The sequence below is a fragment of the Trichosurus vulpecula genome, chromosome 5 (genome assembly GCF_011100635.1).
Source record: "Trichosurus vulpecula isolate mTriVul1 chromosome 5, mTriVul1.pri, whole genome shotgun sequence".
NCBI classification, from domain to species: Eukaryota; Metazoa; Chordata; class Mammalia; order Diprotodontia; family Phalangeridae; genus Trichosurus; species Trichosurus vulpecula.
The window spans coordinates 15,234,300-15,378,478 of NC_050577.1; the positions used below are offsets into that span (position 1 = coordinate 15,234,300).

Below are 144,179 nucleotides of genomic sequence, written 5' to 3' on the forward strand. Positions count from 1 at the left end.
CAGGTACAGCTTATTCTTCCTAGCACTTCAGAGAAACTCTATGATGCTCTCTTGAATATCCCAGTGGAGAGAGAACTGCTTTACCTTCACACCCTCAGGGATCCCCCATGCTGAGGTGGAAGGAGAGTGCCAGGGTGGGGAGGGATATTCCTGAAGCCCTCACAACCGTTTCTGTATGGACTGGGCCCAGTGGAACTGTCTTCTGGGTGGCAGGGTGCAAGATCAGGATCTCAGCCCGCATCTCTCCTAGTTGTTAGAAAGCATTACTATGGGCATAAAATTGGAGGTGCAGTCATGTAACCATTCCCCCATGTCAGGATCACCGTAGTCCAGATACCACATTTTACATCAACCTGCCAACAGTGAGATCTGGGGCACGCTCATCCATTACTTTACTGCTACAGTTGTTCATTATACGATATAGGCTAATGTCAAACAAATGTAATGTATATGAAATTACGTTAACATTTTCCTGTTTTACTAACAAATCATTTTTCCATGTTATACCATGAGGATAACAGGATAAAAATACTGAGCATTTTAAGGTAAAAGAACTCCAGTCAAAAAAAAAAAAAAAATAAAAATAAAAAAAAAAAAAAAAAAAAAAAAGAACTCCAGTCATTAGCCCAGTGATTGATTTGCACTGTTATCCCTAACAGCAAAATAAGGCTTCAGGACAGGGTGAAAATGTGCTTTCTGCACATTTACAGGGTGGGGCACCAACTGCTAAAGCTTTCCTAATCTATATGGCCTTCCCTTATGAGATTCCACCAAAAGTAATAACCTGCTTGAGATTAAGACTAAAGACATGAATTCATTAAGAATATTAATATTGTGGCATCTATGGAAAAAAAATCCTTCAGCTCTTTGTTTTCCTTACAGATAGGAGTAGGGAGGGAATCCCTGGTGATCTTGGTCAAGCATTTACAATGGCACCCAGACCTCCCTGCTTTCCTGGCCTGTATACACCTCTCTGTTGATTAGCTGTTCCATAGGCCAAAAGACCTCACCCCAAGTTTAACGCCTAAGCCTACAGAAAACAAATCTCGATAATATTCCCAACTCGGGGGCATTCAGAGCTGAGAGTCATAAGTTTGTGCTTTGGTTTTTACAGATTAATTTTTGACCTAAGTTTAAATAAATCAACACTTTAATGGACAACCCCCACATGGTCTTCTCCTATTTCTGACCTACACTTAAGGAAAGATGGTAAAAAGAAAACATACTAAGTCACTGTCTATTTTTCTTTGGATCTAAGTGGGGGAAAGTGGGAGCAAGAAATATGTAAATGACATTTTACTGTTAGTAGAACAGACTCTGGAGAGTAGCAGGTAAAAAGCTTTAGGGCGAAACTGGTTATCTGGGTAATTTTGTTCAAATAAATATAAGGACAATTTTAAAATATAAACAGTCCTTATAGGAGGCAGGAACAACCACAAGGCAACCACTTGATCCTATGTGGAGATTTTAAATGTATAGGCCCAAAGCAGGAAAAATGACCATGCTAAATTACAATTAGCATGTAAATGTCTTTTGTTCTTTTATAGTCTGTTGGTCTTTCTTTTCTTTCATGACATTGTGCAGTTGTAAAACTTTTAACATCTAAACTCCTTTATTTGCATAGAAACTCAGTGTTGTGCAAGAGGAAAAATTGACAGTTATCTTGACATTTAATATCTTTTCTTTTTGCTGGAATACTATGAGATTCACAGTGATCTTCCAGCCATCTCCAGAAGGGCATTCCCCTAACTAGAGGATCAAATTAACTGGAATTTCCAAAGTAGAAGAGCTGGAGAAACATGTCAGGGCCTATTACAACTTGGAGGAAATGGTGAAACGAAGGTTTATCTGCTCAACCTGGAGCAGAAAACACAACCGAGCAACTAGCAATCAGACAGGTGGGATCCAGCTCTCTGCTGGGCGCCAAGTATTGCTAAGACCTTCATTCACATTCCAGGGTGGACCTGGTATCAAATGACACACCCAGGCCTGAGGCTCAGGTCCCAACTCTGGTCCCAACTGAGAGAGATTTCCCTTGATGCTGTCCCTCACATACACATAGTTTCTCATACGACTGATGGTTTTGCAGAACAGACTCACTAAAATGGTGGTAGGATTCCTGGAGTTTCACTGCTGCCTCACCTTTTCAACAACAATCAATGACATCTGTCTACACTGAAGGTCATAATACAAGTAACAGAAAGAGTCAGCCTCACCCACGATGTGGCCAAAGCGATCAGACAACCTGCCAGAATTGCACCCTGACTCCCTTGGGGGTTGATAAGACTATCCTCAAGCCAGGAGAGCCAGGGAAAAGCCAAACTACATTTTAACTCATTGCACTGGAGACACTACTTGCCATTCCAACTGACTTCCAGAATTGAAGACATCTGTGAATTCTTGTCAAAACAGGGATGAAGGACATAAAAAGAAAGGAAACCTCCCAATTCACTGCTTGTGTGGGGATATGTCTCAGATGCTAATCGGTTGACAGGGTGATGCTGATGCTAGGAGGTCTCTGCTGGCTGGCTGGGTGTTTAACTGCAATTTGTGGCTCGGTTCTTTCAGAGATGTAAATCAGCTTTTCCTCTTGCAGACTACAAGCAGAAAACCTATTGGCATCTGTCCCTGTCCCTCCACCACCCGCAGCACCTGGGTTGTGGGGGACGGTGCTGCCACTGACTTGTTCAAAAGACTTGCTGAAGATGGTGGTGGCCGTCCTGGCCAGGCTGTGGCTGCCAGGCTTGGGCAGGGACTGGCTGGTGGTCAGAGTGAGCCTCTTCAGAGACAGCAGCTCGAGGTTCTCACTCAGGGCTCTTGGGTTTTGTTTTCGAGCTGAGTGCTCTCTGCCTGATTCACCAGTGGCTTCTTTTTCTTTTCCTCCAGTTCTGTTTCCTCCAGACCTTCGTGGATTCTTTCCTAAACTGGTCTTGCTGGTGGTGGTGGTGTTTGATAAGGCAGTCTGGCTGGTGCTAGATGCAGCCCTGGAATAAAATCCTTCATCAACTTCAGATATTTCCATTAGTTCCTCTTGGCCTGTTAAATCTGTATTACCTAAAGAGACAAAAATAAAAAAATATTCATTAGCATTTAGCAATTCACATGATTAATTTTTAAAATCATTTTAGATTTTGGTGTTTTTAGTAAAAATTCCAAAAGCAACAGACTATAATAGAGCAAATTTCAAAGAATGAATCAAAACAAACACTATCCCACTACATCGTGGAGATGGTTCTATGTGATTTAAATGATAGTAATTAAAGATGTATTTAACACAAAAGCAAAAAAGCATGCTATTATCACACCCCGTGGTGTTTTGAGAAACATATTGCCTATAATTCATGCAAAAGATTAGAAAAGATTAGAAAAATATCATGAGGAAAAGTAGGGGCAAAAACCCTAATGCGTATGCTACAATTATCAAAGCTTCAAAATACCCAATCTGCACTCTTATACTTTTAGCACATACTTCAGTTAAAGACTGCAAAAAATGGAAAAGCCTTCTTCTCAGTCAGGCTTGGCTATGTCAGTGGTTTGGTATTTCAAATACAGTCTGGATTCTGACAATCAGAGTCATGGGTTTTTTGTTGCTGTTTCTACGTTTCCCTCCATTAGTGAAGGCAGACCCTGGAAATACCTAAAGAAGTACTTTGAAATTATATCCATTATAATTTGAAATAGACAGCCTTCATATCAATGGTGATCGGTAATATTGTTGAAAATAGAAAGCAGAGAACGATCACTTCCTGGTCACTTTCTGCCCATGTTTTTCCTAATAATTTAGGCTTGCTAAAACAGGTCGAACCATTCCAAGAACTGTGCAGATTCAGGGAAAAGGGCTGGGTCTAATCCATGCATTTTCATTTTAGTGAACGACATGCAACATGTCTGTGCCTGTGCCAATCCTCGCCAGCATGCAGCAGCGCCCTCGCCACCGGGCGGGTACCTGGGAGGGCAGCTAGAAAGACCTCTGCTAAAGCGGCCCCCGTCCGTCCTCCATCATTCTCCTCACAGACTTTTGCCTCCTGAGCTCTGGCAAGCCTTTGCTCTCAGTTCTAGGGTCTGGGGCCGTTTCCTGCACACCCTGCCCATGCTGGGCATCACTCTCTCCCAGGGCTTTGCTTTTTTCCCCATTCCCGGATCTCTCTCCGGCCACCTTTGTGACACTAAGCTCAGGTATGACCAGGATGCCCGGGTCGGCAGAGTCATTACTGTCGTCATCTTGCTCTAGAATTGAAGACGATAAGACAAAATGATGGCTGCAAACAAACAACACAAAAATGCAGAACGAGAAAAACAAAAGTGGCCGAACAGAAGCTAGATGTTTGCAGGCTCACGAACTGCGCCAGGTCTCCAGCTTTGCGTCCAACTCGTGATTCACAGGACTTTGGCACCATCAAACACAACGGGGGCACGCGGCTCGGACACAGCATCACACTTTGGCAGTTTTTAGACACACATTCAAAGGGTAAGTTCACAGTGAACATGTAGGAGGATTCTTTTTAGAAGCCCAAAAGGAATTTCAATTGCTTTGAATCTATCAGGCAGCCAAGCTTCTGACTCGACTTCTGTGCCTTAGGAAACACATTTTCGTGCACTAACTCTTAAAACAGAGCCACAGGTGACAGAATCAAAGTGAGAAATGGAGGTGACCTTAGAGGTCACCTCATTCAATACCCTTTGTCATGGGAGGACCTTGGGGCCCAGAGAGGGCAAGTGACTTTTCTAGTGACCTCTCACCCAGCCCTCCCTCAGGTTTCCTATGCAGCCTCCTTAGAAAGGTTCACTATTATCATTAGTTACTACAACTAATGATGCTTAAGCCTAGGTATTGTTGCCTCACTTCTCAAATTTTCTTATATCGTGTAGAAAATTTCTATTTATATCCCACCCTATACACAGATTAAGTGCTTTTGAAGATAAGGCAAAGCATGTTAAAGGGCATGTTCCCTATTTTAATATATTTGAATAATCGCTGTAAACACCTAAGAAGAATGTCAAGTGGGTGCAATTCAACAATTGAAAGAGATTCACCGATCGATGGAGCTAAAGTCTACGGAGAAGTTTGACGATGGAACAGCTTGGCCATCTGACTTCTCCATGTTCAAGTCCCATTCACCATACAGACTTTTTCTCTAAAATAATCTCTTACTAGCTGTGTGACCTTGGGCAAGTCACTTAATCCCAATTGCCCTGCCTTCCCCCCTCCAAAAAAACCCAAAAAACCCCCCACAAAAACACCAAAAAAAGTAATCTCTCCAGGGTTCTAGTAAACCTCTCCATCAGCTTGTTGAGCACAAGCCCAAAGCTTCCTTCCTCCAGTCTGCCACATTTTCCTGTACCCTAGGCCTATAGTGTTAGTCACTCTTCCTTAACGGAGGGATTCTAAAATTGTCTTGACATAAATCCATTTTGTTTGTTTCCCAACATAAAAAGACAATCTTTGCTCTGTAACCTATAGCATGTTAGAGCCCCATTAGCTGTCTCTGTCATGTTTCCTGTTAAGGGATTCATTGCATTACCTTTAGAAGGGTATAACCGCGCCTTCTGGGAGCCACACAGCTGCCTCCTAAGAGTGTCTAAATGAATCCTTGTGAAGATGGAGGACCTGCAGACCACTACACGACCAGTCTATTGATATTGTGAAGGTGGCATATACCCTCCCTCCCCTAAATATGAATCACTAGGTTACAATAGCAAATTATCCAAATATAATGAGTTTAATCAATAGAAAAATAACAGAAAAGAAATGGAAATGAAATTAGTTAAGATCAACATTATATTATGGAAATAATAGTTACATTAAATTATATCATTTAAAATAGAATTAAACCTTTACATTCTCTCTCCACCATTTAAACCAGATTCCTTGGCTAGATTTCAATAGTGTTGTTCAGGTGTTTCTTAAAAAGCAACTAAGTCAGTTTGGTTAAATAGGTTGTGAAGCCAAATAAAGTTTCTTTAAGGTACCTGAGATAAGTATTATTTAAAAATGGATCCAAATGTTGTAATTATTTGTATAAAAATGGGTTATGAACCATAATTTGAAAATGAGCTTGGACGTGAAAATGTTCAATTTTTAACAAAAGGTAATGAGATATGGGCAAAGATATTACCAAATGCCTTAACTGTTGACTATATTTATCTGCATAGAGATAAAAATCAGAAAAAAGAGAAACATCTTTATTAAATTCACAAAATGAAGTTAATTTATAAGTAGAAACATGAGAATTCAATGTTTTTCTATAGAAATATCTTCCTAGCTAAATGAAAAATGTACATGGGAAAAACTGAAGTTGGGGACGGGGCACAAAGGGCACTTAAATTTTTTTTGAAATGGTAATGCTTCTTTAAAAATATTTTTCAATTTATTATTTATTTAGTATGCTTTTCTTTTTAAATTTTGAGTTCCAAATTCTCTTCCACCCTCCCATTCCCTTCCCTACCCACTGAGAAGGCAAGCAATATGATCTCAATTATCCATATGAAATCATGCAAAACATGTTTCCCTATTAGCCATATTTTTTTTTAAAAAAGCAAGAAACATAAAGAAAATTATACTTCAACTTATACTCAAGAGTTCATCAGTTATCTCTCTGGAAGTATATAGTATTTTTCAGCATGAGTCCTTTGGAATTGTCTTGGATCACTGTATTGATCAGAGTACTCACATCTTTCACAGTTGAACATCATTACAACATTGCTGTTACTGTGCAAAATGATCTCCCAGTTCTTCTTACTTCACTTTGCATCAGTTCATATAAATCTTGCCATGTTTTTCTGTAACCACCCCCCTTTGTCATTTCCCACAGCACAAGAGCACTCCATCACAATCATATGCCACAACTTGTTCAGCCATTCCCCAACTGATGACTTTCCCCTTAATTTCCAATTCTTTGCCACCATGAAAAAGGGCTGCTATAAATATTTTTGTACATATAGGTCCTTTTTCTTTTATCTCTTTGGAATACAGAACTAGTAGTTGTATTGCTGCATCAAAGGATATGCACAGTTCTATAGCCCTTTAGGCATAGTTCCAAATTGTTTTCCAGAATAGTAGGCCCAGTTCACTATCCCACCAGTAGTAGTCATTAGTATATCTATTTTCCCCTCATCTCCTCCAGCATTTGTCATTTCTGATAGTTGTAAGGTGGTACCTTGTTTTTTTTTTAATTTGCCTTTCTCTAATTAATAGTGATTTAGAGATTTTTTTCATATGACTACAGATAGCTTTGATTTCTTTTGAAAACTGCCCTTTTATACCCTTTTACCACTTATCAATTGGGGAATGGCTATTATTTTTAAATTTGACTCAGTTCTATACTCAGTATGTATTTGAGAAATGAGGCCTTTTATCAGAGAGACTGTCAAATGTTTTGATATTATGTCATTGTCTATGCTATCTTTTAGCAAAATATAGTTCCCCTGATTATCCCTTTTAATTAGGTCTATTTTTGCTTTTGCTTATTTGAGATCATGACTGCTACCCCTGCCTTTTTTTACTTCAGCTGAAGCATAATAGATTCTGCTCCAGCCCTTTCTTTTTACTCTGCGTCTTTTTTTAAGTGTGTCTCTTGTAAACAACAAATTGTGCTTCTGTTTTATGGGTTAGTTCAACTCATTCACATTCACAGTTATGAATACTAACTGTACATTTCCCTACATCCAATTTTCTTGTTTCTTCTTCCCTCTCTCTTTTTATCCTGTCCCTCCTCAAAAGTGTATTTTGCTTCTAACCACTGCCTCCCTTAGTCTGCCCTCTTTTTATCATTACCACTGCTCTTTCCCTTTCTCTTATCCTTTCCCCTCCTATTTCCCTATGGGACACAACTTAGTGTGTATATATTCTTCCCTCTTTGAACCAATTCTGATGAGACTGAGGTTCAAACATTGCCCACTACCTCACCCCCCATTTTCCCCTCTACTGTAAATGCTTTTCCTTGTGTACCTCCTTTATGTAAGAAAATTTTCCTCCTTGTGCCTCTCTCTTCCTCTTTTTTCCAGTACTATCTTTTCTCACTCCTTCATTTTTTGGGCAGAGATCATTCCAACATAATCAACTTATACCCATGCCTTCTATCTATGTAAAATCCTTTTAACTGCTCTAATAATGATGACATTCTTAGGAGTTACATGTATCATCTTCCCATATAGGAATGTAAACAGTTTAACTTTATTGAGACCCTTAAGATTATGCTTTCATGTTTACCTTTTATGCTTCTCTTGAGTCTTGTGTTTGAATGTCAGAATTTCCTATTCAGCTCTGGTCTTTTCATCAGGAATGCTTGAAAGTCCTATATTTCATTAAATATTCATTTTTTTCCCCCTGAAGGATTATAACTCAGTTTTGCCAGGTAGGGTATTCTTGGTTGTAAGAACAGCTTCCTTGCCTTCTGGAATATCATATTCCAAGTTCTCTGCTCCTTTAATGTGGAAGTCATTAAATCTTGTGTGATCCTGATTGTGGCTCCACAATATTTGAACTGTTTATTTCTGGCTGCCTGAAATATTTTTCTTTTTGACCTGGAAGCTCTGGAATTGGGTTTAATATTCCTGGGAGTTTTCATTTGAGGATCTCTTTCAGGAGATGATAGTCGATTCTTCCAATTTCCATTTTACCCTCTGAATCTAAGATATCAGGGCAGTTTTCCATGATAATTTCTTTAAATATGATGTCTATGATCTTTCTTTGATCATACTTTTCAGGTAGTCCAATAATTCTCAAATGATCTCTTCTTGATCTATTTTCCAGATCAGTTGTTTTTCCAATGAGATATTTCACATTTTCTTATATTTTTTTTTCATTCTTTCGACTGTTTTATTGTTTCTTGAAGTCTCATTGAATCATTAGCTTCCATTTGCCCAATTCCAATTTTTAAGGAATTATTTTCTTCAGTGAGACCTTGTACCTTCTTTTTCATTTGGCCTATTCTGCTTTTTAAGGAGTTCTTTTTTTCAGTGAATTTTTCTTTCTTTTACCATTAGGCTACTTCAGTTTTTATTTTCTTCAGGTTTTTTTTTGTGCCAAACTGTTACTTTTCATAATTTTCTTGCATCACTCATTTTCCCCTAATTTTTTCCTCTACCATTTTAATTTTTTTCTTTAATTCTTGTTGGGCTTGAGTCCAATTAGCATTTTTCTTTGAGGCTTTGTTTGTAGCTGTTTTTACATTGTTGTCTTCTTCTGAGTTTATGCCTTGGTCTTCCCTGCCACTGTAGTAACTTTTATGGTCAAATTCTTTTGTTGTTTGCTCATTTTTCAGCCTATTTCTTGACTTTGAACTGTATGTTAAAGTTGAGTTCTGCTCACCTTGGGGTATCCTAAGCTTTAGGTTTTTTTATGCTGCTATTTTCAGATCTAGTTCAGGGGTCTGCAAATTTTGGGTGCTTCCTTGTTTGCACTCTGATCTTTACCCAGGAAGGGTTACTGGTCTCCTACAGGCACAAGCACTAGTGTTCTCTTTGCCTTGGAACTGTGAACAGTTCCCCCCCCCCCAGCAATCCTTTTTTCCCTGGAACTGCAACTCAGAACTGCGTATGGGCAACAGAGTTACCAATCAGTGCCACCTTTACCCAGTTCCAGCAAAGGGTCCCCATAATCTCTTTCTGACCAGTTGTCTGACCTCCTTGCCATCTCTGAGCTGAGAGCTCCCAAAGCCACGATGGCTGTTCTTACTGCTGCCATGTGTGTGGGCTCTGGACAGGCTTCCACCCTGGTGTCACAAACTTCTCCTGCTGACCTAAGTTTTCTTAGGCTGGAAAAAATGAATCATCCTGACCTTTTGTTGGCTCTGCTGCTCCAAAATTTGATTTGAGGCATTATTTTAAAGTTGTTTGGAGGGGAATGTTGAGAGAGTTCAGCTGAGTTGCCTCTATTCAGCCATCTTGGCTCCACACACCCTCCCAACAGGCACTTAATAAATGCTTGTTGAGTTGAATTGGGAAAAACATATTTCTTAAAGGAAAATAGGCACTGGTCTTAACTATGAAAAGGGAACCGAAATAGGTCCAAGGACACTCATAACAGCACTTTTTGTTATAGCAAAAAACTCGAAACAAAGTAAGTTCCCTTCAGTTGAGGAATAGTTAAAGAATCAGTCAGTCAACAAACATTTATTAAGCACCTACGGCATGCCAGGCAATGTATGGAGTGCTAAGGATACAAAGAAAGGCAAAAGACAAGCCCTGCCCTGAAGGGATTCACAGACTAATGGGGGAGACAACAAGCAAACCAATGTACAAACCAACTGCACAGAAGATAAAGAGGAAGTGATGAACAAAGAAGGGCACCAGAATTAAGAGGGGTTGGGGAAGGTTTCCTAGAATAAATTGTGACATATGAAATGATGAAATTGATAGACTCAGAATATGGAAAGACTGATTTAACTTGTGTGACCTAATACAGAGGGGAATAAGCAGAACCAGACAACAAAGTAAGCAGTGACCACCATGAGAATGTAGAGGAAAATGACTCTGAAGGATTTCAGAACTGATCACAGCAGTGACCCATCCTAACTTCCAAAGAATGACAAATCAGAATAGAGGTAGAGAGAAGAAGGGCTAGGGCGGTGTCATAAGACATACATTTTCAGACATGGCCAATGTGTTGATTGGTTTTGCTTGACTACACGTGTTTGTTACAATGGAAGGCTTCTACTTGGTGGGGGGAAAGAGAAGATGTTAAATTAGTGGGTAGTGATAGTGAAAGGGGGCATCAACAATTTTAAAAACTTCACCAAAGAAAACAAAAAGAAGTATAGAAGGGAACACAAATAGAGTAATTCTGTCACTATCTTGTTAATTTACTATATGTAGGATTTTTTACTCATTTTTATAAGATTTTGAGTCATAAATTTTTCTCCCTCCCTCCCCTTCCCTACCATGTAAAACATATTTCCATATTAGTCACAGTTGTGAAAGAAGAAACAGATCGAAATGAAAAAAATACACAATAAAGAATAAAGTAAGTGAAAAAGAGTATGCTTTGATCTACATTCAGAGTTCATCAGTTCTTTATCTGGATGTGGACAGCATTTTCCTTTGTGAATTTTCCTTTGTGTTGCTGAGAAGAGCTGAGTCATTCATAGTTAATCATCACATAATGTTGCTGATACTGTGTACAATGTTTTCCTGGTTCTGTTCATTTCACTTTGCATCAGTTCATACAAGTCTTTCTAGGTTTTTCTGAAATCTGCCTGCTCATCATTTCTTACTGCACAATAATATTCCATTATATTCACATACCACAGTTTGTACAGTCATTCCCCAATTGATGGGCATCCCCTCAATTTCCATTATTTTGTCACCACATAAAGAGCTGCTATAAATATTTTTGTACATGTAGGTCCTTTTCCCTTTTTAGTGATCTCTTTGGGATACAGACCTAGTAGATCAAAGGGTATGCAGTTTGGTTGCCCTTTGGGCATAGTTCCACATTGCTCTCCAAAATGGAGAGTTCACAATTCTACCAACAGTGCATTAGTGTCCTACTTTTCCCACATCCTCTCCAACATTTATCATTTCCCTTTTTTTTTGTTTTTTTGGTAATATTAGCCAATCTGATTGGTATGAAGTGGTACCTCAGGGTTGTTTTAATTTGCATTTCTCTAATCAAAAATGATTTAGAGCACTTCTTCATATGCTTATAAATAGCTTTTATCTCTTCATCTGAAAACTGACTATTCATATCCTTTGACTATTTATCAATTGGGGATTGGCTTGTATTCTTATACATTTGATTCTGTTCTCTATGTATTTGAAAAATGAGGCCTTATCAGAGACTCTTACTGTAAAGATTTTTCCTTCTAATCTTGGTTGCATTGATTTTGTTTGTGCAAAAGCTTTTTAATTTAATATAATTAAAAATATCTATTTACATTTCATAATGTTCTCTATCACTTGTTTGGTCATAAATCTATAACTCATTTAACTTCTCCTTTAAGAATTTGGAAGCTATACCACTTGATGCACATATGTTTAGTATTGATATTACTTCATTGTCTACGGTACCTTTTAGCACAATGTAGTTTCCTTCTTTACCTCTTTTAATTAGTTCTGTTTTCCCTTTGGCTTTGTCTGAGATGAGGATTGCTATCCCTGCCTTTTTTTTACTTTAGTTGAAGCATAATAGATTCTGCTCTAGACCCTTACCTTCACTCTGTGTATGTCTCTCTGCTTCAAGTATCTTTCTTGTAAACAACATATTGTAGAAATCTGGTTTTTGATCCACTCTCCTATCTGCTTCCATTTTATGGGAGAGTTCATCCCCTTCCCACTCACAGTTATGATTACTGTGCATTTCCCTCCATTCTTCTTTTCCTCCTATTTGTCCTCTCTCTCCCTTCACCCTCTCTCTCCTCAACAGTTCTGCCTGCCACCTCCCCAGTCTGCCCTCTCTTCTGTCAGTCTTCTCCCCGTCCCTTTTACTTAATCTCCTCCCCTCCTACTTGCCTGTAGGGTAAGATAGATTTCTACATTCAACTGACTGTGTATGTTATTTCCTCTTTGAGCCAATACTGGTAAAAGTAAGGTTCAAGTGATGCCCATCACCCACTATCCTATATTTCCCTACACTGTAATAGGTTTTTCATACCTCTTCATGTGAAATAATTTACCCCATTCTATCTCTCCCTTCCTTCTGAACCCAGTGAACTCCTCTTTCTCATCTCTTAATTTTTTTATGTCATTCCCTTAAATTCACCTTATATCCATATCTTCTATGTATATTCTTTCTAGCTATTAGAGGCATAATTTTTAAGAATTACAATTATCATCTTCCCATGCAAGGATTTAAACAATTCAGCTCCATTGAATCTCTTATGTTTTCTTTTCCCTATTTTCCTTTTTAGGCTTCTCTTGGGTCTTGATATTGGAAATTAAATTTTTCATTCAATTCTGGTCTTCTCCTTGTGAAAGTTTGAAATCCATCTATTTCATTGAATAGCCATTTTTTTTCTCTTGAAGTATTATGCTTAATTTTGCTGGGTAGATGATTCTTAGTTGTAGTCCTAGCTCCTTCGCTTTCCAAAATATTATGTTCCATGACCTCCGATACTTTACATCTGTTAAGTCTGTGTAATCCTGATTGTGGTGCCCTGATATCTGAATTGTTTCTTTCTGGCCACCTGCAGTATTTTTTCCTTGAAATGATAGTTCTGCAATTTGGCTATAGTGTTCTTTGAAGTTTTTATTTTGGGATCTCTTTACTGAGGTGATTGGTGAATTCTTTCGATGCCTATTTTGCCCTCTGGTTACAGGATATCAGGGCCATTTTCCTTGATAATTTCTTGAAAGATGTTGTCCAGGTCCTCCTTTGATTACAGCTTTCAAGTAGTCCAATGATTCTGACATTGTCTCTCCTGGATCTGTTTTCCAAGTCAATTGTTTTTCCAATGAGGTATTTTACATTTTTTCCTTTTTTTTCATTCTTTTGAATTTGATTGATTCTTGATGCTTCATAGAGTCATTAGCTTCCACTTGCCCAATTCTTTTAAGGAGTTGTTTTCCTCAGTTAGCTTTTGTATTTCCTTTTCCATTTGGTTGACTGTACTCTTTAAGGTGTTGTTTTCTTCAGTGGATTTTTATATGTCCTTTTCCATTTGACCAATTCTACTTTTTAAACAGTTGTTTTCTTTTTCTAAGCTATTGGCTCTTTCTTCAAAATTCTCTTGCATTACTCTCATTTCTTTTCTGAGTTTTTCTACTACCTCTCTTATATGATTTTTAAGCTCCTTTTTGATCTCTTCCATGAGTTCTTTCTGGGTCTGAAACTACTTACTGTTTTTGCTTGGAGTTTTGCCCATAAGGTGTTTTGACAATGTTGTCCTCTTCTGAATTTGTGCCTTGATCTTTCCTGTCACCGTAACTTTCTATGGTCAGATTCTTTCGTTGTTGTTTTTTGCTCACTTTTTTTGGCCTTTTTCCTCTATTTTAAATTTGAGCTTAGCTCCTGGGGTAGAAGGGACACCGTATCAGGCTTCTTGTGCCAGGGGCTGCAGGCCCTGGCTGTTTACTGGTGCTGTACTGATGTTGCGCTGAGGCCCATGGGGGACCTTCATGTCTGGTGCTGTGCCAAGGAGGTGGGGTGAGGGGTGGCTGGCGCTGCTGAAGTCCACAGGAGTCTGGCAGCTTACCTGGTGCTAAGCCAGGATTCTAGTGCTCATGTCTGGCATGTACTGAGGCCGGTAGGATGATTCTGCATTTCCCTGGGGCTACAGTGAACCATGTGGAGGTCTGGCCATTGGCAGCTATCTATTTAACCAGGGTTACCCTGAAGCCCATGATGTTTCTCAGAGCTGGAATCTGCCAGTTCCCCTGGCTATGCTGAGGCACATTGGAGGTCCTAGTGTTGGTGTTTGCCTGATCCACCACACTGGGACTCAGGACCTCCCACTGGTTTGCTGAGATGGGGCTTGCTGATGGCTTGCTGGAACACTTCCTGTGCTGGACTGTGTTCCTCTTTATCCAAGTGAGACAGACCTTTCTTGTCAATCTTCCAAGGTTCTTAGACTAAATGATTGTTTCAGCCTGCCTTTTTGCTGGTTCTGCTGTTCTAGGATTTGTTTCAGGGTCCTATTTTATTATTATTATTTTTTTTTTTTTGCTTTTTTTTTGGCAGGGCAATTGGGGTTAAGTGACTTGCCCAAGGTCACACAGCTAGTACATGTGGCAAGTGTCTGAGGCCAGATTTGAACTCAGGTCCTCCTGACTCCAGGGCCGGTGCTCTACTCACTGCGCCACCTAGCTGCCCAGGGTCCTATTTTATAGTTGTTTGGAGGTGAATATGGGAGAGTTATAGCGATTTACCACACATACACACACACACACACACACACACACACACACACACACGCACGTACACATATACATACACACACATATATATATTTTAAACTGTTCATAAAAGAAGTTCACTGTGTTGTCTTCTTTCTTGTGCTCTGTATAACAATAACTGTATTTGATGATTATTGTGAAGTTCGCAATAAAATAAAAACGTAATATTTCATCTGGGATTTGAAGGAATGTAAAGTGGAATGGGAAGGATACTTCCTACGGAGGGAATAGCATAAGCAAAGGAATGAATGGAGAAAAGTTCTGGGAACAGTAGCAAGACTTAAGCACAGGCTCCATGAAATGAAGATAGAAAGCTAGGTGGGAACCTCATTGCAAAAGGCTTTGAATGTCTGGCTGCAGAATCTACACTACAGCCTCCAACTCTCTTGAGGATGAAGAGCAAAAAAAAAAACCCTACAACCCTCAGATAGTAGTTGCGATATTACTATTAAACTAAGAAAATGCATGATCATAAAATAAGCTGCTCAAAGAGTTCTGTATGTTTTTAAATGAATTTGCATTTCATTAGCCACAACAGCACATATGTTCATTTGAAAAACTGTAACATGTGCATGTAAAAGACATCTATTCAGCCTACAGCAAATCTACTTGCTTATTATGGACTTTGCCCCCAGTCCTAGGGCCATAGGCTCCCCCTTGTCAAGATGACCTCCTTCATACAATGAGGTGGAGCCCCTGAAGGTTTCCTCAGAAAGGGAAGTTACCTGAGCACACCTGTGCCTTAGTACAATGAGCTGGGTAATAAGCAGTGTGTCTAGGGTGCCTTAGGGTAGAGATGTGAGACAGGGACACCAGTTGTGAGTCCAGTACAATGGTGAAGGTGAGAGGGTGAATTGAGGGACTGAACAAGGGCCAAGGGGGGAGAATGAAGAGTTAGGACATTCTAGAAGAGCTACTACAGAGAGAAAATTGACAGTATTTGTCTGCTGACTGGATGGAGGTGGCTGAGGTAGAAGAAAAGACTAAAGATAACTAGAGTTTCAGCCTAGGAGACCAGGCAGGACAAGTTCTGGGGGAGATGTTAAAGTCATTTTGGATATGTCGAGTTGGAGGTGATAACAGGAGACTGAGGCAGCTGCGTCCAGCAAGGAAATTGGAAATACAGGAAAATGGAAAATTATTCTTAAGAAAGCTTGAGAGGCTGAAGTTTTTGATTTAGGAGGAGGTCTTAAGCCAGAGATTCTCAAAGTGTGACCCAAGGACCCCTAGGGGTCCCTGATACTGTTTAAAGGGTTCTGTGAAGTCAAAACTATTTTCATAATACCAAGCCATTTTAATTTCTAATACGTAAATATTGATAGATCTTACCGACCACAGAAGCAAAAGCCCTTTGGGGAGGGAGTCCTCGATAATATTTAAGAGAGTAAAGGGGTCCTGAAACAAAAAGTTTGAAAACACTGGTCTAAGCCATGAGAATGGATGAAATCACGAAGGGCAGAGAGAATAGAAAGAGGAAGGCTAAGGGACAGAACTGTGAGGAAATAACCCATGTTTAGGTGCTGTGGGAGAAAGAGAAAACACTGAAGGAAACATGGGGTAGAAAGAGAACCAGGAAATGCTGTCTAACAACTTCAGGATTTTCAAGATAGAGGAGGCTGTCAGTGTCAAATCAGCATTAACCCCTGAACAAGTTACTTGAGAATAATTAACTTATTTTTGAAAGCAATAAGAGGTTTCTGCCTCGGTTTCATTGGTTCGATAAACTTAAATGTTCATTTGCTGACTAAGAGCAGGTGGGTCTTTAGAGACTTTAGGTAATAGCGTAATTTGATTATTCTCTTCATATGCTGAAATGATAATGTAGCATCCACAATCACATTAATTTAAACAACCATGTTTCTAACAATCGCTCTGCCGTGTACACAGTGCTTTCTTTCTAGGTGATGCCTTGATTACCAATCTATTTCACTTTCCACTGTAACAGCACGAAAAAGAAATGTCCTCATCACTTCACTGAGAGAAGGAAACTGAGGTAGCATGGGGATACCACCAACTCCAGGGGAGGCTTTGGTGATGCCGCAGGATGCCTGGCAGATGCTGCTGCCTGGCCTGAGTTTCTGAGCATGAATGCCACTGCACCTCGGAGACTGAATGTGCTCTGACCTCTTAATAAATGTTTATAGGCAAAAAATTAGTGAGTTTTTAGTCTTTAGAGTAGTCCTGAGTTCATTTTAGCTGCCTGTAAGATTGGCGCTGCCAGAGCATCGGTGTTCATAACATAGAAAATATGCTCTGAAGTTCTCAACTAGGAAAAAATGGGTACAAAGCTTGAATCAACAATGTTGCGTTGCACCAATTCAACTCCAGACGCTCATCCACCCTTAGAAGACTGCCTGTACTAGGGCCACGGCCACCCCCTGCCTGAGCAAAGCCGAGTCTGGCAATAGCTTTGCAGCCTGAAGGGTGACTCTGGGGCTGAGGGGCCAATAGTCAGGAACCAGCACGGACAGAAAGGAATCCGGTCTGTTCCTCCTGCTGCTTTATTCCTTAGGCCTACCATCCAATAATTGCTAAGTCCAGGTAAGGCACTTATGTGTGTGCGTACATGTGTATACATGTATATGTGTGTATGCATATATGTACATATATAGATACACACGTGTGTATGTATATACATGAATGGCAATTAAAGCATTTTATGTTAACTGCATCCTTGTCCCCCCAAACTAAAAATTACTTCCTGATGCTAACTCACGAATCTTAACATTGTCTAGGTAAAGTGGTCAAATAGCAAGTCGTTACTAATTACATTTTGTAAATGGGGAAACTGAGGCACTGAAAGAAAATTTTTTTTCTAAAAATCATCTAAGAGTAATTTAAGCCTGATGTGTCTTTATTTACTAGAACTTGCTATTCCTTTAGTTGTTAATATTTTAAATAAGATGTTTCTAAACCTGTTTTAGGACGTACTTGATATAAATAATTACATCTGATTTTGTAAATAAATCATAGCAGCCACAACAATAACAACAACCAAACATGTTCACATTTCCCAGAACAAGAACTTTATATAAAGCCCAGTTCGACCAGAGCTCATTAACATGACAATTGTAGCTTTGCATGTATTCATTTTTTTCTATAAAATTTAAGGAAAAAAAATTTTTTTTTAAAAAAAAGCGTGACTGTGGTCCAGATGAACTCCCTGAGCAGCACTGAGCTGTACTGGCCCTAGGTGTAAGAGGCGTTGCTGCACGTCCAGGAAAGCCAAGCAGGAGTCCGCCTTAGGGAGCTCCAGGGCAGCAGCCTTTGTTCCCAGGCATCGGAGGTGGAGGTGGAAAACGGACGAAGCTACCAGCTTTTTTTGTTTGCTGTTTTGAAGCTAACAATCTAATACCATAATTCAAATGCTTGCCCCCAACAAAGGTCTCCTGGAGTCTCTTCCTGCCACCAGCGCCAGCCCTCAGTGTAAGCCCAAGATCCTTGTCTCTTTCAGGGTCTTTTTACATTTATTTGCTCTTCCCAATCTGTACTTTTTCACATTTAGAAGTGTTCACTTTCTTTATAAAGATGCTCTCTCTGCCTTCCTAGTTCTCCTGACTGAAAACAACTGGCTGTCCCACTTGTCATTATGCAGGAGGCAGGGACTTGTAACCGCTTTTAGATTCCACACTCTTGATCTGATTGAAATGGTTTTGTTAGTTTCTCTGAACTTTCAACATTCTGGGAAATTAGACATCCTCAAACTCTCAGAGTGCTTAGACTGTACCGTCAACTTTGAACACACAAAAACAGTAGATTTCTCACCTTTCAATTGCTTTTCCCTACCAGCAGCAAACACAATGGAGGATTCAACAATTGTGTGGACTCCTGAAGTTATCTAAGCCTAAACGTTCATCCTTACTACTCTTAAAAAAGTAACCTAGTTGCATTTAGGGCATCTGCGGGCAGGGTGAATCCCAACATCCAAACATTGCAAAAGGGTCTTTGCCCCATCTGACTCCCTGCTCCTGCAGTGAATCCTGCTCCTGGATCCACACTGCATTCCCTAGACACAAGTCATGCATTAGCTTATGTTCTTATGCAAATATGTCACTTACTTCCAAAAAAATGAGATAATAAGGCTTCTGAAAAGTCCCCAAGCTCTGCATTACAACAAATATGAGGTAATCACATTAAGAGGCCCACCTCCTTCAGAGCTGCAAACATACTTCTTACCCAATATATCAAATGACAGTTCTACTGTCATCCATGGTACTGGGCTAGACAACCTTTATGTTTTGCCTCACTTTTAGCATATTCAATGTAAAACAACCAAAATTACAAAGTGGAAACATGTAAGAAATTTTTTGTTTACAAAAGGATTTACTGTAAGACCACTTTAAAAAGTAAGATCCCTCAATGGTTTCAAAATGGGACTTGATTTCTAAAAATCTCCTTCATAGATAATCTCACAAGAATAACTATACTGTAAAAACCAAGGCATACCTAAGCAAAGCTGATGACACGTAGTCTATACCCTGGGCCTGACACACTACAACCTCAATACTTACATAAGCATCCAAGTTACAAAAAAGAAGGAATAATAATAAAGATTGGGGGTCCCATTTATTTACTATGTGAATCGTTTGGCTGGAGAATGATCTGGTAAAAAATAAACATACACCAATCATTTGTAAATATACCTTAACTGAGGCAAACCATAATTTTGACACTCAAATTTATTTTTGGAAAATATTTTAAAAGACAGAAGGGAAGAGATCTAAAACATCACAGGCATAGGGGGCAGGACCAGGGAATGAAGATGACAGAATGGGGAAGCCAGACAAACAGAGGGCAGCCAAGGAGGGCTGGAAGTGTGAAGGGGGGCAGAAGATGAAGAAGGATAACTTATGTGGAGAGAGTGCAAGGCATTTAATGCACAAGATGGTAGGTTATCACTTCAGGATTCAGAGGTGGGCGAGTGAGAAAGAAAGCAAGTGACACCTGGCAGTGCCCAGGGGAGGGGCGGGGCCTCACCAAGCTTAACACCACTTCACTTGGCATTAGAACCACTACTTTTGTTCCCGTCTTCTCTCTCCTAACCCAAAGCACCGAATCTTACCTTAGTTAATGCTTTTCTTCAGTCTTTACCCTTCCCTAAACCCTTTCTCACCTTCAGATTCTGCCTTTCCCCCTTCCCCCTTGCTTCTCCCTCCCATCTAGAGCTGGTTTTAGAAACAGCTGGGCCAGGTTTCTCCCTCGCCTGGAATGTTTCCTCCTTCCCCAAAGCCATCTTCTCCACCCTTGAAGAAATAAAACAAACTGAAAAGTGTCACTAATAAATAGGGCCAATTCTTAAACTGTCATTTAGAGGTAAAAAATGGCCACTCCAGGTTCTAATGCTATTCTGCAAACAGCTGCAGTGAAAGGGAATGAATAGTTTTAAATAACTTGTCAAATCTTCAAATTAAAAAGAAAAGCTTTTAAAAACAAGACTGAATAATTGTGTCTAACCAACACTGGTTGAAAAGTGAAAATTCTGATGACTAGTTAAATTTCCTGCCACATGGCCCCCAATCCCCAAAAGCTAGCCCATGTAATGAATGTGAAAACATTCTTATGTGTGCGCGCGCACACACGCACACACGTGCACACACACACGCGCACACGTCTGGTCAGATGGCGTCCAATGCATCTAATGCCACTTGCCTGGCAGTCAGGACTAGAAAGTGAGAGGCAGGACACACATGGTCAGAGAATGGAAAGTGAAATGCAGAGATGTGAGTAATGGGGATAAAAACTTCCCCAAGAACTAGGAGCTATGAACAACATTAAAACTTCAGCACTTCTTGACATGTGCTATAAAAAAGGCCTTCCTCTTAGAGACACTGTTTAAGTGGTTAAATTCCTAAAGATGCCTGGGTCTTGACTTTAGTTCCAGAATATGTTTTTAAAAGTTCATAAATTAAAATAATTCATAGGAATATAGTTTAGGCAGTTAAGACTGAAGTAAATTTTCAGAAGTCATAATAATAAATGGATTTTCAGTCACTGAAAACGATCTGAAGTAATACACCCCTCTAATCCATGTCCCAAGTGTAGGGCAATCTTCTATAGGTCTGTTTCTATGGAGAGGCAGCCTCTGACACCAGCTCCAAAACCCCTTTTCAAAGGGAAACCCCCTTTTCTCTCTTCTTTCTTTCCCCTTGCTCTCTCCCTGCCCAATCCCTTCTGGCTGGAAACTTTGGCCCTGCTATCCCCTCACCTCTGCTCACCTACTTCTCATCTTACATCAGCAAATGTGTAGTAATGAGAAGAATTTGTGCTAATAGGGGGAGTGGAAGAGAGGGGAAGGGAAAGAAGGAGAAGAAATGAGAGGAGGAAAAAGCAGTAGATGAGGAGGAAGAAAGGGGGAGAGCTGGAAGGAAACGCAAGGAGGGCATCCTTTAACTTCCCAACTAGTTGTCCTAGCTCCCTAGGCTGGAACTTCTGGTCCCCATCCTTCAGACCACAGAGATAAAGACCATGGAAGGATCAACTTTTTTAGTTCAACTTAGAACTTGGAGACCAAAGAGCCAAAGGTATCTCAGAAAAGAGAAATAAAGTCAAAACTCTTCCCAAAGAAGAACAGCAGTGAGTGCCTGAGGAATCAGAGGAAAGGATCCTGGATACAACGGACAAGGGGCTCTGGAAGAGAAGGATGTGGGCCTCGAGGTCAAGCAAGCACTCACTGATGAAGCACTTCCTAGGTCCCAAACACTGAGCTAGCCACAGTGGGACAAACCTGGACTCTGGATCTACATTGTGGGACTGAAGTCCCCTTACCTATATACAACAAGGGCTTCATAGATCTTTATCAGTAAGACTGTCACAGGTAGGAAGACTGGCCTTTGTGCTTTGGCTGCAGAGAGAGGCCAATTAAAAGCAAGAGAGGTGCGGGAGAAAATCAAGGCTATTTTTCTTAGTCTACAGCATAAGAGTCCCCCAAGAACCAACAATGATGACGAGGCACCTGCTGGCCCCAAACAGGATCAAAATAGATCTGATGACAGACCAAAAAATACAAATGCAAAGGTGATTCATAGAGCCACCTCTTTTGAAAAAGTTTAGGATTATGCTTGCAAATAATTCATTATTCTCATTTACTTTGAGGATATTTTTTTACATATATGGCTGTGTTTAAATTTTCTGGGTTTTTTTTTAACAAAGGGGATGTTTAGCTTAGAGAAGAGAAAACTTAGTGGGGAAACATAATTATGGCTTAGAAATGCCTGAAAGGATGGCATGGGGAAAAAAGAGCCAGTTTTGTTTTACTTGATCCCAGAGAAGAGCAGCAGAAACCAAAGGGGCAAGTTACAGTGATGCCAGCCTCTCCAACAATGGAAGAGGGCTGCCTAGGAAAGTAAGGAGCTCTCTGTCAGGAGGGAGCCCAAACACGGGCTAGCTGAGCACGTGTCAGGAATGTAAGTGTCGGATTAGACGCCTTCTGGGGTCTCTTTCAACACTGAGATTCCAGGCACTGGTTTCTAGTACCTGGGAAAGTTTCAATTGCAGTATGATTTCTTCTCTGTTCATCTTGGCAAGACAATAAATTGGAAAGGAAAGACAAGATTCTTTATTGCTGAATTCATTGGTAGAATTTCCCACCGATCTGCTGGAGAATGAGGCCCCTGTGGATTTTGTGTTGGGCAGCTCACCGTCACTGGCATAGAGTCATGCTTATTGATGATTACGGCAACAAGCAAAGCACTCTGCAATATGCTATCACTCACAATCAAGTGGGTTCCATCTTTCGCTCGCCACTTTCTGTGTTTAAGACAGTAGCAGAGTTTTCTAAAACAATAATTGCTTGCACTGAAGCATCTGAATTCTCTCCAAGAGTCATAGCTGGCTTATGCGTCTTAAATCACCAAATGATGTCTTAGTAATGGGAAACATTGCCATTTTTATACCTTTCTTAGTCCTTTCAAAAATCCGGGGCACTAGTTTAAATTGTGGATGAATTCATTTAAAAGAGGATACTTCTTTACTTCAATAGTCACTTAATCAAGATACACAGCTTTATCCATTTATCACCGTCCACCTCTCACTCCCCCGCAAAGGGCAGCCCCTTCATTTCTGTTTCCTGGCACAGTCTCATTTGCCTCCTTTGCTCATTTTCCCTCAGCCCCAGAGACTAAAGCAGCAGCTGAAACCAGATTCACCAGGAAGAGGAGCTATTATTACTATCTTGGTCAATAAAGAGGGCTGGGAAATGGATTTTGTTTCATTTTTTCTGCCTCCAAACAGGCCCTTTCATATTGGAGGCTGCTCCCCAGGAAGGTCCTGCTCCCTCTCCCAATCTGGGATCACCCTTTGAGGAAGGGCAAGGAGGATAATGAAGAGGAAGAGGAGGGAGAGGATGATGATGATGAGAAAGAGGAGGAGGAGGAGACCCATTAAGGACAAGTTAAGAAAGAGAAGAGAGGTAGAGAAGGGAGCACTAAGAAAGACCAGCAAAGGCCGGCAAAATGTGAAATAATGGAAGTCACGAACTGTTGAAACAATGATAGATTTTACAAAGAAAAATCTCATTTCAAAGAAATAGAAAGGCTTGAAGCTGTTGTTATATTGTGATATTCCTCAACCAAGAAAAAGGAAAAAACCTTAAACCACTGCTATTTGTTCTGTCTCAAGCCCTATGCCTGCCTGATGGTGTGGCCAGGTAGCAATCAGAACCATTAGGAAGCAACATTCAGTGCACAGTCATTCAGAGAAGCACAAAAGCCAAAAATATAGAATGAGGGTAATTACATTTTCCCATCTGAATCACAACTCTTCTATTTGAAATAAAAATGTTTGAGAAATAAATCCCAGCTAATTTTCATTCACTAACACATTAGGCAGAGCATCCATATGCACAAGGCATACTTTGATAATAAATTTAGTAGATACTGAGAGGGTCATTAGCGCTTCCTAGGTCACAAAAGTCCCACTTACTTCCATGTTTCAATCTCTGAGGGAACGCTGCAAAGAAAAGAGAACCTGACTCATTAGTATTTTGCAAAGAACTCTCTTGTTAGAGCACACATTTCTCACCATGTCTTTTCCATCTATGCCCTCTTATTGACATGCTGGTGACTGCATTTCTGGATATTCTTGATGAAGTTGGGGTAATTTCAACCTGAATGCATCTTTTACCCTCCTTACTAGATTTCATGGCAACTGCTGGCAGGGAAGTCTTTATTGCATTAGCAACCTAAGGAGGAAAAAAATGACTTAAATTATAAAAAGACGCATACGATGCAAAGTCCTATTACACTTTTAAGGAAATGGGTAAGTGAATAAATCCATACTCTCCAGAAAACATGAGCATACAAAGATGAAGCCAAGTTAGATGCCAACTAATAACAAATCAATACTTGTGGACATCCCATACACATATGTGTGCAATGTAATGCCTTTTTACAGAGCCAGGAGGGTGCCTGGTGACAGTCTCAGAACGCTTTCATAATTATGGGGTTTGTTTTCATGCATAACAATTCATTGCCCTGAAAGATGAGGTGCTAAATGACTGAGAATTAGTCATGTGTTTCATGCGTTGTGAATGTTGGCTCCACTGCTTATCATAACTCAAAGTAAAAAAATCCCCACGTCCAGTTGGACTGGACTGAGCCACGAGGCACGTACCAGCAGTGGTTCAGGATACAATTCCAACTGGGCTCTATACAGGACATCTTCCAGGGCCGTCTGAGCCACATCCCACTCTCCATTATAACTATAAAAATTAAATCCAAAGTGTATAACTTTTTTCATTAATTCTACATATACAAACAAAATCATAATTAAACATCATAAAGTTGATCTTCTGTGAGAGTGATAGCTAACCATAATAGTATACTGCCTCTCCATTCTGCTCCCTGAAACAGTTTTAAATCTTTAAATTCCTTTCTAATGCATTAAGAGGCCTGTGAATAGTAATACAAAGAAAATTTATAGATTATTTTTTTTCTCCTAAAAATTTTTTTCTATTTATAGCATGGAAATCAGATAAATAAGGTATAACTTCAAAGTAGTCCAAAATGTGGTAGAGTATATATCTTGGAATGAATGTTTAGAACACCGTGTGGTTAAATTGCCATACATCTACCACGGCCTTTAATGGAATATGCCCTGTACCATTTTGACTTTCTATCCCTAAGTATTCTGATTTTAACTGATAGACTAATTAGTTCAACTTTATTGAAACGTAAGCTGCAAGTCTTACAGAGATATCAGGAAAAGCCCATGAGGATGAAGGCGCATTTCAGAGACAGAACCAAGTCTGTCACAGGCCTGGCCTGGCCCAACAATAAGGATGGACAGTGGATATTAGAGGACAATTGTCTGCACCCAAATCCAGGTGCTGGCACCTATGAGGCAGTGCAGGAGAAGACTGGCTTGGCAGTGGGACTGAAAGCAGCAGGGAGCAAGAGACACTGCTACTGGAGGATGAGCTTGATGACCCTTATCTCTTTGTGTGGCCATGTGTTGTTCAGATGCTGTACTGGCAAAGAGTCGCCCATTTGGATTCTGACTCAAAAGTTGGATGCAAGCACCTTCTTTCATTCAACAAGTTTTCACTAAGCAGTTACTATGTGCCATGCACTGTGCTAGCCAATAGAGACAAGAAGACAAACATGAAAGAATCCCCCCTCATGAAGCTTCCATTCTGTTGGAGACAGAAACAATGTATACATAGAAAAAGCAAATAAAAAGTCATTCTGGAGGCCGGGCAGGGGGAGGCAGCACTGATATAGTGGAAGGAAGTAATCAGGAAAGGCCTCCTGGAGGAGGTGGCACCTGAGGAGTGGAAGAAGAAGAGGAGGAAGTCAAGCATTTCTAGGCAATAGGAGCAGGCTGGGCCAAAGGATAAGATGCTGAATGGAATGCTGCACAGGGAAACAGCAAACAGGCCAGCTGGACTAGAAAGCAGAGTATGTGAAGGAGAGTAGTGGGCACCAAGCCTGAAAAGGGAGGCTGCAGACAGTATGGAAAGGGCTCTAAGAATTTAGATTTGATCCTAGAGGGAGCCAATTAAGCTTCTGAGCAGGAGTGTGAGGTGGCGAGGCCTGGGCTTTAGGGATGGCAAATTGGCAGCCATGCGGAGGATGAAAAGTTTTAACAAAAAGACTTTTTAAAAAATTCTTTAATCCTCACTTGGGGATCAGAAATGTTCTGTGTGATGGGTGGGGGAGGCCACAAGGAAACTCCTAGGATGGTATGGCCCCAGTTCATTAAATGTATGTCAGAATGTGTCCATGTGCCTGGCCCACTTCGAAAGTTGTGTTTTCCTAAATGTAGATTCTGTGAGAAAATGTTGATGCGGAATGTGTTTTTCCTTTTAAAGATGAATTTCAGGAATTTTCTTCCTCCTCACCTCTGCCTCTCTGCCTTCCTTCAAGTCCCAGATAAAATCCTGCCTTCTCCAGGAAGCCTTTCCCCATTCCCTTTATGCTGGTACCTTCTCTCCACAGAGCTCGTTTTCCATTTAGGTTGTACGTAGCTTATTTGTAAGTAGTTGTTAGCATGTTGTCTCCCCCATTAGACAGATAGTGCACTCCCTAAGATCAGGGATGTTTTTTGATTTTCTTTGCATCCCTGGGTGCCTAGCACAGTGCTTGGCACATAAGAGACCATTAATGAATACTTGGTGATTGACTGACAAATTATCTACCAGAAATACTATAAACACACAACAATCTGGGGGTACAAAAACAGGCTTAATTTCCTCTGTTGAACTTAAACATTTCTGACCTTTCCTTTATGCTCGTGTTATTATGGAGCCAGATTCCCTGGGGTGGTATTTTTGTACGTGAAATATACTGGCAGAACCCATGTGTCCTTTGGTTAAGTCTGTTTGTGGCTGGAAGGAAAACTAATGAAAATCAGAAGCCAGGCAGTGCTCAAGGACTGCCATGGGGCAGCGCCCAAGGACAGCAGCAACCCACAGAGGTCACTTCAGTTGTTACGATGGGTAGAGAAGAATGGTCTAGGGTATTCAGACATCAGTGAGCCACACGGCATGAGAAAAGGAACACACAACCCTTTCGCACTTTTCATCACCATGTCTATACAAGTCTGCTTTCAGCATCTCTAAATCAGAAGACCTAATGTTCTTGCCCGTTACTGCTGGGAGTCAATGCAGACAAGACTTAGGAAGGAAGACTGTGAGGATCTGAAACACTGTCACGCAGCCTATGGATTAGATTTCTTATCTTGGCCCTAGGGGTAAGAGATAGGAACAGTGAGGAGGAAGTGACTAAGAGACACGATTCAGCCCAAGGGCAGGAGAAACTTCTCTGCAAGGAGAGTCAACGAAAGTGGGATGGGCTGCTTAAGGAGGTGGGGGGGGGGGTCCTCCTGCACTAGAGGTCTTCATGCAGAAATTGGGGAAACTCTGCTGGGGGCTGCAAGAAAGGATTCCTCTTCTGGTTCAGATATGATCATCTCTGATTCTGGGAGGCAAGGCAAGGCCCACAGAAAATCAATGGGCAGAGCAGCTAGAACCAGGAACAGGCACCAGGAACATCTAGGGTGTAATACATGGGAAGAGGAGCACAGCAGGGGGGTCACTTTGGAAGATGATTTTAAAATAATTACACATATTACTTGCCAGAAAATTCTATTCTCTGTCATGTATAGACATAGTAGGCACTAAATAAATATCTGATTGACTGACATAGGTTATGCTTGTATACATGCTAAAACAAAGGCTCCACACCCCAAGTGGACAGTAACACAAAAGAGGTCTACACTTTTAAAATCTTGTCTAGGGTGTACAAAGGACGATTTTGGCTCTGATGGCTCATCTCAAAAACATGAGTGTTCTCAAAATACAGCTTTCACGTAAGGTAAAAGTAATTATAAATGACAACTGTCAAATCTTGGGGAGGATCAGAAGATACTTCTACAGATCATATGAAATATGTAAATAAGGTGTGCTATCCTCTCAGCTCCCAGAAATATGAAACAGTTGTCGGTTTTGCTCCCTCCTGAGCCCAAGAAAATATTATTGCTTTCAGTAAATCAATAAAGACTTTTCTGAAAACCTAACAGCAATACGTTTTCCTAAAGCCCCGTCCAGACTTAATTGTGATTCTGGAGACAACAGATCTTCCTAGACACAGCAGGATGAAAGGAATGAAGAGACAAAAGAATAAGATTTTTCACTTTCTCTACCATACTAACGGCACAATATCTGACTTCCTCCTGCTAGCCGAATATCCCTTTGTTCAACAAACATTTATGAAGCATTTCTGCACTGGATAAATTCTAACTAACTAGAAATTCACTTATTTTACATAATCATGACAAACAACACTCTATCAGCATGCTAAAATATTTATGCTCTTAATTTCTTATATAGTCGGAAAGGCTTTGGAAAGCTATAGAAAAGATCATGAAGCAAGAGAGCTTTGTAAAAAGCAAAGCAATTTTGTGGAAAACTTGTAAAGTGAATGAGGGATGGAAGAGAAGGAAAGAGATGCGTGGACACTTATCTAAGCCTTACAAAGTCTTATTTTATCCCTGAATGAATGAAGCAAGATTTAGACTTGGCTTAAAATTCTCGATTACAAAATATATTACTATTGCTATAATCTATTTCTTGGTGACATACATAATCTTTCAAACGTTCTAAACAACTTTCCTGAAGCAAGCGTTGTCAAGAGTTTAATTCCACATCCTTCTATACAAAAATACTTAAAATGTAAATCTAAGAAGAGTAATTGAAAGAGGCTTTTCTATCTAATACTGTAATCTAATCTACCATAGATTATATTAACTGATGAGATTTTTTCCAAAAGATCAGAAGTTGTATAATTTGTACATGGGATTAACTTACAAGGCAAAATAAACTCCTGTTAACATTTGCACCATGAATTCTGAAGAAACTGGGATCCTGCTATTTATACCTTTGTATTTTCTTACATGTTGTCGAGGATATCCACAAATGCAGATTCTAGAAAAAATAAAATATTATGTTAATGAAATAGATCCATCAGTCAATATATTCTTTAACATTTACAAACTAACTTAATTAGTACATTTCCATCAGAAATTTAAAATTTATAATGACCTTTTCCAAAAAAGTTTATTTCTTAGACAAATTCAATTGAATAGAAACATAAGCACATATATGCACATATACACACATGTGTTTGTAGATGCACCAGCTGAGGCCATCTTACCATGTTGTAGGGGAACCTGCCCTTGGCATGGCTCATCTGATCATTTTGATGGACTTAATGATCAATACTCCCGACTGCAGATAAATCAACTAAATGGGGATCGATAGCAATGACCCAGAACTAATGGATCAGCTGGGCCGTGCCCCCCTCATTTCCCATGAATAGGCAGAGTACGAAGGCTCAAAGTGCCCTCTATTGGGAAAGTCAACACCTTTAGTCCTACACTAGGTCCAGTTCTCAGCAGAGAACTAGGCAAAGGTGGTTATCATGGAGTCTACATGCAGGCATTTCCCAAAACAGGATCTCTTCCTGACAAGCTCCCACAGAAGGAGGAGGAGGAAGAAGAGGTGGAGGAAAGGAGGAGAATGGTGGTAATGGACATACTCCTGGCTCCATCCTTAGGGTCACAGGTGGTCCTAAGACACACAATAGAATCCTTAAGGTTTCATGTATTTCTATTTTCCTAGCTTTGGGCACTCATTAAACATGAGTAGATATGTGCAGACTATCTAAAACCTTCCTTCAGAAATGCAGTCACGAGGCTTGTTTACATGATATATTTAATATCATGCTAAGCAAACTATAGGAGATACACTTGGATTTTTGTGTTTCTCAAAAAAATACTTTAAAATCAATTTTAGCTCATTTCTTTAAATGATCCCACTTTGCTTCCTAGAGGCATTATTAAACGAACACTAAGCTGCCTCTCTGTATTTCTCCCTTCTAGTTCTTAAGAATTCTATCATCTCTTCCTTGCACCATGCTTCAACAATCCGGCTAGCAGCTGCTGTGGGGGGGCGGGGTGTAAAACCAACAACAACCAGCTCACAGAACACTGCAAGCCCAAGTTCTTTTGATCTGCTTTACTAAGGAAAGCAACGTTAAGGGGCTAACAATCTTACTTTAATCCAGCATACAAATATCATTCACTTAGTTCAGGGGGAAAAGCCAGCACCCTGAACTTCAGAGCAAACACAAACAAATTACAAACATCAACAGACCAAATACAATTCATAGTTACCAAGAGAACCATCAACATCTGAGTTCAGTTGGAAGGCCCTTACAGAGGCTGCCCAGAGTCCCGCCTCCAAGAGTGAGAGCCTTAAGCAAATAACTCTGTTCTCTCTTTTTATACAGTTTCAGACGTCATCAAACATCATCTGAGTGACCAAAACTTGACCAGAACTTAGGCTCCTATGATTGGCTCTGGTATGGCACCTCCCTTCATTGGCCCCACCTGGAGCCCCACCTTAGTTACCAATTCACACCCACATAGGCTTAGCACCTAATAGATAGAGATTTGGGCCTGGGGCTTAGCACGAAGTAAGACTCAATCAAAGACACTGAAATAATCAAAGGAAACAAAGGCCAAACTCTTCAAGGATCCCCAGTACACACCACCGCACATCCTTCTCAGGGATTTTCCTAGGAATTTGCTTTGCCCCTCCTGCTGCCTGATCCTCCACTTCTTCAATGTCAACATTAGACCCTGCTTTCACAAAGAACATGAGCACCACGGCCCCCTTGATTTCTGCATTAAGTTCCCACACAGAGTTCCAAAAATAAATCCTGAAATCCCAGAGGGAAATAAAGCCTGTGGAAAGCCTGTCCAGCCGTCCTGCCAGCACACTCCCAAGAAGGACTTTCAATGTAATTTGTGCCTCCAGAGAACGGGCTCTTCCGGCGATCACCGTCAGCAGTTCACCAGTTCTCGAAGCAAGCTAGCAAAGACATTGGCTAACATGAGCTTTCTATTTATACATTTGACAAATTCATTTAGAATTAAGATATATTCAGTTCATCTGCGACACAGATATGAGGAATAGAGCTCATCAAGACACCAAGATGATGCATTTTCAAAGCAAAAGTCATCTGTCTCTTTCTTTTTGCTTCTCTGGCCTTTTATTCTCTCCCTCTCCAAAAGAGCTCCTGCCCAAACTACCCATGGAAGTTAGTAAGACTTCCTTTTTCTATTTCTCTACTTCCTTCATTAAGGGAGCTGCTTTCAATCCACCCCACTCTACAAGCCATTTCTCATGGGGCAGATACTGCGGAAGGCCCTAGGCACAAAAAGACGTTGATGAGCCAGGCCCGATGCCCAACATCATCTCCCTGGGACTTGCCAGATGTGAAAGACTGGGCTGCTGTATGCAGAAAAACAGCAGAGCCCCCCCAAAAAAGTTTTCGTTGTTAATGTGAAAATGGCCTGATTCTGAACCCTAGACTAGAAAACTGCTCCAAGGGTAGTCCTGCCTGCACCTGCTTAGAGATCTCAGACATCCAATGCAGAGTCCAGGCTCTTTTCTCAGAACAAAGCAGAGGATGGGCACAGCCCCAAGCTAGACCTCACAAAGGATAGCGGTGAGCTTGTCAGAGAAGATTCATGGAGAGCAAAGAAGACCCTAGCTGTGCCTTCAGGGAAGCATTTCAGGCAGGGCAGTGGCAAAGGCACTGGGACAGAGACAGTCAGAACACCCTTAGGGAACAAGGACGAAAAGTGCTTGGTGCTACTGCTAAGAGTTTGGGTTGGGGAAAGAGCTGGGGAAAGACTGAATCCCCTAAGTCCTTCAAAGTCAAAGAAGTAAACAGAGGGAGACTCACACAATGCTGAGGATATTTGTTGACCTGCTTTCATCTTATTATATAGCATAGAATGGGGACAGAATAAAGGATTTGGAGTCAAGAAAGTTGAATTCAAACCTGTCCTGTGACACTGGACAAGTCACAGACTCTCAGAACTATAAACAATTGACCCTACTTCTCTACTATGTTAGAGGTGATGTCTAGAAGGAATTTCCATACTGACAAGCCATGGATCCTAGAAATACTGACATAAAGAAACTACATAACTTCAGTATCATTTTTAGGAATAGGAAACATAATTAAGCTCTAACTGAGGAGTCAACAAAGTTAAGGCATGGATCTAAAAACATAGTGAACTTCTCCCAAGAGTTTTGGTTTTTCTTGGCCGTTGACTTCCTGCTCTGCCTTCTCCTCTGATCCTCCCATTCCTTGTCTGCTTTCTCTGGATTTTACTGCTGGCCAACACTTTCTCCCTCTGGCTAGCTCCCAACACTCCACTGCCTCCAAAAGAATTCCCAAGATCCAAATTATTCTCTAACTCCTTAAACTTACTTTCACTGATTCCAGGTTAAGACAAATCAAGAAGCATTTATGAAGTGCCCACTACAGCACCATGCTAAGCATAGCTCCCAAAAGCATTCTCCCCACTCTTACCCCCAAAGATCTCTAATTGGCAGAAGAGTTTTTAAAAAAAAAACAAAACTCAGCCATTACCCATCATTCTCACTTATATCATGGCTCCTAACAAGCACAAATATGGATCAAAAAAATTACTAAGAGAATATGACAATCACTCAATCAAATCAACATCTGTTAAGAGCCTACTATGTGCTAGGCACTGTGCTAAGCACTGTCAACCCTTTTATATATTTGGTATGTTTTCTTTATTTAGCTAAATGTATTCTTCTTATTGGAACTTTAATTTTTAAAGTGTTAGAAAAAGCATAGCAAGGAAGTTATTGCAAATATAACAAGTTAGTAAGGATATCAAGTAAAAGTTGATATTCAGTTTTTAATTTACCTTGAACAAATTTGACACAGCGATTGAAGAGAGATATTGGGCATATAGGTTAAGGCAGCATTGTAACACAATAAAAGGAATGTCAACACTTCAAACCTAAAGAGAAAACAAAAAAGATTTCACAAAATCTTAATTCCAATTTAATGATGATGATGATGATGGTGGTAGCTAGCATTTATATAGTGCTTTACATCTGTGTTCAAAAATAAAAGGAAGGAATAAACAGTGATACATAATAAATTACATCTATATAAATAATATAGATATAATATATATTGTATATACAAATCAAGTAATACATAATAAATAGTAATTCAATAGCAATTGAAACTCTTAAAAATTAGTGCTAATTTTCTTAAGAGAGTGAACAAAAACTATGACAATTATTTAAAATTAGTATTTTCCAGATGAATTCTGAAACAAGAGCACAATCAATGACTTAAAGTGGATTTTACCTTACAATTAGTCATCTGTTCAAATTAATAGCACGCAATGTGTTACAAATTGTAAATCTAATGTAAAATAATTCTCTGAACTTTTATGCAACAAATTATACTTCTCAATCTTACTTATTCTGAGCTGTTAACATCTCTCTTTGAGGATGAGGTCCACTGTAAACAACTTTTGATAAACCATGCTGGCATAAAGCGCTCTCTGTCAGAGCCATGGAACCAATGCTGGAAGGCTAAAGAAAAAACATAGTTGAATAAAGCAATCACAACAAGTGCTCTTGGAAAATATGTCATTAAGGAAAGGTAACATAATAGGCATACTGAATATTAAAAATAAGTGCATAATTTGATTATTAATCTTTTACTTTTAAATCTTCTTTGACATTGACTAACAAAAAAACCAAACTATAAGACTTAACAAAAAATTCCAGATTGATAAAATTCAACTGCTTCAATATACAAAACCATCAATTTGACAAAGGTGATAAAAGATCAAAAAAGTTAATGTTGGAGGGCCTGTGAGAAGACATGCACACTAATATACTCTTGGGAGAATTGTGATTCAGTATAGCTGGTCTAGAAAACAATTTAAATTATTCAAGAAAAGTTACTAAACTCTTTCTACCCTTTGACCTCATCATCCATATTCCCCAAGGAGGTCAGTCAAGCACATAAAGAAAGGCCTCATATTTACCAAAATATCAATAGCAGCATTTTTTGTAATAATAAAAAGCTGAAAAAGTACATGCCTTTGAACTGCAAAAGAGCAGAACACAATGTGGTCTATTAACATAATTAGGATTTAGGAACACGACACAAGAAATTATTAACATGAGAAGTTCAGAGAAAACACAGGAAAATTTATATGAACTAATGAAGGGAGAATAAAAGCAGAAGCACACCACTTCAGACAATGTCTACAATAACGTAAACGAGAACAAAAAAGAAAGTGAACCAAATTCCAATCAAATGCAACACCCTACTTTGGAGAGAGAGAGAGGCAATGACTCCCAATGGGGAGTCTAATTGTGAGGTCTGTTGGGGCTGAGGTGGCAGCTTGGATTTTCTTGGTAGGTGTATTTTTAAGGAAGGGCATTTACTTCTGTTAGGGGAGGTGTTTTAGGATGTGATTATGGTAAGAGAAAAAAAAATGAAAAAAGGCAACAAGATTCCTGTTTTTTAAAAAATCTAGTATAATGGTATATAGAATTGCAAAAAAAAAAAATTGGAGAGTATGGAGAGAAAATATGCAAGCTAAGTTTTTTCAAAACAAACTTGTCACTATCAACTTTCCAATTTCATCCTGCCAGAGCAGAAGGGGCTCCTGGGAGGAGTCCCCTCTGTCACAGCAAGTCAGCACCTTCTCTGAAACTTAAAGCCTAAGAACCTGAAGTGACTTCATCAGTCAGTATGGGTACAAGGCAGGATGTGAAGCAAGGGCTTCCTATCCCTGAGGTCGGCTCCTAATCCCCTCCACCACGCAGCCTCTGAGGGTAATGCCACATTTATTAAGTTCCATTTGTTAGATGCTGAGGGAGACACAAAGCTAACTAAGAAACTGCGGCTGGCCTCAGGAAGCTTCTAATCTACTACATCTTCTAATCTACATGCACACAGAACTGATGCAAAACCAAAACATGGCAAGTTTCATGACTAGGGATGTGAGAGGAGAGAGAATCACAGAATGGCAGGATGGGGCCACAGAGGGTATCCAGGAGGTGACCAAAGATTCCCTCTGCAGCATACCTGGCAGATGGCCATCCAGGCTTTGCACAAAGACCTCTGATGAGCAGAGCCCCTGCCTCCCAAGGCAGGCAGCCCATTTTACTTCCCAGGAGCTGTAATTGTTAGGAAGTTTTTCCCTCTGCCAACCCTCAATTTGTCCCTTTGGATCGCCACTCATCACTAGTTCTGTCTTCTAGGGTCAAGCAGAACCAGCCACACCTCCTTTCCTTGTACTTGGAAAATTAATTGTTTTGAATGCAAGCATAAGATTTTTACACTGATTCCTACTAAATTTCATCTTAATTGATTTGGCTCAAAGCTTCTAACCTACCAATAGTTTTTGAATCCTGTCATCTAGTGTGTGAGCTATTCTTTTTCTAAGCTTGGCTCATCCGTGAATTGGATAAGTATGACACTTATGTGATAAAAATTAGGAGCATGGATGTCTGAGGCATTCTACTGAAGACCAGGGGACTCCTGCATGTTATACTGATTAACCACTAATGACTCGTCTTAGGGTCCAGCAATGCAAAACTCACCTAAATCCACCTAAATGTACTATCATCTCACCCATATTTTTTCATGTTTTCCAGAAGGTTAGCATCATAAAGCAAGACTTTATAAAATGGTCTGCTGAAAATATGGGCCAGCTCTATCTCTGGTCTTCTGAGCCACCAATGTAAGTCACTCTGCTGTGACCTGTCATTCCAGAAATCCTGTTGGCCCTTTATGGGGACCACTTCCCTTTCTAGGTGTTCCCTGACTATCTCTTAACAGTTTGCTGTAGAATTTGGCAAGGAATTAAGTCAATGATACCTGTGATTACTGATGATGCCTGAAAGCTCATGGGGAACAAGAAGACCTCAAAATTCGAAGACCAACATTCCAACATGCAAAGGGACAATACTTGTCCTTTTCTAATTCTACAGTCTCTCTCCAGTTCCTCATGATCGTTCAAATATCCCTGAGAGATATTAAACAATCACATCTCCAGTTCTTTGGTAGGCTAAGAAGGCCTAGATGACTTGACCTCATCAAGGGAAGACAGGGACTAGTTAACTCCTTATCTTGGCTACCAGCTTCCTAGTGGTCATTTTCCCCATCTTTTCCAGTGGCAGAGAGAGTATAGCAGCCAAGAGTCAAAGAGTCCTCAATGTCCTCTCTGTCACTGGTCATTACTGTTTTATCAGCTCTATTTTGGATGCCACTTATTTTTTCAAAACAGGGTGGTGGTGGTAGTGGTTGTTGTTTTGTATTCTTAGCTTTCCTTCCCAACAATCAGCTCATTCTGACCTTCATCCTCCTGAGGAAGTTCATATGAGACTATGCTGCACATCTCTTTAAATTCTAAGTTGATTGTTTAGTTCTCTGTGAACTCATATTAGTCTATTAAAATAATTAACTTCATCTTGTCTTCCTCGGTGGAACTGTTTCTTTTTTTAAGGTCTTCAGAATTAATGTTTGAGAACTTCCCATTCATCCTACACTGCCTTCCTCCACAGAATTATAGACCATGGCATTCTAGGCATCCTGAACACTTTGAGATCTACTTTCCTAAAATTCAAGTGGATGTCACTCTATTCTCAAATTTCCTTTCCTACTCTATTAAAAGTTCTAAGAAGGAGTGGTCACTTTCCTTCAGGGTTCCCATCATTTCTACCACCAGCAAGTAATCCCTCCTGAATGATGAAAAGCAAACCCAAAATAGAATTTCCCTTTGTTGGTTCCTCAAACTGTTGAAATATGGAAAGAGACAACTTCCAGTTGGAGGGAGAAGAAAGGAAGGAACCAGGGAAGGCTTCATGGAGAAAGCATTCTACCTGGGCCTTGATGGGTAGATTGGCTTTCAAAAGATGAGGATGGTGGAATGAAAATTCTAAGCATAAAGAATGGTGAGATCAAAGTCAAAGAGGCCAAAACACACATGGCCTATTCATGGAGTAATTTGGTTTGGTTGAGGGAGAGAACATGTTTGGGGGACAATTGGAACAATACGACGTCGAGCCATAAGGGCCAGGCTAACTCTGGGCAGAAGCCATGTTACATATGTGAGTAGTAGACTGACAGGAGTATGTCTGTGCATTATGCAGATTAATTAGGCAACAAAGTGATGGCTGGATGGACACACAGGAGAGACTGGGGAGAGGACATACAGCAAGAAAGGACAGCTATACTCGGAGAGCATTTCATCCAGGGCAAAGCACCAATACAAATGCATTCTTCTCATGTCTATTCTGATGAGTTCCTCTTTTCTGCCCCATCTCCTTCCTGTCCACCAAGAAATATCAATGGAATGGAAAACCTAATGGGCCAGGCCCACTACATTCACTTTGATCAATGCCACTTACTTCATGATATATTGATGGCTTAGATAAAGATGGGATTGTAAAACTCAACACTTTGTTATGTCCCTGTTTGTCAACTATTTCCTACAGAAAAAAAAGAGAATAAACTGACATGTAAATTAAAGTCTATAAGACAAATATACATATAAAGACACATGGAATCTCTATATTCTTGGCTTAAATAACCAAAAATATTGAAAAACTTAATTTGAACTAGAGAAATAGAACCATTAGGAACTTGCATACGTATTCCTATGTTCTTAAAGTATCGAAACAATCACTCAATTTGTTGGATTTAACTAAAATATGCAATGCATTTCAAAAACTTATATTTTCCTGATTTAATACATGTAACATGTGTAAAGTTGTTTCTCCCCCTAAATCAACTAAAATAAAATAGCTAATGAACAAGTTAGAGAAACTTGACAAGCTAATCACAGGCCTTGAAGAGTAGCTATAATCTGCAGTTCTTTAAAGGAAGGAGGAAGATTGGAAGCTTTCTTAATTCCCTTATAAATTACATAACTGCAGAAAACTGAGAACACAAAAGAAAAACAGGCGACCAGGTAAAGTTTAATCTGTTCAAATAATTCACGCAAAATTCAGAAGTAGCCCAGATTTTGATGAATCTGGGAAAGTATGATCCAGTATGTAAGGACTGCATTGCCCTAGAAAGGCTCTCAAATGCCCACAATCCATGGATCTGTAGAATACTTTATTTATGCACAAAAAAAGGGAAAGACTTAAAAATCACACTGGAAAGCCAGAGGCATCATACTGGAAATGTCCAGTCATCCTACAACCCTTATAACTGGAAAGACTGAGTGGGGTCATTGATGTGGCCATTCCTTTACACCCTGCGGCTGTCTCCATCCATCTTGTCTCCACATCTCCACAGAAGATGTCTTCAATGTGCTGGAATCCCAGAAATGTTAGAGGTAGAAGGAGCATCCACACAGCAAATCCAACGAGTGGCTTGAAGAGTTCCTGTGAGGACAAGCAGCCCAACCCAATTCGGGGTAACTGACCGACAGCCTTACCTGGCCTCTGCAGCCATACTGCTCGAGCTCTGCTCTCTGAGGACAAGCAGAACAGGGTTAAGCCTCTTCTAGATGACAGGACTTCAAATGCTTAAAGACAGGCATCACGACAAACCAGGATTCTCCCAGTCAAGGGTCCCCAGTTCCTTCAGATGATCTTCATTTGGCAAAAACTCAAGTTGCATGTCCATGCTGTAATCGCCTTCCTCTGAACTTTCATTTTAGCTTATCACTGACATTCCTCAAATGTGGCACACAGACATGGCAGACATGGCACTGCAGCTGCTATCTGTCCAATGTTCTCCTTAGGCCAGTCTCTGAAGTAAAGCCTCTCAAGGCAGCCCATGATAACCTTTGCCTTTCTGGCTACCCCGTGACACTACTGATTCATACTGAGTTGAAGCCCACCAAAGCCCAGGCTCACTGTCTTCCTTTAGGGCCTAACTCCTGCCCTCATAATAGAACACTTCAACTTAGCTAAATTATTGCTGCTTATATCAATACTCTAAAGCCCATGCCCTCCTCTTCAATTCCACTAGGGTCACACACAAGGATAGTCAAACCTCACATCTGGCCATCACCTTCCCCAGCCAAAAGCTCTGACATTCCTCAAGCTGATTATAATCTCTGATCACCCACTTCTTCATATGTCTTAGCTCTCTGCAGCCTCTTTGTGATCCCAATTCCTTCAACCTCAGTTTTTTCTCAGGTCACCACCCCTCCTCTATCTTCACTCTCCTCCCCTCCCAATCTTGACCCTAGAGATAACACATTCAACTATTTGTCTTCTACTCTCAAATTCCTCGTTCCCTTGTTCTCTCACCACTCATCCCTTGCCAAACCCCAATCTTGGATTCCTCCCACCATCTGTCTCCTTTATGCTTACTCACATGCTACTGAACAGAGCTAAAGAAGTCACAATAGAGCTGGCTGGCTCTAACCCTAAATGCTAGACATTATCACCTGGGTCCTCACAAAAGCAAGGCGATCCTTTTACTCCTCCCTGATTCTCTATCCCACTCTTCAAAGAGGTTGTTGCAAACCTTTTATTCTCCCCTCAAACCTCCTACACACCCTCTTCTTCAACCCTATAATCTGGGGACCTTGATAATACTGAGAAAATAAACATGATTCATGGTGAGTTCCCTTCTTCTGCCCCTTTTATCTCACAGTCCCTTGACATCATCCCCCAGTCTCCAATAATGCCCTTCTCCTCAACAAGGCCAACATCTATCTATGTGCCCTTGATACCCTCCCCTCCATTTCTCCAGTAGATCACCCTCTTCCCCCCTCTCATCTTTAGGCTCTTACCATATGCTAAGTTCTTCTCTGCTGCCTACAAATAAATACTTCTAAATCTTCATCCTTAAAAAATCTTTCTTGGGGTCTGCCATCCTCCTCTAGCTCCCACTCTCTATTTCTCTTCTTGCCAACACTTGCCAACATCCCTCTCCCTCACTCCTTCTTGAGCCCTTTGCTGGTCATTCCTTCTGGATCATTTCTCTTCTCTATGCCTTTTCACTGTCTATCCCTCATGCCTAGAATATTCTCCCTCCTTGACTCAACCTTCTGGCTTCCTGGTCCCCACCAATGCTAGTCCCCTCCTTCTAAGGTGACCTCCAAATTACCTTGTACATCATAGATGCACGGAGTTGTTCGCAAGTTTCTCCCGCACTAGGATGGGAACTCCTTGGGGAGAGGAGTTGTTTTTGCCTTTCTTTTTACTCACACACTTAATAAATGCTTGTTGACTTAACTCAGCTTTTGTAACACCATCTCCTGGTTCTCTTCCAACTTGGTCACTCCTTTAGCATCTCTTACTGGCTCTTGTCTACACCAAACAGTCTAAGTGTTGGTGCTGTCCATGGCTCCAGGCTGAGCCCTCTTCTCTTTCTACTCTCTTGGTTGTCCATTTCCCCCATACCCACTGGCTCAATGACCGCCTCGGGTGAGATGACTCCCAGATGTGTGGAACTGCTGCCAGTCTGCCTCCTAAGCTTGAGTCCCCCATCTCGATCGGCCTTCAGCACATTTCAAACTAGATGCCCCACCCACACCTCCAATCCAGCATGTCTAAAATCGAGCTTGTTCTCTTTCGCCTCTTTGGAGCTCCCCGGCTTCCTCGGTTTGCAGCCTCGGCGTTCGCCCCAACTCTTCATTCTCCATCCCCTCAGCTATCTGGGAAGTTGCCAAATCTTGTTATCTTCGTGATGATGATGATGACATAACAGTAATAACTGTTGTTATTATTCTAGCCAGCACTTCCCTAGTGCCTACCATGTACCAGGCACTGTGCATCCCTGCTCTCCTCTCTCCTCTCCCAGCATCACCTCTCACTTGGACTATTACAAGTACCTCCTATTTTGGTCTCCCTGCCTTGTCTTTCCTCACTCCAGCCTATCCTTCACACAGGTACCAAAGTGACTTTCCTAAAGTACACATCTTACTATGGCAATTCCCTCTTCAATAAACCCCAGTTGGCTCCCTATTACCTCTAAGAGCAAATATAAATTCCTGCTTTCCATTCTGTTCATTGTTGTTCAGTCATTTCAGTTGTGTGTGACTCTTTGTGACCCCAACTGGGTTGGTTCTTGGCAGAGCTACCACAGCGGTTGGCCATTTCCTTCTCCAGCTCATTTTAAAGATGAGGAAACTCAGGAAAACAGGGCTAAGTGACTTGCCCAGGGTCACACAACTACTAAGTGTCCAAGGCCACATTCAAACTAAGGTCTTCTTGACTTTGGGTCTGGCACTCTGTGCACTGTGGTGCCATTCAGCTGCGCAATCTAGAACTAGATTATGAAGGACTTTAAATGACAAGTAGTGGGGTTTCTATTTTATCCTGGAGTTACTGAGCAGGACAAAGTTACAGTGGTCAGGCCTGTGGCTTGAGGTTCATCACTGAGGCAGCCATGTGGACCATCTTTAACTTCTCCCTGGCTACTGGTTCCTCCTGCCCTAGGCCCTGCCCCTGCCTCAGGCCGGCAAACTGTCTCTCTCTGTTCTCTGCCAAACCCCTGGAAAAAGCTGTTTACACTTGCAATGTCCGCTTTCTTTCACTTCCTCTTCAACCCCTTGCTTCTGCCTTTTAATTCAATCACTCGACTAGAACTGCCCTTGCAGAGTAAATCATGACTTCTTAGTTGCCAGGCTTGATGGTTCTTTCTTGGGCCTTGTCCTTCTTGATCTATGTGAAGCAGCTGACACTGCTGATTCCATTTTCTTCCTACACATTCTCTCCTTTCTGGGTTTTTGGAACCCTCCTTTCTCCTGGTTCTCCTCCCAGCACAGCAACTCCTTCTTGGTCCCCTTTGCTGCCTCATCCTATATAACACAACTTTCTGTGAGTGTTCCCCCGGGCTCTGTCCTGGGCCCTCTTTTCCTCTCTCTATTCTTTCTTTTGGTAACCACAAGGGTTTAACTATTATCTCTATGCAGATGACTCCCAGATCTATATATCTGGCCTCCATCTCTTCCCTAATCTCCTGCTGAGCCTCAATGGAAGCAGCAGGGGTGAGGAAAACATGTCACCATGGCACAAAGTGCCATCGATGGGTGAGAAACAGCAAGGCCAGTTTGGCAGAACATCGAGGTCACATTTAGTTTAACTACAGTGAAGTTCATGTTTTGAGACAATCAAACAATGGTGATTCCTGGCACTCTCTGTTGCACTTCTCCCTATAAAAGCAAAGGGAACTGAGGGCCAATACAAATTCTTTTTCTTTTACCTTTCAAATAACCCACCAGTTTACAATTTGCATTATAATATTAAGTTTCGATGTGCTCAGAATGGAAAAATAAAAAGATGAGTTGAAACTAATTCTTATACACCTTACAGCTGGGAAAGTAAAACAAAAGAAAGTCTGCAACTATGTTCATTTAAATAAAGCTGGTCTCAAAAAAAGGAGGAAAAGATGGACAATAAACTCAAAGAGGAAAAAATGACCCATTGGAAGGTGGTGATTTCCCCTGTGCACTCTGGGCATAGGCCATTATCTTCATACAAACCAAGTTGTAAACGCCTAAAAGAAGAGCTTCAACGCAGCCCGTGCTGTGCCGCTTCCGGGTGGCAGACACAGTCAAGTAGCACCACATCAGTTCTGGGAGAAACTGCAGTGTGAAGAGTAGAAGCTTTTTTTCTCCACTTCTGTAGAACTCAAAGAGCTGGTGACACACAGGTTCAAGCAACTGGGGAGAAAGGAGAGCACAGTCAGAGATGATCAGAGTTAACAGGCATCGTTACTGAACAAAGGGCTTTCCCTGCTCGAGCAATACACTACAAGAAAAAGATTGACATTTGGAAGCAGAACTTGTGGAATTTTCAAGCTAAAATCAAAGGCCAGGCCTCCAAGGTCTTTTCCCTCTGTCTAACACTCCCCCCAAAAAACCAAAACTAAGACCATAAAGCCCCAAAATTATTCTCTTCAGCCCATGAAAAGCTGCAAGGAGCGCAGGCTGAAGGAGAACACCCCAAGAATGCAACCCCGCCCAGTTCTTGGATACTCTGTGGGTTAGCAATCCTTAAACTCGAAGTTCACAAGCCCTTACTAAGGTACTGACCTGCCAGAGTCAGCTAGAGACACAATCAGCTCAGAATAAAGACGCTGCTAACGGTGGCCCAACAAGCCTAGTCAATCCATCCCAAGTCAGTCAGTCAGTCAACAAGCATTTATTAAGCACTTACTATGTGCTCAGCACTGTGCTAACCATGGGGGATATAAAAAGAGGCCAAAAAGATCCTAGCCCTCAAGAAGCTTACATTCAAAAGGGATGGGGCAGGGGGCAGGGATCATGTAAATAGATGGTTAGTTGGTTGGTTGGTGGTTGTTGTCTTTTATTCTGGAAAAGGACCAAAATGATGTGTCCATCTGTGGCTAATCAGACCAATACAAGCTCAGAATGTTCTACCACAGATTAGGCACAAATAGTCTGTGCGAACATTTGGGATGGATAGGCATAGGCACACCCTAGGTGGCTCAGTGGATAGAGCTGGGCCTGGAGTCAGGAAGACCTGAGTTCAAATCTGGTTTCAGATACTTCCCGACTGTGTGAGTCTGGGCAGATCACTTGAGCTCTGTTTGCCTCAGCTTTCTCATCTGTAAAATGGGGATACTAGCGGCACCTGCCTCCCAGGATTATTGTGAGGATCAAATGAGATAATATTTGTAAAGTGCTTAGCTCATGTGCAGGTGACTCCCAGGTTTACAACACTCACTTAGGTGAGAGGTCATTACAGTCCAAACTAAGTTACTGGAATGGACACAGAGGGAAGGGGATGGATGAGAGAAGTCTCGCAGGAGTCTAATCAGACAGGGCTTTGCACCTGCCTCAGTTCAGCAAGTTCAAAGGCAGACAGCAGGGGTTAGCAAAGGTCAAACTCCAAGCAAACTAATGATGTGAACAAACCCAGCTGGCCTTGGCTGCAGCCTCAGGAAAGAGCACACAAGTCGGAGTCAAACCAAATCAACTGCCTGTCAAGCTTTAATGAAGCACCTACTATGTAATGGGCACTGAGTTAGATGCTGAGAATGTAAGGACAAAGATGAAGCCAGGTTCTCTTTCAAAGCTACATTTTATCAGTAATGTCAACTACTAACTTCTCATCAGATTCAAATTTGACCCCAAAACACATCACTACTGGTATCACAACCTTCTAAAGAAATGAAATTACTTACATCACTCTGTGGCTCCTGGATAACTTTATATAAAGATGAAACCAAAGTACTCTTATCTTTCAAATTTCCAGCATACTCTGATAGAGATGTTTCTGGTAGTGTCTAAAAACAAGCAAAATTACATTTTAATTTATTGTGTCATCACGCCATTTCCATTGTCAAGATTGACCTCAACCAACTGACTATTAAAAATAATCTAAATGCCATCAGCAGTTAACTTTTATGCTCAATTAGGTAGCCAAAATGAGAACAGGCAATTAAAATTATATATAACATGTAGAGGTGCAAGTTCTATTATATTTCAACTGGAGAGATCCAACTGCCATGATTCATATTAGGTCAGTTTCTGATAATCTTGCAAGCATCAAAGTTAGGACTTCAGCTTGTCAGTATAACTCATATAATCAGAATGTTCTGTATAGTAAAACAAGCTGGAACTCTGAGAAAATTTTAGCTTTTCTATACTTTAGAGAGAATAAGCAGCACATTAGTTATGTCAGCTCTTCTCTTACCAAAGACACAGGCTGGCCAATCAGTCCGGCTGCTCATTCGTTTCAGTCACGTCTGACTCTTCCTGACCCCATTTGGGGTTTCCCTGGCAGAGACACCCAAGTGTGTTGCCATTTCCTTTTCTAGGTCATTTAACAGATGAGAAAACCGAGGCAAACAGCAGGCAAGTGACTCGCCCAGGGTCACAGAGCTAGTAAATGTCTGAGGCCAAATGTGAACTCAGGTCTTTCTGACTCCAAGCCCAGTGCTCTGCGTGCTGCACTGCTCTGTCCAGAGACAACTTTTGAAGCAGCAGAAGGGTTTCCTCCTAGCAAGGCCAGAGAGCAGGAGGCCAGTGATAGGCCTGGGATTCTCCTAGCACTTGATAACCATAAGCCTTCCTAGGAAGGCAATCTACCCTCTTAAACACACTCCAATAGCAGCATACTCTTCCCGAAGCATTATTCCCTCCCCCTAGAATGTTTACCCACTGAAAATGCTCCTTCAAAGGACACCAACCTAGAAATTCTTCACGGTTATTCTGAAATGCTACCTGCAGGATGTCCCCTTCCTTGATATTACATTGATGGGTTTTACCTAATTGAGAAACTAAATGTCCAGACAGAGACAGATGAAGTGACAGCAGCTGGGAATTTTGTCATAAAGATATTCAATTCATTTCTCATTAAAGGTAAATAGAACAAGAACTCATTCAAGGAAACTATAAGTATTTACATTCAATAGGTGATTTAGAAATTCCTTTTTTCACTTAACAAAATCAATTCTTGTCCCCCATCCCTGAGACAGGCATTTATTTACCAGAAAGCTAAGAAAATGTGAATTACTTGGGGACCTTCTACCATTCTCCAAAGAACAGAAAATTGTTCGCCTCGGCACTATTTACATAAAGGCCGATTAGGGCATTCGTCAATATTTCAAAAGCATGTAACAAAAGATCTCTAGGCAACATTCCATTTAAGTCATTTGATCAACCGTAACCTAATAAAGGAGGAATTTATGTAAAAGAGATGGTTTTAAAAAAAAACAAAACAAAACAAAACAGAAGTCTCAGTCTAATCCTTGATCCTTGAATCTGAAAATGCATCTAATTTAAGACTACGAAATGACTGTTACTGATTATAAACGGCAAATGAAAGATTAGTAAACTGAACAGTGTTACACAAAAATTTAAAAAATGGAGAAACCTAAAATTTTCTGTTTGTGAAAAACAGAAAAAAATCTTAAAACTAAACTATTTTCTGAAAAATATTCAAAAGAACAATCTCTGGGAAATATTTTTAGCCTAGAATTTATCATTAAATGAGAGGAAGAGTATATTCTAAAATAGATAATGAATACAGGCAATACCTCCAGATTTCCTTCCCAATTCTGTTATTAATTGATTTTATGAATCTGGAAAAAAGATGCTATAAAAAATGAGAAAAGATGCCTGCCACGATTATACAGTTTTCAGAGTACTGAAAATCTTAAAATGTCATTACATTTGAGTATTATAATAACATTATGAAACTTAAAAGCAATAAAGCATGTCAAAATGTATTTCACCATATTAATTCAATAAATTTTTATCAATTATCTAGGAGCAAAGACCTTCCCAGAGATAGCAGCCTTTCATATGAAAGAGGTATATATCCAGATTCAGAAACCTAAAAGTAATGATGGAAAAGCAGGCTGTTGAAACGAATGCTTGGCAAGGTTTGAAGAAGAAGCCAGATGCTCCATACAAGCATCATTTGGCAGATGGTTAAGAAGCAGACTTAGAATTAATTGCAAGGATGGGGGGTAGGGCGCATGGTGCAAAGGGTATAGAAAGAGGCATATGGTAAAGACTGAACATCAACAAAAAAACCCCTTGTCAATCAACCACATATATGACATGGCAAGACTGCGAGTCCTGCTGTATATCGGCCACCAAGAAACAAGGACAAATTAGAGGAATGAAAACAAGTTAGATGAAATTACACCACGCATTCAAAAGAGCACAAGCCAACCTGAAGACAATAATTTAAAAATAGATTTTCAAAAAGCAATCACTTTACAAGCTAGAAATAAAATACAAAAACAAATTATGAAGTCCTATTTATATAAAAAATTCACTCATTCATTCTATGCATGCTTAATGGTTTCCCCATTAAGATAATCTAGACTTTTGAGCTATTTTTCATGTAATGGACATGCCTCTGTAGTGATCCATCCACTCTAGCCCTTCAGAGATCCTCCTTGGAACTAAAGGCATGTCTTTCTAAAGCAGTGTCTGACATGAGCTTGACTGTGTCAAACATGGAAATAGAATCCACGAACACTTTTCAGCACCATAACTCCGTAATTCATTAGCACTACACTTGTCCCAACCAAGCTGCCCAGTCCAAGATGGCCTGTATCATAGGAGCTCTAGTCAAATGGTATTTTTTTTTCCCTATGGCTAACAAACTCTGTCCTTAACACAAGCAATGATAGCCACAGGCAAAATCCTCTTTTCCACTAAACTCCACCGGCTTTGCCCCACCCTCTTCCCCATATCCTACCCTCTGGAACCTCATTCTATAATTTACAAATTCTTCTTCATCCTGGACCTCTTCCTCTTACAATGCTGCCATCATGTAATCATGGCCTGTCTCCCATCTCCTGTACTGGGTACGTGTGCTCTCATGCTCCCCAAGACACTTGGCCAGGAGGAAGAAGAAACCTCCTCCTTGCTCTCCATTGCTCCTACCTGACTTCATCATCTCTCGCTGTCATCATTAACAGCTTCTCCTCTTGTAAGATTCACTCCATCTCAGTCAGTCAATTAACACTAATTAAGTGCCTACTATACAGCATGCTCTGTACTAAGTCCTGAGGATACAAAAAGAGGCAAAAGACAGACCCCGGCTTGGAGAAGCTCCCAATCTAAGGGGGATCCATCCATCTGTCTGTATCACCTGGTCCAGAATCTCGGGAGCAATAGTCAACCAGGTTCCACATTACTTTCCCTCCTTTCTCAAGCAGCACTGCTAGCTCAGTTTCCTCACCTCAACCCCTACCCCAAATAAGCAAGAATTAAGCCCTCCTTATGTGTCAAGTTCTATGCTAGGCACTGTCCCTGCCCTATAGCAGCTTACATTTTATAAAGGGGAAAACAAGAACATCATATGTACAAAAGACACACAAAAGTAAAGACAAGGTAATTGGGGCCAGAAGCGGCACAGGAGCTACCCTTGTGCATTTCAGTAGGGGGAAGGCCAGGCCAGAGGAACCAAGACAGGAGTTAGACTAGTGGGTGTGAAGAACAAGGAGGCCAAAGCAGCTAGCTCCTAAAGCTTGTGAAGGGAAGCAGGGTGTAACAAGCTGGACCTGGCCCAAGACCTGTTATTGGCCAATCAATTAGAGTGTTTTGGAGAGCCAGAGTGATTTGGGGTTAAGGCTGGTCTTTAAGAAGAAAGGAAAAAAATACAAATATACAAAATTAGCCAAGGCAAAAAAGAGCTTGCTTCGAGTCCCTACCTACAAATATCATCACAATAAATAGGTACCACATTCTACCTGACAAGAGGCCACAACCACGTGTTCATCTGCCCTGGAGATTGATCTTTGGCCACGTCTTAAAAAAAGAATCATTTATTTTTACATGTATCATCTCAACCTTCCACTGGTCCCAGCCATTTGAACAATTGAAAAAAAAAACACTCCTTGCAACCAAATGCATAGTCTAGCAAAACAAATATGCACATTTTACCAGTTTTTCCTACGGTTTTTCATTTGCAGGAACCAAGGTAAGAGGCAAGAAATTGGTTCTTTAATTATTTCTGAAAGTTAACAATTTTCCTGGAATTTTTTACTCAGATTGGCACAGAATGAATGTAAATAGCAATTGTGTCTGTTTTGGCCAGAAACCCTGAGGATGTTCCCCTCCCAGAACTATTTTTTTTTTAAAGAGGCCATTCTTTGCCTCATTTCTTATTAAGCCTTAATCAGTCAAACTGAGACCTGTTAAAGACCTTAGCTTGAAAAGGCCGGGTTCTCCACTACATCCTGGGCCATCCCCAGTCATCCTGATAGATATCTGGCCACCGGACCCAGATGGCTCTGGAGGAGTGAGGCTGGTGACTTTGCACGGCCCTCCCTCACTTAAATCTAATTCATTTGCACGTCATGGCATCACCTCCCTGATGTTATGGTCCTCTTCAAGAACTAAGGACAAACAGCAAGAGGCTGGAAAGGTAGAGTTGGGTGGTGCAAGGGTCTTCCTGATATGAGTTGGCATTTGATTCTAGAGGCAACAGAGAGTCACTGGAGCTTGCTGAGTAGGGAAATGGTCGCTGTGGCAAGCACAGAGAAGAAAAAGGCAACACAACCAGGGAGGCCAATTGGGGGCCATGGCAGGGGTCTGGGAGGAGGTGAAGATAGCCTGAATTTGTGGCAGTGCGGGTGGACAGAAGGGGACAGAGACAAGGGCTGCCGTGGAGGGGAAAAGAAGAGCCGAGGCATTGGTCGAAAGGTGTGAAGGAGAGCGACAAGCGGAGGGTGCCCACAAGGCGGAAAGTCTGGACTGACTTCAGTGAGCATGCAGACGCCCCTCCGAGCCCAGCTCCCTCAGTTCCCATAAGCCATCTGTCCTCCCCGCCTCAGTCAGCTTCGGGGATGGCCGCCACAATCTCCATCTCACTGCTGCCCGCCTCCTCTCTGGCCTTCTGCTGTTGCCCTGCCTTGTTTGCCTGAGCCTCTTACTCATGGTGATCTCCAGTCCTTCTATCTCTCCTTCTTCTCCCAGTCCATGAGCCCTTCTCTAGTCTCATTTTCCTCCCTTTATTCTCTCCCTATAACTGACAAACTCAACTCTGGACTATCCTTTCCCCAGGATTCCTTGCCATCCTAGCCCTTTACCACCAAATACCAACTCTAGGGTATCTTTCGTTACCTACTTTCTATGATCAAGATCTCTCTCAAGAGCTTTGGAATTGATTGTGTGACATGGGAGACACTGGCACAGGACCGCTCAGCATGGCGTGCCCGCATCTGAGAAGGTGCTGTGCTCTATGAGCAAAGCAGAACTGAAATAGCTCAAAAGAAATGGGAGATGCACAAATTTAGAGAATTCACCCCAAATGTTCACACAGACTATTCGTGCCTAAGCTGTGGTAGAGCATTCCAAGCTCATACTGGTCTGAGCAGCCACAGTCAGACACACTAAAACTTGACTATAGCATAGCGATGTCATTTTGGTCCTCTTCGAGAATGAAAGATAACAACCAACCAACCAAGCAATCTGTAATCTTACTCAAATACCACTAAACATACAAAGGGTATGAGTAAGTGAGTAAGTGAATAAACATTTATTAACTGCTTGCTCTATGCCAGGCACTGTGCTAAGCACTGAGGACACAAAGGAAGATACAGACAGTCCCTGCCCTCAGTGAGCTCATGTTATAATGGGGGAGGCAACATGCAAATAACAAGGTACATACATCACACACACACGAACACATCTAGAATAGATGGAAGGCAATCTGAGAAAGGAAAGCCACTAGCAAGCGGAGAAAGAAAAGCCTCCTGCAGAAGAAGGGATTTGAGCTGAGTCTTGAAGGAAGCCTGGGAGGCCAAAGTGAGGAGGGAGAAAAGGTGCTGCTGGTGTGGGATAGAGACAGCCAGAGTAAAAGCCTGGAGGGGGGTGATGCCAGCTCCTCCAGAACAACAAGCCAGCCAGAATGCTCCCTTACAGAGCACAGGGAGGTGAGTCAAGTCTGAGAAGACTGGAAAGGGAGGAAGAAGACACATGGTGAAGAGCTTTAAATGCCATGCAGAGGAGTGGAGCTAACCGGGAGTCACTGAAGTTTACTGGGGGCTTGGAGGAATGGTCATGCCTACATTTTGAAATGAATGATAATTTTTTTCAATTAATACGTATTTGTTTTATGTCCCTCCAACATCTACCTCACAAGAAGAGAAGAGGAGAGGAGTAGAGGGGAGAGAAGGGGAGGGGCTACTTACTATATAAGTCCAATTTCTCCTGCCCTGTATTTAACTGACCAAAATGGAATTAAAGTATAATCTAGCATATTTGTTGTCCTTTCTAACAAACTACAATGAAACTAAAGATAATTTTAACATTTTGAAGTATTGTTAATAAAGTGAGATTAATTTTCATGACTCTCTCTTCTTAAAATTATCCAAAATGAATTGTTTTTTACTTTTTTATGGCCTTGTAATTTTCTCCAAAACATCAGTATCAGTATCAGAAGCATTTCTTCCTTTCCCTCTTTCTCTTACCTTAATTTCTTCTGAGGGAAAAACAAACTGACAGGCCTTGGGGGAGAAGAAGCCCTCTAACAGTGATCCACATCCCCCAGAAGTGGGCCAGGCATAGTAGTCAGGAGCACTACACAATGACCTCAGACTCCGGAGGTAATGGTAGCAACGGCTCTACCAGGGTCTCCTGCGGAATGGGGAAGATTGACCCTCATGACCATTTAACTGGCCAGGGCCAGGGCAGGGCCCAGCTCCTCTGAGCAATGAGGTCATGGTGTAGAGCTATAGTCAGAGCTCCTTGCAGCACAAACACGAGTAAGCTGAACAACAGAAAGGCCAAAGGCCAAAGATTACACTGAACTAGTAAGAACTACACTTCAATTTTCAATGAAGCTTCCATTTTTAACACCTTATTAACATGTAACAATAGTTTAGTGTCTACACAAAGAGAACTTCTAAATTAAAAATTACTGTTCCTAGAATGCAAAACTTGGAATCAGAATGTATAAAAAAGGCGAGACATGATTTCTGAAAGGTGGTAAATCCATACACTCTCCTCCTCCATTGGTGCCAGGGTCAGGTATCCAGTACCTACTCAAAGAGCCTCCTCGTGCCATCACAGGGAGAGGAACTACTCCACAGAATAAATGTGGCCTGAAGGGTATAAAAGGAGACCAACTCTGCCCTCCAGAACACAGGGAGGCCTGTTTCCAGACACGACTCAGGGCTAGAATCTTGTTCACTAGGATGAGTCCAGGACAGATGAGTAGTGTCTGAGAAGCAAAGGAGGGAATGATTCCTAGTTTTCAATTGTTTGTATTGATGGTTGCTTCTGTTATGAAAATAGATGAATAGACGGCCATGTTGAAGTTTGGAAGTGTCACCGTTCCAATAAACAGGAAAATCCTCTGACTAGTCTAATAGTCCATTGTACAAACAGAGCACTTGCAGGCAATCTGTACCACATTAGCTAATGCCAAGAAACCCTAATTCAGTTACACATTAAGCATTCCTGAAGCAGAAAATAAAAACTAATCATATCTCTAACAACATAGAGAATGTTTATATATATTTATGCAGACATACACACGCACACACACAGACACGCACACACGTGCGCGCACACACACACACACACACACACACACAAAGTGGAGGCATATATAAGATTTTGCTAAGCAATTAAAAATATAGACAAACTCTTAACTCCAGGACTGTATATAACGTTCTGGATTATCCGACCACAACCAGGGGTATAATCCAGGGAAGACATACTTTAGAACTTGGATGAGTCTGTGACCATCGCCTACTTAGTCCTGGTGCCTGCCCCACCAGAAATCCTCCATAGGGACTCCACCCAATGTGCCAGATCCTTCCTCTTGATCTGTGGGACCAAACTCAAATAGAAATGGGGGCTACTAATTCATACAGATGAATCCCTTGGGCACGCTGACTTAGAAAACCACATAGTAACACATCTGTGTTTTATTGTAATTTTATTTCTTTTATTAAAATCTTCCCAATTACATTTTGCTATAGTTCAAGCCAGTACTGCAGTGTTGGGGGCCACCTGCAAATTGTGAATGGGTATCAATGGAAGCACACAGGCTGTCCATCAATTTTGGTCCAGTAGTGATAGGTACAACCTATTTTCTCCCCTCCGGTTGCACTTCTCTGATGAGATCCTATATATACAGCCTCTTCTACACAATCCTTTATGTGCAGTGTGCTCATGCCTACCACATGCCTCTCCATTGCTTCTTGAGCAACATTCAACTTTAATTCTTAGGAGACTATGACTTCATGCTTCAAAGATACATACCATCACTGGAGGAATACTGTTAAGAAGATGGGCCTTTGTTTCAGAGAGAAGAACAAAGTGACCAAAAACAACTCAGTTTGCCAAAGGCAATCTAGCCTGCTCTCCTGCTCCATTCTGGTCCCAGTTCTTTTTCCAGATGCAGTGTTTATGTAAGATATACATATAATTGGACCAGCTTGACAGAACAGACCCTCCTATGGGCTTAGAGGTAGGTGAGCCTAATCCCCTTTAGTGAATCTGGCTTTGTAATATTCATGGACTTGATGCAAACAGCACAATGAAGTTGCAAATAAGAGAAAATGGAAGACCTCACCCTTTAGAGGGAATCCCTCTTCCATCTGGACGCTGTTTGACCATCCATCATGACAATGGCAAATGCTTTTGTCAAACATACATCTTTCTGTTATGTCTCATTTAATACTAATAATCAAAAGGAGGAACAGTTATCTCTGCTGATATATCTTCCAAGGAGTCTCCTTTATTTTTGCATATGCACAGAGAAACTTTGCTGGCAGGGAGCCTAAAAGGTGGTGGCTTTGAATCGGATGGGTTGTTGGTTCTTTTACAGATAATAACTGATTTTTCTCCACTGCTTCTTCTTGTTTTTTTAATTAGTTTTTATTGCTATTTTATGTTTCCTATATCACTACAGTTACCCCACGTATCCCTGACAGCCATCCCACATGACGAATTTTAGAGATAAAAATCAGCACAACTGATCAATTCAGTGAAAAAGTCCAAAAACGTGGGCTCACATGACCCTGCCTCCACAAAGGGGTAGGTTGGAGGTATCTTCTCATCTCTCTTCATTGGAGTCCTGCTGGAGCTGTATCCTGGGTGTGTCTCTGTTCTTTCCATCCGCACTGCTGCGGTCACCGTGCAGATTATTTTCTTGGCTCTGATCACCTCTGCATCAGTTCACAGAGATCTTTCCAGGCTTTCTTGTATTCATCACACACATTCTTTGTTACAGTACAATTATCTTCCAAACTGTCCAGATGTACCACAATTTCTCTAGTCATTCCCCAATCAAGGGGCATCAATTCTTCACTACCACAGAAAGTGCTGCTATAAATGTCTTGGATTATATGGGGACCGTTTTTTTACTGATGGCCTCCTTGAGGTATAAGCCCAATAAGAGAGTCAAAGCGTATGGACTTTTTAGTCACTTTATTTGCATAATTCTGAATTGCTTCCCAAAATGGGTGCACCATTTCACAGCTCCACCAAAGATGTACCAGTGTGCCTATCCTTTCACGACCCCGCCAACAATGACTGTTGCCATGTTTTGTCATTTTGGCCAATTTGCAGGGTGTGAAGTGAAATCTCAGGGTTATTTCAATTTACATTTCTCTTATGAGTGGTAATTTGAATCATTTTTTCATGTACTTTCATGTACATCTTTTCATGTACTTTTCAGTTCTTTTGCTGATCTATTGATACCCTTTGACCATTTATCTCTTGGAGAATGGCTATTAGAAATATAGATACACACACATTGTTTATATATCTCAGTTACCAAACTCTTTTCAGAGAAATCTGATAAAGATTTTTCCCCCACTTGACCACTTCTTATCCTAGCCATTATCCTCAGTACATTAATGTTGCCTGGGCAGAAGAGTTTCTGTTTCAAATAATCAGTTACCTATTTTATCTTTTGTAATTGCTTCTATCCCTTTTTTGGTTAAGAATACATTTCCTAGCCATAGCTGTGAGAGGTATATATGTTTCTTTTCTAATTTTTTATAGCATGATCTTTAATATTAAGGTCAAATATACATTTAGAATGTATTATAGAGTGGGGTGTGAGGTGTGGGCCTAACCCTAATTTCTGCCAGACTACTTTCTAGTTTTCCTGGAAGTTTTAATCAAATAGGGAGTTTTGCCCTCAGTAACTCATGTTTTCCACTTTATCAAACACTGGGTTCTCGAATTCTTTTTTTCTGACCCTCCCTTGTCCAGTCTGTTCTGTTGGTCTATTTCTCTGTTCTTTAACCAACACCACATGGTTTTGACAATACAGTCTGAGGTCTAGAAGTCCCTTCATATTTACTTCTTTTTATCATTTCCCTTGATATTCTAGATATTTTATCAAGTCCTGCAAAGTATTCCCTTGGTAATTTGATTGGCATAGCATCAAAAGTGCAAATTAAGTTCAGCAGTATTATCATTTTTATTATATTGCCACAGCCCAGCCATGAGCACTGAATACTTCTCCACTCAAAGATGCTCTTTATTTCTTTAAGGAGTACTTTGTAATTGAATCTACATGCATCTTTTAGGTGCTTAGGGAGGTTGATTCCTAGATATTTTACGCATTTTGTAGTTATTTGGAATGAAATTTCCCTTTCTATATTGCTTCCGTGTTTTGTCATTATTATATAGAAATACTATTGATTTGGGAGGACTTAATTTGTAGCTTGCAACTTTGCTGAATGTGGAGGTGGATTTTGTTATAAGCGTGGGTCGTGTCCTTCTGTCTACTAGCCCAGCCTGGCTGCAGAAGCCTGAGGGGTGAGGGAGAGGTGATGAGTGAGCTTAGGGTCAATGAGCACCAGTTCATAGGTTTGAAGGGTATTTTTTTAACCTTCTTCTGGGTTCTGCATACCTCAGACCATGGAGATAGCTGAAGTTGCTTTATCTTTGGTGCATAATTTCTTTACTGGAGAGGTTTGAGAAGTCAGAGGTCAGAGAAAAAAAATCTAGTCTTCTATCATGTCTCTCACATGACCCAGAAGTTGCAATAGCCTTCTCTTATTGTTTTATGATACTGCTCCTAACCCACCCTGCCACCCCCACCCTCATCCTCCTCCCTAAGATTCTAAAACAAGTATACATTCTGAACTGGTGTTATCCTCAGTTTCCAGATGTCTATTTGGCCGAGAGATTGAGCATTTTCTTGCTGGGAGAATTTCAAGATAATTTTGTTCTGCTCTTTATGTCAAGTAGTTTACACTGGTTATGGTCCCTTAGGAAAGAGTGATAATATGTGTTGGTCTACTTCTTTATCCATTTCTCATTTTTTGGCATCAACAGCTCATTTAAATAGGTCAAGATGGAGTTTTCTCAACGAAATGCCAAATCTTCTCATTCTTAATTTTTCTTCTAATTTGTTTATTGATTTTGGTCTTTTTCTACTGACTGCACTCTTGGATGTCATCGTGGTCTCAAGATCATTTTGCAAGATCACATCAACTCTGAAACCCTCGTGCCACCCATCCCCGACTCCCTGGCCTGGGCTCCTCCCTATCCTCCATTTAGAAAGGTCACAGAGCAAGTCATGTTCTCATTTCCTGCCTCGCTAAACTCCTTTGGATGTCATTACAGCCCATGTTTAGTATCCCTCCCCTCTCACCCAGCTGGTTTTTATGTGTTGTTTTCTTCCATTAGTTTGTTAGATCCTTGAAGATAAGGACTATCTTTGTATCCCCAGCACTTAGCACAGTGCCTGGCACATAGTCAGTGCTTAATAAATATTTATTGACTATTACTGACTATTGACTTACTTATGCAGATTTTTGTTGCAATCACAGGCAATACACATCCTCTATAGTTGGTTCCACTCATATATCATTGTGCTTACTATACAGACATAGGAATTAGACTTAGAGAACATGGCTTGATGGGAAGGAGGGCAGGGGGACTAGATGACTTATTAGAAGAATTTAAGTATCAGAGAGAAAGCAGGCAGGAGGAAGAGGGAACTCTTTCTTTCTATTGTTGTGTGGCCAGTAACATCACTGGAGTATATCTACAGAATTAACCAGACTGTAGATGAAGACTTCCTCACCCTTGGTGATTACTCCTAGCATCAGCATAACTCTGGTATAAGTAGGAGAAAAATAAAGCAAATCAACTTATTTTGAACCAGAAGGGGTGGGGGGGGAACCCCAAACAATTGTTCATAGGAATTTTCTAAGCACACTCATAAACAGATAATTAGTTTTGCTGATGTCACAAGCAAAATTTAATTTAATTTGGAAGTGAGGTTTATTTCTAGTATGTTTACATTATTACACAGTAAACATTACCTTGAATTCTGACAACCATTCCTCCACAACCCCTTTCTCTGTCGTCAACATCTTTCCACATCTGTTCAAAGCCTTTCACCTAAAATGAATGGACAAAATTGTTAAAATTGAGTGTTTTCCTTATAGCCAACGAACAGTAGAAACTGTACAATTTAAGTTATCTAATTCCAATAATTATTTCACGTCATTAAAGCTAATTACTTAATTCTTATTGACTATCTACTTCTCAGCCAGAAACTTTGCCCCGGTTTTAGCCCTTTAATCTCTTGAACTCCTGGCCTTTCCCTCCTATCCCATCTCAGCTGGTGACTATACTACCTGGCCCACTATTTCAGGCAGGTCTCAGTCATGTTTGACTTTATTACCTATTACCTACTTTATGACCTACCCTGGTCATCTTTTCCATTGAGTGATCAACTATCTTGCCATCTGGCCATCCTGATTATCTATCCCCCTCCATCACCTCCAGTTTGAGAACCATGACCAAATCAATTCTGCTACGGTCCTAGAGGGGCAGTATGTCAAACTACTCCCCTATGGCCTCATATACACACAATCGCTTAAACTTTCTGATCAGTCCTCCCATGCAGGTACTACTTTCTTGTGTATGTGGTTTCCCCTATTAAGATACAAATTTTTTAGAGTAGGGACTACCTTTACTGTCATATTTGTATTTCCAGAGTTTAGCATAGTCCCTGGCACACAATAATACTTAAGTTTTTTCATCCATTCACTATTAAATCAATGTATATATACAAGATAGAAAATGTCAGGATCCTGACAAAAGCATCACAGTCATCATGCATAAACTGATTGCAAAATTTTTCAGTCAGTTTCAGTAATAACAGCTGCCTGGCACATTAGACATTTGTTTTCCCTTGATAACAATTTTAAAATTCCAGAATTAATTCGAAGTTTAATGAAAATGGTAGGGGGAAAACACTAAAAGTACAAATGTATAAAAAGAAAACCATTCATACAAAGTTGATTTTGAACCAAGTACTAATGAAATTTAACATATTTAAAAAATAACATTTTGGTCCTTAATGGCAGTGAAAATATTTTGAAAAACACTTTAAAAGTACTCTACAGAAACACAAATGATTTCCAATACCAGCAGTTATGAGTTATCTCTTGCCACACGTGGGCCTCATTACCACTGTTCCCTATATTTGCAGCCATTTTTCCATGGACATTATATCTGGGGCAACAGCATATTCCACAATATGGGGGAGAATGTCTTGTATCAACTGTTCTTCCTATGCCATCCTAGTCAATGCTCGTTTGCTGAAAGCTAACTAAGAGTACTGGCTTCTGGTTAAAGAGAAGAATACTGGTTATGGCTTGTGGGCTTACAGCATCAGAAGTACAGCCACAGGGTTACCCCTAGAATCCAAGGGTGGCTACCATGCTCTGGAATTCCAGCCCAGGAGTATAAAGTGCAAGTTTTAAGAATGACCCAGAGAGAGCTGTTACATAATTAAAACTCTGGAGAAAGACTGCTAAAAGTATAGAGTAAAAATTTAAAACAAACAATTTTTTGCAGAAATTTCCATTCAGTTCCTTAAGAAAAATGTAACAGAACTTGATTTTGATTAGCAAAAAGCAAATTGAATATGGCTAAACAGTTATCTGAAGCTATGAGGAACAGGATGCAATATCAGGCGCATGAAAAAAAAAGACTTCCCCAAAGTTCTGTTTTCCTACAGACTAGCAAGGCTACTCTATGAGAAGAACTGAATGATAGTTATCTAGGGGCAAAGAAAGGCACCAGGGATCATAACCTTTGAAGAAAAGTATTTATGATGTAAATGAATTCATGAAAAGGTGTTACTAAGAGCTCACTGAATGTGCCAGGAACTGTGCTGAGTGTGGAGGATAGAAAGGAAAGCAAGAATAGTGCTTGCCCTCCAGAAGGCTCACCATCTAGTGGGAGAGACAACATGAAAATGACCCTGTAGAAGAAGGACCAACACAAGCTGTAAGAGTGCTAGCCTCGGAGGCAGGTGCTGGCATCTTAGATAGTAGGATTTTAGCTGAGACTTGAAGGAATCAGGAGGAGGAGAAGAGGGCTAGACTTTGCGAGTATGGGGGAGGATGGCCAGCGGAAAGGCCCAGAGTCGAGATAGCAAGAGTCATTTGTGAGGAAAGAGAGGAAGCAAGTGTCACTGGCTTGCAGAATATGTGGAGGGAAGTGAAAGTAGAAGACTGGAATGGTTGGGGTGGACCAGGTTCTGAAGGGCTTTAAAAGCCAAACAGATGATTTTCTATTTGATTCTGGACACAAGAAGGAACAACCTCAGTGACTGACTAGGGGGTGGCACGGCCAAACCTGTACTTCAGGAATATCACTTTGACAGCCACCTACAGCAGCTATTGCAATAGCCCAGGTATCAGGTGGTGACGGTCTGCACCGGAGTGGGGGCTAGGTCAGAGGACAGAGGGGTGAACATGCCAGAAATGCTACAAAAGTAGGATTACCAAGATTCATCAATATATTGGATGGGGAGGGGGGCAAAAAAGAATGAGGAATTGAGGATGGCACCTAGGTTGGGAGCTTAGGTGACTGGGAAGATAGCGGTGTCCTTGATAGGAACAAGGAAGTCAGAAAGGGGAGAAAGTTTGAGGACAAAAATAATGAGCTCAGTTTTGGCCACGTTGAGTTTAATTTGTGTATGGGCTAAGATGTGTATGTGCAGCTAAGTGGTTCAGTGCATAGAGCAGCGGTCCCGGAGTCAGGAAGATTTGAATTCGAATCCAGCCTCAGATTCTTACTAGCTGTGTGACCCTGGCAAGTCACTTAAAACCCTATTTGCCTCATTTCCTCATCTATAAAATGGGAATACACAAGAGATGGAAATGGAAAACCATTCTAGTATCTTTGCCATGTAGAGTCAGACACAACTGAGCAACGTAAACAACAAATGGAAGACTCCGTTTGAGACGTGCACTAGGGAGTTGGAAATGTAAAACTGAAGGCCAAGAGAGATTAGGGTTGGACAAACAGATATGAGAATAAGTATAGAGATGATAATTGAATCGACATTGAATCGACAGGATGAAATCCTGAAGCAAATGGCAGAGAGAGAAGAGACCCAAGACAAAGCCTTGGGGGACACCCATGGTTAGTGGGCAAGACCTGAATGAAGATACAGCAGAGAAGAATGAAAAAGGTCAGAGAATTAGTAGAACTAGGAGAGAGATGTGTCATGAAAGCCTAGACAGAAGAATGTATACAGAAGAAGAGGACGATCAACAGTGTCAAAGGTGGCAGAAAGGTCAAGAAGGATGAGGACTGAGAAAAGGTCAAATTTGGCAATTAAGAGTTCACTAGTAACTTCAGAGAGAGCAGGTTTAGTTGAATGATGAAGTCAGAAGCCAGACTCTAGACAGTTAGGAAGAGAGTGGGAGGAAAGGGACCGAAGGCCACTGTTGTAAATGGCTTTCTCAAGGAGTTTATTGATGAAAGGGAAGGGTGTGATAGGATGACAGCTAGTGGTGATGGATGGATCAATGGAAGGAAGGAGGAGGAAGTAATGGAGAACATTTGGGGAATAAAGAGGTGTAAAATAGCTACTGTGGAGAGTCTGATAAACAGCCAAAATGAGGTCTTTTCTCTAGCTTTTTCAAAACCAGCAGCTAGGTTTTTTCTCAACTGAAAATTAAGGAAACAAAAGTGTTACAATTTGGCTACTCACTTTTCTAGTCCATCCTATAATTTGACTAGGTGTGGTATTTTACTGAATCATAGAATTTGAAACTTGGAAAGGATTTCGGCAGTCATCTAGATCCCACCCCCCACACACACACACACTTAAAGCTTTAGGATCCAGCTGTTGTCCTAAATAACACACATAAAGACACTCTTAAAAATGTTTAAGACTTCTAACCAACTGTGTGGCTCTAGAAGACTATTACAAGGCAGATCTCTCTTCTCCTATTCCCCAATGAGTGGCTTTAGTGAGGCTGCTATACTGCGAAGAGTCTTTAACAGTGATATAATGACAGTAAGAGCTGAAAATTTCTATACTTAAATGACTTTATGTCATTAGAAGACAAAGCCAACCTCTTGGGGTGGGGGTGAGGGGAGCGAGAGGAACATATTACATCCTGGAACACAGGAGTTTAATTTTTACAAGATTTATTAACTATATTACTGTATATCATCTTTCATTTTCAAATATGATGCTACTGACATCAATTACTCTCTCCAACATGAAGGTGTCCCTGAGATGACAAGACTAAATTGAGTTTGTTAAGTAGAAACAATATACACTCTCACTACATGAATGGGGGAGGAGGGAGAGAGGAAGGTGACTGCTGAAGAAGACAGGAGTGGGGTTAAAGCTTTTCACTTTTTATTAAGAAGCAGTGAAGGAATTTAATTCTTGCTGACACATTCAATGTGTTTCTACTGTCCCCAGTCTGAAACAAGTTACAGCAGCAATCACTACATAAACGACAGAAGTTTACGTAGCCATTTAGGGGAAAGGAAGCAAAGAGAAAGGACGGAAGCCAAAGATAGGGGATAGAGTATAATGGAACAAAATACGCAAAGAGGCCTGATGATAACCCCACAGTCATCTAGTATGAAGTATGACAACCTCTAATTCCATATGCATGATTATTTTAATGGAACATTCCCTAAATAGTCATTTAAATAATTTCAAAATAGATATTGAGAACGGTTTCTCCAAAATGAGAGCAAATAACTATACCCAAAGGCCTATAAAACTGCATACACTTTGACTCAGCAATACCATGATTAGGTCTATATCCCAAAGAGATCAAAGAAAAAGGAAAAGGCCCAAGATGTATAAAAATATTTATAGCAGCTTTTTAGTGGTGGCAAAGAATTGGAAATTGAGGGCATGTCCACCAATTGGGGAATGGCTAAACAAGTTGTGGTGTAAAATGGTGATGGAATACTATTGTGCTACAAGAAATGAAGAAGGGCATGGCTTCAGAAAAACCTGGAAAGACTTGCATGAATTGAAGTAAAGTGACGTGAGTAGAACCAAGAGAACATTGTGCACAATAATGGCGATATTGTTACAATAGTCAACTATGGAATATATAGCTATTCTGATCAATATAATGATCCAGTCCGAGACAATTCCAAAGCACTAATGATGAAAAATGCTATCCACCTTCAGAGAGAGAAATGATGAACTGTGAGTGCAGATTAAAGCAACACGGCTAATACAGAAGTATGTTTTGTGTAATGGGTATTACATAATATAATTATATAATAATATATGTGTAATGGGTATTATACTGCTTTTCTTCTCAATGGGTGAGGGAGGAGCTGGGGAGAGGGAGAGAATTCCAAACTCCAAAGAAAAAAACGAATGTTAAAAAAAAACACTTCAAGTCTGAGGCTCATGCCAAGAAAAAAATATGTATCATAATGGCATAATCAACTACAAACACAACCACGAAGGAGCAACATGTCCTTTAAAACTTCTCACTGGGATGTAATGTAGATAAACTCTGGGTTCTGAATGAGAAAGACCTAGGTAGAAGAACTACCACTGTAAGGTCCCCTAACAGTGACCATCCAGCCTCTGTTGGAAGGGTGCCCACCACTCCTTGGCATGGCCCACACCACACTGGGGCAGCTCTAGCCTAAACCATCCTCTTGGAATCTTCTACCCTTTGCTCTTCATTCTGTTCCTGGGGACCAAATCTACTCCACCAAATTAGATTTGAACACTCAGAGCATCACATGACAGCTCTTCAAATACTTGAGAACAGTTTTGTCCAGCCCCAAGTTCTCTTTTCCAGGCTAAGCAAGCCCAATTCCTTCAATGGATCCTCATGGCTCTTCACCATCCTAGCTGCCCTCTTCATGGCACTCATCAATCAGCAAGGACTCATCAACGTCCTTCCGAAACTGGCCGCGGTGCTCTAGAAAAGAGCTGAAGAGAGTAGATCAGAGAGAGGCTCTCACCTTCTTGTTTCTAGCTCTCCTTTGAACTCAATCCAAGATTGCATTAGCTGTTTTTAGCTGCCTGCCATATCACAAAGAGGACTCATGTTGAGATTGAAGTACAGTCAGTCAATAAAATACTTATTAAGCACTTATTTATATGCCAGGCATTAACTAGGTGACTCAGTGGATAGAGTGCTGGGAGGCAGGAAGACCTGAGTTCAAATCTGGCCTCAGACACTTACTAGCCATGTGACTCTGGGTAAGTCACTTAACCCTTTTGCCTTAATCCACTGGAAAAGAAAATAGCAAACTACTACAGTGTCTTTGCCAAGAAAACCCCTTGAACAGTATCAATGTGCTATGTATGGTCCATGGGGTGACCAAGAGTCTGATGCGAATGGACAACTGAACAATAACAAACGTACCAGGCACTGTGCTAAGTGCTATGGAAACAAAGAAAGTCAGAATTATGAAACATGGTCCCTTCCCTGAAGGCACTCATATTCTAATGAGACAGACAGACATGAAAATAGAGGACAGCACTAGCAGTGAGTATTAGGTGTTGGGGGAAGAAGCAGGGAAGGCTTTCTGAAGGTAGGAGTTGAGCCAAGTCTCAATGGAAGTCCCAGAAGCCTGGATGCAGAAGTAAGGATGAAAAATATCAAATACTACTTCTAATCAAAGCCCAGTGAAGAGCCCTGAGAAGGTAAGTAGACCCCATACCATCAGCCTTGCTTCCAGCCTATCCCCATAGTCATCACTGCGGAGAAAGTCTCCACCTTTCCTATCACCACCATGATCAGCTGTCAACCAAATGAACAGGAAAGCTCACGAGCCTTGGGGAATGTCAGGGCCTCCCAGACCACTGGTCTTCCACAGCCCCCACTGCCACCATCTGGGGAAGCAACCTCTAAAGATGTAGCTTGCAACTATTTCTACGGGTACTAGGTATGGATACAGCTACTGAAGATCCAAAAAGAAAGTTCTCATTACCAAAACCCTTGACACTGCCAAATGGTTCAACATCAGAAACTGATATGACTTTATCAATGGAAATGATGTTAAAGAAGAAGCCTGACTGCCTGCTCTGCTACTGTACCCCAAGACCATGAGGTCTTTCCACTTGACTTACACCTAAAACCTTCCCCTTCTAAATGTTTTGTTCAGTCACGTTTGACTCTTCATGACCAGGTGGGTCACAGTGCACCAATACTGGCCATGGTGTTTACTCGGCAAAGACACAGAAGTGGTTGGCCATTTCCTTCTCCACTGGATTAAAGCATCTGCTTTAGAAATAGTAAACACTTAACTAGATGCTCTTCCATTCACTTATCTCATCCAAACCTCAAACAAGCCTATGACATAGGTGCTGTTATTTTCCCTTTTCACAGAGGAGGAAATAGTTTTCAAGAGGTTAAGTGACTTGTCCAGACTCACACATTTTTAAGCGTCTGAGGCATAATTCAAACTTGAGTCTTCCTAAATGCAATGTCTTATCTACTACAGCACCTTATTTCCTCAATTTAAAATCTCAGTAGGCCACATCTTAGAGCATTCTGCTCATTTGTTATGTGCTATTATTGGAGTCACAGCCAATCTGAATTCAGTATAACAGACCAAAGGTGGAGCCATCAGCATTCCTAACTGCAGAGTTAGGAATCTCCCTCTTTAAACAAACAAACCTTCATTTGAGCCTGCTGTCTCCTTATGCCATCATGCTATACCTCTTCTCTGGGCTGAAATTCTACAAAGGTTCTTGTGTGTGTCTTCACCATCCCCACCTTCCATGGCACCTCTCAATTGGTGGAATCAGGCTTCTGAAAACCCCACCATGACTCAATGTGCTCTTGGCAGTTACCAAGGATCTCCTCTTCTTCACCTTCCTTTGGCCTGATCTCTTACAGCTTTTGACACTCCACTAAGCTTTCCTCCTGCACATCTTCTCCCTTGGCTTCCGAAAGACCATCATCTCCATTTTCTATCAGAATGGAAGCTCCTTGAAGGTAAACACTTTCATTTTGATCTTTGTGTCACCAACTCTGAGCACACAGTTGTTCCTTAATAAATGTTGATTCTTTCTACACGTCTGATGACTCTTTCTCAGTCTTCTTTACTAGATCATTGAGCTTCTTGAACCACCTAGAGTAGGCCCAAGGTCCCTTTCTCTTCCCTCCATTCTTTTTCCCCTGGTGAGCTCAGCAGTGGCCAGGGTTACTTATCATCTCTGTACAAATGATTCCCAAATTCTTCTATTTATGGTGGAATATAGAGAAATCTTAAAGAATTCTAATTTGGGTGTTGTCAAAAGACTGGAAGAGACCTAGGATTTAAAGTCTCAAGACCTAGCTCCATGTTCCAATTTTGCTCTTTAGTAACTGTGGGTCCTTGGGCAAATTATGTAATCTTGCTGATACTCAATTTCCTCAAATATGAAATTATTATTATCTAATGCCTACCTTACAGAGTTTTGAAAATCAAATAAGATAATAAATCTGAAAGCATTGTAAAAGAGTCAGCTACATGGTGTCATGGATACTGAGGAGGGCCTAGAGTCAGGAATATCTGAGTTCAAATCCAGCCTCAGATGCTTACTAGCTGTGGGACCCTGGGCAAGTCTCTTAACCTCTCTCTCCACAGTTTTCTCATCTATAAAAGGGGGATAATAATACCTATCTCCCAGGATTGTTGTGAGAATCAAATGAGATAAAATTTGGAAAGTGCTTTGCAAACCTTAAGGCACTATAACCCACTACACTGTGAGTTCCTTGAGAGCAGAGACTGACTTTTGCCTTTCTCTGTATCCCCAGCATACTGCCTGGCACATTTTATATGTTTAATAAATGTTTATTGCTGACTGATCTATAAAATATAAAGTCCTATACAAATGTTAATTAAAAAGTGATATAGTTGTTCCCCTAAGAATTATTGCATCACACCCAAAAGTTCTTGAAATAAGTGATTGAGTTTCTTCTCTCCCCTTTTTCCCATTATCTTCACAACTTACCTCAGATACCCCAAACTGACATTTACATAGTGTGTTAAGGTTTGTGAAGCACTCTCCATACCTTATCTCACAGATTTCAAATTTTCCTGTCAGATAGGTCTTCCAGTTATTTTTAAGCTCGCTTTACTGATGAGGACACTGAGACTCAGAGAAGTACAAGACTCTATGACAAGGACATGAAGCTATGGTGGCAAGGGCACTGGGCTTGGAGAGAAGAGCCAGGCTTTCAACCTGGCCCTGCTATCAGCAGGCTCTGCGTTCTTCTTTCTTCATCCTATCCTGACAGGGCTGGGAGTGGAGAGCACTTCTGAAACCCTTAACAGCACACATTCATATGACTCTTTATTATTGTGGGGCTTGTCGTCCTCACTGAATAACTGAGTTTTAACATATTTACATTACTGACTAATAGCACTTCTCATATAACACTCTATAGCAAAAGAAATACAATGTTTCATTCTCTAGCAGTTCAACTATTCCAAATATTGACTACAAAATTTAAGCCAAACCCAAAAAAGTTAGAATTTTCATTTCTGATATCATTTGGTTTTGAAAACTATGTCAGTGTCCAACATAAAACATTAACATAGTACATTATTTCCAAATAGCTATAAACATTTTTATTAATGTTTCAACCAATAAAAAGTGTTACAGTTAGCATGACCGTTTGAAAAACTGTCACAAAATGGTTAAATGAATTGTAATAGTGTCACCAATAAATCAAAGGGAGAACTGTAAATCTCTCAAATTCCTTGACTCAAATGACTGTTCTTGGCCAGCATTACGAATGTCAATTCCAAAATGCCATCAAATGAAATGTTTATGTAATCCTTTGAAAAGACATAGAAAAATGGCACACTTGAAAAGAAAAGGTCTTTTAAGAGAGCATGATGGATTCCAAACGAAAATCAATGGTATGAAAATTGGCTAAGCCTACCATTTAAATCAAAGTTATACTAAATTCTCATCTCCTTACTTATACTTGTTCCCAATGTAGGCCAGGCCACAAAAACTGCCCCTGTTTCTCCACCCACCTTTCCACCTACCTGTCTCAATTCAATTCAATCAGCAAGCATTTGTCAAATAGTTATTTTGTGCCATGCACTGATCGCTTGCTATAGAAGCTCTCTTCAACAAACGAAATCACCACAAGGCAATCCAGCAAGTCTATGCTAGGATATCTTCAGCATTTCCAAGAATCCAAGTAAGAAGGGATTGAGTCAGAAAGTTTGGCCTAACATACAGGTGACACAGAAATGCCCTCTACACCCTTCTTCACAAGAAATCCTACAAACCCCACTTAAAACCCTCCAGACAGAGCCAACACACAACTTTCACTGAAACTGCCCATCCTACTTTTGGATAGCTTTAATTGTAAGAAAATTTTTCCTTACATTGAACTAAAACATGCCGCAGAATTTTTCTCAAATAATGCAAAAAAAATTTGTGTAAAATCATTATTTTAGTACCTTAGAAAAAGGTTTAAAGAGCCTAAAAGAGACAGCATTTGGAATGTTTTTAAAATACAAAAATTATCATCCAAGACACACATAGATTCGTGGTGGAAAGGGAACTCACTGGGTTTGGTGCAAAAGGACTTGAGCTAAAAAATCCTTGTTCTGCTATTTAGGAACTCTGTAAATCTGGGGTAAGGCCCCTTGGCTGTGAAAGGAGGGTTGACCCAGATGATTTCTCAGGTTCCGTCTTGCTCCAACCTATCAGCCTATGAAATAATTGTGTTAGAGCTGCCTGGGAGAACTACAGTACATGTGACAAGATGCTCAAGACTTTTGAACAATCAGCTTTTAAAAACTTTTTAACGTGGAAAACTTCTTAAGAAAGTGTTAAGAAAATACAGACATTAAAAATGGAATCTAAAATATGAATGTATCATGAAAAAAAATGGAAACTTCATGAGAGACTTGTAAAGGGCTTTTTAAAGGCAGTGTGGCAGAAAGTAGTTGGTGACGTGATACTTTCTCACAGACAACTGTCTTACTTATCTACCACAACCCTATTGTTTGTTACAGAAACTTTCCCCTAGTGAACCTGTCCTGTCGACACTCCCAGAAGAGTAACAGTGACTAAAACCAACACTGGGGGCAAGGACAACATGAATTACCCAAGGAAAGCACATGCTCAATGCAAAATAGAAACAAAGATTAACAAACCCTCTGTAATATCTACCAACACTCAGCAAGAGACTTCTGTGACTGCCAAACACACACCTGCAAGTTCATCTATAACTGTTTTCTTAATCCATTAATACACACGGAAAACCAGAGTACATATTGATTTTGTAATTGTGCAGCATTTATAAATATCAATTAAGCAAACTAAGCAACTTAGACCACTGTCTCACATGAAAAAATTTGAAAAATATTGTTTGTTTTGAATGTTTTCTTCCTGGGAAAAAAGAAGACATAAAGAGGGGTGCCTGGTTCTTACATGCAACCCACTTTCTATTTCCTTTTTCTGTCCTTTTAGGGTAGGGTTTTTTTCAGCTGTTAGAAAGCTTCCTGGGTTTCTGAGGAGGTATTTCTGTGAAGTTAATTATTTTTTCTATATTTTTAAATTCACATGAAAATATTTCTATATTTAGCTCATCTTTAAATCACAACCATCTTCACTTAACAGTACATCTGTTCAATAAATTAACAAGCATTTATTAAGCACTTACTAGGTACTAGTCACTCTGGATAAGAAGAAAAATTGAGAAACAGTTGTCCTTGAGGCCTTACCAAGAAAGAAACAATTCCTGCCAACAAGAAATTTACATTCTAATACAGGAGTGTGTAGAAAAACACACAAAGCATAAAAATAAAGTGAATAAAATCAAATATGTACAAAGTAGTGAAATACAAGGTTATCTGGGTGTCACCAGAGGAGGTGTGCAGAAGACGGTGCTTGGGCAGAAAACGGGCCTCAATTTCCTTCTCTGTAGAATGAGATACCTGTGAGGTCCCTGCTAGTTTTGGCTATGAGAGGACAACAAGGATTCCTGGAGACCCCAAAAAGAAACAGACACATGCACATCAAAACATACTCTTTGTTCACCTTATGTCTATTTTTATAAAGGACAAAGATCTTGAATCTTGGAAGACTGTGATTTCAGTCCTGGTAATGTAAGTGGAAAAGGACTATTTTTCAATTTAAAAATTTTACAGCATTTAAAATTTAATCCTTCTGAGTAAATAAATGAAACAGGTAATGACACTGATTACCCAGAAGCTGACAAAGAAGCTACCAAGAAGCCAGTTTGTTTCCTTTCAAACTAGTAATAATTAGAGTACTGATTTTTAAATTAGTACTGTTAGACTACATGCAACACTAATTTGAATTTCAATTATCAACCACAAGTAATGTTTATTTATTTTGGTGAAAATGTAATGGCTTAAAACTGTCACTCCCCATCTTAAATTCAGTATTGTATATATGCAATATAAAAATCCAAATGTATTGAAATGGTATTTTATAATTTACATTAAGGAAGCTTTAAATCATTAATCAGAGCCATATAATTCATCAATATTTTTAATAAAAGGTATAGTTGTTGTTTGACATAACCTTACAGAAAACGTTTTTTTCCAGAAAAAGGTTTCATTTTAGAAGACAAATCTATATTTCAGAGCAAGGTGTTTTAATTTTTTTAATTTGGTATGTGATCAAATCAGAAAATGAGTAAAATATACATTCATTTCTCAAAGCTAATCGAGGCAGATACTTGAAGTCACTGGGAAGGGAAAGATCCTAGATTTAGAGACTGCAGTGACCTCAGCAATCTCTTATGAAGAGATCTCCAGAACACCAGAGTAATACTAGGGGCATCTAATTCAATCCCCTCATTTTACAAGAAGAGCAAAGGAAGGTAGAAAGAGGTAAAGTACCTTTCAATAGTCTCCCACCCCCACCCCTGCTCCTCTGCCTCCAAATCCAGCCTTTTTTCTACTCTAACACTGACTCTCAATAGAACATGTTAGATAAAAAGTGTGTAACATGTTCCCTACTCTGCATAAGGCTGATATCACAGACAAAAAACATTCATATTGTTTATTAGTTAAATAAAACTAAATTTAAAAAGTTTAGCTCTTGACCCAACCATTCTGGAGAGCAATTTGGAACTATGCCCAAAGGGGTATAAAACTGTGCATACCCTTGGATCCAGCAATAGCACTACTAGGTCTGTATCCCAAAGAAATCATAAAAAATGGGAAAAGGACCCACATGTACAAAAATATTTATAGTAGCTCTATTTGTGGTGGCAAAGAATTGGAAATTGAGGGGATGTTCATCAATTGGGAAATGGCTGAACAAGTTGTGGTATATGAATGTAATGGAATACTATTGTGCTATGAGAAATAATGAGCAGACAGACTTCAGAAAAACCTGGAAAATCTTATATGAACTGATGCTGAGTGAAGTGAACAGAACCAGGAGAGCATTGTATACAGTAACAGCCACACTGTGCGATGACTGACTTTGACAGAATTAGTTCTTCTCAGCAATGCAAAGACTCATGATGGAAAATGCTATCCACATCCAGAGAAAGAACTTTGGAGTCTAAATGAAGATGGAAGCATACTATTTGCTCCCCTCTTCTTTTGCTGTTTTGTTTTGTTTCTTCTTTCTCATGGTCCCTTCCATTAGTTCTAATTCTCCTTTATATCATGACTAATGTGAAAAAAATGTTTAATAGGAATATTTAAGTAGAGCCTATATCAGATTGCATGCCTTGGGGAGGGAGGAGGAGAAGGAGGGGGAGAAAATTTAAAACTCAAAATCTTATGGAAGTGAATGCTGAAAACTAAAAACAAATTAATTATAAAAAATAAAAAGTTTAGTTCTAAATGTCATAGACATTTTTCTTCAGCACAAAAATTATTTTAACAAAATAAACCAGTTTCAAAATATTATAAAAATAAAATATGCTTCTAAATAAAAATTAGAACATTCATTTCCACAAGATTCAAGCAGAGTTTAAAATGTCTCTCAAACTCCAAGGCAGAGATGTCCAGCAGGCAGTCGGTAATACAATTCTATAGCTCAGAAGAGAGATTAGGACTAGAGATAGAGATTGGGGTGTCATCTGCAGAGAGATTATCATTGAACTCATGGAAGCTGATGAGATGACTGAGAGGATATAGAGAATAAGGAGGACCCTGACCAGAGCTTTGGTGTAGACCACCTCACACAGGGTGATACATGGATGATAACCAGAAAGGTACACTGACTAGTGGTCAGATCAGCTGGAGAAGCAGCAGGAGAGAGCAAGGTCACAAAACCCAGGGATGAGACAACACCCAGGAGGGTAGAGCAGTCAGTGTTCACTACAAAGAGGTAAAACATAACCAGACTGGGAAAAGAATGTTGTTTTTAACAACTAAGAAATTCCTGGTAATTGTAGTTGAAAGCAGTCTCAATCCAGGAGGAGAGTCAGAAGCCAGATCCCAAAGGGAAATAAGTGGGAGATAAGGAAAAAGTTTTCTTATTTTGGACTATATCCTGTTTACCATAACAACTGTTCCATCATTAAGACTTTTTCCCCCAGGGAAAAGGACCTTTTCTACAAAAATATTTACAGCAGCTCTTTTTGTGGTGGCTAAGAACTGGAAATTGAGAAGATGCCCATCAATTGGGGAATGGCTGAACAAGTTGTGGTATATGATTGTAATGGAATATTACTGTACTATAAGAAATGACATGCAAGATGATTTCAGTAAGAGCTGGAAAGACTTACATGAACTGATGTACAGTGAAGTGAACAGAACCACGACAACGTTGTACAGAGTAACAGCAATATTGCTCAATGAATTATTGTGAGTGGCTTAGATATCCTCAGCAATACAACGATCCAAAACAATCTCAAAGGAATCACGATGAAGCACGTTATCTGCCTCCAGAGAGAGAACTGATACTGTCTAAATATAGACTGAACATGCTATTTCATTCTTTCTGTCATTCTTTTTTATTCAATTCTTCTTGTACAAAATGACTAATATGGAAATGTTTTACATGTTCACACATGTATAACCTATATCAGATTGCTTACCGTCTCAGGGAAAGGGGAAGAGGGGATAGAATTTGGAACTTAAAACTTAAAAAGTTTAAAAATTGTTTTAACATGTAATTAGGGGGAAAATAAAATATTACAGTTTTTAAAAAGACTTTTTTCCCTCACCAATCCCTTTTCCCTGCTACCTATCCTTACGCTCTCCTCTATAATAATTCTCTTCTTTGTTATCGTTCAGTTGTTTCAGTCATGTCCAATTCTTCATGACCCCATTTTTGGGTTTTCTTGGCAAAGATATTAAAGTGGTTTGCCATTTCCTTCTCTAGCTCATTTTATAGATGAAGAAACTGAGGCAAACAGGGTTAAGTGACTTGCCCAGGGTCACAGAGCTAGTAAGTGTCTGAGGCCAGATTTGAACTCAGAGTCTTCCTGATTCCAGGTCCAGCACTCTATTCACTGCACCACCTAGCTGCCCCATTTCTGGGCTTACCCCTCCCCTTAATCTCTTTTCTCTTTTACCTACTTCTTCTATTGTGCCCTCTGTAATCCCTATACTATTATTAATAAAAATCCCTTCTCCTTCATCTTACAGACCTTCCATCTTCTGGTTTTAACTTTGGAATGATTTTCCCTGAAAGAGTATACATCCCTTGTCACCATCTCCAATATTGGCCACTTCTCTCATGACCGTATCATAGCAAGAGCCTACATACTCCTTCCTCCTCCTCTTCACTTTCCAACAATCCCTCTGCCATCATTTTTTAGCCACCTCTCTTTGTGTGGAATCAGTTTCATCCAATTATACCATGTTGTCCAGCTCCTAGTTGTGTCATCTGTTGACTTCCAAGGCACTCTCTCTCTCTTCTCAGTGGCCATATAAACTAGCTCAGACTCCTTCCAAAACCCTGCCATTCCATTTGGTGACCCTCTGAACACCTTGGCATTACAGTTGAGCAGCCTCCTCAACTCCCCTGACCTCAGTCTCCACTCAACTTCTGCCACCCACAGAGGAGGTCAGGCCTTAGAGATCACTGTCGCCATTGCTGCTCCTCTAAGACCTGTCTCGAACACTGCAACTCTCTTCTCTGAATGCAGCCTTCATCTGGTTATGAGCTAGAGAGGCCTTTATAAGTCATCAAATCCTGCCTCCTTCCCTCATATTACAGATACAGAAACAGAAGCACACATTGAAGTGATTTGCCTGAGGTCACACTGCTAGAAGGGGGTGGAGGGGAGATTTGAGCTCAGGTCCTCCTGTCCTTTTACTTCCTTCCCAGCCCCACTGGTTCTGACTGGTTCTTCATTATTGCCATGGCCTCCCATCTTCCTTGTTCTCTTCTTCCATCTCTCTCACTTTTCTCCCTGTACAATCTATACGGAGTCTATAAGCTTGACAGTTAAACAAGGGATGAGATTCCACCCTTGAAGCCTTTGGCCCCTTCTCTTTCCCACTATTTCTGCCTTGATTATCTTTAATGGTCGCTTTCATCATTGAATGGCCTTCTCTTTCCTGAGCCACAAATGTCGGAAGAAGTCAAGAAATAGTGTTATCGAAGTGCAGCTAAGCCCTCAGCACTCCACAGGCCTCCTTTAATCATCTCTTAGTGACACATGCCCTTGTACCACTCTCTTGCCATCTCTCCCAGGGTAAGATCCAGAGCCCCCTCGCTAAGCAAAGAGACTCCTGCTTATTACCCTCACTCCAAATGTTCACTAATCCTGCCTCTCTTTTGTCCCTGTTCCATTTCCTTCTCCCTACAAACCTCATGACAAACATCAGGATTATCAGCTGCCTTTTCAGATTCATTTTCTTCTTTCCTCCTTATTCTTCCATTCTCTCACACTCTCTGAAGATCTCTCTAAAATCCCCCTCCCCACTCCACTGGCTCAAAGTGAAAGTCTCAGTCCTTTGGCCATTTTAGGCCAAAGATGTCCTCACTTAGCTTTTACCTGCTAGAAGGAATACCGTCATCAGGCTCCCCTTTTCCACTGATGTAATTTACTAATCCAGGGCACTCCCACCACACTTCCCCAAATGAAAACCATAGTTGCTAGGTCTGTTGCGATGGTCTGTGGCTGGCTCTTAAGAATCTACTCACACTAGGAGATTAACAATCCACTTCTGCTTCCTTGTCCATGTTCCAAGAGCGATAGAAGGCTCAGGCAACAGAGCATAGGTCACTGCAGCCTGCAGTCTGCTTTTAAACCATAAGTCCAGCATTTTTTTCAAGCCCTAAGCCTAAGAATCTATACTAATTCCACTGGTTGGCTTAGTTGTCTTGAAATACAAGTCTGAACAACACCAACTAAGAAAGAAAACTAAATTCACTCTGCTCCAAGAACTATTAAGATATTATTTCCAAAACGGTGGAAAGGGGTTATTTCAGATGAGTAGACATTTTTCTTTGAAGGGAACTGGTTCTCAGATACAAATTTAGAGAGTTCTAACAGACTGAGTGTCCCTTTCCACTACCAATCCAATATTTAATGCTAGTATTTGTATAAAACAGAACATGCATTTTCACCTGTTCGCTACCTTCTCTTTAAAGTCCACCATTTTGTTAAAAGACATGAAACACAGCTGGCTGGTGCTCTTACCTATTGAAACACAGAATCTTAGAGCTAGAAGGAACTTCACACTTCATCAAGGTCAGCCCCTACATTGCACAAGCTCAGAAATGAAGTCTATTTAGACAAAGGCACGGCTAAGTCACAAAGCTCATTAACAGCAGAACTTCAACCAGGCAGGTTTTCTGACTCCCAGGCTAGCGCTGTTTCCTCTAAGACATACTGCCTCAAACGCTACTTTTTTAAAGTTTCCTTTTTGCCTTCATCCAGAATTTAACTGACTCCAGATTAAGTTGATTTTAAAAGACAAAAATAAAATATCTGAAGTTATTGAAGCATGTACAATTTAAGAACCAGAAGCTAACAATTCTATTTTCCAATCTGCTTTGAAATTTCTACATAAAATGAATATAGCATATTTTTAAGCAATTAAAAATATTTAGCTCCAACATATTCATGTATTTCTGCTGCAGTTTTTTTAAGCACTAAAGTTTCTTGGTTAAACTTCTGAAACTGCAGGACAAGTAACACTGCATGTCATTTCTAGAAATGCTTATCTTTTACTACAATACTAAGAGGGAAAAATATCCCACATAGCAAAACCTTTGTTTTTTCCAACTGCCATTTTAACTGACATGATAGATTTACAGAAGGAAAGTGACAGCGGCAACCTTTCATTTTTCTGCCACTCAGACGGTAAGGACAATTCTGTGTTTCAGCCGTTTTTTTCCAGTAAAAATGCTCTTTAAATACAGTAGTTTACATGGTAATTGTTTACTAGATCATAGGAATTACAGCTGTAAGGAAGCTTTAAGATCATCTAGTCCAACCCCATCAATTTTCAGGTTTAAAAAAAAAAAAGTGACCTAGTGCTTTGCCTGAGGTCATTCAATGAGTAAGTGGGAGAGCTGGCATTTAGACTGAGCTGCTCCACCACAAAGTTCACTGTTATTTCAACTTCTTTTTCAACTTCGATTTCCTCTCTTTTACCCATTTGAAAGCCTAAGATTTCCCTTTTCTCTAAGTCTTTTCTATCTGTCCCCTCCTTTCCCAGCACAGATGTTCCCAGCAGGTCAGAAATCTTTCCTATATTCCCCAGAAAATACTAACAATTGGGGTACCTAAGTCAGTGCTGGAGAGTCAATCCTCTCCTTCCCTGCTCATTGAGAACTAGAGCTGGCTTGGGTCTCCTTTGAAAAGCTCACCCATATGATACAGCAGAAGAGCTCTACGGGGATAAAGATCAGGTGGCAAAGATCAGGAAGTCAAAAGGCCTCAGTCAAACCCTTCAGGATAGGAAACTAGGGAAAAGGAACAAGAAAAACGGACAAAATCTCCTAGACAATTCCAGCTTTACTGATCATTAGGACAAGTTTTTCCTTCAGAGCAGTGAACTCTCTCCTAAAATTTCTTCCCTGCTCTTTCAATATTTTCCTGGGGTCCAATACCAATTTCTATTTTCAAAGGAATTTTTTTATGGAAGATCTTAGTCCTGACCCATTCTGGTGTGTATATGTGTGTGTGTGCAATTTTTATTATCTGTGTGCTACTTAGCCAACTCATGGAGTTGTGGATAAATCCATGCCATGTCCTCAGCACTCAAACATCAGCAACAGTAGCAATAATAAATGCTCATTTATATTTTAAAGCCATATGAAAATAACTAAATTATTAGACTGATACAAGACTGGAATAAAGCACTCCTAAAGGCTTCCTGCCTTGCCTAATGGTCCAAAATTCCACTATCAATATTTTATGAGGTGAATCATTCATTTGTGGTGCTGCCCAATTCAACAACAGGTCTAAACTGTTGACATCCTACCAAGCAACATAAACATAGTTCTATCTATTCTTATAGCAGGAATCTCAAAGAGACAGCATGGACAACAGCAATGAAATGGGATAAATTGTAATGTGCCCAGCTTCAAGCTAGACTGTCATTTTAATTTAAAAATTACCTTTTCTCTAACAGCAAAAGCTCCCAGGACCAGGAATACACACCATCCTCTTTGCAATCAAAGTCCAATGGAAACACTAGGCTGGATTCCCAAAGCTCCAAAAGCTTCTATGTGCTGAAGCTGGAACTCCGACTCTAGCTTTCTAGAGGAATAATGCTGTGGTATTTAGGTTTCCAAACCAGCCCACCAAGCTATCTAACTCACAGTACATACACAAACAGCTGCACAGTTGGATACGGAAATACATTTCACTCAATAGAAAAACAGGGGGAAAAGGTAGAAAGGGGAATTAGAAGGACGGTAGATTAAGGAAGGGATTAATCCTCAGCAAAACAACCTCTAAAGATATACAAAAATATTTATAGCTCTTTTTGAGGTGGTAAAGAATAAGAATCTGAGGGGTTCCCCATAAATTGGGGAATAGCTAAAAAAATATGATGTATAAATGTGATAGAATACCATTGTGCTGTAAGAAACAATGAAGGGTATTGGTTTCAGAAAAATTGGAAGATTCATATGAAGTAATGCAAAGTGAAGTGAGTAGAATTAGAATAATTTATACAATGACAAAAATATGGTAGAGACAAAGAACTTTGAAAGAATTAGGGATTCTTATAAACATAATGACCAGCCACGACTCTAGAAGACTAATCATCAAACGTGCTGCCCACCTCCCGATAGAGAGGTGAAGAACTCAAAGTGCAAAATGAGGCTTTTGGTGGGGGGGAGGAGAATGTGAGCATTTGTTTTGCTTATCACAGAGGTTTTGTTTTCCTTTCATTTTCAATTTGGGCAGGATTAGGGGAGGAAGGAAAGGTGGATTTTTGCCGATAAAAAAATATACAATTTTTAAAAAGAAAAATGAGTTTTGGACATGTTGCATTGAAAATATCTACAGGACATCCCATTCAAGATGTCCAAGGGATTATTGGAAATATAAGTCTGGAGGTCAGGAGAGAGGTCCCCTAAGGTTAAATAAGTAGAATCATATTCATAGAGATGATAACTAAAACAGAACTAAAAACTAAAAACAGAAGCTGATGAGATCACCAAGTGAAACAGCACAGAGGGAGAAGAGGGCCCACGCCAGAGCCTTGTAAGATGCTCATATCTAGAACGCACAAACTAGAGGAAGATTCAGAAAAGGGCACTGAGGAATGATCAGACAGGTGAAGAAACAAGCATGAGCAGTGTCATGAAAATCTAGAGAGTAGAGGAAATCAAGAAGAAGAGGGTAATAAACAGTGTCAACGACTGCAGAGAGGTCGAGAGGAACAAGATCAAGAAGAGGGCATTATGTTTGGCAATCAAGAGATTGATGGTAACTAGAGAGAAAAGTTGCAGCTAAATGATGAGGTTGGAAGCCAGACTGCAGAGTTAAGAGAATGAGAGGAAAACAAATAGGAATGCTGACTGTAGATGGCCTTCTCAAAGAAGTTAGCTACAAAAGGGAAGAGAGATACAGCATGATAGCTACTTGGACAATAAAGATCCAATATGAGTATATTTAAGGATGGGAGAGACATGGGCATGTCTGCAAGCAACAGGGAAGCAGCCAATAGACAGAGAGCAGTTGAAGATTAGTGAAAAAGTAGAGAAGATAAAGGGGACAATCTACTGAAGGAGACAGGATGAAATGGGATTACATGTACATGCAGAGGTTTGCCTTGGCCAGGAGATGGGGGTGAGGGAGACATTCGTGGAGGAAAGCATCTTAGTAGTGTGAAGCGAGGAGGAGAGGAGAGAAGAGGAAAGGAGAGCTCAGCAAATGCAGAGATATAGGTTTGAAGATGTTTGCAGCATCGTGGAAAGTGTTCACTTAATACACCCCCCCCAAAAAAAAAACAGAAAAAGATTTCCCTTTTTCCAAGGTTCTCCAGTTCACAATGACTGTACCAATTTCACTAAGTCTTGGAATACTATATAAAATTTTCTTTATCACAAAGTAATGTGAAATAGATTGGTCTTATGACCAATACTGGAAAAAGAAAAGAGATGAAAAACCCATTATCTTCCAGGTAATGATATGCAACCTTATTCTTCTCCAGGCTACACTTCTGACTCTCCACAGGACTTTCTCTACCATGCCATAGAAAGCTCTTTGCTCTGGAAGCTCAACCTACCCCTGGCTTAACTTTTCACATTAGAAGTACTCTCCAGCCCTGTGGCCTCTCCTTCAGATTGGCCACTTGCCCCCAGAACCTCCATTTTAAGGGTGAGGCCCAGGCCAACCATGTCTCCCTCCATTCCTGGCTGCCCTTCTAACTCTGGACTTTCTTTACCATGCCCCGGGCTTGGGACCTTCATTTTCTGCTCCTGCCCCTCACATCTTAGCTTCCTGTTAGGTATCTTTGTTCCCCTCTAGAATGTAAGCTCCTTGAGGACATGGACTGACTCTCTTTCTGCTTGTATATGATTTTCAGTGCTTAGACAGTTCCCAACACATGATAAGCACTTAACAAATGCTCCTTAACTGGCAAATCTAGATCAATTTTAGGAAACTATGTAATACTTTCAATGATTCCACACTTCCACAACTGCAAAAGCTCATCTTACTAATGCTAACATTCATCTAATGAGGTAATATAGCTACAAATAAACACTATTAGCCTCAGATACAGCAAAATTAGAAATAATCCAGAGGGCAACAGAAAGATTCAAAGTAGTAATTCACTACTAATGATAACTTGTACTCAAGAGGAATAAAAGACCATTAATGAAGACGATATGTATGACATGAGATCACATGGTAAGATTGACATTTGAGAAGTGGACAGAGTGCTTATACGCCCAAAGACATTAATAAGAGGAAAGCACCAAACACACAGACTGTCCCAGGGTTTGTGGGAGAACGTGGAGGAGACAGGGTGGAATGGGGTTACTGTTGCATGTAGAACATGAGATGGAAACATGATGATTGGTGGAGAAAGAGCCCATGACATTTTGGCTTCAAAGTCCCCTTGTAATACATCTTTGCTAAAGCCATGACCGGCAAGGAACTGAGAAAGGCCAGAAAAGGTGCCAATTCTCAGGGGAAGGAGCACTCAGACGGATGGCACTGAGCATCTGAAGGTTCAGGGGTGAGAGATAGGAGGTCAGAGCAAAGTCTAAAGGAAAAGCCGGGAAAGTCGCCCTGAAATAGTACCAGGACTAGGTGGCATGGACTCAGCCGGTCCTGGAGGTTTTCTTACTGACATCTAGCTTATGAAGCAGAGAATTTTGGTGAGAACAAAGGCTGTGATATGGTGACAGATTTGGATGATATTCCACAGTAAATAATAAAACCTGGTTTAATGACAAGAACAGACATGCAAGACAACTAGGAAAACAACATGACTAGAGGATGCATTTTCTTGGCTGCTGTCCATCATACGAACAGGTAGAATAACGTTCCTAAGATTATACACTAGCAATCAGCTACCAAATATACATTAAGAGCCTATTTCTCACGTATTCTCCCTGTCCCTTGATACATACACAGAGACCTATGTGTAGATAGGTATTTACTCCCCACACAAATTTTCATTTTATCTACTTCGAAATATAAACATGCTGTTAACAGAGCCTCTTCCAGGGCTTCAAGAGCAGAAGCAGAAAATCCTTTCTCATGCCCAGGCTGTAGTGAAGGGTCCAAGTGAAGAATCAGCTGGCTTCCACCAGGAGCTAAGGCAGACAGAGGAGAGAGCATTTCAAAACGATCCACATTTATAAAGCTCCTACCTGTATGCCAGGCACTGCCCTGGTCACTCAGGGTACAGAAAAGGCTGAAATAATATTCCCTCTGCCAACGAGGATCCTCTGGCCCTTTCTCTGACTTGTTTCTATTTCCGGTAGGATGTAGTGACACTGTTCTCAGCACTGAGCTTGACCAGCAGAGCACAGTGGTCACCCAAGCTAAGGAAGTGGTTGGCTTTATCATATCCCCACACTTCCAAGCCTGAAGGAACTGCCGGCTCCTTTTCCTGAGCTAACGATACTTCAGTCCCACACCAAAAACTACCGTAGAAAGCCTGACTATAAACTCCACCTGTCAATCATTTGGCAGATCATTAACCTTTTACTCATTCCTTCACAAACATGCTAACATACACAAATATTCTCTATTCAAATACAAAAGGCTTTCAACAAGGAATTAAAAGTGGCAATTTTCAGCACCAGTTTGGGACAAAGGAAGAAAGAAATATTAGGAGACTTAGATTCCAATTAAGGTTTCCACTAGGGTGAGTCATTCTTCTTCCAAAAAAGTAGAATCTTAAAGGACTCAGATGCTCAAATAACACTGTCACACCCACATCTTGTTAAAAAAAAAAATAAAAGTTAGTGTATGGTGCCGGGGATGGGAGAGAAGCAGGGCATTATACAAGTAAATCTAGTAGATGGCTTAACACTACTATGACCCCCAATCTATAAGTATTTGAAAAATGCATACAGTAAGGGGAGGAAGGAAGAAGGGAAACTTAGGAAAGGTTTCATATAGGAGACGGCACCTGAGCTAAACTCTGAAAGAAGCTAGAGATTGTCAGAAAAAAAGTAAGGAGGGGTTGTATTCTAAGCAAAGAACAAAGACAGCCTATGCAGTCATCTACAATCAGGCAAAACTAGACAAAGGCTACCCAGACATTTCACGCACACAAATGAAAAACACTGTGTATCTCGGGAAAGCAGTAGCAGTCCAGTTTGACTACAACAGAGTTCATGAAGTAGAGAAATATGAAATAAGGCTGAAAAGTGAGGAGCATGGGATCATAGATGAAGAGTTAAAAGGGGATCAGCAGTGTCATCTAGAAAAATACCCCCATTCTACACGTAAGGGAATTGAGGCTAAGAGTCATTTAAGTGACTAGCCCAAGGGTCAGGACTTGAATTCAAATCCTCCAGCTTTAAATCAAGTACTCCTTCCCCTATAACATGCTGGGAGGTGAAATCCACCTCCTGAAGGGCCTTAAATACCACACTAAGGAGCCTATACTTTATGCTAGAAGCAATGGGGAAGCACTGAAGGTTGTGAGCAGGGGTGTACCACGATTGAAGATTTGGGCAGCTACATATGTGCGAGATAAATTGGAGGAGGGAGTGACCAGAAGCAGGGAGACCACTTAGGAAGCTATTAGAGTGGTCCAGCTAAGAAGTGACATGAGCCAGACCTACAATGGTGGGTTTTTGAGAGAAGGGAATTTATGTAACACATATTTTAGAGGTAGAATCTGCATAACTCAGCACTTGATTGAGGGAATGGGAAAAGTCAAGGATCATTCTGAGACTATATAAAGCTAGATGGCTGCAAAGATGGTGGTACTTTCAGGAGAAATGAGGAACTTTGGAGGAGGAGCAGGGTTTAGGAGTGAAGATAAGATGGATTTCATTTTTGAAATACTGAGTTGGAGATGCTTACAAGGCTTCCCATGAAAAGCTGTGCAGCAGGCAGTGTACCTGCAGAACCAGGATTCAGGAAGTGGAACTAGGGCTGAGTATAGAACTGGGGATCACATTCCTAGAGATGGAAAGAGATGAGGTCACTGAGTGGAAAGAATGAAATGGGGGTGGGGGAGCAGGCCAGAGCCTTGGGGAACACCAAGAGAGAGATAAGGCTCTAACAAAGGAGACTGAGAAAGAGTAGTCAGATGGGTGTGAAGAGAAACAGGAGAGTCCAGTGTTAGGAAAGCCCACAGAGGAAAAAGTATTCAGGAGGAATGGAGTCAACAAGAGGACAAGTACAGGAGGGCTCTGCAAACAGTGCTAGAGGCTTCAGAGGAGACAATTAACCAGAAGGCAGGAGAAGAAATCAGATGAGGCTTAATCAAAGGGGAGACACTGAATGAAGCATTTAAGGATGAGCAGAGGTGGGTGGGGAGGGGTGGAGAAAAATGAGTGACGACTGCAGTCCAGGTGAAAGGCAAAAGAGGAAACAAGGAAAGGGAAACATTCCCAATATATTCAGGGAGAAATGAGTAGCCCAGGCTAACTAAAGCACAGAGAAAGGATAAGGGAATAGTGAGAGAAAAGATAGGAAGAGCACATTGAGGCTATCACACAGGGAATCCCAAACGCCAGGCAGAGGAGTCCAGATTTCAATTAGCAGGCAATGGGAAACCACAGAAGGTTTCTAAGCAGACTAACCGAGCTAAAACAAAGGTTGACCATGGCAACCTGAGAACAACGTATAGCATAAATGGCGAGGTGAGATGTTGGACCAGTATCTCACTAGGAGACTAGTTAGGAGGTTCTCATCTAGGCAAGACCTAATAATGGTCTAACCTAGCTTAGATTATGGCTGAGGGAAAAGAAATTGGTTCACAAGAACCAAAGCAAAACAAAATAATGTTCGATAAGATCTTACTGAATTGTTGACTAAGATATGTGCCAAAGAAGGGCTTACTCGAATACAGAAAATGATCTGTTAAAGACAACATCATACTTAACTAACCTGGAGAAAGCAGAGTGGATTTGGTAAAAAGTCCAAATTAGAGAACAATGATAAAAGGAATGTATTATTTTCGAGCATTTAAAGCAATTTTTAAAAGAGCTTGTAAAACAATTTTGCATTGAAAGCTGTTTTCTGTCCTAAATTCATTCTGAATACCTTAAAATTTTTATTTCTCTTTTGAATCTTTCTGATGTTTCTATGATTTATGCAGGGTGGTCACAGAATTCCCTTTCATTGAATAATATTAGTTCTTTTTCCTTTATAATAGTTGTTCAGTGTGCTTTGGGGTCTTTTTTTAAGTTCTTATTTGGAAGGAAGGAAGGAGGGAGGGAGGAACAGGAGGGAGAAAATAAATGTTTATGAAACACTTGCTATGTATCAGGTACCATGTTAAGTGCTTTACAAATATCTCATTGGATCTTCACAACAACCCTGTGAAGGAGGTGTTATTGATATCCATTTCCCAATTGAGGAAACTGAGGCAGAGTTTTAATTGACTTGCCAGAGTCACACAGCTAGTAAGTGTTAGACACTGGATTTGAATTCAGGCTTTCCTTACTTCAGGCCCAGAACACTGCCCACTGTGACCCAGCTTAGGACAGTCTCCACTGGTTTATTTGCTCTGTAGGCTGCATCCGTATTCAGACTCTCTCTCTTGAATTCTTAGTGTTACAACTTTTCTCTTACATTCCCTGACATTTTGGCCCTCGGCAATGCTCCTCACTCTTTAACGCCTCGAGCTCCAATTCCTGAACAGACCCTAGGTCTGGGCTGCTGCTGTGTGGGGAATATGGAGAGTGGCCAGGACAGGACTCTGCCCTGAGTAACCCCCAAGGAAGAGGGCTGGGCACACCTGGGTTTCCAGTTCCCTTCCCCTCAGGCCCGGTTTTCTGTTCTCTTGTAACCTATAGCTCTGAGTACCATAAGCAGCAAATCTGTCCGACCCCAATTTTCTACCTTCCTTCCTTCCATCAAATGGTAGGGCAGACGAAGTATCCGGAGACTTCTTGAAGGGCCTAGGGGCGGTGGTTTGGCCAGAACCACTGCCAGGGGGCATCTCCACAGCCAGACCCAAGTCACAAATCTGAAGGCTTGTTGTATTCACTGCAGTGCCCTGGGTGAATCAGCTGGGGCTGGGAACACTAATTATGAAAGGTTTTTGGTGTTAATTCATAAGGTTCTTACCCTGGTGCTGGTGGGGGTGCTGCTACAGAGCAGAGAGTTCTGTCTTCTCTTATGAATTTAGCTGTAATAGTTCTAAACGTGATACATAATTCCTTGCTTTTGAGGTTGGAGTGTTTGTAGAAAGCTAGTGTTTAGCCATCAAGCTGGCCATATGCTCTGCATTATCTTTAAAGAAAGGGTTTATGCAGCATCTGGCTCAGGTACTTTGTGAATTCCATAAAGATGGCAATACTGTGGTGACAACTTCTGTGATCTTGAATCTCCTCAACTGTAAAATGGGATGATATTGTGAGGAAAATGCTTTGTGAAACTCAAAGTGTACACAGAGCTTTAATCCCAAATTGCAGTTTTATTGCTGTTGTTCTCCCATCGTTCTCAGCTGGGTCCCACTCTCCATGACCCCATTTGGGGTTTTCGTGGCAGAGATACTGGAGCGGTTTGCCATTTCCTTCTCCAGTTCACTTTACAGTTGAGGAAACTGAGGCAAACAGGATGAAGTGACTTACCCCAGGGTCATATAGCTAGTAAGTGTCTGAGGCCAGACTTGAACTCAGGAAGAGAAGAGTCTTCTTGACTCCAGGCCTACACTCTATCCACTGTGCCACCGAGCTACCCAATTCCTATTTATCAGAGTACAAATTAACTGGGACTTATTCTATTATTTAGTTATTAACTCATTATATTGCACAAATCTATTCTTGGCTTTACATCTACTTTTGCCTTCCTCCTACTCATTCATAATATTGTGCCTGCTGGCAGACCTCTTACAGCTGGCTTTAAAACTCTTTTTAAAAAACTTCTTAGATCATAGAAGGATCACCTTCTGCTGACCAAAATTCTCAGCTAATGTTTGAGAGGCTATCTATCTAGTGCCTGAGATAAGTTTTACTTGGACTCTTCTTTCTCTACCCTCCTGTTCTTGTGCAGGGTGGACCAGAAAATATGCAATGACAACCACTGTAAATGGAACCATCTTAAATAGGAAGAGGAAGGTGCTGGTTTAGTACCTTTGAGTCAAGAGAGACTGGGCTTGAAATCCCACTTCTGAAGCTTATTAACCAGATGACCCTAGGCAAGTCACTTACCTTTTATCAGGCTCAGTTTCCTCATCTAGAAATTGGGGATAATCAGGCTTTCACTACCAACCCCCCAGAACTGTTGCAAGGAAAGTGTTCTGTGCACTCTAGACCTCGCCATCTAGATGAATCCTACTACGAATCATCTTATTAGCTGAGTACTTATTCCCTAACTGTGTATTTTGTATAAATTCAAATCTGTATTTACAGTAAACTCCTATTTACTCAAGATAATTAACAACCACTATCACACCTCATGCTTCTTATGCCACTTGAAGGTTTGTAAAGCGCTTTCCTAAGGGGAAAAGAAATCCTTTAGGTGGACAGTCCAAGCCTTGTTATCTCCATTTTGCAGAGTAGGATACTGAGTCTCAAAGACATTAAAGGAGTGGCCCAAAGTCACAGTTAATGAAGAACAGAATCAGGACTTGAACACAGGTCTGCTGAGAGTTAAGACCAGTCAAATTTCCTCCACACTTTGTGGTTTGAGCATCATCTATGTAGTGAGACCTTCCACATGTTGTAAGGGTTGCCCCCCTCATGTAGCAGGGAGTGTCGTCACATAGCTTGAAGGGAGGCAAAAGAGACATCTCAAACCTCTTCTCCCCCAGCCCTTCTCCAAGGGAGATTTTCATTCCTGCCAAGAAAGGAAGCAGGAGATTGGTCATGGAGGTCACTTGGCTCTCCTCAGAGAGATGAGGTACTAGGCTAGAATTATACCTATCTGCTCCCTTAAATATTATTAGTCTGGGGGATGAGGTTTGCAGGCTACTTCAGATCACTGTTTCATTGAAGGAGGGAAGACTCCAAGCTTTTTATCCAAGACTTGGACCCTTTTCCACCAAAAGCCAGATTTACAATGAACACACATAGCACTTAGTCAAGAAAACCCATTTATCCAAATTGGTATCAAAACAGAAATCAGAAAAGGTATACATAGGAGAATAAATGCCGGACGACACAGAGTGAAGAAGCCATCCCATTGGATGGCTTCATAATTCAGCCCAAACAAGACAGGGAGTCCCAGATCTCACTCAAAGGGAAGTTCCTCACAGAGACATTTAAGTAAAGAAAGAACACTAACAAATGAGGGTGGGGTGTGCAGGCCATCACAAAAGGCTTCCTATTGGAGATGATACCTGAAATGAACCTTAAAAGAAACTAGATGAGCCAGAAGTGAGGCCCTGACACCCTGTGCTGTTGTCTATATTTTAGAGAAAACTCAGATTCGGCCTACCAGGGCACTCCATCACAGGAGCTGAGAGGGCTTTCAACCACTAGTCTGTTTGGCAATGGGAAACAATTGAAGGTTTCCAAGCAAATTAATCTTCCTGAAACAAAGGTCTGGCCATCTGTATTGGAGTGGTTACACTGTGGAGATGGGACGAGAAGAGTCTGTCTATCCACAAGTGAGGAGACCTAATGAGGCTGCAGTTCTGTTAACAAAGCCAATACTGAGGCTGAGAAAGCCATTAACAGTCATGAGGATGAAAAAAGAAGTGATCCCAAGTGTTTTCTCTCCCTTTCCTTCCATTCCCTCCACCAGTCCTGACAACACAAACACTGGTGCTTCGCCTTTTGGGTTCAGTCAGAGTGGGAGTCTGCTTAGGAGTCAGACAACTCATGAAGGACAGAAGGAAGAGGAGAGGGAAATCCAAAGCAATAGCAAGAAGGGAATGAAAACTCCTGTGACCACTGGCCATTTAAACTGGGAAGTCAGGTCATGCCTATATGCCAGTTTTCAAAATAATGAGACTACAAAAGACATGCTTTATGGGAAGGTGCTGCTCTCTAGATTTCTGGTCCAATAGTCTTTCCGCTCTAACCCATGGCTCCACGATAGTCCTAGAGATACAAGTGTTGAGGTAACACTGAATCTGCCCTGACTCAACAATAACCCCCAAAGGCTGACTTTTTATAAACCCCTGCTATGTGTATCATCTGTCCCTTATTTCACTAAAATAAATAAACAAATGAAAAACTGCAGTTATTTGGGCTTTTCAATGATTTGTTTTCCAGATAAACAAGAACAAGGTAGAAATCAATCTCCTCTTATCAGCATTAAAGCAGATGAGGATCTATACCCGCCAATGTGTAACAAATCCAAACTAGATTCTCACGAACAATTCCTACAGTTGGAAAGATTAAATCAGTGAATCCTCCAGTCAAAATGGCAAAGTGAAGAGAAACGGAACAGCCCGATTCCCGTACAGATTCCAGAAAGGATAGAATGAAAAATGGCCAGTGACTTAATGACTAAGGCACTCACCTAGCCAAAGCAAGCAAAGGGGGCTGCCCCGAAGTTTTTGAGCACAAACAAGGCCCAGCCACATGAACCAGGCAAGCACAGCCCTTGGAGGCCTTCCAGTTCCAACCAGGAAGCTCCAGTTTGGGTCTAGGAGGGGGGATGTAAGCCCCCAAAGCTGCCAAGCTCCTCAGCTACTACCTAGAGGGCAGCCATCGGTTCCCCCACACTACGGGCTCTGAAAGTCTGCAGCAAGCCGACAGAAGCTACCTCTGATGGTCCAGAAGACATCCTTGATCTCCACCTTTAGGATATGGATGAGCCTGGGACCTGTCAGCACTAACCTGCAGAAAGGAGAGCCAGGGACAAGACCTCAGACAATACACTTGGGAAACAAAATGAGCTTACCATCCCACCCAAGTGTGCAGAAGCAATTAGAACCTGGCCCTGGCAAAAAAAAAAAAAAAAAAAGTACAAAAGGAAGATATTATAAATTAAATGAGAACATTACAGGAAAGAATTGGAAGGAGAGTAAACAACTTAGTACAGAGCCTATCATTGTCCCAAAAAAGCCCAACTAAATATCAAAAAAGAGATTAGCATAATTGAGGCCAAAAAAATCACTGAAAATTAATACATGAAAACTAGGAGCTGATTTTTTTGAGGAAAAACAACTATTAAGAGATAAAGACAATCTAATTTTTTTTAAAAGAGAAAGGAAAACCAAATTGCCACTAAGAAATGAAAAGGAGACTTCACAACAAAGAAATAAAGAAAATTGTCAGGAATTACTTTACTCAATTATATGCCACAAAATGATTAACTTATATGAAATAGATGAATGTTCCCATTAAATAATCAGATTTACAAACCAAGAAATAAAAATTTTAATAACTCAATTTCATAAAAAGAAATTGAATAAACCATAAATGAATTTCCAAAGAAAAAAGCTCCAGAACCAGGTGGTTTTCCAAGTGAATTCTACCAAATATTAGAGTACAATTAATTCCAATGTTATATAAACTGTTAGCAAAAATAGGAAAAGATGAGACGCTTTTAAACTCTATGCCACAATTATGGTCTTGATACCTAAATCCAGGGAGAGGCAAAGCAGAGAAAGAAAACTATAGTCCAATATCCCCAAAGCACATTAGAGCAGAAAGATCAAGTAAATTACTAGTACAAAGGTTACAATAACACATTAACAAGATAATATGCTATAATCAGGCTGCATATATACCAGTAATAAAAAATTGTTTCAAAATAAATAAAACATAACAAACATCAATATAATTAATAGATACTGGAGAAGGTTTTGTCAAAATACAGTACACATTTCTGTTTTCAAAAAAATTACAAAGCATAGGAATTAATTGAGCTTTTCTTAATATACAGTATCTATCTAAAACCTAGGTTCAACATGCTACGTTAATGGAGAAAGGCTAGAGGCCCTTCCAACACTGAGATAAAGCAAAGATGTCCGTCATCACCCCTAGGATTTGACACAGTGCTAGTAATGCTAGTTATTGCAATAAAACTAGAAAAAGAAATTGCAGGAATAAGCACGGTCAAAGTGGAAACAAAACTATCACTTTTGCTGATGCCTTTTTTAGAGAACCCCACAAAGACTGATCTCACCACTCCAAGCTTCCTAAATCACTGTTGCTGGTCGTTAATCCCTGATGTGACTTGACAATTTGTCACAATTTAGCTTAGAGACCCTTCTGCTATTGCACAGGTTACCCCATGGCCATAGACCTCAGCAAGTGGGCACTTAACACTGAACTTAAGCATACGGAGTTTATGATATTAATGATCTAGAAGTTGGGTAGGTTTGCCCCCATGAGATGCCAAGGAAAAGCAGGCTCTGAAGTTCATTTATTAAGTTCATTTATTAAATATAAAAGACAGAGAGAGAGAGAGAGAGAGAGAGAGAGAGAGAGAGAGAGAGAGAGAGAGAGAACTCATCCAGGACAAGGAGCTCGGCAATGTTCTAGCTGCCGGGAGGAAGGCTGCTGCCAAAAAAAGGACTAAGCTCCACTACCACCACCACCATAAAGAAATGACAACTGAGGGGAGGGGGGATGCTCTTTCCACATGCTTTGCCCAGAATACCACTCTGTAAGGGCAACTAAGCCATGAAGCTGAAGAATACAGCTGTCCAGCTGACAGTGGAAACCAGCCCTTTAATAATCACTGGGCTGAGCAGATTAATCCTGGCCCACTCCTACCCAAGAGCTCCAAAGAGCTCTGGTTGTGAATGGGCCTGTGCCCTGGAGATCATACTGCCAAAGGTGAAGTTTCTTTTGAAATGGCTTTCAGAGTTAGCCAAGCATATATGGAGGACAAGCCTTCTCCTGGAGGCAATCAATACTGGAAGTATTCTAAAACGCCCTCCGTAACACCCTCCAAAAGAAAGCTGCCAACAGACAAATCGGGAAATGCTGGAGGATGGTATTAGACAAACTTCTTGATTAAGGTTATTAGCCAAGATCTGACCTACAATGAGTCAATCCTGACTAATCAATTCTTGGAAGGCCTGGATAATACCTTTGGGGCACCTGCCTGAGCCAAAGTCTCAATCACTTACCTGGGCTGATGCCAACAATGTCTGTGAACCAAAGATCGTTTCTCCGCATGTCCTGGCTTTTTCAGTTCCCCTATTCCCATGGACAACCCACTATCCTCACCAATCCACTCCACTTTACAAGGGGCATTAACTCTAGTTGACCCTCCCCTACCCTCAAGAATGAGTTCACCAATCATGTAATAGAAAAAGTGTGGTACCAGCTTGCTGACTGACTCTCAGGGTGGTACAAGGGACAGCAAAGGAGAAACTCCTGAGGGCAGGACATTCCACTCTAATGATCTGAGATATGAGGATGAAGTGGTTTTAAAAATCCATCCTGTAGTGTTCAACAATACTAGCTACCTGAGGAAGATGCAGGAGATTGAAAATTCCTTAGCTGTGATGGTGATGAACCCAACTTTGAACCTTCTGATCAGCAGCAATGATACAGAGGTGCTCATGAGGAAGAAGGCTATTTTCTGTCATATCTTTGATAGGAGCTGCTGGGATAGTAGACTTACCTGGCAGAGTAATCCCATATCCTGATAAACATTAACCAAAGTTAGGACAAAACTCTTATAAATAGGTATCTATATGGCACTTTAAATATGTTATCTCCTTCAATCTTCAAAATAACCCTGTGAGGGGGGTACTATCATCATCTCCATTTTACAGGCAAGGAAACAAAGAGGAGAAATTAAGTGACTTGCCCTGGGTCACACAGCTAAAGTCTAAGGAAGGATTATCCCAGATCTTCCGGATCCAATACTCTATCCACTGTGCCATCTAGCCACCCTGAGATGGAGGAAGAGGGTCACTAAGAGATAGATCAAGAACCATGCAGGATCCCACCCTACTGATCTTTGAAAGCAGATGCTCCGTCCGGCATAAGGAATATAGGTGAGCACTGTCCTTAGACCAGGATGGCATCATCAGAGAACATCAGGCCTCCTGTGTCCGGAGTGCAGACACACCAAGCTTCTAATCTCTCCTTCTCTTCTAAGAGCATTAATGTGGTCAGCTCAGTGGGATATCTGATGGACAGTAGCATGCCCTATAAACCACTAACCACATGCAGTGTCATCAGTAAACTTCCTTCTTTGGTCCTGATCCCAAAGTGAAGAAATGGCTTGTAATGTCCAGGTCTGTTCTCTCCAGGCTCTAAGTTCAGCCACACTCACAGCCTAGGCATCACCCTCAGCTCCACCCCCTCTCCCTTACCCCACAAATGCTGTCACTTGCCTATTGAGTTTACCTTCACACCATCTTTCATATACACTCCCTTCTCTCCTCTGACACTGCCGCCACCTTGGAGCAGGCCTTCATCACCTCATCCTTGGACTACTGCACTAGGCTTTTTGTGGATCTGCCCCCACCAGTCCATGCTCTACTCAGATGTCAAAGTGATTCCCTAAAGCCCAGATCTGAGCATGTCATTCCCCTGGCCAATAAACTCCCATGGCTCCCTATCACTTCCGGGATCAAATATTAAATCCTCTAGCATTCAAAGCCTTTCCTAACCTGGCCCTTTCCCACCTTATTCCCACCCCAGCCCTACGTACTCTCTGATCCAATGACAATATCTACTGTCTCCCTTATATATGGGATGCCCTCCCTCCTTTCCAAGCAGCACTGACTTGGGTGTTCCTCCATTAAAACCTTAGCTCTAGTACTAGAGGGACTCATACCAACCGTACCTCCAATTTGGATGCAAAGGCTTGGCTGTCTCTGAAAGACCAGCTGGAATGAAAGAAAGTCAAAGGGTCCAAAGCTTTGAGGAGATATCCAGAATCTGATTGGGTCAGAAGGACCTTCACTGCTTTGGTCAAAGATGTCTCACCCCCAAAGGCCGACCATCAATCAATCACCTTGCTCACCTAGTGTTTCAAAAGCCATACCCCAACTCTGTACAGGAAAGAGTATCCTCATCTTCCACCCACTGCCCATGACAACGGACACTGTGCCTTCTCCCATCCTCTTGAGAGTGTCCATTTGTGTGAATAGCCTCGATTGCTGGAACACCTGCTGGGGCTTCCCCAATGCCCTGCTCAAACTTAACCAGCCTGTGCAGTGATGTAGTGGGAAAGGCCCATAGTCAAAGCCTAACACCACTTGGGTGGGGCTGTCCAAAAGTCAGACTCTCATTTCACCTGAAATAGGGTAGTCATGGGGAATGAGGACAGGCATGAAGCCAGGCCACCAAATCCATTTCTTTTAAAAATCAAACAAACAAACCCTCCCTTGCCATCCCCCAGTGGTGAACTGGCTGCAAATAGAATTCATCTCTGTGAGGTCAAGTCTGCTGAACTTCCCATCTTAGCCACCTAAAAGGAGATGAAGGCTACCCCTACTTGAGGCCTCTACCTGATGCAACTGTCCTTGAAGCAAGGGCACATCCTCAGTAAGCTATCCAAGACTATTTCTCTGCGACTGATATCAAACATGCAGCCCACTATTTTCATGACAGAGTTTATAACCAGCTAAAGTAATGGCATCTTCAGAAAACTAGACTCTCTCAAGTGTGGCACAAACCAGATTAAAATATCATTGGGAAATATTTAACAAAATAAAAAAATGTAACTGAGAAATATTTAACAAGGCAAGTAAAAATACAGTAAAACATAGATAATATTACATTTTAAAACCAAGTCCACATGTGGCCCATAGGGATCCTTACATATGGTTTGGTGGCCCTGGTTATGAGTTGGGCACCATTGTATTAGACCACACCCTCATTAGCCACTGGGGTGATGTTTCATTGGCTTTCACCAGCCCACCCATCCTCTGACTTCCCTATGGAACAAGTCACTCCCAGGAGAGGCTCCAGACAATTTTCCCACCAGCTCAGATTCCCATTCCTCATCTTTATTACAGCTCTTACTTTCCTCTTCCTAATCCCCGTAAAGTTTAACCTAATGCTCTCCAGCTGAAACCTCTGAGTCAGAAATCATGTTGGCTATCTGCAGCATTTGTCTCTCCTCTATTCTGACTTTTCACAAACACCCCTCAGCCTTCCAGGCACCAGTCCTCAAAAATCAGAAGCTCATTCACCCACTTCTCATTATCTAATATTCAAAGAGAACTTTCCTTCATTTTCCTTATGCCAGCAATCCAGCTTTTCTAAAGAATAAGAACCAAGGAATACTTGATTTTTAACAATACTACAATCACACTGGGTGCCATTTCACCCACACTTCACCCATATCAACAATGAAATTAACTAGAAAATCACTGCCAACAATCCCTGCCAACCATGCCAAATATTCTGAGCCAGGTCTAGTTCAGGTGAACCACAAAAGGTAATAAAAATGACATTACTAATAATAAAGGATAATAAAGAAACAATTCCTAAGGTGATACAAGATAGTAATTTAGATAAAATGGCTTGTCCCTTCCACCTCTGCATTCACCACATCAACTGCCCAGCTACTTGGTGAGACAATCAACAAGCATTTAGGTCAGAAAGGTATTCCCACAGGTAAATGAGAATTCTGCTAAACTTCTGACACCAATTTCTCATTAATTTGGCCTTTTAGGGCTCAAACAACAAGGAAGTCAAACTAATGATGATTCTGGGAACAGCCTCCCCTTCCCTCTTAAAGGGAAACCTGCGCATCCCACAAAAAAGAGGTTCTGATCCTTCTACCACCACCATTTTTGTGGTGGTAGAAACTCCCTGTTCTCCTTCAGTTAAAACCTACAACCCATGAGGGTCCATCTTTATCAGTACGTCTAAATTAGTAGTCCTTAAGATCTACTCTCAAAATCGGGTCCCCAGTGTAACCTTTTCCTCCTTTGTGCCTATGAGTTGACATAATATCTGTCTGACAGAATTTCTTTTCCATCAGAGAGAGCCCCAACCGTACTATGCGGTGAGGTCCAACTGCCAAACATATTTTAAAACTGACCCCAATAAGACAAAGCCCTCCGGGCTACCCAGAAGGGAAGTGAGATAGAAGGTCCTAAGTCCAGTTCTCCAGTCAGCTGAATTTCTAGATCAAGTTTAGAACCAGCTAAACTAATGCCTTCCCCAACAAGCTAGATTATGAGGAATCCAGTGGTCTTTGGAAAGATAATCTATTGTGTTTTAAATATGATGAACTGGCAATGATGACATCCAGCCAATCTAGCAGGCAGCTGGAGACTGGAGACTCAAACAGTGCAACAGGAAGTGAAAGGTCAGTGTGCAGGGGCTGTGGAGATCTGAGGTGCTTCCTCCCCTCTTCCTCCTCCACATAGTCTGCTGTAACTTTCATGCTTTCATGACTTTTCACCAACTCTACAGTGAGTTTGTCAAAGGCAGAGGCCAGTACTACAAAATTCTCTAAAGTGTGGTGATTAAAACATTGGGTTTGGAGTCAGGAAGACCAGAGTTCAAATCCTGCCCCAGACATTCATTAGTACGTTACCCTGGGCAAGTTATTCAATTGCTCTCAGTCTGTTTCCTCATCTGCAAATGAAGATAACAACAGCACCTACCTCAAAGGAGTACTGTAAAATATCACCGCCCCTGTTAGTGGTAGTGGGAGATGTGCTCCAAAGCCCGGGGTATGTAGCTGCTGCATAAAATATGTGTATTGTTGGCTTCCTACCTTAGTACTGAGAATCTAAGAGCCTTAAAATTCAGGCTTAAGATCTTAAATACTCATCAAGTGTTGGGCCTCTCCAAATGATACCATTCATAGAAACGGAAAAATTAGACCAGTGCAACAAAAACACACTAGAAGAAGTCCAAGCTGCTCAACCACCTTCAGTATTTCCAATGTATATCTGTTTTAGTCAGGTGCCTAAGACTGAAAGTCACACTTATAAGAAAGTTAATTTAAAATTTGTAAAAGCCGAGTTCTACAGTAATACTGTAGATCAGAATGTGAACACACAAATATATGCATCTATACATACATACATATATACATACATATAGTACTTCCATTAAACCTAGTGGCAATTACAAAATGGATCCCAATCCATTTAAGTAGGCAGGAAGCAGATCCCCAAGTGATTTGGCCTACATGAGTCCAAAGGTCCCTTTCTAGCTCTCAAAATCTTGAGCAAGTTCTAGGAGATAACAAAAAATTTAATGCGAGGTCATCAAGACAATGTCCAAGAAGGTCTCTGAACAAAAGAACCTAAGCTCATTTGCCTTTGTATTTTCTCCAGTGCCAATATTAAATTTGAACCTAAACCCTCTCCTAAATCCAGCCCTCTTTCTACTCCAGACACATGCTGCCTCCCTGTAAAGGCCAAACAGCATTCAAGAATGCTCATGCTTATTAATTCTGTGATAGCACCTCTTTAACATCCAATAAACTGAGAATTCTCTAAGCATACTGTGTAAACATCATCCTTAAACTGCTTCTTCTGGGTCTTCTTACAGTAAACATTTTGGGTAATTGCTACACATAGCAAAAATTGCTGGTCATTAGAGAATAACTTTACTAATGCATTAAATGCCTATCAGCACAAGGCCCTCAGTTGAACAGGGCCCCTCCTCTCTTCATGGGTGGAGGAGAGAAGAAGGTCATCCAGATAGATGGTTTTACCAAAATGCTAACTCCAAATAGGAGGAAATTCTTTGAGCTCAACCCAAAGGCTTGTCAAGTAATATGTTATTCAATTACTCTGATCAGGAAGGAAAGTTACACTGTAAACCACTGCATTTCTTACTGCCTACAACATTCAAATGCTACAATCCCTATTTGTGGATGCTTTCAGAGTTCTTTAAGGGAAAGCAACTTCATCGCTACATTCTAGGATATTAAGTGCAGGTCTTATCATGCTACCCTACTCAATAAACTCCACTGGCTCCCTAATACCTCCAGGATCAAAGCTTCAAATCCTCTGTTTGCCACTTAAAGGCCTTTCTCTTCATGACCTTTCCCATCTTCTGGGAATGCTAGGATCCAGCTACAATTCCAGCTCCTGACTCCCCACCTCAGCGAGGGCTGTCTCCCAGGCCCCCAAGTGGCTTGATTACCTGCCAGTGACACTAGCGATCTTGAATGTGCAAAGTCATTTACATGGCGTTTTCTCCATTAGTTGTGAAATCCTTAAATATAAGAATAATGGTTTTTGCCTTTCTTTGTGGCCCTGGGGTTTATCTCAGTGGCAGGCACACATAGTAAGCACTTAGTGAATGAGTGCTGGCATGACCTCCGGTTAAACCGTGACTGCGGTGGTCTATTTCAGGTCTAGTCTGTAACGTCTATGGCCCTTCCTGGTATGTCTATAAAGACCTTTTCCTTCTTAGAATTTTATAACTGCAATTGCTATTTTCCCTCTGGGAAACATAAATGAATAGAGATAGCTTGCTCACTATTTAAACATTTCTCCTCTGCTAAGATCTTTGTGGGCAGCTAGGTGGCACAGAGGATAGAGTGCCCGGCCTGGAGTCAGGAAGACTCAACTTCCTGAGTTCAAATCAGGCCTTAGACACTTATTAGCTGTGTGACCCTGGGCAAGTCACTTAACCCTGTTTGCCTCAGTTTCCTCATCTGTAAATGAGCTGGAAAGGGAAATGGCAAACCACTCCAGTATCTCTGCCAAGAAAACCCTAAATGGGATCAAGACAGTGAGATACGACTGAAAAATGACTTAACAACATCATCTTTATATGCTGAAAGTTTATTCTCAAAAGTATATTTTCCTAAAGGAAAGATGCAGTATTAGGGTGATATGATTAGCTGGAGCCAAGACCACCTGAGTTTGAGGCCTGCCTCTCACACATACTGGCCTGGCTGTGTGACTCTGAACAACTCACCTCCCTCCCAACTTAATAAGACTACCAATTTCAGAAAAAGTAATGCAGACTTCTGTATTTGGTAAAGGGAGCTGAGAATTCACTAACCCAGTGAAATCAAGTCTCAACCCTGCCCCCTAGGACTGGAGTTACCATTCAAATGGAGAATCACAAAGGGAAAATCCAGAAGCATCTTCCTAAGAGGATCTTTGCTCCTCTCTGAAAACAGTGCCAAGCCACCCCAGCACTCAGCCACAGCAGCCAGTTAGTACACTAAGTTAACTGTTTCTTGCTTTCTTCAATTTTCACTCCTAAAACCAGCCAAGAAGGCTCCCTCTTTCCCAAATCTTCACAGGTAAGTGTGTATCTCAACACAAATAGCCCCTGTCACCATAGATCAGGGCCTCCACATTTCCTTGTTTCGCCAACCTGGAGTAAAGCAGAACACACTCACACTCACTCTCTTCAACTAAAAAGATCCCAATGGGATATCTGGAAATAGAAGTGACAGATACTACCTTGCTCCCAATCAGTCGTCACCATGGAACTCCCAAAAGAAAGGAGTAACTCAATAGATGTCAGAGATGGGACTTTTCTTGTCCAAAAAGGAAAGACTGTGAAGGTATCTTTGGAACAGCCACACCAACACACCATTCTGAGAAATTGTCACATCATCCCAATCTGAAGACCCCAGTATGGCACTCCTATATCCCATCAGCTGTAAGGACTATTCTCTAATAAATCTCTTTTGGACACAAGTCATATTCGCAAGTTTCCATATGAAGATGGTGGCCTACCACATACATAATCACTCATTTGGAAATGGAATTGAAATGAGTAGAAGAAACTAATTGAGTCTCCTCATTTTTTTTAACTCCTCAAACTCAGAGAGTCCTCATTCCCATTGCTGCAGTGAGAGGCCCTAATTCACTAAAGTTCCTTCCAATTCTGAATCAATTATCATGTAATTCATTTAAAGGAATTGATTAAGGTCTTATACTTTGTAAATGAAATTATATCCAGCCCTTACCTCTCTCTTGACCTCCAGTCTCCCATCACCAGCTGCTTACTGGATGTCTCAAAGGAGGTGAACCATAGACATCTTGAACTCAAAATGTCCAAATCAAAAATCATCATTTTCCTGCCAAAATCCTCTCCCTTTTAGAACTCCCTTATTATTAATGCAGGCATCACAATCTTCCCAGTCACTCAGGCTCTCAATATAGATGTTAGTTGGTCTTTAACGAGGCTGTCTACGTGTTGTCTCACCCATTGGAATATAAGCCTTTCGAGGGCAGGTACTGCCTTTCTTTGTAGCCCCAACACTTAACACAGGGCCTGGCACATAGTAAGTGTAATATACGCTTGTTGACTTGACTTGAGGACCCAAGTAAAATCTATTTCCTAACTTTTGAAATAATTACAACAATCAAATATATGTTAATTTTATATACTGAAAGATAGTTTAAGCTAAGTTTAAATTGTTTTAAATTAATAATTGCTCACATTTGCATAACAGTTTACAAAGTATTTCCCACAAAGTTTCAGGGACCTAAATAAAACCTAACTCTAGAGATACAAATCTAAATAAAATTGAGTGGTCATGAACTATGCTAAAATCCAGGTCTCTAAAATTATACTTTTCCAAAAATAGCTATTTCCAGCAAAACACCACATACTGAAAAACAAAAGAAAATCCTTCAGCACAGCATGAATTTCATAAATCACCAATAGGTCCCATGACACTGTAAGCTCTTTGAGGGCAAGTCTCCCAGCACCTCCTAGGCATAAGTACTTACTAAATTATGAATCAAAGAATGCCTCTGTTTCATATGTAATGGCTAGCATATAACTGATAGGCTCTCCATATAAATTTCCTGATAATATTAATAAGGAGAAGATCATTAGAAGGCCCTTTTCCAATAAAAATGACAAATATGGGTTTGAAGAAAATATTCAGGCATGACAGGATTTGTTCCATAAATATACCAGTGTTTCCACTGCCCCCCTCCCCTAAATGAGTTTTTGCTTAAGAGCATATTAATTAGTAGTTTAACAAATTGACTTTGGAAAAGTCTATTAGCCTACCAAAATACCAAAGTCAGTTTTCTTCTTTGCTACTTTTCCCTTAAACTTAAGAACTCCTGTGTTTTTGGCTATGTGTCATAAACTCTAAAAATCCGTATGCAGTTTCTTTTGGGGGGGAAATTGTTGTGTTAAACTCTGGGTAAAATCTGAAACAAGCTTTTCTTTCTAATGGTGGGGAAATCTCTAGAAATATTCAGTCACTGATTATAAAGTCCATGAATACCAGGACAACTATACTCACCCAAAGTTAGAGCAATCCTTATATCTTTAGTCAGACCAGAACTGCAGAACTAAAAACCTCTTTATTTATATCCAATTACAACATCAACAAAAAGGCAGACAGAAAGATGCAAGGCAGGTAGACACGCTAACGAAGAAACTTCAGCCTTGAAACTTTTAGCACTAAAATTTAGCACTAAGCTAACTAAGGCTGGCACATTTTCTGTGGTGAGCCAATCAAGCTTGCCAAGACCTCAGAGGTCATCTAGTCTAACTCCGTGACTTTCCATCTGTAAAGTGTCTCTGAGGCCATTGAAGGGTAAGTCACTTGCACATAAGTGGCCCTAAAGTGTCAGGCCCTAAAGGTCTGGGACCTCAGACCCAGTGACAGTGCTCTTTCCCACTAGACATCTCCTTGTATTAACCAACTGGTCCTCTCTGAGGAGGTATTGTCAATTGTTATAAATACTGTATTGGTCAAAGAAAACAGAATTCTGCTTACTGTAATACGATTCTCATTTCCACCCTGGGAAAGACCCTAAGAATAGAAGGTGGCCTGAATTCGAGGTACTTACAGGCAATTCTAAAATACTGATTACCTATTGAAATTTTCAAGCTAAAATCCTGAAACTCCCATGAAGAGAGGATTGAATTTGGAGTCTTGAGGGTTGGAATTCCCAATGAACATGGCAATGTTGGGGAATCAAGTGTCTAGATTAAGGGATTCAAAGACTCATCTGTGCCATTTACTGCCTAATTTGGGGAAAGTCCCTCAACTTGTCTCTTCTGTAAAACAAGGGGACTGGTCTACATGATCGCTAAGGTCCTTTCATCTATGACTCTAGTCATGTCAGATCTAGGGGGACGAACAATTAGAAGGATTCACTGGGTGAAACTATGGCAGCCAGGTGTAATACAAAGAACCTACCGCCCTTGTAAGCAGATGACCTGGATTTAAGCCTGGAATGGGCCACTTACTGTATGACTTGAGGCAAATCTCTTCCTTTTTCCTCTGTAAAATGAGGGGTGCCTGGACAAATACATTTCGGAATCGGAAGTTCAGAATTCAAAATGCCATCTCAGTTACAGCGTAACCTTGGGCAAGTTTAATCTCTGTGGGCCTCATAAAGGGCTTGGCCAAGATGAGTCTTCCAGCTCTAAATCTATGATCCACATTCTAAGAGGCTACCTTCAGACAAGCCACTCAAGAAACAAACAAAAAGAGGGCTGGTTTCACACTCAGAGAATCACAGAGGTAGGAATGGAAAGCACCTTAGAGGTCACTGAACCCCGCTCACTCCCCATTTCAAAGGCAGGGAAATTGAGAACGTTAAGTGATTGGCTCAAGATTACATGTAGGGGTAAGGTGTGAGAGCTGTGATTCAAACCCAAGATGCAGAATATTATTAAGCACCTAGTATATGGCAGATGTCTGAGAAACCAAGCAAACACACAACATTCCCTGCCTTCGGAGGGCCTCCATGGGGTGGGTGTATAGTTCTTAAGAGTGGACAGCAAGAGATTGGGGGAAGGTGGGAAGGGAAGAAGTTTCTCTCTAGCCTGGGACACTGGGCAGAGTCCACTCAAAGAAGAAAGGTCAAGAAAGCAAGTTAAGGATCTTTTCTCACCAAGGGTACAGGAGTAGTAGAGATCTCAATGTGTAGGCTGGATGAGGAAGCATCAGCTGGGTGGGAGGTGGGAAGTCAAGAGGGTCAAGGGAGGTCAAGGGGAAGGGGTCAAGCAAGGCAGGAGTTTAGGCAGGGGTCAGGGGTGGGGTCAAGGGAGGTCAAGGGAACGGGGTCAAACAAGACAGGAGTTTGGGCAGGGGTCAGGGGAAGACTAGTGGGCTCGAAGGAGGTCAAGGGAAGGCAGAGGAAGGCAGGGGTCAAGGGAAGGTCGGGGAGGTGGGGTCAGGCAGGGGTCAAGGGAAGGTGAGTCAGAGGGGGAGGGGCTCCAGGAGGATGGGGAGAGCGGACGGCGAGGCTGCCCCGCTCCGGGCAGATGTGGGGCGCTTGGGCGCTCGCCCCTCTCCGCTTCCCGGCTCGGCCCCGGCTCCGGCACGCGCCGCGCTCCGGCCCCGCCCCCGAGCCGTGGCCCCGCCTCCTGCCCCGCCCGCCCCGGCAACCGTTAGTCACTGCTGGGCCCTGGGGCCTCGGCCCCCGCGCGCCCCCCTCACCAGAGCAGTGCCCCGAGCCCGGGGGATCTCCGTCACAGCGGCTCCGGCCCGCCCTCCTCCTCGACCCTTCCTCCTCCTCCTCCTCCTCCTCCTCCTCAGGCGGCTCCCTCCGCCCGCCCGCTACCAGGACTGCCAGCAAGCCATCGTCCCAGCTCCGCTGACTGACACAGAAGCCGGCCGAGGAGCCGCCACGGCCGCGAGCCGCTCTGACAGGCAAGACCAGGAACCCGTCGCCGGGCAGCCAACCACCGCCGCTTCACGGAGGCTCGACCTATCGCCTTCCAGGGGGCGGGACCAGAACAACTTCTAGACCTATAGGGATGTCCCATCGTTCGGTGTGGGGGCGGGGCCTAGAGGAGAGGCGGGAGACGCTGGGTAGAGCTGGAACCGGGGCGTGGTCTTCCTCTGGGGGCGGGGCCAGGCTGGAGAGCGAGGAAGTGATTGACAACTGGATCTGATGGGACGGGTGGAAGGTGAAGTTGTCTGAGTCCTCAGCTGGGCCCCCAGCGTGGAGGAGGGCGGCTTTGCGAGCTCAAATTCACCTTAATCCGCAGGGAAACAAATGAGTCTTCTAATCCCTCCATCCGGAGGCTTAATCCCCAGCACTGCCCTTCTCAAGGACTTAATTCAGGCTCTCAATCTCACCAATATGAAATTCCCAGGTCTGGACATTGACAGGTGCCCCTGTTGCCACGCCTGGGTGCGGGGCAAAAGGAGCAGGACCTGGGGGTCAGGAGAGAGACCCGGCCGAAGTCCCCCCAGGCCAGCCCCTGGACAGCCCATCTAACTTCTCTGCGCCTCAGTTTCCTCATCTATAAAAGGAGTTGGTGCGAAGGACCTAGGACATCGTGTAAGCGCAATTAGTGAGCCTTAAGGTGCCACATGGATGACTGTTATCACTGATTCGTTCTCTCTTGGTTTAAAGCAGAAAAATCTTATAGGAAGGAGTGCATAGTCCAGACTCCTAAGAACAGCCGTTCCCAGCCTCCACGGTCCTGGCACCCCATCTCCTGATATTGGTCAAGCTCACACTTCTGAAGGTTTCTTTTCTTTTCTTGGCATCGAACCTGCGATGTCATAAGGAACTCCCAAGAGATGCAAGTGAGCACTAGCTTTGCAGCCTTAAGGCTCAGATTGCTGCCCCGGGCTCTGGACAAAGAGATTGAGCAAGGTTTATCAAAGGTCCTACCTCCACTTGGGAAACAAAGGGGAGGGGCAAACAAACCTGCCCTCAAGGTGCTCGCTTTCTAAAGGAGAGACCTCTGCAAACAACTATGTACTTATAAAAACATATATGCAGTAAATTGGAGGGAATCTCAGAGGGAAGGGACCAACACTGAGGGGTCCTGGAAAGACTTCTTGCAGAAGGTGGGATGGTAGGTGAGTCCTGAAAGAAGCCAGGAGACAAGGGTCAGGAGGGAGAGCATTGTAGAAATGGGTGACAGAGGGTGAAAGGGCTCTACATTGGGAGAAAGCGATGTGTACTAGGAGATGCTGGTAAGCCAGTTCAACTGGATCATACAGTTCTTGGAGGCCAGCCAAGTGTGAGAAGAATGGAAATGTAGGAAGGGGGCAGATTGAGAAGGGCTTTAGATGCCAAACAGAGCATTTTACATCAGATCCCAAAGTCCATAGAGAGCTGTTGGAGTTTATTGAGTAAAGGGCTGACATGGTCAGACCTTCACTTTAAGAAAATCACTTGGGCAGCTGAGTGGAAAATAGTAGTGGAGAGAGAGGAGGCAAAGACCCACTAGCCGACTATTGCAAAGGTCTAAGCATGAAGTGATGAGGGTCTGTACTAGAGTGGTGGCAGTGTCCAAGGAGAGAAGGGGGAATGATGGAGAAAAGTTTCAAAGGCAAAAGTGACAGAAATTGGCAATAGATTGGATATGTGGAGAGTGAGAAGTCAGTGATGACCCCTAGGTTGGGAACATGGCTGACCAGGAGGCTAGTGGTGCACAAACATCAAAAGGAAAGTCAGAAGTAAAGAGGGTTGGGGGTGGGGGAAGAGATAAAGAGTTCAGTTTTGAACATGTTGAATTTAAAATGTCTATGGGACATTCAGTTTGAGATGTCCAATAGGCAATATTGCTGGTGAGGAAAGACTGGAGATCGGGATATAATTGTCCTGGAAAAGAGTAAGACTGTAACCAGGTTAATTGGTTACAAAATCATATATTCAGAACTAGAAGATACCTTAGTAAATGAGGGCATGTCACTGCATCAGTGGGAATGAGGGCTCTCTGGATTTGAAAAGTTTAAAAAAATGGGACTTTGACAAGTTTTTCCTCCTCATAGGCAGTTAGAGAGGCAAGACTGAAGGTCAGGAGAGAGTTTAGGGCTGAGAATCATTGATATATATATATATATATATATATATATATATATATATATATATATATATATATACATATATATACACACACAATCATTGAATCCACGGGGGCTGATGAGATCACTGGCAAGAAGAGAAGAGAGTCCAGGACAGAACCTTGGGGAATACCCAAGACTGCCACTTTCAACCTGGAAGAAGACCCAGCCAAGGCGACTGAGAAGGAGAAAAGCCAGGACAGCACAGTGTCACAAAAATCTATGGAAAAGAGAGTATTAAGGAGAAGAAGGAATCCGCAGTGTCAAGGAGGTCAGGTCTTCCTGACTCCAAGGCCATACTGCTATCCACTACTCTTCACTGCCTCTCTCTGGACTTTGTTCATGGGATCCCTGTGCTTGTTCGAGGCTACACCATTGCATTACACTATGACTTGTTCGAGGCTATACCACTACACTACACTGTGACTTGTTCAAGGTTACTCCACTGCATTCCACAGTGACTTGTTTGAGGCCACACCACTGCATTACACTGTGACTTGTTCAAGGCCACACCACTGCATTCCACAGTGACTTGTTCGAGGCCACACCACTGCATTATGCTGTGACTTGTTCGAGGCCACACCACTGCATTCCACAGTGACTTGTTCGAGGCCACACCACTGCATTCCACAGTGACTTGTGCGAGGCTACACCATTGCATTACACAGTGACTTGTTCAAGGCTATACCACTACACTACACTGTGACTTGTTCAAGGTTACACCACTGCATTCCACAGTGACTTGTTCGAGGCCACACCACTGCATTATACTGTGACTTGTTCAAGGTACACCATTGCATTCCACAGTTACTTGTTCGAGGCCACACCACTGCATTCCACAGTGACTTGTTCAAGGCCACACCACTGCATTACACTGTGACTTGTTCGAGGCCACACCACTGCATTACACTGTGACTTGTTTGAGGCCACACCACTGCATTACACTGTGACTTGTTCAAGGCTACACCACTGCATTCCACAGTGACTTGTTCGAGGCCACACCACTGCATTACACTGTGACTTGTTCAAGGTACACCAGTGCATTCCACAGTGACTTGTTTGAGGCCACACCACTGCATTACACTGTGACTTGTTCAAGGCTACACCACTGCATTCCACAATGACTTGTTCGAGGCCACACCACTGCATTACACTGTGACTTGTTCAAGGTTACACCATTAACTTCACCCCTTTTGGGTACAAGTCATAGATGGCTTCAGTGCTCTGTAAAGCTGATGTAAGCAGGTTTTCACAATTCATATTTGTTAAATCAACCTGAAGAAGGAGACACTAGATCCTGTTTTTGGAAGGCAAGTCTCACTTCATAGGATCAAAGATTTGTGCTAGGAAGAGAACTTAGAGATCAGCTGCCTTCCCATTTTATAGATGAAGGAATTGAATTCTGGGGATGAAAAGTGACTCTCCTTGGACTTGGTGAATGTTGAAATGTTCTATAAATGTGAGTCATTCCTGATGCTCTTATTATCGGACCAATGGGAGTGACGGTGATCAGGGAACATTAAAGAGACCCAAGAAGCCTCCATCCTGTGATAAACAGAAAGCCAGGCCCAGTCAAGCTAGAGTTTACGGGATAACCAAAATGAGGGGGGCCGGATGTTGTTTGGAGCACTGCTCCTTTTGTATCCAGTCTCTAAATATTGACATACATGTGCGTTGTTTACCCCATTAGAAAATGGGTTTTTTAAGAGCTAGGACAGTTTCCCTTCTGTGTTTGCAACGTCAGCGCTTACTTAGCATGGTACCAGCACCCACTAAGGGCTTAAGAAATACTTTTCAAATGATTGATTGGTTTTTTCCTCAAATATTTTCTTTGTGTGATGAACAGAGTCACAAAGGTCTAAGCCTGAGCCTGGCATTATAGATAACCCCTGATCTTGAACCAAATGGATTTCTCCCATGAGAATACTCCTAAACCCAATTAGGATTACCATGACTGAAAGAAGGGGCAAATATTTGCAGGCTGGTAACCTAGTCATCTAGAAGGGCTGGGAAGGATGTCTTTTCAACATCATTAACTCAACATCATTAACACACTCATCATTAACTCACTGCCCTGGAAGCAGTACCAGCTTGGGTTCCATTGTACATGTAGCATCTCCACATGCAGATTGGTATATTGTGTGACAGATAGAGAGACACATGTGTTTTATCTATAAAGGGGCATCGGATACAGAGGTACAAGATCCCTCAAAGATCATCTAGTGCAAACCCCACCTCCACCCACCCCGAGTTCAGAGATGAAGATACCGAGGCCCAGAGGATTTAAGTGATTTGAGGCAATGTGGCTTAGTGGATATAGCACTGGACTTGGAGTCAGGACAACTGGATTCATCTCCTCTATCAGACATTTATTCACCATGTAACCCTGGACTTCATAGCTCTGGGCCTCAGTTTCCTCATCTGTTCAATGAGGGACTCAGTGTTCTCTAAAGTCACTTCTGGACCTAAATCTGTGCTCTATGATCATAGGTCAGGCTAGTAGTAAGTTCCAGGAACAGCACTGGAAGCCATGTCCTCTCACTCTAAAATCAGGTACACTTCCTGCTTTTCAACTGGTGTGTATTTGGTCTTGCTTTCTTTTATTCAACAAATATGTGGCCTGTGTGTATAGGAAAATTACCTGTTGTGATGCTAGATGTAAATTAATGAATGTTTTAGCCTCCATGCTTACGATGTTTTGTGTGCACCTGGTGAGATTTGCATAGCCTACAATGATTTTTGCTGAAGGAAAGATGTAAAATGAGACCTGTCTGATGGAAGGGACTCCATTTCCCAGTGTCTGGGTCTTGGAGTCACAGTCCCAGGGCAGAAATCTCAGGAGACATGTGCTGGGGCACAGGAGAGAACAGATCAGAAGGCCAGGTGCAAAGGCAAAGGTGACATGGGGTCTCTGGGGCCCTAGAAGCCTTGAGCCTTGGCAATCTGTCAGAGCTGAGACCCAAAGTGGGCCTTCACCACCAGGGCTGTGGGCACACAAAACTCTACCCATTGGTGCAAGGGAAGCTGAGAAGGATCTTACGCTTGGAGGCAACAAGTACAAGAGGGAAAAGAAGAAGAGAAGGCAGGGACAAGGACTCTGGAGGACATTGGTCTGAAGTGGCAAGGCAGCATGCTGGATAGAGGGCCAGACGTGGGGTCAGGAAGACTTGAGTTTGAATCCTGCTTTAGATGCTGGGACCCTGGGCAAATCACTTAATTTCTCTGTGGGTCAGTTTCCTTAAATGCAAAATGGCAATAAAAGCACCTACCTCCCAGGTTTGTTATGAGGATTAAATGATATAATAAAAGTAAAGTGTTTTATAGACTAAAAAGTGCTACCCAAAGGCTAGCTAGTACTGTTGTTGTTCTGAATCTTAAATGGAGCCAGGCATTTAAGAGCCAGAGGTTGGGTGGGAGAGCTTCCCAGGAATGAGAACTGGCCAGAGCAAAACCATGGAATGTCTTTTGTGAGGAAGAGCAAGAAAACCGATAGGGGTGGATGTTAGAGTAAATCCAGAAGAGTAGAATGGAAAAGGGATGGAAATATAGGAATGGGGCAGGTTGTGAAGAGTTTAGATGCCCCAAATCTTGGAGGCAATAGGGAGCCACTAGAGTTTGTTAAGGAGGGGAGTGACATGGTCAGACCCGTGCTTTAGTAGCTGAGTGGACAATGAATTGTAGTGTGAATGAATTGAGGCAAGGAGACCAATCAGAAGACTATTGTCATAGTTCAGGTGAGAGGTGATGAGGATGTGACCTTGATAGAGAACTCCAACATGTTGCATGACATTTACAGCTCCCAAGGATTTTAGAGATTGTAAAATTCAACCTCTTCATTTTACAGATGAGGAAATAGGAGCACAGAGAGAGGAACTGACTTGTTCATATGATGGAAAGAAGGAAGGAAAGAAGGGAGGGAGGGAGGAAGGAAGGGAGAGAGGGAGAAAGGGAGAGGGGAGAGAAGGAAGGAAAGAAGGAAGGGAGGGAGGAAGGAAATGAGGATTTATTAATTTTTTCTGATCTATTTATGTTTTTAACATTCCTTTTTCAAAATTTAGAGTTCCAAATTCTCTCCCTCCTGTCTCTCCCCGACCCATTGAGAAGGCAAGCAATATAATCGCAATTATACATGTGAAATCTTGCAAAACTTAGTTGCATATTAACCATGTCAAAAGAAACAAAGCATGAAAAATAAAGTGAAAAAATTATACTTCAGTCTGCACTCAGACTCTCTCAGTTCTCCCTCTGGAGGTGGATAGCATTTTTCATCATGGGTCCTTTGGAATTGTCTCAGATCATTGCCTTGATCAGGGTAGCTAAGTCTTTCACAATTGATCATTATTAAAATATTGTTCTTACTGTGCACAACGTTCTGCTGGTTCTGTTCACTTCACTTTGTATCAATTCACATAAGATTTCACAAATTTTTCTGAAACCATCTTGCTCATCATTTGTTAGAGCAAAATAGTATTCCATCATCTTCATATACCACAACTTCTTCAGCCATTCCTCAGTTGATGGGCATCCCCCTCAGTTTCCAATTCTTTGCCACCACAAAAGGAGAGGGTATAGATATTTTTGTACATACAAGTCTTTTTCCTTTTCCTTTGATCTCATTGAGATAAAGACCTAATAGTGGTATTGCTAGGTCAAAGGGTATGTACTGTTTTATAGCCTTTTGGGCATAGTTCGAAATTGTTCTTCAGAATGATCAGATCAGTTCACAACTCCACCGACAGTGCATGGGTCTCCCAATTTTTCCACATCCCTTCCAACATTTATCATTTTCCTTTTCTGCCATGTTAGCCAATCTGATAGGTGTGGGGTAGTACATTAGAGTTGTTTTCATTTGCGTTTTTCTAATCAATAGTAATAGTGAGCATAGTTTTGATTTCTTCTTCTGAAAATTACCTGTTCATATTATTTGTCTATTTATCAGTTGGGGAATGGCTCTTATTTTTATAAATTTGGCTTAGATCCCTATGTATTTGAGAGATGAGGCTTTTATCAGAGAAATTTGCCATGAAAATTTTTTTCCCAGTTTCTTGCTTTGCTTCTAATTTTGACTGCATTGGTTTTATTTGTTGGTTTGTTTGTTTGGCTGCTTGGTTTTTAACTTTATGTAATCAAAATTATCTATTTTAGTTCCCATGATCCTCTCTATTTCCTATTTAGTCATAAGTTCATCCATTTTCCTTAGATCTGACAGGTAAGTTTTCCATACTCCCCTAACTTACTTATCACCTTTTTGTGTCTAAATCATGTATACATTTTAAACCATATCTTGGTATATGATGTGAGATGTTGGTCTGTACCTAATTTCTGCTAAAATGCTTTCCAGTTTTCCTAGCAAGATTTGTCAAATGGTGAATTCTTGCCCCCAAAACTTGGATGTTTGGGTTTATCGAACATGAGGTTACTATGGACATTCACTACTGTGTGTTATGTACCTAATCTATTCCACTGATCCACCCCTCTATTACTTTAGTAATGCCAGATTGTTTTCATGATTACTGCTTCATAATATAGTTTGAAATCTGGAACTGTTAAGCTACCTTTCTTCACATTTTTTATTGATTCTCTTGATATTCTTGACCTTTTGCTATTCCAGATGAATTTTGTTATTATTTTTAACTATATAAATTAATTCTTTGGTAGTTTGATTGGCATGGTACTGAATAAGTAAATTAATTTAGGTAGTCTTGTCATTTTTTATTATATTCGCTCAGCCTACATATAAGTAATTAATATTTCTCCAGTTGTTTAGATCTGACTTTATTTCTGTGAAAAGTATTTTGTAATTGTGTTCATGTGATCCCTGGGTTTGTCTTCATAGCCAAATTCCCAAGTATTTTTTATTGTCTGTAGTTATTTTAAATAGAATTTCTCATTTTATCTCTTCCTCCAGGTACTACATAAAAATTGGTATTATACAGAAATGCTGGTGATTTATTTGGGCTTGTTTTACATTCCTTAACTTTTCTAAAATTGTTTCTTCTTTCAATTAGCTTTTTAATTGACTCTCTAGGGTTCTCTATGAAAAACCATCATATCATCTGCAAAGAATAATAGTTTTGTTTCCTTGTTGCCTATTCTTGTTCCTTTGATTTCTTTTTCTTATCTTATTGCTATAGCTAGCATTTCTTTTTTTAGTTTAGTTGTTTCTAATTTGAAACATTCACTTTCATAAACTTTTGAGTTTTCAATTTTCTCCTCCTCTCTCTTCTCCTCCTTCCCCAAGACAGCAAGCAGTCTGATATAGGTGCTACATATACATTCATATTAAACACTTTTCACATTAGTTGTGTTATAAAGAAGTATTAGAATCAGTGGGAGGAACCACAAGAAAAAAGAAACAAAACAAAACAACAAAGGAAAAGACAGCAAATAGTATGCTTTGGTCTGCATTCAGACTCTATTTCTCTGGATGTGGATAGCATTTTCCATCATGAATCTTTTGGAGTTATCTTAGATCCTTGCGTCTGAGAAGAGTCAAGTCTATGAAAGTTAGTCATCATACAATGTGGCTGTAACTACGTACAATGTTCTCCTGGTTCTGCTCTCTTCACTCTATAGCTAGCATTTCTAATATGATATTGAATAACAGTGGTGATAATGAACATCCTTGCTTCACTCCTGATCTTATAGAGAGGGTTCTATTTTATCCCCATTACAGAAAATGCTTGATGGTGCTTTTAGACTGATACTGCTTATCATTTTAAGAAAGGCCCCTTTTTTCCATTTTTTTAATTTTACCAGAACACAAATACAAAATAGAGAAAAGAAACAAAAACATATCATAACCTTAAATATTGAAACTTAAATATAAAGTAAGAAAGAAAAAAAGCATGTCATGTGCATAGCAGAACATAGGAAAGGATTCAAAATATGTAACAATAAGTTTTCATTTCAAGAAAGCCTGTATGATAAATAATACACCTTGTGTTGAGAATTGTCCATATTTTCTTTGCTTCCTTGTGTTTTCTTTTGTTCTCTGCTGTGCATTTTTTAACTTTGTTCTTTTTCCCCTTCCCCCCCACCTCCCCAGAAGGCTACAATATAATTTATATATTTCTTGATATATACATACACATACAGATATATACATACACTTATACATATATACATGTGCATATGGACACAAACTTTCCCAAACATAATCTACTCCTGATCTTTGTTTTTTTTATGTTTGTATGTATCTTTTGTTTCCTATCCTTCCTGCCTCCTCTACTTTACTTCTACCCACTACATTGCCTTCCTATTACTTGCCTAACCCCCTCCTCCACCAACCACCTTGCCCTCCTATTACTTGCCTTCCCCCATCTAAGGATCCCTCCCCTATCCCCTATTCCCATTAATCTAAACTCCCTTTACCTATTCCCTCATTCTCCTCTCTAAAAATCCCTCCCTTGTCCTCTACCCCCTCACTAAACCCCTACCATTTTATTTCTATACTCTTCTAAGTATATATGTATTGTTCCCTTTTAAATCTATTCCCAATGAAAGTAGGTTATCAGAACTACCAGCCCTCCTCCCCCATCTAAATCCTCTGTATCCTTTCTTATTCTTGTACCTCTCTCGAATAAAATAGTTACTTTTTTTAGCTGTTTCTAAATGGTTTTACTATTTAAATTCATATCATAGTCAGGTTTATCCCCCTCTTTCTTATAAGCTCGACAATTATTAATAAGAATGTTAGACATACATTTTACATTTTACATTATATAAAAGGTAAGCAGTCTGTTCTTATGAATCCCTTATAGTCAGTCTTTGGTATAATATACCTTATGTGTCACTTAGTTCTTGTATGTTGAATCTTCTATTAAGTTGATGATCTTTTTTGACAAAGTCTTGAAAGTCTGGGGGTTTGTCAAATGTCCATTTTTTTTCATTCAAAATAACATGAAATTTGAAAGGTATGATATTTTCAGCCATAGCCCCAAATCTTTTATTCTTTGATATATTGTGTTCCAAGACCTGCAGTTCTTTAATGTCTCTGCTGCTAGGTCTTCTGTAATTCTAATTGTGGCACCATCATATTTAAATTGTTTTAATTTTGATGGTTTTAATATTTTATCCTTGATCTGGGGATTTCAGAATTTGAATATGATATTCCTAGGAGTTTTCCTCATAAGATCTCTTTAAGTGGTGTTCGGTGGATTTTTTCTATTTCTACTTCCCTGCCTTGTTCTAATGCTTCAGAGCAATTTTCTTTAATTGTTTTTTGTATTATTGTATCAAGATTCTTTTTTTGATCATGACTTTCAGTTACTCCGATTATTTTTATATTTTCTCTTCTTGATCTATTCTCCAAATCTGTTGTTTTTCTTATAAGATGTTTCACTTTCTCTTCTATTTTTCATTATTCATGTTTTGTTTACTTGTTTCTTGATCTCCTATAATTTCAGTGGCTTCACTTTGCCCAATTCTCATTTTCAAGGTGTCATTTTCCTCCTTGAGATTCTGGATCTCCTTTTCTAATTGGTTGACTTTCCTTTCACAACCTTCTTGTTTTTCTTGGATTATTCTTAGTTTTAGTTTTTCCTTCATCTCTGTTTTTTGATTTTTAAAGTCTTTTTTAAGATCTTCTATGAATTCTTTTTGGTCAGGTGACCATTTGATGTTACTCTTTGGGAGTTTTTTTGCTTCAATATCCTCCCCTAAGATGAACCCCGGCCATCTCTATTCCCATAATAGGTTTCTATGATTGGATTCTTTTTACCTTTGCCTGTGCACTTTTTGTGGTAATAGCTTGATTTTTGTAATCACCTCTAGCCCTGGAGTATGGGAAATGGTGCCTCTTGCCCCAGATCTTCAGTTGCCTCTAGCCTGGAACTAAAGCCAAACCTCCAACCTCCTGTAAGTGCCCATGGTGGGTTGCTTGTGCTTGGACCCTAATTCTAACAGCCTCTGCTTGGGTGCCTGTGCCTGAACCCCAATTCCAAAATACATCCAGTTCTAAAAACATATTCTATCCCAGGCAATCTCTCTCTAGCTAAAGGGCAGCATGCCCCGGCTTATCTCTGCTCCTTCCTCAGTAAGCAGCTGTGCTTATCTATAGATTGATTCCTGGATGCTGATAATTAACTGTACACTGAATTGTGACCATATTTGCTACATACTGACATTTCTAATATGTATCGTAAACATAGTATTTTGTCTAACAAGACATCAGATAAGAAGCTACATAGAGATTGCTTGTTAGCTGTGACCGCTAGTTAATTTAGTGACATTTCACAGTCAAAACCACACCCCCTAGTAGCTCCACCTTGGGCTATTTCCCCGTGAACTCTGGGTAATATGCCTGCACAGTAGATAGTGCATGTTCCTTTAAGAACTGACCACCCCTTAACCACTCCGTAATCCCACCCCAAAACACCTAATTGACATGTTTCACCCCTAAATCTCTTACAAAAGTTCTCCCTGCACCCCTCTAGGGTTGCAAGTTCCCTAAGAACTCTTGCCCACTGTAAAGCATAATAAATCTTTGCCTTTGACTTAGAGAATGCTTGAGATCACGAATTCATTCCAGGCAACTTTGCCCTGGGAACTTTGGTTTGGGATTCCTATATCCCTGGGTTTCTTTTCTCCCTTAACACCCACAGCCAGGGGTTTTCTGCCCCACTGCTTCTGCACTCACCAGGCCTGTGTTGGTTCCTTCTCACCCCCACTGCTCTTCACAGCACAGCTGTGTCTGGCGTTCCTCATCAGGAGAGGTTCCTGCAATCTTCCTGGGCTCAAACGCATGACTCCCCTCACTATCCTGGGGTAAAAAGTTCCGGTGACTGGGGCTGAGGCAGCCTCTCAAACCAACTAACTCCAGGGCTTGCCGCTTGTTGTTAAAACAGAACCTAACCTGGGGGTGTTATATCATTAAGGCACAATTCATGATTTCAAAAAAAATCATGAATATGCCTGAATGGTCCAGAATTGTAGGATATAAGGACTTCTCTAAGTAGAAGGCAGAGGAGTTAAAGCATTTATTCAAGCTCCACAATAGCAGACCCATGGACCAGTGTCCCTAATTCAATATCTTGGCAAGAACCTTCCAAAACCAATATGTCCATCTCACAATAGTGACCAGGAGGTTACAGAAAAATATTATGGCAGCAAGCCAAGCCATACTGGTGCTTCCCCCCAATGCTAAGGCCCTTCATTAAGATTACCCACTGGCCTCAAGCACTTGCTCAGCACTCTCTGGTCTGCATGAGTGTCAGTCCTGTTTCAGTAGCACCTGCCGCCACTGCTGTCGCTTTTACTGCTGCCGCTTCTCCTTCTCCTGCCTCCACTACATCTCAATCTCCAAGCTGTGTTCTCTCCTTTTATATAGTCACCAGACATCATCCCAATCTGAGCGACCAGAACTCAGGTACCTACCATTGGCTCCAGTCTTAGCCACTCCCCCTAGGACCCTTAGAGCCCCCCTGAATCCTATTCAAATGGGCGGGAAAGATCTTCTCATTTACTGATTGCCTTTACAGATGTTTACTCCTTGCAGGGACCAAACCCAGTCCTGGGGTTCTTCAGATCTTCTCAAACTGTCCCTGGAAGATCCTGGTTGTGCCTCTATTCTTCTTTGTCTCCACCCCACTTTGTTGGCCCTAAGGTGCTATTTTAACTCTTTTGTGAGGGAAAATCTTGAAAGCTTGGAATTTTCTGACCTACTCTGCCATCTTTCCAGAATCCTCTCTGTGAAAGGCCCCTTTTATTCTTATGTTTTCTAGTGTGTTTAAGAGGAATGGGTATTATATTTTGTCAAAAGCTTTTTCTCTTCTCATTGATAAAATCATATGATTTTTGTTGTTTTTATTATTTATGTGGTCCTGATAATTTTCCTAATATTGAACTAGGCCTCCATTCCTGATATAAACCCTACCTGGTCATAGTCTATGAGCTTTGTAATATATTGCTGTAATCTCTTTGCTAACATTTTATTTAAAATTTTTGCAGCAGTATTCATTAGAGAAATTGGCCTATAGTTTTCTTTATCTGTTTTTGCTCTCCCTGGTTTAGGTATCAAAACCATATTTGTGTCATAAAAGGAATTTGCCTATTTCTTTCTTTACCTATGTTTCCAAATAGTTTATATGGTATTGGAATTAGTTGCTCTTTAAATGTTTGGTAGAATTCACTTGTAAATCCATCTGGTTCTGGGCATTTTTTCTTAGGGAGGTCATTGATGGCTTATTCAATTTCGCTTTCTAAGAAAGGGTTATTCAAGTATTCTATTTCCTCTTCTGTTAATCTGGGAATTTATTTTTTTGTAAATATTCATCCACTTCACTTAGATTGTCATTTTTTTCCTGCATATATTAAAATAGCTCCTAATCATTGCTTTTATCTTCATTGGTAGTGCATTCACCCTTTTCATTTTTGACATTGGTAATTTGGTTGTTTTTTTTCTTTTGAATCAAATTAATCAATGGTTTATCTATTTTATTGTTTCCCCATCATAAAACTGCTCTTAATATTAATAATTAGTTAAATGAATTTTTTACTCTCAATTTTATTTATTCTCCTTTGACAATCAGAATTTCCATTTTGGTATTTATTTGGGGATTTTTAATTTGTTCTTTTTCTAGTTTTTTTAGTTGTATGTCCAATTCATTGATCTATTACTTCTCTCTCTTACTGATACGCACATTTAGAGATATATATTTTCCCCTAAGTACTGCTTTGGCTGCATCCCCAAATTTTGTAAAGTTGTCTTGTTGTTATCATTATCTTTAATGAAATATTGTTTCTGTGATGCGTTCCTCGACCCATTCATTCTTAAGGATTAGATTATATAGTTTACAATTAATTTTTAATCTATGCTTCTACATCCCTTTATTGAATGTAATTTTTATTGCATTGTGGTCAAAAAATAATGCATTTAATATTTCTCATTTTCTACATATGTTTGTGAGGTTTTTGTGCCCTAATACATGGTCAGTTTTTTTTAAAGGTGCTATGTACAGCTGAGAAAACAGTGTACTCTATTCTATTCCCCTTCAATTTTCTCCAGAGGTCTATCATATCTAACTTTTCTAAAATCTTTTTCATCTCCTTAACTTCTTTCTTATTTTTTTTATGGTTAGATGTATCTAACTCTGAGCATGGAAATTTGAAGTCCTCTACTAGTATAGTTTTTCTTTCTTCTTATTCCTATAATGCAGTTAAAATTTTGTATAAAAATTTGGATGTTATGCCATTTGTTGTGTATAGGTTTAGTACTAATATTACTTCATTGTTTTTATGGTGCCTTTTAGCAAAATGTAGTTTCCTTGATTATCTCTTTTAACTAGATCTATTTTTGGTTTTGCTTTGTCTGAGATTATGATTGCTACCCCTGTCTTTCTTACTTCAGCTGAAGCATAATAGAGTCTGCTCCAGCCCCTTATTTTAACTCTGTGTATGTGTCTTTCTGTTTCAAGTGTGACTCTTATAAATAACACATTGTTGGATTCTGCTTTCTAATCCATTCTGCTATCTGCTTCCATCTTATGGATGAGTTCATCCCACTCAATCATATTTATAATTGCTAACTATATATTTACCTCCATCCTATTTTCTTCTTTGTTCTCTCTCTTTTTTGCTCTGTCCCTCCCAATCTGTTTTGTTTCTTACTACTGACTCCTATAATCTGCCCTCCCTCTTACTATTTCTCTTCTCTTTTATCCCCTTCCCCTCCTACTTCCCTCTTGGGTAAGATGAATTTCTATTACCTATTGAGTATGTATACATATTTTCCCTCTTTGAACCAATTCAGATGGGAGTGAGGTTCAAGCATTGTTCCCCATGTTCCATTCCATTATAAAAGCTCTTCCTTATGTTTCTCTTTTATGTGAGAAAATTTCCCCCATTCTTTCTCTCCCTTCCTCCTCCCAGTACCTCTTTCTTTCTCATCACTCTTATTTTTTTTGAGATCATCTCAACATAAATGACTTATACTTGTGCTCTCTTTGTAGACTTCTTCTAACTCCTTTAATAATGAAAAAGTTCTTAGGAGTTACATGTATCAAATTCCCATATGAGAATATAAACAGTGCAACTTTATTGAGGTCCCTATGATATCTCTTTCATAGGTACCTTTTTATGCTTTTATATTTGAAAGACAAATTTTCTATTCAGATCTGTTCTTTTAATCAGGAATGCTTGAAAGTGCTCTATTTCATTAAATATCCATTTTCCTCCTGAAGAATTATACTCAGTTTTGCTAGGCAGGTCATTCTTGATTGTATGTATGTATATTCCCTTCAGCTACCCTAATACTGAGGTCTCATGAATTATACACATCATCTTTCCATGTAGGAATGTAAACAAAACAGTTCAACTTTAGTTAAGTCCCTTATGATTTCTCTTTCTTGTTTACCTTTTCATGCTTCTCTTGATTGTTGTGTCTGAAAGTCAAATTTTATATTCAGCTCTGGTCTTTTCACTGAGAAAGCTTGAAAGTCCTCTATTTTATTGAAAATCCACATTTTGTCTTGGATCAGGTTACTCAGTTTTGCTGGGTAGGTGATTTCTGGTTTTAATCCTAGCTCCATTGACCTCTGGAATATCATATTCCAAGCCTTTTGATCCCTTAATGTAGAAGCTGCTAGATCTTGTGTTATCCTGATTGTGTTTCCACAATACTCAAATTGTTTCTTTCTGGCTGCTTGCAGTATTTCCTCCTTGATCCGGGAACTCTGGAATTTGGTGACAATATTCCTAGGAGTTTTCTTTTTGGGATCTTTTCCAAGAGGCAATCAGTGGATTCTTTCAATTTCTATTTTACCCTCTGGCTCTAGAATATCAGGGCAGTTCTCCTTGATAATTCCTTGAAAGATGATATCTAGGATCTTTTTTTGATCATGGCTTTCAGGTAGTCCAATGATTTTTAAATTATCTCTCCTGGATCTATTTTCCAGGTCAGTGGTTTTTCCAATGAGATATTTCACATTGTCTTCCATTTTTTCATTCCTTTGGTTCTGTTTTATAATATCTTGATTTCTCAGAAAGTCACTAGTTTCCACTTGCTCCAATCTAATTTTTAAAGTGGTATTTTCTTCAGTGGTCTTTTGGACCTCTTTTTCCATTTGGCTAATTCTGCCTTTTAAGGCATTCTTCTCCTCATTGGCTTTTTGGAACTCTTTTGCCATTTGAGTTAGTCTGTTTTTTAAGGTGTTATTTTCTTCATTATTTTTTGGATCTCCTTTAGCAAGTCATTGACTTGTTTTTCATGGTTTTCTTGCATCACTCTCATTTCTCTTCCCAATTTTTCCTCTACTTCTCTTACTTGCTTTTCCAAATCCTTTTTGATCTCTTCCATGGCCTGAGCCCAATTCATATTTTTCTTGCAGGCTTTTGATATAGGCTCTTTGACTTTGTTGACTTCTTCTGGATGTATGTTTTGATCTTCTTTGTCATCAAAAAAAATTCTAGAGTCTGAGTCTGTGTCCTTTTCTGATGCCTGGCCATGTTGCCTGCCAACTACTTGACCTTTGAGCTTTTTGTCAGGGTACGACTGCTTGTAGAGAGTGTTTTGTCCCAAGCTTGAGGGGCTGTGCTGCTGTTTTCAGAGCTACTTCTATTCCACTGTCACTGCAAGTTCTGCCACAGCAGCACTCCTCCTACCCCAAGAACCACCAACCAGATCCAAGCAGGGCAAAGCAAGCCCTGTACTCCCACTCTGGTCTGCCACTTGATTCCTCCCACTGTGTGAGCCAGGGACTCTGGAAGCAGCTGACACTGGAACTCCATCACTGCACCACCTCTGCCAACCCCAGGGCTGGTGGGCAGACCTCTCTCTAACCTGATCTAGCAGTTTACCCACTAACCTGCTCCATGGTCTTTGGCGTTTGTGGGTTGAGAAATCTGGTAACTGCCACAGCTCAATGATTCATGGCCCTAAGGCCTGTTCCAGTCAACTCCCAGTCTGGTCTGCCCTGGCACGGCACATGCTGGGCTGCGCTCCGCTCCCTGAACCATGCAATAGACCCTTCCCCACAACTATCCAGGCCATCCTGGACTGGAAACCTGCTTCCCTCTGCTATTTTGTGGGTTCTTCAGCTCTAGAATTTGTTCAGAGCCATTTTTAACAGGTGTTTGGAGGGATTTGGGGGAGAGCTTAAGCAAGTCCCTGCTTTCCAGCTGCCATTTTGGCTCCACCCCACATAGGCTCTTTTTTTATCATGGTTTTCAGGTAGTGTAATAATTCTTAAATTCTCTCTTTTCACAAGATATGGTATTTCAGAAGATAAGTACACAAGATAAGATAGTTCACATTTTCTTCTATTTTTTTTTTCATTCTTTTGACTTTATTTATTGTTTCTTGATGTCTCATGGAATCATTAGCTACCACTTGCACAATTACAATTTTTAAGGATTTTTTTTTCCAGTGAGCTTTTGTGCCTCTTTTTTTCATTTGGCTAACTCTACTTTTGAGTTATTTTCATCAGTGAAGTTTTGTACCTCTTTTACCATTTGGCCAATTCTGGTTTTTAAGATATTATTTTCTTTGGTGTTTTTTGTACCTCTTCTACCAAATTGTTGTCTTTCCGTAATTTTCTCATGTTGTCCTCATTTCATTCCCCAATTTTCCTCTACCACTCTTTGATCTTTTAAATAACTTTTGCTCTCTCTTTAGCTCTTTCAGAAAATCTTATTGAGTTTTTGTCCAATTTCCAATTTTTTTTGAGGCTTTGCTTGTAGCTGTTTTCACATCATTGTTTTCTTCTGAGTTTATATCTTGATCCTCCCTGTCACTACAGTAGCTTTTTTATGGTCAGGTTCTTTTTTGTGTTTGCTCATTTTCCAGCCTATTTCTTGACTTTGAACTTTATGTTAAAGTTGAGTTCTGCTCACCTTGAGGTGGGTGAGGCTCTGTCCCAGGCTTGAAGATTTTTCATGTCATTGTTTTCAGAGTTAGCTCTAGGAGTTTGGAAGACTTTTGATGTTTCCAAGGTGGTTACAGATCTGGTGTCCTGGTCTGTGCCCTGGTCCTTACCTAGGAAGGGCCCCAATCCCTAATAATTGCAAGTGCTATTGTTCGTCAGGGCTCCTGTTCCCTTGTGATCACAAGCACTTCTCTTCACCCTGGAACCATAACCTGGAAGTGTGTATAGGCAATGGAATTGCCAAATACTGCCTGGTCCTATGCCCAGTGCTGACACAAGGGTCCCCTGTAATCTCTTTCTGACTAGTTGTCAAATCCCCTTACCATCTCTGGACCAAGGGCTCCTAAAGCTGCTGATGCTTATGCATCCATTAAATTATTACTAAAGGAGAAAGTATAGCGAGTAAGTAGAGTTTGTTCCATCAGAGAGTTTGTGATCTGATAGGGGAAGTTACCACACACACACAAATCACTTAAATACAGAATTAAACATAGAATTTCAGCATTGGAAAGGACCTCCATGGCCATCAAATCCAACTTCCGCTGGAGTAAGAACACACCGAACAAATGGTCACCAAGCTTGGAAACCCATTCCACTTTTAGATAGCTCTAAATGTTGGGAAAGTCATCTTTCCCTCAAGCCTAAATTGGATTCTTTGAACTTTCCACTTGAACTCTGCCTTCTGGGACCAAAGAGACCAAGCCAAATCTGTTTTCTATGTGATAGCCCTTTGAATGCTTCAAGAGAGCTTTGATGTCCTCTGAAATCCTCTCTTCTCCAAGCTGAGTAGTCCTGGCTCCTTTGATCCCCACACTGCATAAGTTCAAGGCCTTCGTGGTCATCAATCAATCAGCAAACATTTGTCAAGCAGCTAATATGTCCCAGGCCCTCTGCTAAGTTCTGAAAATACAAAGACAAAAGCAAAGCAGTGACTGCCCTCAAGAAGCTTACCTTCTACCTTCTCTCAGAAGAGAAAACACAATTGTGTGAGATATACATATATATATACACACAATACAATATACATACAATATATATATATTCAGAATACAAGTATATATTCAGATATATGTTATATATGTATATATACTATATATTCAGTATATAATATATATTTAGAATACAAGTAAAATTAATACAAAGCCATTTGTATTAAGACTTCACATAGGTGGTTTTGAAGGACCCTAGGGATTCAAAAGGGAGGTGAGGAAAGACTCCATTCCAGATGTGGTTGATAGTGAGTGCCAAGGCAGAGATCCAAGAGATGGAGGGCTGTGTGAGGAACAGCAATGACAGAGTCCAGTAAAAGGACTAATGTATAGGAAGCCTCAAAAGAGAGGTTAGGGCCAGGTTGGGAAGGCCTTTAAAAATCCAACAGAGAGCATTTGTATTTTTTTTCCTTAAAGGGGAGCTAATAGAATTCATGGAAGAGAAGTGCGTTACTGTCAAGTACAAGAGGACACAATGTAGCATGAGAGAATGAACCAACCAACAAGTATGTCAATGGAGCACCTGCCATGTGCAAGTCATTATAGAGGCCTGGGATGGGGGGCAGTGGAGGAGCTCAGGGTAACAAAGTAGAAGAACTCTCTTGATAGAGACAAGATAAATGCTGGAAAAGCAAAGCAATAATTTCTAACTGAAACAACAACAGAAGATGGATGTAGGAGAGACATCATACTGCCAGACAAGAATAGCTACCAAATATAGCAGCCTTGTGGGCCCACTCTCCCAACAGGCACTGGCTGCTTGGGCCCCCAGAAGAACTACGGCTGCCTCAGATTCTAAGAGCAACTCTGTGGGTGACCTCAAATGTTATAGCTCATAATAATAGCTAACTTTATATTGTGCCAGGCGCTATGTTAGCCATTCTACAGTTGTTCTCTCTTCTTGATCCTAACAACAACTCTGCAACGTTATCTTGCTAGTGTTATCAACTAATGTTATCCCCATTTTACAGCTGAGGAAACTGAGGCAAACAGGAATTAAATGACTTAAAGTATCTGAGGCTAGATTTGAACCTCTTCCAATGTGCTTCCTATTAACAATCAGCTGGTAGGGTCAATTCTATCCTAGCAAAGACATTTATTCAAATGACATCACCAAAACCATAGGTACAAAGCATTTTTCCAAAAGCCTGCAGTACACTCTTCCACAAAAACAACATATACATAGAGCCCTGGGCTTGAGGGTAGAGGTGTTAGGGTAATAGTGTAGGTACTCGTATGGTCAGTGCAACTGATGACTCTGGAACAGCAGGACCTCTTCTTTTTTCTCTCTCAGGAGAGTCATTGCATTCATTGCTAGTCCAGATGGGCTTCTCCTAGAGCGCAATATCTCTACTGGACAGATGGCTCCACTGGGTCTTGTTCCTCACAAGGTATGGCTTCTCTGCTGGATGGGTCAGCTGTCAGGCTAGTTCCTCGTAGAGCAGGTAGTCTGTGCTAAACAGACTGATCTGGGGGTTTCCTGGGCTTGTTTGTGCATGAACACCTGCAGTCTCATCACCTGCAGCCTCAGGATCAGCTGGGTGTTACTGCCCCCTTTCAGCTGGGTTGTTAAAGTGTGATTTTCAGGAAGTACCGCTGGGGTTTTTCAAAAAGAGCAGAGACTCAGTTTAGGATTGTCATGGGCTTCTGACGATCAGCTCCCTCCAAATTCTACTCTCTCAGGGCTGCACCTCTGAGGTTTGTCACCTTCCAGGCAGGAGATGAGAGAGATATAATGCCTCCTATCCATCAATTCTTCCTGATTCAGAGCCAAGTTACCCAGTAAGTGACCCTATCAGCTTCCTGTTAAGGATCTATGTAAATAAGTGACTAGGGACAAAGGAACCGAGGCAATCTGTGCCCAGAGAACAAGTTCATTGTCTCTGCTGACCTTGTCATATGTAGCTGAGCTATTTAGCATCTCAGACCCCTACAAGGCATGGAATTCCTCTTGTCTTTGTGCCTTAGGCCTTCGACTATGCTAAGGTCTAAAGGGACGCACCCTTGCACAAAGGGAGGACATGGATTGCAGTAGATGTTTGGAGGAGGGAAAGATTTCTTCATGATGGAATAGTAAAGGAAGATTTCCTGGAGACAGAGTGATAGGAGTTGGGTCTTGAAGAAGGTGTTGGATTTATGAGCAAAAAGGGGACAGAAAACATTCCAGGTGAAAAATTTGCATGAGTAAAGATCTGTAGATGTGAAAATGCAAAACCTATTTGAGGTCATGGTGAGCAGACCCTTCTGGCTGGAGAGAAAGGTTGGGGGTAACATAGCACTTAGGGAATGGTGTTTAGCACTAGTTTGTAAAGGGTTTTGAATGCATATCTAAGAAGTTTGAAATTCATTATGTAGACAGTGAGAAGGGACTGAGGGTTTTGCTGCAGGGGCATTAGTCAATGAAACAGTGTTTGGGGAATATTAATTTAAAATACTGCAGGCAGAATGGATAGGATTAAGGAAAAGACAAGCAGCCTCTGTCTCTTTCTGTCAGTCTGTTTTTGTCTCTGTTTTTTTTTTCTCTATCTCTGGCATTGTCTTCCTCTGTCCCTGTCTCTCTTTGTCTGTGTCTGTCTTTCTCTCCCTCTCTCTCTCTCTTTAATGTATTTTCTTTCTGCATGAAGATAGAAAGCAGTTCAACTCTCTGAGTTCACTTCCCATTTCCCACTGATGCCAATTTGGGTGAGGGGGAGGAGAACTAAAGCTATTGTCTGTCCCCCCACCCAGGCAGGAGTGGACCCAAAGATGAGCTGTAGGTGCCCATTATCATCAGCCTTCAAGCTCCTGAGCACCTCATCTTGTTAAAACCCAGTTAAAATCCTTTAGCTTCAGACTGTCATTAACTATGAAGTAGAAGCATTTCTACTTTCATACAGCCCCTAAAAGATGCTGTTTCTAAAGGTCAATGCTTTTAGTCTGTTTTCTGGAAACCAGAACATTCCAAACCCCCTCTCCTTCCTCTAATAGACCTTAGCCTCTGTAGAAGAAGGTCTACTAGAAATTGCCCAGATTAGCAGAAGAGGAAACAGAATACTTAAATAACTCCATCTTAGAAAAAAGAAATTGTACAAGCCATCAATAAGCTCCCTATGAAAAAATCCCTAGGACAAGATGGATTCCCAATGAATTCTACCGAACATTTAAAGAACAATGAATTCCAATACTGTATAAACTACTTGGAAAAATAGGCAAAGGAGTCCTACCAAATTCCATTTATGACACAAATAATGGGTTTGATATCTAAACCAAGGATATCAAAATAGAGAAAGAAAACTATAGACCAATATTCCTAATGAATATTGACACAAAAAAATTTTAAGCAAAATACTAGCAAGGAGATTATAGCAATATATCACAAAGATTGTATGCTATGACCAGGTGGGATTTATATCAGGACCCCAGAGGTGGTTCAATATTAGGAAAACTATCAGCATAATTGACCATATCAATAAAAAACAAAAATCATACAATTATCTCAATAGATGCAGAAAAAGCTTTTGACAAAATATAACACTTGTTCTATCAAAAACACTAGAAGGCACAGGAACAAATGGAACTTTCCTTAAAATGATTATTATCTATTTAAAACTATCAGGAAGCATTATCTGTAATGGAGATAAGCTACAAGCTTTCCCAATATGATCAGGAGTGAAACAAACAAGGATGCCCATTGTCACCACTATTATTCAATAGTGTACTAGAAATATAACTAAAGCAGTCAAACAAGAAAAAGAAATTGAAGGAATTAGAATAGGCAGTGAGGAAACAAAACTGTCCCTCTCTGCAGATGATATAATAATAGAAGAGAATCAACTAAAAAAACTAGTTGAAATAATTAACAACTTTAGCAAAGTTGTAGGACATGAAATAAAACCAAATAAATCATCAGCGTGTCTGCATAGTACCAACAAAACTTAGCAGGAAGAAATAGAAAGAGAAATTCCATTTAAAATAACTACAGACAATATAAAATACTTGGGAATCTACCTGCTAAGACAAACCCAGGAACTATATGAACACAATTACAGAACACTTTTTCACATAAATAAAGTCAGATCTAAACAGTTGGAGAAATATCAATTGCTCGTGGGTGGGCTAAGCCAGTATAATAAAAATGACTAGCACTTAAATTGATTTGCTTATTCAGTGCCACACCAATCAAACTACCAAAGAAGTATTTTATAGAGCTAGAAAAAAAAGAATGACAAAATTCATCTGGAGGAACAAAAGATCAAGACTGCCAATGGAATCAATGAAAAAAATGTGAAGTAAGGTGGCCTAGCCAGGCCAGATCTCAAACTATGATCTAAAGTGGTAACTATCAAAACAACCTGGTACTGGCTACAAAATAAAGTAGTGGATCAGTGGAATAGATTAGATACACAATACACTAGAGTAGATGATCACAGTTATCTAGTGTTTGATAAACCCAAACCACAAAATCACTATTTGACAAAAAATTTCTGAGAAAACTGAAAAGCAGTTTGGCAGAAGCTAGTTATAAACTGACATCTCACACCACGTACCAAGATAAGGTCAAAATGGGTACATGATCTAGACGTAAATGGTGATCATAAGTAAGAGGAACATGGGATAGTTTATCTGTCAGATCTATGAACAAAGGAAGAACTTATGACCAAACAAGAGATAGAAAGCATTATAGGAAGGAAAATAGATAATTTTGATTACATTAGATTAAAAAAGGTCTTACACAAACAAAACCAATGATGTCAAGATTAGAATGAAAGCAGGAAAGTAGGGGAGGAAATTTATGGCAAGTTTCTCTGATAATGACCTCATTTCTCAAATGTATATAGAACTGAGTCAAATTGATAAGAATATGAGTCGTTTCCCAATTGATACAACGGTCAAAGGATATGAACAGGCAGTTTTCAGAAGAAGAAATCAAAGTTATCTATAATCATATGAAAAAATATTCTAAATCACTAATGATTAGACAAATACAAGCCACTCTGAGGCACCATCTCATTCATACCTATCAGATTGGCTAATATGACAGAAAAGGAAAATGACGAATGTTGGAAGGTACGCAGAAAAATTGGGAGACCCATGCACTGCTGGTAGAGCTATGAATAGATCCAACCATCCTGAAGAGCAATTTGGAAGTATGCTCAAAAGGTTATAAAACTGTGTATATCCTTTGACCTAGCAACACCATTACTTGGTCTACATTTTTAAAAGATCAGAGAAAAAGGAAAAGATCCTTCAAGCTCAGGCTTTTTATCAGAGGGCCCTGGCCAGGGGCTGCAGATCTGGGATCTGTCTACCATGAGCAAGAGCTTACCCAGAAAGATACGAGACACACATATAAGCAAGATGTCTACCTCTCCTTGCCTTTTCTGCCTTGACCTTTAATCACTGGGTCCAGCTTCCTCTTTTTTTTTCACTAGAAAAATACACAAATATTTATACTCTTTCTTTATGTGGTGGCAAAGAATTGGAAATTGAAGAGATGCCCATCTATTGAGGGAATGGCTGAAGAAGTCATGGTATGTGATTGTAATGGAATACTATTGTGCTATAACAAATGACGTGCATGATAGTTTCAGAAAAACCTGGGAAGACTTAAATGAACTGATGCAAAATGAAGTGAGCGGAAGCAGGAGAAAGAACCTTGCACACAGTAATAGCAATGTTGCAATGAGGATCAACTGTGATCGACTTAGCTACTCTGACCAATACAGTGATCCAAGACAATTCCAAAGAACTTATTAAAGTGAAAAATGTGATCCACTTCCAGAGAAAGAGCTGATGGAGTCTGAATGCAGATTGAAAGAAACATATTTTTCACTTTATTTTTCTTGGATTTTTTGTTTGCAACATGCAACATTTCCTAATATGGAAATATGTTTTCATGATTTCACATGTATAATTGATATAATATTTTTTTTTGCCTTTACAATGGGGTGGGGGGAAATTTTTGAACTAAAAAAATGTTAATGAATGTTAAAAATAATAATAAGTTAAAAAAATTTAATGAACTAGCTCTCATTAAAAAAATATCTACTTCCACTGTTGAAGCATCTTTTCATCTTTACCATTGGGTTTATTAAAAAATAATCTTCCTTAACATCTATTAATATATGCATTTTACCGCTATTTAAATTCCCATACTTTTTTTAAAAAATATGATATTTTAGCCTTAACATATTTTTTCATTCAATTAACTAGCATGAGGGGCAGTGTAATGTAGGAGAGAATATGGAAGAAAGACCTGGGTTCAAGTCCTGCCATTGGCAGAGTCTAGCTGCAAAACCAGCAGCCCCCAGCAGCTTTCTAATCTGTAAACTACAGATATGGTGCCAACTTGCATTGATAGAGAAAATTTTCATGCCAGGAGTTCTCTCTCAAATTAAACCACATTGGAACCATGAACCAAACAGATCAACATGCTTGGTACCGGCATACAGCTTGGTAAGACCTCTTCTTTCTGATAAGAAGCCAAAACTTATTTTACCTAGAATTTTCAAAACTGAAAAATATCTCAACTCCCTCCTTCAATGTTCACTATTAACAAGGGTAAGAACAAAAAAAAGATAACGAACCTCAGCTTTCGCCAATAGGTTTTCCAAGGGCAGTGTGTTGGTTGGCAGAGCTCAGCAGAAGGCCTTCAAGCACAGGCTTTTTATCAGAGGGCCCTGGCCAGGGGCTGCAGGTGCTGGCATGTCCCGGGTGCTGCAGATCGGGACCTGTCTACCATGAGCAAGAGCTTACTCAGAAAGATACAAGGCACACATACAAACAAGATGTCTACTTCCTCTTGCTTTCTCTGCCTTGACTTTTAATCCCTGGGTCCAGCTTACTCTTTTCTAGTGAAAAAACAAAACAAAAATATGAACAGGCTCTTGATAGATAATCCTGAGACCTAGAGATTCCAACCTACACGCCCATGCCCACCAGGGACTTCTTCAAGAAGTACTGAATGATGAATTCCCTCTCCTTCTTTCACTCATTGACTTCAATGTGGGATTTTCCATACTTGCCTTTTGAAAACCAGATGAAAAGACGTGATTTGGTGAATTACTCATTGTTATTCCTACCTAAATGAAGCTCCAGAACCATATCTCTAACCAGGGTGGGGCAGCTAGTACTTTTCCCCAGAGCACTGAATTTTAGCCCTTACAGCACTTAGTGCCCTTCATCAGCTAGGAATAACAGAACTTAGCATCTAGTATGCAAAAAATATTTGCTAAAAAGAAGCTACGAGTTGGTAGAATGTGACGAGCTCCTTCCTTCTCCAGCCTCACCAGCAGTGGTTCCGCATCAATACAGCAATATCTCTAAATCCAAATAATTTGTCAGTATCCTGCCCCACCCAACCGAAAGGGTATTTCCTGTTGTTTATGAGAGGTGTGGTTTGTGGTACTTGTCCCAGACAGGAAAATTCATATTTATGGTTCTGCCCACAACCACAGAAACCAATTTCCCCCAAATGTGGAGCTTCTGAAGAGTGAGAAGAACGGTTATGCATTGTCAGACATTTCCTTGCAGGAAACAAGGCCTTTCATCCTTTTCAAATATTCTGATCAAGCCTGCAGAGCTACCTACGCCACCAGTAATGCAGTCTTCCAGCCAGGGATGGAAGCGTTTTATTGTTCTCCATTTGTTTTTCAGTCACGTCCAACTCTCTGTGACCCCATTTGGAGTTTTCTTGGCAGAGATACTGGAGTGGTTTGCCATTTCCTTCTCCAGATCATTTTACAGATGAGGAACCTGAGGTAAACAGGGTTAAATGACTTGCCCAGAGTCACAGCGCTGGTTAAGTATCTGAGGCCAGATTTGAACTCAGGGAGATGAATTTTCTTGACTCCAGGCCCAGCGTTCTGTGCACTATGGAGCCACCTAGCTGCCCCAGGGTAGAATATGGAGAAATAAAAAAGTGGTTTGCATGCATCCTTCCTCATTAAAATCTGAGAACTCAACAAATATTCATTGAGCAGCAAGTGTGCAATAGTGCGAGACCCCAGGGACAAAAAAGACAAAGACGCAATCATTCCTGTCCCAAAGTGAACTCAGTCCTCATCCTCCTCAGCCTCTCTGCAGCCTTGGCCACCATCGATCACTGTCTCCTCCTGCATCCTCACTTCTCTCTAGGTTTGCAGAACACTGGCTCTCCCCGTCCTCTTGCCTCTCTGACCTCTTCTTCTCTGCCTCCTTTACTGGGTCTTCCTCTAGGTCATGCCCTCTAACACAGAAGTCCCCCAAGTCTTGTCCTGGGCCATCTTCTCTTCTCCCTCCATACTTCTTCACTTGGTGATCTCATCAGCTCCCATGGACTGAATTATTATTTCTATGAGGATGATCTACAGGTAGACACACACACATATACATGCATGCATGCATATATACATATATACAGAGAGAGAAGAGAGGGAAGGGAGAGAGACAGACAGACAGAAAGAGAGAGAGGGGAGACAGAGAGAGGAGAGAGAGAGAGAGAGAGAGAGAGAGAGAGAGGAGAGAGAGAGAGAGAGAGAGAGAAGGAGAAAGACAGAGAAGGGGAGAGAGAGAAAGCCAAAGGGAGAGAGAAGAGAGAGAGAGAGAAGGGGAGAGAGAGAAGGAGAAAGACAGAGAAGGAGAGAGAGAGAGAAGGGGAGAAAAAAGAGAGAGAGAAAGAGAAGGAGAAAGACAGAGAAGGGGAGAGAGAGAGAGAGAAGGGGAGAGAGAAGAAGAGGGAGAGAGAGAGAGAGAGAGAAGAGAGCGCCAGCCGTAGGCTCTCTCCGAGCTCCAGACCCATATCACCAACTAGCTTTTGGACATCTCAGACTGGATGTCCCTGAGGGTGACCCAAATTCAAAATATCCAAAACAGCATTTATCATCTTTCCTTCCAAACCTTCCCTCGTCCTGACCTCCCTATTATCGGCAAGGGCACCACCGTGCTCTCTTTCTCTCAAGGCTACCACCTTAGAGTCACCCTCAGTGCCTCGATAACCCTCACCCCACATAGCAACTCTGTTGTCAAATCTTTCTACCTTCACAAATCACATACATACATATATAAAATCACATATATGATGTATGTTTATAATACATTTATGTGTGTATATGTCTTTATGTGTATGTACATTAATGTGTACGTGTATATATAAAATATATGTAAATAAATTGTATAGAAATACTAAACATAAATTTATTATATATATAAATTATATAGTGGTAATATACAATTTATAAAAATAATCTTTTTATATACATATACTTTTATATATACATACATATGTGTAGATGTATATTGCATGGGTGCATATGTCTATACATGTATATGCACACATGAATGCATTACACATGTGTGTATGTATATATTCATTCTCTCCTCTTACATAGAATAGAGCACCAGGCCTAGAGTCAGAAAGACTAGAGTTCAAATCTAGCCTCAGACACTTCCTAGCTGTAGGACCCTGGAGAAGTCACTTAACTTCTCTTTGGCTCAGGCTCCCCAACTGTAAAATAGCCCCTCCCTCCAGGGTTGTTGTGAGGATCAAATGAGATAATGATTGTAAAGCACTTGGCACAGTGCCTGGCAAATAGTAGGTGCTTAATAAATGTTAGCTATCATCATCATCATCATCACCACCACCACCCAAATTCGGGCCTTTGTCACCTCTGCAGGAACCTTCCGATTGGTTGCCACAGAAGGAGAGAGGTGCCCAGTCCCAAGCCCCTCCAACTCCACTACACCCTCCATGCAGATGGCAAAGTTGTTTTCATAACATGGATATCTAATTACATCACACCTGCTCTCCCCCACACATATGCACTGAACGCTGGTGATTCCCTGTCACCTCCAGGATCAAATATGAAGTCTTCTGTTGGCATTTCAGAACCTGGCCTGTTCCTGCCTTTCCTGTCTTCTTCCACATTTTTCACCTCCACAGACTCTGTGATCCAGCCTCACTGGCCTGCTTAAAGTTCCTGGAACACCACTCTTCATCTCCCACCCCTGAGCCTTTGCATTGACTGTGCCCCATGCCTGGAATGCTCCAGCCCCTCCTCTCTACCTCTTAGATTCCATGCCTTCCTTCAAGACTCAAGCTAAGTCAACATTCATTTATTAAGCCCCTGCTATACATCAAACACCACACTAAGTGCTGGGGATACAAATAAAAGCAAAACTGAAAGTAAAACCAATTCCTGCTCTAAGAAAACTCACAGTCTGATGGGGGGGACAACATATAAACAGCTGTGCATGTATACAATACACACGTGATCAGTGGAAGCTCATCTCCCAAGGAAGGAATTGAAGTTAAGGATGACAGGGAAAGGCTTCTTGCAGAAGGCAGGGATTTAGCGGACGCTTGTTTTCAACATTGATTTTCACAAGAGTTTGAATTCCAAATTTTCTCACCATTTCTACCCTCCCCTCCCCCACTCCAAGATGGCATATATTCTGGTTACCCCGTTCCCCAGTCAGCCCTCCCTTCTGTCATCCTACTCCCCCCCATCCCCTTTTCCTTTACTTTCTTGTAGGGCAAGATAGATTTCTATGCCTCATTGCCTGTATATCTTATTTCCTAGTTGCATGCAAAAACTTTTTTTTGAACATCTGTTTTTAAAACATTGAGTTCCAAATTCTCTCCCCTCTTCCCTCCCAACCCAACCTCTCTAAGGCAGCAAGCAATTCAACATAGTCCTCATGTGTATCATTATGTAAAACTCATCCACAATACTCATGTTGTGAAAGACTAACTATATTTTGCTCCTTCCTGTCTTATCCTCCTTCATTCAATTTTCTCCCTTGACCCTGTCCCTTTTCGAAAGTGTTTGTTTTTGATTGCCTCCTCCCCCTATCTGCCCTCCCTTCTATCATCCCTGCTTTTTTATCTCCCTCCTCCTTCTTTCCTGTGGGGTAAGATACCCAATTGAGTGTGTATGTTATTCTCTCCTCAATTCAAATCCAGTGAGAGCAAGATTCACTCATTCCCCCTCACCTGCCCCCTCTTCCCTTCCTACAGAACTGCTTTTTCTTGCCACTTTTATGTGAGATAATTTACCCCATTCTATCTCTCCCTTTCTCCCTCTCTCAATATATTCCTCTCTCATCCCTTAATTTGATTTTATTTTTTTAGATTTCATCCTTTCATATTCAACTCACCCTGTGCCCTCTGTCTCTCTATATATGTATATTCTCTTCAGCTACCCTAATACTGAGGTCTCATGAATTATACACATCATCTTTCCATGTAGGAATGTAAACAAAACAGTTCAACTTTAGTTAAGTCCCTTATGATTTCTCTTTCTTATTTACCTTTTCATGCTTCTCTTGATTGTTGTGTTTGAAAGTCAAATTATATATTCAGCTCTGGTCTTTTCACTGAGAAAGCTTGAAAGTCCTCTATTTTATTGAAAATCCACATTTTGCCTTGGAGCATGACACTTAGTTTTGCTGAGTAGGTGATTCTTGGTTTTAATCCTAGCTCCATTGACCTCTGAATATCATATCCCAAGCCCTTTGATCGCTTAATGTAGAAGCTGCTAGATCTTGTGTTATCCTGATTGTGTTTCCACAATACTCAAATTGTTTCTTTCTGGCTGCTTGCAGTATTTCCTCCTTGATCCGGGAGCTCTGGAATTTGGTGACAATATTCCTAGGAGTTTTCTTTTTGGGATCTTTTCCAAGAGGCAATCAGTGGATTCTTTCAATTTCTATTTTACCCTCTGGCTCTAGAATATCAGGGCAGTTCTCCTTGATAATTTCTTGAAAGATGATATCTAGGATCTTTTTTTGATCATGGCTTTCAGGTAGTCCAATGATTTTTAAATTATCTCTCCTGGATCTATTTTCCAGGTCAGTGGTTTTTCCAATGAGATATTTCACATTGTCTTCCATTTTTTCATTCCTTTGGTTCTGTTTTATAATATCTTGATTTCTCAGAAAGTCACTAGTTTCCACTTGCTCCAATCTAATTTTTAAAGTGGTATTTTCTTCAGTGGTCTTTTGGACTTCCTTTTCCTTTTGGCTAATTCTGCCTTTCAAGGCATTCTTCTCCTCATTGGCTTTTTGGAACTCTTTTGCCATTTGAGTTAGTCTATTTTTTAAGGTGTTATTTTCTTCAGTATTTTTCTGGGTCTCCTTTAGCATTGACTTTTTTTTCATGGCTTTCTCACATCACTCTCATCTCTCTTCCCAATTTTTCCTCTACGTCTCTAACTTGCTTTTCCAAATCCTTTTTGAGCTCTTCCATGGCTTGAGGCAAGTTTATGTTTTTCTTGGAGGCTTTTGATGTAGGCTCTTTGACTTTGTTGACTTCTTCTGGCTCTATGTTTTGGTCTTCTTTGTCACCAAAGAAAGATTCCAAAGTCTGAATCTGAATCTGAGACCATTTTTGCTGCCTGGTCATGTTCCCAGCCAACTTACTTGACCCTTGAGTTTTTCATTGGGCATGGCTGCTTGTAGAGTATAGAGTACTTTGTCCCAAGCTTGAGGGGCTGCTCTGTTGTTTTCAGAGCTACACAGCAAGCTCTGCCACACCAGCGCTACTCCTCCCCCAAGAACCACCAACCCAGATCGCAACTCAGATCTTAAGCAGGCTCTACACTCCTGCTCTGATCTGCCACTTAATTCATCCCACCAGGTGGGCCTGGGGCAGGAAGCAAATGCTGCTGTAGTCCTCAGAGCTGCACCACCTCCACTGCCCCCAGGGCGGTGGCCGAACCACGAACTCCTTTCACTCTGTCCCAACAGCTTTTCCCACTAACCTTCTCTGTTGTCTTTGGTGTTTGTGGGTTGAGAAGTCTGGTAACTGCCACAGCTCACTGATTCAGGGAGCTAGGGCCTGTTCCACCTGGCTCCTGGTCTGGTTGGTCTGGGTGCAGCCCATGCTGGGCTCTGCTCTGCTCCGCTCTCAGCTCTGTGGGATAGACCTTACCCAGAGACCATCCAGGCTCTCCTGGGCTGGAGCCCTGCTTCTCTCTGCTATTCTGTGGGTTCTGCAGCTCTAGAATTTGTTCAGAGCCACTTTTATAGGTGTTTGGAGGGGCCTTGGAGGGGACCTCACACAAGTCCCTGCTTTCCAGTCGCCACCTTGGCTCTGCCCCTTTAGCAGATGCTTGAAAGAAGATGGGCATGCCAGAGGTGAAGATGAAGAGGGAGAGAGGTCCAGGCACAGAAGGCAGCTGGGAAAAATAATGAAGCCTGGAAACGGGGTGTTTTTTGTGAGGTACAGCAAGGAGCTCATGTCACCAGACCCCAGAGTGCATGAAGATGAACAAGATGGAGGAAGATTGTAAAGAAAGGAAGGGGTCAACTTCCAAAGGTCTTTGATGCCAGACGATTTTATGTGTGACTTTGGGGGTAAGAGGGAGTCAAGGGGGTGCCAGGGTCAGACCAATTTGACAGCTGTGCCACAGGAGGAGAGAGGCACCCACTCCTCTCAAATCCCACCTTCTGTGAGTCTTTCCTGATCTCCCAATTTCTCTCTGAGATTAGCTTTTACACTATCTATATCTTGTACATGTGAAGTTATTGTCATGTTATTTTTTCCACTAGAACATGAGCTTCTTGAGGAAAAGAATAGGTATTTTTTGCATTTCTTTGTATCCTCAGCACTAAGCATAATGCTTGGCACATAGTAAGCACTTACCAAGTACTTTTTGACTGACTGAACTACAGTTTCCTGATGACCAGAGAAAAGAAGAGAAAGGCATGCAAGTAAAGAGGGCAATCCCTAACCATGGTCCTGCCTGAACGCATGATCTTTAACATTGCAGAGATCTACCAACTGGAAAGCAAGGGTCAGAAAGATATGATTACCCTCTCCCTTGAAGGCTCCCCATCTCTCCCTTCTTCTACCAGGAAGCCATTTGGGCATTTGCTTCTATTTCATTTAGCCCTTCCTTGGGTCATGCCATTTATTCTTCTTTCACTTCTTTAGAAACGATTCTTTCACTTCTTTCACTGTCTGCTTCTTAACTAACATATCTCATTTTAGCAGATGAGTTAACCTCCATCAAAGCCTTCTTTAAGTCCTCCTGAATACAAATGTGTGCAGCTATTTTCATCCCAGCTAGACTGTAAGCATCCTGAGGGTAGACATCCTGTCATACAAATTTTTTTTCACATTCCTACACAGGAATTCTTCCTAAGCATATAGTAGGCATTCAATAAAATCAATTTAATAGAATGTGAGTTTGGGATGGGCAAACTCATTTTAGCTAGGAGAGAGGTGAACAAATGAACGGGAAGGGCTTATGTTCAGTTTATGCTGACTTCAATTCACCAAAGCTCTGGTTAGTTACAATGGTCACTGGGAGTTCCATCCCAGTGACAAAATTAAATGTATATCCCTTTGCTCTGTTGATAACTGATTAACTTTTAAGAGAATATACTTTGTGAGGGGATTTCTTTGGGAGCTTATTGGAAAGTGTTTTGTCACAACCAAATGTGTCAATACATTGTTAAAAAATAAAAGGAAGGTGCCTGAGCTGTCTAGAAGAGCCCTGCCCATCTGCTTAGTGGTTTTTTGGTGAGACTTTAGCTAAGACAGGCCTGCTTTAGGCGAGCTCTTCTATTTCCTTATTTTGTCATCATTGGCTTAGTCACCATCACCACGCCTTAACTTTTAATGCCAGAAAAATCCAATGAGGCAGCAAAAAAGCTAAGAGAATATAGCCTGCAAACTCTGTTCTGAATTGGAGAGAGCTTGCTTTCAATTCCTGGAACAACTCTTGAACTGATCTTTAGAAACGATTGACAAATATCTAAAAAGAGGGATGGCACTTCCAAAGAGTCAGCTTGACTTCATCTGAAACAGGTGACACCAGACTAAGCTCATTTCCTTTTGTGAAAGGATAACCAAACTAATCAGTGAGGGAAATGCTGTGGATGGAAATAATACTTGTAAGAGCAATTAGCACAGTGCTCCCCATACAGCAGGTGCATAATAAGTGCTTGCTTCCTTTCCTTACTAGATTTCACCAAAGTGCTTGAGTGAACATCTAATGCTGTACTTGTGGAGAAGATGGAGAAGCATGGGTTAAACAAGAATACAATTAGAGAGATTTAGAACCCATTACATTGCCAGACTCAAGGAGTAGATATTAATGGTCCACAGTGTCAAAACGGTGGCAAGTCTCTAGCTAGTGTCCTAGGGATCTGAGCTTGGCTCAGATCAGTCAGGTCAGTGACTTGAGTTGAGACAGAAAGGACACACTCAGAAAACTCACAGGTGACAGAGTTCAGAGGAATAACTAACATGGCGGTGACAGCCAACATTTTGTCAGGCTAGAGCACCAGGATGGATGTAATTGTGTTAGCAAGCAAAATGGGCTGTTAGCACTCAGTTCAACCAAGTGCCCTTGAAGAGTTTGGCCTTTGTTTCCTTGACTAGATTGGGAGTCCTTGGTGACCTCCTTGCCTCAGGGGAGGGCCTAGTTTACATGGGTTTGAGTGGCATGTTTGGGACATCAGAGGTTTTTAGACCATGTGGGTTTAAGTCACCTCTTTGTGATGATTTTAGATCATGTGGGTGAGTTGCATGTGTGACTCACTCTTGACCCTGAAAAAGAGATAAAACCAGGGGTTGGCTTTCTCTTTCTCAGAACTCTGAGCCACAGGAGGAGTGGCTTATGACTCTGGGCCAGCCATTGTCAAGCTCCCTGACACGTGAACTCAGATGTTGATGCTTTTTGGTAACTATGAATTATGATTTGGTCTGTTTCTAAGGTATCTTTGTATTTGTATTTGCTCTGAAGTTCAGGGTGCTGGCTTTTTCCCCTGAACTAAGTGAGTAATATTGTATGCTAGATTAAAGTAAACTTGTCAACCCCTTAACGTTGCTTTCCTTAGTAAAGCAGATCAAAAGAACCTGGGCTTTGGCAGCATTCTTGTTGTTGGACTTGTGTTGGTCTTTCACCCCCACAACAGCTGCCAGCCGGATTGTTGAAACAGTAATACAATGAATTTCAATGTAAAGTCCTAGCATTGGGTATAAAAATCACTTTCACTAGTACAAGATGAGGGAGGCACAATTATTCACCAGATGTTCTGGGAAAGATGTGGGCAGTTTTAACAGCCCAGAAGCTCCATGTAGGTTAGTGGTGTGATGTGGAAGCCATGAAAACTCATGCAATCTTGGACTATGTTAAGAGGGATGAGAGCTTCTAGGAATAGGTGCATGTTCCTCTCTCCTCTGCCCTTGCCACCCCTTATCCAGACTATTGGGTTCAGTTCTGGGATCAAGAGAGACATCAATGAACTAGAGAGTGTCCAGGCAACCAGGACAGTGAAGGCCCTTTAGATCTATGTTTTTGTGAAATGACTCAGAATTAACCCACCCCACTGGGACACAGGCACACATTGACATCTCCAGGGGATCAGCAGCACTGGAGCCAAGTTTTGAAGGGAGCCAAGGGTTTCATCTGATGAAGGTAAAGAGGGAGTGAGTGGCAGGCATAGGGGCCATCATGTGTAGAGTTGTCTACAGTGAATCCCAAGTAGGTCAGCTTGGCTGAAGTCCCAAAGGGCCATCTACCTTCCTGCTCCCACTGCCCACAAAGGTGCAATCTCCCGCATGGGAGCCCCATGGAGAACTACAGACTGTGAGGGCCAGAGGGACCCTCTAAGATCACATAGCCCAGCCCCCATCCTTTACAGACCAGGAATCTAAGGGCCTGAGGTGGGTAGTGACTTTAATTACAATTCAAGTACTAATTAAGCATCTATTATGTGTAAGGTCCTGAGCTCAAGCTAGGGGTAGAAAGATGAAAATCTACATAGTCCCTGCCCCTGGGATGGAAAGGCTGGGGTGGGGAAGGGGAAGAAAGACAGAAGGGGGAGGGGACATACTATGTAAACAGAGCAGCATCATACAAAGTAATCTGGGAAAGGGCCAAAGAAGGAAGCACTTGAGCTTTAGGGAAATGGGAGGTGGGGAAAACTCCCCTCAGCAAAGGGGGAGCAAGGGAAGCCTCAGGAAGAAAATGAGCCTTGAAAGAAGGGAAATACTATAAAAGACCAAGATAAAGGAGGGTATTCCAAGCATGAGGAGAACAGGCAGTCCTTTCCAGATGCAGCACTGAGGGCATGAAAAGGAGACTGTGGGATGTGAGGTCTCAGAGATAGCCTGGACCCAGACTGGGGAGGGCCTTCAACACCTGGCTGAGTTTGTGACCCATCCTCGAGGCAGCAGGGAGCCACGGAAGTTTTTGATCAGGGGAGAGATCTGTGAATCAGGAAGGTGGTTTTGTCAGCCATGTGAAGGATGGACTAGAGACAGCATGACAGGATGCCTGGAGACCAGCTGGGAAGTGATTGCAATGGTATAGACTGGTAGTCCACAAATCTGGGGTAGTCAAAGGCGCTAGGGCTGACCCAAAGGGGTCAATCTCCAATCACCAGCCACATCTTGGCATTTCTATATCTAATCAGTCAACAAGATTTTGTTGAGAACCTACAAGGTGCCAAGTCTACATTTCACCCTTTCTTTTTACTCTCCCTGAACCCTGGTTAAAACCCGCAGCACCTGCCCCTTGGACTATCTGCCTCAAGTCTCTCCTCCTTATACAGGGGTGAGGAACCTGCTGCTTCAAAAGCTGCACTTGAGGACCTAGAAGGCCACATGTGGCCTTGAGGCTGCAGGTTCCCCAGCCCTGTTACCCTCTAAACAAGCTTCCCCAAGGTGATTTTTCCAAAGTGCAGATAGGAACATAAACGATGGTGGTTCCCTGTTGCCTCTGAGATCAAAAATTATTTTATCTTTATCTTGTCCTTTTTAATGTCTATTTTATGTTTTATAATGTATTTCCTTATTAGCACAGTGGTACATGGATATCATTTATAAGTAAGGAAATATATACATCTGGGGGGAGGGATGCATGCATGCTCAGAAATGTTTTAAGTCATGATCAAAGAATGTGGAGGCCCCTGGTCCAGGAGAGAGAGAGTGAAGGTCAGAATGAGGGTCGTGACTGTCTGCGTAAGCCCAAAGGAAGGAAGGCCAATGAGAGATGCCACTGACGTCAGGCTAAAGGAAGAGTGAGCAGTATGGGAGGGGAAGAGTGGAGGGGAGAGAATGACCCCAAGGTCTGGGGTGTGGAAGACTAGGAGGGTGGTAGTGGTGTTCTCTAGGAAGATAAGTAATTAGGAGGAGGAGTGAGTTGGGGCCTCAAATACTTAACTAGCTTTGTGATTCTAGGCACATCCTTGATGTCTCTGAACATCAGTTTCCTCATACCTGCCATTGGCGATGGTGGACAGAGCACCAGGCTTGGAGTCAGGAAGACAAGAGTTCACATCTGGCCTCAGACACTTACTATAGCTGTGGGACTCTGAGCAAGTCACTTAACATCATTTGTCTCAGTTTCCTCAGCTGTAAGATGGGGATAATGATAGCACCTGCCTCCCAGAGCTGTCGTGAACATTCCACATAGCAGCACTATAGCAAAGCTAACGATTGTTGTTGTCATTTATTCTTTATTAGTATTAATATTATTATTAATTATTTTCCCATCCCCTGGCCCTACACACCTCCTCTGTTTTCAGTTAAAGTGCTCCTGCAAGTATTACAGTCTATGGGAGATATTTTTTTCTATCTTAGATCTTTCAGTAAATGCCTAGATCTCTGGGCCAAAGGTTGTGGGCATCCTACTCACTTTGGGGGCGTAATCCCAAATGGCTTTGGAGAATGATTGGACCAATTCCCAGCTCCACCAATGTGTATTCGTGGCCTATTTTTCTGGGGCCCCTCCCATATTGACTTTCCCCTTTTTGTCACTTTTGCCAATTTGCTGCATTTGAGGCAGAACCTCAGGCTTGGCTGAACCTGCATTTCTTTCATTATTATGATTTGGAGGCCTGTTCTCCATCCTTCCTGATTGGTTCTATTTTTCTTTTGAGAATTGATTGTTTGTATGCTTTGACTCTTTCTCCCTTGGGGAATGGCTCTCAGTCTTCAATGGAAGGCACTTTTGAGATGGGCATGCTTGGGTCCTTTTGCAAGGACCCAGGCTCAGCCAGAGCCATGAAGGGAAGGAGTAGCACAGAATCACCCTGAGGCAGGCAGGTTTTCTGGGAGAGCCGAAGCCTTTGTACATGGGCAGGTCGCCACCAATGAGCTATTCAGGGCCTATGTACCACATGTTCCATCCCCCAACAAATATTAGGGTGTGGTGGTGGTGGTGAAGGAGCCTTTCTTTCCCAATTTTTCGGTGTAGAAATAGCTCTAAAAGTTTTATGACTCAGTAATTATGTCTGTCAGCTTCCAGCACTATGTAGGATAGAAATTCATAAGGATACAGGCTGGGAACTTTTAGAAAGCCCTGAAAAGTGGCCTGGTGTTCTCAGGTTTGGCCTTTGAATTATTCATGTGCCCCTGAGAATGTAGATGGACTTGAGGTCCAATCCTAATTGTAGGTGAAATAGATAGACACCCAGATCCATATGACTTTATGTGTTAGATGGCCAAAGGCCTGCCCATTCCAAAATAACCCCCCCACCCCCACTTATCTGACACAGTCCCTAAAAGTTCTATTAGAGTTATTCCTTTCTGATAAATCACCGGGGGATGTAACATATTGACCTATCAGCATGCCTTACCACTTTAGCAGGCTTTTACCCAGGAGATTAGATCCTGAGATCAAGTGAAGAGTTTGTTCTAAGGGGAATGTGGGTGGGAAGTCAAAGGCTCCCTGTTGCCTTCAGGATCAAAGTGCAAATTCTCTAGTTGAATATTGAAAGTCCTCGTGCTTCCCCCTGACTTTCCAGGCTTATTTTACATCAGTCCCCTCCATGGGCTCTCTCCTCCAGCCAAACTGTCCTACTCAGTGCTCCCCTCGACCAGCCCTGCCACAGCATCCCATCTTTCCACTGCTGGCCTTGACACAAGCCAATCCCACTTCTTACCGTTGTTCCTTGTAATCCCTGGCATCCTCCAAAGTCCAGCTCAGCAGCTACCTCCAGCACACGAGGCCCTTTCCCCATCTCACCAGCTATTGGCATTCTCTGCCTCTTGAAACTGCTTTGTGTTTATTTACTCACATTTGTCCTTTGCCAGTAGAATTTAAGCTTCCTGAGGGTAGATACTGTCTCAGGTATCCCCAGCACCCAGACCAAGGGTTCTTTACCTTTGATGTGTCATGGACCTTGCTGGCAGTCTGCCGAAGTCCTTCTCAGAATCATGACTTAACATGCACAAAATAAAATACATAGGGTTACAAAGAAAATCAATTACATTGAAATTGTTTAAAATGTCTCGTTAAGAAAAAAGTAAAAAGATCACAGACCCCAGGTTAAAAGCCTCTGGCCTAGGACATCATTTTTTGCTTTGTTTATTATTTTTGTTTGCTTGTTTCTTAGATTTTTAGAACTTGTGATTTCGTTGGTATAAGGAACTCCTTGTAAGAAAACTCCCTCTGTGGGTGCAGAGTAACCTTGAGAGGAGACAAGACTGGTCCAGGGTCACATAGCCAGGCTAGGTCAGAGATAGTACTAGAACCGAGGTCTTTCAGACTCCCAGGTCAGCTTTCTCTCTCCTAGCAGTTGGTCCTAAATGGAGTAGTTGCTTAAGGTTTGTTGGATCAGATTGGACTGAATGAGGCAGAAGATATAAATTGTAATAGGAGAAGGAGACCTGGGAAAGGTTCAGAGAGCCTGGACTTTACAACAAGGGGAGTCCCTTCTTGTCTACGAATAGAGGCAAGGGGTCCATTAGACTCTGCTGGGTGATAGAGGAAATGTTTGTTATTAAGTGGTCGGGACTTGAGGTTTTTTATGTTTATCTTCTGCCATTTTCATGTGGTATTCCCCAGTGGGACCCTAGATAACTACGGGGAAGCTAGAAATTTAGCAACTTTCAGTTTATTTGACCAATACAGACATACAAATTTGATCATTCAACTCTCAAAGTCTATTTTTTCTCCCCATGAGTGTTTGGCTTGGAAATAGGTGCTGAATTATCCAAATAACTATCAATCAATAAGCATTTATTAAGCCCCTACTAGGTACAAAACACTGTGCCAAGAACTGGAGAGAGTGCAGTAGCTACATAATCTGTTTCAGGTGACAACAAACATTTATGAAGTACTTGCTGTATGCAGAGATCTTAGGAATCACACATTAAGATGAGAAGTGGCTTCTGCCTTCAAGGATTTTACAGTCTAGCAGGGTGACTGCATTACCTTAAAGAACTCTAATATGTGATATTGCATGAGAGAGGCATTAGGTAGAAAGCCAAGGGTGATGTGATGTCTGAGAGCATGCTCTGTTCCCAATTGAGGGAAGGTTTTTGTTTAGCCTTGAAAGGATGTTGTTGTTGCTAAGTCACTTCAGTCATGTCTGACTCTACATGACCCCATTTGAGATTTTCTTGGCAGAGATACTGGAGTGGTTTGCTATTTCCTTTTCCAGCTCATTTTACGGATAAGGACACTGAGGCAAACCAGGTTAAGTGACCTGCCCAGGGTGACACAATTAAGAAGTGTCTGAGGCTAGATTCTAACTCAGGAAGATGAACCCAGCACTCTATCCAATGCGCCACTTTAAAGGAGAGATATCAATTAAACAGGAGAAAAGAGGGAGGGCAGACAGGCATTCCTAGCAGAGAAAACACCAGAGCAAAAGCCTGGAGGCATGGGAGTGCAGGGCATATTTAGTTGACAAAAAAGTGATTCAGTTTATCCGGAGTAGAGATGTCAAACTCACCCGGTCCACAACACCCCCAAATGAAGCCTAAAGTAGGTTAATTTGTAATAGGAAAATATTTAACAAAATAAATAAAAATACAATACAATATAGATAATATTAACTCGTGGTTTTCTAAGTTATATGTGCCCAGCAGGGATCTGTTTCTATGAGAGTTTGCTACCATTGGTCTAGAGCACAGAATGTGTAGAGTCTGGTGGAGATAAGACTGGAAAGGTAAAAGGGGGAAGGAAGCAGAACGAATGTCAAGCAGAAGAGTCTGATCTGTGCTTACACTGCTGGAGGGATTCCCCAAAGGTTGTTTCAGTTTTTTAGCCAAAAATTGACAAGACTCCTGAGCTTATTGCCACAGACAATCCCATTTCCTTCAAGAAGTAGTTCAGATGCTGTCTTCTACTAGGCTGGTCCTGATCCCTGATTTCCAGTGCTGTCTCTGCCCCCCCACCCCAAAAAAATGACTTCTCTCCACTCCCACAGTGACAGACCCTTCCATATCTTCTCTGAACTTTTCCAATAGTGATTAACTGTTCTCTCTACATCTCCCCTCTCCTCTCTCTAATCCATCTTCCACATAGCCACCAATGGGATATGCTTTAAGCACAGATCTATCATGTCATCACCGACTTCTCACATTCTGCTCCCTTTCTAAATCTTCTACTATCTGTTCAGACATATTGACCTATTTGCTATCCCTTGCAGACAGTAGCTCACCTCCCCACCTCCATACTTTGGCACTGGTAAGTTCCCATCCCTGCAGCACTCTCCCTCTCGACTGTCAGCTCTTAGAATTCCTGGTTTTTCCTCTGAAACAATTCAAAGGAGGCCCTCCTGGCTCCCCATGCTTCTCCTCTAATGCTACCTTCTACCTCTTCTGTATTTATCTTGTATATTCTGATTTATATTTGTTGTCTCCCTCATTGCAATATAAGCTCCTAAGGAACAGAGATTGTTTTGCATTTTTCCTTGCATCCCCAATACTTAGCACAGTGCCTGGCATATAGTATATACTTAATAAAAGCTTGTTGATTGATAATGTTTTTCTCTGATAGAATATAAAATACGAAAGCAGTGATTACGTGTGTGACCTCTCTGGGCCTCAGTTTACTCCAATTCAAAATGGGGGGTTTGGATGAAATAACACCCAAGGTCAATCTCTAAATCTATGACTATTTTGTCTTTGGTTGTTGGTTTGTTTGGTTTTTTTTAGAACCATTCTTAGCACATAGTTGCTTAGAGAATATTTGCATAATGAATGAACGAAGAGAGCTATGAAAATACAAGTTAATTTTGTCAGCGGTAAGAAGACTGATGTATTGAGAGAAAAGAGAAATAGGATCTGTTGGAGAGCTGCTGTAACAGCCTTCACTAGGGTGGGGATGGTGGGAATGGACAGGAGACAGATTCCAGAGCTGTTGTGCGAGAGGGATTGACAGGACCGGGTGATTGTGCATGTGAGGAGTGAGAGAGAAGTGAAAAGCCAAGACAGCCCCCCAACGTTACCGATGTAGGAGACAGGGTGATGGTGGGACCAACCATCACAAAAAAGGGAAGTCAGAAGGAGGAGCAAGATGAGGGTGGAAATAATGAACTCAGTTGGGGAGCTGTTGAGTTGGAGATGCCAGTGTGACAGCCAGATAGAGATATCCTGGCAGGTGCAAAGACAGGTCTGGAACTCAGAAATCACCATGGAAGGTGTAGGTCTGGGAGACATGGTCACAGAGGGAGGGGTAATGGAAGCCACAGTATGTCTATGATTATACAACTGACTTCAGTGTTTATTGGTTTAAGCCAAGAATGAGCAACCTTTCCAAAGAGTCATGCCAAATCTCCATTTAGTCACTTTAAATTAAGGCTCAGGGTCCTGGTAATGGCCATTTCACTATCCCACTCCACACAAGCTCTTCTTCCACCTCCAAACAAACATACATACAAATCACTGTAGATTGAGATTCTCTGCTTTATCCTGAGGCCAAAGGAATTAAAGCATAATTTTGCTGTAGATTATCTGTTAATTGTCTGGAGAAGACAAGGGGGCCTCAAAACCAGATGGGCTGGCAATGGTGAACGATGTGACTCACTGACACATGCTTAATGTTCTCCCTCTTCTCCAAACTAATGGCATGTTCTAGCCATATTCCTCTTCCCCCAGTTTCCAGACAATCTTCTTTCCCTCGTGGAAACTCCTGGGGCTCCTGCCTCTGCCCCTGGAGTGGTAATGGGGCATATTGCCATTGTCCTTGGTGCTAGACTGTTCTGTGGGTATTGACGGTAACAGGCAGCAGAAACTCTAGCTTGCTGAGTTGGTAATGTACAGGCTAAGGACATTTGCCTTCCTCCATGTGCTCCCTTAGTCACTAGCACCAAACACTGGAAAGAACACTTGCTCTGGAGCCTGGGGACCAGGGTTCACCAGTGCTTATGACCTGGGTACCCGTGGACAAGTGGCTTTCCTTGTCAGGGCCTCAGTGTCCTCATCTGTAGAATGAGAGGGTCATACTTGTTGACTTCTAAGATCTCTTCCTGTTCTAAATCTTGACCCTAAGATCCATAACTTGAGCTTCACCATATAGGTCAAACTGTGCCCTCTGGGGATCTGTACTCAAAACCTCCTGCAAACTTCCAGGGCACAGTGTTCCACAAACACCCACAAGCTGACAAGAGAACTGAACACTCCCACCTCCCCCTCCACCCAC

At 41.1% G+C, this 144,179-nt stretch overlaps 1 protein-coding gene across 3 annotated transcripts; it reads right to left on the reverse strand.

The window, feature by feature from the left end:
- Positions 1 to 613: 613 nt before the first annotated feature.
- FAM126A (family with sequence similarity 126 member A) lies at positions 614 to 100,836 on the reverse strand. Of its 3 annotated transcripts, XM_036760222.1 has the most exons (12): positions 100,608 to 100,815; positions 56,412 to 56,490; positions 43,824 to 43,925; positions 42,157 to 42,336; positions 37,112 to 37,192; positions 33,156 to 33,271; positions 32,587 to 32,682; positions 28,637 to 28,753; positions 24,442 to 24,529; positions 23,851 to 24,010; positions 3,947 to 4,227; positions 614 to 3,054 (listed from the first exon to the last, which is right to left on the reverse strand). In XM_036760222.1, the coding sequence occupies exons 2-11, from the start codon at positions 56,460 to 56,462 to the stop codon at positions 3,974 to 3,976; spliced, it is 1,245 nt and encodes a 414-aa protein (XP_036616117.1). In that variant the 5' UTR covers positions 56,463 to 56,490; positions 100,608 to 100,815; the 3' UTR covers positions 614 to 3,054; positions 3,947 to 3,973. The 3 variants fall into 3 exon arrangements, with proteins under 3 accessions (XP_036616117.1, XP_036616115.1, XP_036616116.1); XM_036760220.1 differs by lacking the exon at positions 3,947 to 4,227 and having other exon boundaries at positions 100,608 to 100,836; XM_036760221.1 differs by lacking the exons at positions 3,947 to 4,227; positions 100,608 to 100,815 and adding an exon at positions 65,412 to 65,435.
- Positions 100,837 to 144,179: the final 43,343 nt, after the last annotated feature.

Excerpts from the sequence above, each read along its gene's own strand:
- FAM126A (XM_036760220.1), bottom strand. The coding sequence starts at position 56,462 with ATGTTGACGACAGAGAAAGGGGTTGTGGAGGAATGGTTGTCAGAATTC. Across the intron at positions 37,193-42,156 it reads TTTTAGGCGTTTACAACTTG|GAAATAGTTGACAAACAGGG; the intron begins GTTTGTATGAAG and ends TTTTTTCTGTAG. Across the intron at positions 28,754-32,586 it reads CTGTGTCAAATTTGTTCAAG|AATCTGCATTTGTGGATATC; the intron begins GTAAATTAAAAA and ends TATTTTTTCTAG.